Consider the following 142,559-nt stretch of genomic DNA (forward strand, 5'->3'; position numbering starts at 1 on the left):
CACAGGGGACGAACTCTGCACAACCTGGGGTCCATCTATCTCCTGCCTCAGGCCGACCACCCTCTCCCAACTCCTAGTGACAGACACCATCCTGCCCTGGGCCCCCTATCCCATGTCCACACCTACCTCCACCACCACCAGCAGTGCACACACACACACACACATGCACACACACACACACACACACACACCCGGGAGCTCTAATCCCACCACAGAGGCCCCTGGCACTCCCCATTCTCAGGGGCCAGGCAGACAGAGCCCTGGGAGAGACATGGCCTGGTCACACACTAGAAAATTCTGCCTCAGAGCCCACCTCTGCGGCCACCTAACAGGCTGCCTTCATCTCCTGGTCCTCCCCGCACCGCCTCTGCTGGTGACTGGGGAGGTGATAATGTGACAGAGGCCCTGGCCATATTGCCACCCCGGCTCCTTTCCTGAAGACTCCCAAGCACCCAGCCTCTAGGGGAGGCCCAAACTCCTTAGCATGGCCTTCACACTGGTCTCTTTCTCCTCTCCCTGCCCACACTGGTCCCCTCGGCCAGTGGGCACCCTGCCCTCCCTACCCTGCCACTCTCTCCAGCAGCACAACAGGGGGCAGTGGGGGTCAAACCTATGTGCAATGCCCAGCTTGGCCACTTCTTAGCTCTGCCTTCACTTCTCTGGGCCTCAGTTTCCTCACCTGTAAAGCGGGCAGGCATGGCACTCACCTCATCAGGTTATGGGGCACCTAGCGCCAAGTAAGTGTTCAGTCAGCAAGCTGTCATCACCTGCCCCCACCTCCATGAGCTCTGCCAGACGCTCACCCTCCAAAGTGTCCCTTCTCTTCCCACTGAGCACCACTCCCCTCTCAGGACCTGGCCCGGGTGCCTCTCCCCAGCGCTCTGGGCCCCCCTCCACCTCAGCAACCCCCACTGCCATTCACAGGGCTTCAGCGGACCTGTCCCTGCCTGTGCCCCATCCAGACTGTGAGCCTCTTCCTAGTCATCCCCACTTTCCCCACCCTCCTCGCCTGTCACTGTGAAGTTTCCTCTGCCAGGAACACCCTCTCTGCTCTTCCCTCCCCAACAGCCTTATAAGTCACCTCCTCCAGGAAGCCCTTCCCATGCTCTCCATGGTGACCCTGGGTGGTGTACAGCTTTAGACCCAGATGATCTGGGTTCTCTCCCTGTCTATGAGACCTCAGGCAAGTTGCTCCTTTTCTCCAAGTCTGAGTTCCTTGTGTGTGAAATGGATTCATAAATGCCAACGGCACACAGTAGGTAGTCAGCAAACCCTGAGGCACACACCTGTCCCCCATGAGGGGTCATCCCTGGACTCTCCTGTGACTGTCCATGGTACGAGCCCCCCCACCCATGGCTTTGACCCCCCGTACTGATCCTAGGTGCAGCGCTAAGCACTTGTCACCTATTCTCACTGTTCTCACCTGAATCCTCTCCACTACCCTCTCACAAAACTCCACAAGCCACAGTTTCTTTGTCATTAAAACAGAATGATAACATGGACGAGAATTTATATGAGGGTGAAATGAAAACATGGCGGCCACCGTTATTTCTGGGTTTCTTGTTGAAACCCATTTCCACCCCCAGAAGACTTCAGACCTGAGCATGACATGGACCCTTCCAACCAGGCCGCTTGCAAAGGGTTGAATGGAGGAGCTGGAGGAGCTGAGGTTGTCCCGGCTGAGGCTGGGGAGGAACAAGCAACCCAGCCAAGGGTCCAGAGTGTCCTGGCACCTTTGCATCTCGGAGAGCCACAGCCAAGTCCCGGGACCGCCTTTCATGGGGGACGGGTGTGTGCCTCAGGGTTTGCTGAGTACCTACTGTATGCCGTTGGCATTCAGGCATCCATTTTACACACATGGAACTCAGGCTCCCAGAGGCAGAGCAACTTGCCTGAGGTCTCAAGGGCAGGGAGATAACCCAGATAACCTGGGGCCAAAGCCCCCTCACCACCCCCTGCCTGTGGAGGCCCTGGTGATGGCTTTGACGCTGTGGCCTCCCCACCTTCCTCCTCTTATTTCTCTTTGGAATCGCTTCTCCAAAAGTTCATTTTGAGACAAATCGATTTCCAAGCTGCTTGGAGATGCAATTGGGTTTTTCATGTTGAAGAAATGATGGTTGAGGAGAAGTTCGGACCCTTAATCACCATGGAAGGCCACGGAAATAAAGAATTCCCCTCTCTTGGCCAGAGACAGTGGAGCCTGTGTGCCCAGTTCTCCGGGACAGCAGAAAAAAGGTGTGCGTGGGAGGGCATGGATACTGGACGCGCACATGTGCACATTAGCACACATATAAACTACACACAGTCACACATGCAACACACAAACATGCATGCATATGCACACATACACACGATCCACACTCGGTGAACTGCCTGCATCCACACTCAGGGAGCCCCAGCCACCTCCCTGCAAACCCCTCAGCAGGGCAGGGAGGGTCATGGTTTGACCACCTCCATCCCGCAGCACTTCAGAGCATTCTGCTCTGGGACCAACCTCACTGTTGTTATTTCTGGGATGGACTGGCTTCCTTACCTCTTCCAGAGGTTCATTCCAGATCTGAAGCTGCAGGTATGCAAAATCGGACATCACCACCTCATTCATTAACATTCATGGGCTCCCTATTACCTGACTGAACAAAGATCACAACCACATCCATGGGCATAAAAATCCTCACCTTCTGGCACTGAAGCACACGTGCTCTCAATATCACACCTCCCTCGGCAGACCCTGACCGACCAGGCAGTTTCTGTGTCTGCGACTGTGGCCTCCATGTTGTGGATGAACACAGAGCTCAGAGAGGCTGAGGGGTTCACCCAAGGTTGCACAGCTGGTAGGTGGCAGTACACACACACACACACACACACACACGTCACTGGGCCTCCAATCTACGTTATCATCCCATTCTTTTGCATCTGGAAGATTTCAAAGGTTTCTGTCTGAAGATGCATTGTGTCTGGAAAGGTGTAATATCTGATACTCTAAGGCCAGGGACCCCCAAATTCCTTAAACCTGGGACCAGGAGAAACCCTAAATTTCATCTAGTCCAACTCCTCTGATATTCAAACTCCCTTCACAATATCCTTGCCTAGGGCCATTGGGCCTGTACTAGCACCACCGCCCACCCCCTACTTCCCCTGCCAGGCCTGGGGAGCTCACTCCTACTGGCTTCCTCCCAGCTCCTATGAAGGTTGAGGACCCTCTCATGCTGAGCTGAATGCTGGCTGTCAGGGCCTCTCCCACCTTGGGTCCTGGGTCTCTTCCCTGGGACGCCAAACCCTCTCCTTTTGTGGCTGCTGCCAGGCTCAGAGGACTCATAGAGGTTTCCCAGATCACTCCCACCCCCCATACACACACACGTACACACTCACACGTGTGAAGCAGGGGCCATCCCTTGAGGTGGATAGCCCCTGGGGACACCGCGCAGAGAGAGGGGGATCCTGGGGGTGATAGACATAGGGCCCTGTTTTGAGGGTGGAAGGGATGAAGGGCTTCAGGAAACAAGAGGGGGGCACAGATGAGCACAAGTGCCCTGATAGAAGAGGCAGGAACATTCCTGGAGAGTCCCAGCCCATCCTCTGGGCGTCTTTCATTAAGGACAGGTTGCCCCAGGGAGCGACACTCAGGGACCTTCCCTAGGCCCTCCTTCTGCCTGCAGCCCCAGGTTCGCCCATCAGCCAAGGGCACCTGGGGTGGGGACAGGGAGGGGATGCAAAGTCAGACCATTTGGGAGGTGAGGCCACACTGGGGATGGGGAGGATCCCGGCCACTTGGTGGGACATGAAGTGATCGGGGGTGATCCGCCTTGTTCCTGGGACTCATGGTGTCCACACCTCTTATATATTTACCCACTGGCTTACTTCCCTTTTGTTGTGCATTTCCTACATGCTGAGGGCTTTACACCATCAGTCAGTCCCTAAGTATCTGTTTTTTTCTTAATTTATTCTGAGTTGCACCAGGTCTTTTTTGCTGCTAGGCTTTCTCTAGTTGCAGCGAGCAGGGACTACTCTACGTTGAGGTGCACAGGCTTCTTGTCGCAGGTGTTGCACAGCACGGGCTCTAGATGCACAGGCTTCATGAGCTGCAGATGGTGGGCTCTACTGCGCAGACTCAGTAGTTGTGATGCACGGGCTTAGCTGCTCCATGGCATGTGGAATCTTGCTGGACCAGGGATCCAACCTGTGTCCCCTGAATTGGCAGGCGGATTCTTATCCACTTCGCTGCCAGAGAAGTCGCCCAGATATCTGTTGAGCACCTACTGTGTGCCTGTGTGCCAGGCATTGGCCTGGGCTGGGTGGATGACTCTGGCGGGCAGCCCTGGGTCTCTGGCTCCCCCACAGCAGTGTGACGGCCTCGAAAAGGCCAAGCCCTGACCATTAAGGAGGTCTGGGTATAGGCCCCCAGCCCCGCCACTCCAAGCTTGTGGGATTGGAGATGAGTTACTTTGTCTCTTTGGGCCTTGTGGTGGGTGGAGCCAGGAGCTGTGGTTTGTGAGGGGCAGGCCCTGACCGGTGGATGGACAGGGAGCCCTGCCCTGGACTCCCCCAGTGGGGCGGGCAGTAGAGAGGTGCCAGCACACAAGGCATGGCCCTAGGGACCAGCCAGGCCGCTGGCCCAGATTCCCTGCACCTGCCCCAGTTTGATGGACCGGTCTATTTCTGCTCAAGGATGTTTGGAGGTTCCTGAGAAGCATGCGGGGTCTGGGGGAGGGCAGGGGACGGGGATGGTGGTGTGGAGGGCTTCCCCCCTCTCCCCAGCTCCAGCCTCAACTCCATCTTAGACCCACACCCTGACTCCCCTGGCACCCACTCCTCCCTCTGTAGGAAGAAGCCCCTGAGGGTCCTGGGATTCAAGGGGCTGAAAGAGAGCCCCCAGCTCTGCCCACACTGAGGAGCATTTTGAAGCAGACCCAGGTCCCCTACTGTGCCGCTCCTCCCCTCCTTGTTGCCCTCCCCCTCCGCACTTCAGGTCTCTCTCTGGGCCCATCTGCCTTCCTTCCCTCGGATGGCACCCCAGAAGGGCTGAGCATGTGTGATAACAGAGCCCACAGTCCTGTTATTAGCTCTAATTACCCCAATCAGCATCGTGGGGGATGGAGGGCGCAGCTCTGGCGCCCACCCCAGTCACCAGCCCAGAGTCAGAAATGCCAATCAGCCTGCTCTACGCAGGGGGCAGACGCCAGTGCCCAGCAATTTCCCATGTGCCAGGGGCTACTTGACCCCTGAGACAGTCCCCTCTCACCTCCAATGTCCCCAGAAGCCCCCTTCTTTCCCCTTAGGATTCTCTCTCCCTCCTGCAGCCCGAGAGGCAGGAAACCAGGAGACCAGGACTCTTTTCATCCTGCCTTCTGCACTCCCGCTCCAGTGGCTGTGTGACCCCGGGTAACTCATTTCTCCTCTCTGGGCAGGTTTCCTCCTTCCTTAAACCAGGAGGTGGCATTTCTTGCCTCCCTTCCAGCTGCATCATCCTGCCAAACTCTCCTCCCCGGCAGCCACCAGTGTCAATGTCCACCTGCCTGTCCCGAGGGGTCGGCTGCTTCCTCTGCCCTCCTTCCTACACGTCTCCCCTGTCTCCCACTCACCTCCACACCCCTTCTCTTCTTTCCCACCTCCCCTCTCTCTCTACCCCAATTCTGTCCCTCTCCTCCTCACCACCACCGCCCCCCCACACCATCCTCTCCCACCCCCGCCCCTCAGCAGCCTCTTCTCTCCCTGTCAATTAGACCGACTCTGGCAGGATGCTCCGAGAGCAGACCAGGGCACCCAGCTGGAAAATTGGGTGTCGGGAGCTGTCTGGAATCGCAATGCCCCCAGCCCTACCCTCCCCCGACCCTCGCCTCTCCCCCTCTGCTGCTCCCCCTCCTCCCAGACCACTGGCTCCTCTCACTTCCCCAAAAGGGAGCAAACCACCCCCTCCCCTTGCTCGGCCATCCCCTCCCCCAGCTCTGGCTGCCAGTGGAATTCACAGCTCAGAGGAAACAGTGCTGGGCTGACAGTCCAGAGACCCCATCCTGGCCAGTCCCCCTCTCTGGGCCTCAGTTTGCCCATCTGTAAAATGAGGTTCCACCTTAGAGCCCTTCCGGCTCAGGCTATGTGGCTTCTAGGTCTTTCAATTTTTCCTCCGAAGCAACAGGCTCCATACCTGCTCTCACGGCTGGCCTCATTTTGTGCTTTTGTTTTTATTATGAATGGTTTGGGCTTCCCTGGTGGTTCAGATGGTGAAGAATCCGCCTGCATGCGGGAGACCTGGGTTCGATTCCTGGGTTGGGAGGATCCCCTGGAAAAAGGCACAGCAACTCACTCTAGTATTCTTGCCTGGACAATCTCCATGGACAGAGGAGCCTGGCGGGATACAGTCCACAGGGTCACAAAGAGTCAACCCCATGGTCGACTTAGTCGACTGAGCAATTAAGCACACACAGCACATGAATGGTTTGGGACTAGGCACAGAGTTTCTGATCCTCACAAACCCTCTCACTCCCTCTGTCTCTGTGGTCACCTCACTCGTCTTTGCTCCTGCCTGGCCCCTGAACAGACAGTGTTTTTGCTCCTCCTGGGTTCCTTGGACTTCCCAACTCTGAGCTGGCAGTCACCCAGGGCCAGCAGGCATTTAGGTAACCCAAGCCCCATCTCCGCCTCCTCCCAGGCAGTCCAAGAGAGCGCCTCTGAGTGGAATGGAAGACGCACTCTCCCTGGCCCCCACCTACTCCCATCCAAAGCCAACCCCAGTCTCAAGGGTCCAGCTCCGTTCTAGTCCCTCAGACCTTGTAGGTGTCAGTTGGCCAGGGCTGAGGACACTGATGGTTCACCCAGATCAATAGTTTTCTTTTATAACTGATATTATTTTTTTAATTATTTTCTAATTACCCAGGTAACAAGAATCCCCAACAAGAAGACTATTTTCCACACAATGCACATTCCATCAGCTGGTAGAGGATACACAGGACCCACACGCTCTCCCATCAGTCCAGACTCCAGGAATCTTTGAGGGGGAATCAGTGTCAAGCTCCTACTGTGTGCCAGGAGCATGCTGGGGCTCTGGGCACAGCAAGGAACCTGACAGACAAGTCCTCTTGTCTCACAGTCTACAAACGGGTAAATGCTACAGTAGATCATTTCAGAGAGACCAGCATTAGGAAAGAAAGAAAACAGAGGGACAGGATACTGCTTCGGGACAAGGCCAGATTCAAGGACTCTGGGAAGACACCTCGGGGGAGGTGACACGGAGATGGGGCTGGAATGACAAGAAGCCAACATGACAGGGTTTGGGGCGCATCATTCTGGATGGAGGGACTGAAAGTACAGATGCCCTGAGGCTGGAACATGTGGTTGTCTGAGGACCAGCAGCCAGCATGGCTGGAGCACAACGGGTCAGAGATACTGTCCCCGCTGGATCGCATCTTGCCTGGTAGATCCTGGAAGTTGCTGGCGATGCATTCTAAGCACAACAAACACCCAGTAGAGCTTTTAAGCACAAGAGAAATGTGTTCTATTGTTCCTGTAAAAGATCTTCATATTCTGGTGGCTGGCACAGAACCGGTTGTTGAGGGTAGGGTGGGAAGAATAGAAGCCAGGAGGCCAGTTTAAAGGGATGTTGCAGAGATGCAGGCAAGAGATGCTGGTGGCACAGGCACAGCGGCAGCAAGGAGAGAAGTGGTTCTGGAGAACAGAGGGAGGTCCACAGGGCGAGGTCCGCTGAACTTGTTCCACCTATGACAGCAGGAAGTGCTTTCCCAGGACCCTCCCCATTTCACCTTCCTTTTCCTTCCACTCCATACCCATACCTCGGTTCTTTTTCATTCCCTGTCTCACTGAAATCCTGCCTCCTCTTGCCTCCAGCCTTCCACATGGGCTTTCCTGTCCTTCTTAGCTTTATCCAGTCCTGCAACTGTTCTGGTGGGGAATGGGGCGGAGGAGAAGGCGCGGGCACTGAGGTCCTCAAGGGGAGGGGAAGAGCAGAGCCCTCATGGGGTCCACTCCAATAATGGCACCTACTTCTTTAAAAAGCAACCAGACCTTTTACACTGCAAAGACCAACCTCTGGCTGAGGGTGTTCTTTATCCTGTACTGTATTATATAATGCAAAGAGTGTCCATTACCTTCTCAGCCTTGAGCCGGTTTTCAGCAATCTCCCTTCTATTACCTGAGCCTGGGTGTTGTCCAGAAAAGGATGCAGCACTGTGAAAGAAAAGACAAGACACTCCTTGGGAAAAGATACTTACCAATAAGACTCTATTACAAATCAACTGGAGAAAAGGAGATAACCTAACAGAAAAATGGACAAGTGACTTGAGCAGGCATTTCACAACAGAGGATATTCAGAAGGTCAATAAAGATACTTAAAAAGCACTCAACTTTATTTACTCAGGGAAATGCAACTTAAACTCACAGTGATTAACAATTCGTACACCCAGGAGAGGGATCGAAATGAAATTGCTAGACTGTATCAAGGGTTGGTAAGGATATGGGTGTCGCAATCAGAACCTTCATGTATAATTGGGGAATGTGTAAATTGGTGCGAGCATTTTGGCAGCTCTTTGCTCAATGGCACCCCACTCCAGTACTCTTGCCTGGAAAATCCCATGGACGGAGGAGCTTGGTGAGCTACAGTCCATGGGGTCACTAAGAATCGGACTCGACTGAGCTACTTCACTTTCACTTCTCACTTTCATGCATTGGAGAAGGAAATGGCAACCCACTCCAGTGTTCTTGCCTGGAGAATCCCAGGGACAGGGGAGCCTGGTGGGCTACCGTCTATGGGGTTGCACAGAGTTGGACACGACTGAAGGGCCTTAGCAGCAGTAGCAGCAGCAGTAAAACTGAGCATGGGTGCGTGTGCGCTCAGTAATGTCAGACGCTTTTTCGACCCCATGGACTATGTAGCCCACCAGGCTCCTCTGTCCATGGGATTTCTCAGGCAAGAATATTGGGATGGGTTGCCATTTCCTCCTCCAGGGGATCTTCCTGACACAGGGATCAAACCAGAGTCTCCTGCATCTCCTGCATTGCAGGCAGATTCTTTACTGCTGAGCCACCGGGGAAGCCCCCAAACTGATCATACACACACCCTGTGGTGGAATGATCCAGACCCAGGTACACACCCACCAGGAGGGAGTACAGATGCCACCAAAAGAAGGGTGAATGAATGTTCATACCAGCTTCATTCATCACAGTGCCAGACAGAAGCCACCCAAGTGTCTGTCCACAGTGGAAGGAATAAACTGCAGCGTATCTCACAGGAAGAGGAACAAACTACTACTACACTCAGCATTAGTCACTCAGTCATGTCTGTTTCTTTGCGACCCCATGGACTGTAGCCCACCAGGCACCTCTGTCCATGGAACCTTCCAACCAAGAATACCTGAGTGGGTTGCCATTTCCGTCTCTAGGGAATCTTCTGGACCCAGGGATCGAACCTGAGTTTCTTGCATCTCCTGCATTGATAGACGGATTCTTTATCACTAGCACCACCTGGGAAGCCCTAAATGCATATATACATATATACATACTGCATGATTCCATTTATACGATGTTCAAAACAGGTTAGCATCCAGGAGAGGCATCATCCTTGCAGGGCAGTGAGAGACTAGAAGGCGACACAAGCAGCCTCAAGGGATGCTGGTCATTTTGTCTTGTCTGGGGTCCCTGTGTTATGGGTGTGCTCACTTTGTGAAAAATCCATCATTTTCATCTGGGTACTTTGTGGGTACATATATATATATTAACTTTAACTTCAAATTTATTAACTTTAAAAAAAAATAACAAAACACTGCAGAAGGATTTAGAGTGAGGAGTATATTCACCCCCTATCCCACATGGCTTTGGAGTGTGAAAGAAAGTGAGTCGCTTAGTCATCTCCAACTCTTTGAGACCCTGTAAACTATACAGTCCATGGAATTCTCCAAGCCAGAATAGCTTGGAGAATTCCCTTCTCCAGGAGATCTCCCCAACTGAGGGATCGAACCTAGGTCTCCTGCATTGCAGGCGGATTCTTTACCAACTGAGCCACAAGGGAAGCTCAAAAATATTGGAGAAATGGGTAATTTATCCCTTCTCTAGGAGATCTTCCTGACCTAAGAATCAAGCCGGGGGCTCCTGCATTGCAGACAGATTCTTTACCAACTGAGCTATCAGAGAAGCCCATGGAGTGTGACCTCCATAAAATTTTCTATGCAATCATGTAGCTTAATTCGAATTTTAACACCAATGGGATTCCAGTGTAGCTTACTGAGTTGTTTCTCATTTTATAACAGGGATCCTCAGGTTTGGCACTATTGACATTTTAGGCTGGTACATGCTTTGTTGGGAGGGCCGTCCTGTGCATTGTGCGATGTCTGCGAGCATCCTTGGCCTCTACTTACTAGTGCCCTCCTGTCAGTCATGATAACCAGAAATGTCTCCAGACATTGCCAAAGTCCTGAAGGCAGGGTCGCCAGATAAAATACAGATATTCAGTTAATAATGTACTCCCCGGGACTTTATTTTAAAAAAGTATCCATTGTTTATCTGAGATATATATTTATTCTGTATTTTTATTTACTCAGTCTGGCAACCTACCTGGGGAGAAAATAATTCCTGATTGAGAACCAAAATTATCTCCTGTGGCTGGTTCCCTTTCTAGACATGAGGATCCTACTCTTCTTTGCAATGGCTCTGCCATGTTCCACAATACCAACGTGCCCTGATTTGCTAAGACTTCCCTTCTGACAGGCATTTTGCTTGTCCATCGAAGGTTTCCTGCTGCAAGTAACAGAAACCCCTGCTCAATCTCGCGTCGACCACAAGCATATACCCATTTCTGCACAACAGGAAGCCTGGAGTGAGCTTTGGGTTCCGGGATGCAGGAAGCAGCCTCTTCCCTAGTTGTGCTCACCCCCATCTCAGTGGTGTAGCAGATATCACTGCCAAGCTGGCTGTGTTGGTAGACCCCACAGCAGAGTCCCGGCTGCTTTCCCTGATGTTTCACTGGGTGGGGTTGGTCACATGCACACTCTTGACCTATCACTGACAGAGGATATGTCATCCTTAGGCCAATCAAGAGCACCCGTGGTGGTGGTGGTCGTGGTGGTGGTGGTGGGGCTTGTGTTCCCTGAAGCAGTTGCTGGAGGCGGGAGGGCCCAGGTTAGGCACTGTTATTAAGACAAGACGGGCATGGGTGCTGGTGGGCAGCAGACACCACTCTGCTGATTCTGAGTTTGCACTGTTGCCACTAACTCCCATCTGCTCACGAGCAACATGCAGAGGGCTCTTCCAAATCAGATCATGGTGCTCCCTGCTGGAAGCCCCTCAGTTCCTCCCTCTGTTGTTGGAAGCTAGAAAGCCTTAACTAGGGCTCTTCCCCTTGCCCTGCTGGCAGGATCATGTGCCTACCCATTTGGTGTCCTTGCTCTTCTTCAAACAGGGAAAACTCCACCCTGTCTCAAGAAATTAAAACTGCTCTTCCCCTTAGCCAAATCGTGTGTCAGGGACTCCTTCTCCTTGTCCCCTCCCTGCTCAGAAATCTCCAGAGATGGGCCACCCCTGAGCACCCCATCGCCTATAATCACTCTGGGACCTCTTTCCCCAGTGTTCAGTTCAGTTAGTTCAGTCACTCAGGCGTGTCTGACTCTTTGCAACCCCATGAATTGCAGCACGCCAGGCCTCCCTGTCCATCACCAACTCCCGGAGTTCACTCAGATTCACATCCACCGAGTCAGTGATGCCATCCAGCCATCTCATCCTCTGTCGTCCCCTTTTTCTCCTGCCCCCAATCCCTCCCAGCATCAGAGTCTTTTCCAATGAGTCAACTCTTTGCATGAGGTGGCCAAAGTACTGGAGTTTCAGCTTTAGCATCATTCCTTCCAAAGAACACCCAGGGCTGATCTCTTTCAGAATGGACTGGTTGGATCTCCTTGCAGTCCAAGAGACTCTCAAGAGTCTTCTCCAACACCACAGTTCAAAAGCATCAGTTCTTCGGTGCTCAGCTTTCTTCACAGTCCAACTCTCACATCCATACATGACCACTGGAAAAACCATAGCCTTGACTAGACAGACCTTTGTTGGCAAAGTAATGTCTCTGCTTTTGAATATGCTATCTTACCAGAGGTCAAATTACCTTGTTTACCTACCTGTATTTATCGATTGTCTCCTCCTGCTTAGATGTCAGCTCCTTGATGGCAACCCTCAACATCCTGGTCACTATTGTGTCCTTGGGGACTTCTGGGAGCAGTCCATGGCACCAAGACGTTCCCCACTCACACTGACTTAACCAAGCATGAGAGGGTGCACCTCTGTGTACCAGGCAAGTACAGGCCGGGCCCCTATTCAGAGCCATAATATTCTGGTGCTCAGAAGACCTTCTCTTTACCTAGATGGCAGCAAACCTGACCCAAATCGATGTGAGGCTATTTCAAGTCTTTGTGTATCTCACTTACTGTGAATATGTATGCAGTTTGCTGAAGAAATATTAAAAAGTGTTTCATTAAGGGATTATTCTGGGCTGGGCTCCCTAAAAGCAGAGCCAGAGACAGGACTTGGGTGCTGGTGGTTTATTTGGAAGGTGATGCCAGGAAGCAGGAATTAGGGACTGGGGAGAGTAAGATAGGGAGAGGGAGAAGCCAAAACAAGGGTCATTGTTGAGGTAGCTGCAGAGGAGCGGTCAATCCTCTGGGACTTCATGAGTAGCCTGGAGTATTCGCCTGAAAGATGGAATCTACTAGGCACTTACCCACCTGCCCCTGGGCCCTAGCCGAGGGTTACCCCAAGGAGCTTCCACTCTCCGGAACTTCCCAGCCACACCTGAGGTGGGACCTGTGCGCACGAGGCTGAAATCAGAAGTGGAACTGAAGACCCCAGTGTGAGACACCTCCAGACCCTGTGGGAGAGTGATGAAGAATGTGGCATAAGCACCAAATTACCTTCTTAAAATCTGGAACATATCTGGCCCCTAGGATTTCTGCTTCCTAGAGGCAGAATTGCTCCGTTAGAGCAAAGTTTTAATAGATGCAACCAAGAGCCTTCTGGAATGGCTCTCTACATTTCACACCACCTCTGACCCAGTCAGCAGCAGATGTGATAGCTAAGTAGGAATTTTAAGGGCAGGCGCATTAGTGCCTTTTCTAAGAATTTATTTCCCACAATATTCACTAATACTGTGTGTGTGTGTGTGTGTGTGTGTGTGTGTTTTAAAACAATCATTTGTTTCAGGTAAGGAACCTGAAAAGGTCATGGGACACAGAGATTACACAATTCATCCAGATTGCCATAGCTGGTAAATCCAAGGCAGGAGTCCAACCCAGGTGCGACATTAACCACAAGGCTACACTGTCTCCAATGATATAATCATCTTTTAATTCTTATCAATATCATAAGTGAAAAGTAACAGTTTATTGTCATTTTATCAGTTAGGATTAGGCATGGGTACAAGTAACAGAGACCTAAGCCAGAAATGTGTTGCTCAAGTAAAATCTTGAGGCTGATAGTTGAGAACTGGCATGGTGGCTCTACTCCACAGTGTCAATCACTCAGGCTCCTTCTCTTATTACTTCCCTGTGTATGATCTCTGTTCCCAAGATCTCTTCTCAGTCCAGTATAGCTGCTGGTGCTCCAACCATCAAGTCCTGTCTTCCAGTCACAGGAAGAAGGGATAAAGACAAAAAGCACTTACCAGTTGTCTTTTCAGAAGATTCCTGGAATCTGCTACTTCTCATTGGCCAGAACTTGGGCACATGGCCTCACCTAGATGGGAGACTATGTCTTTATTCTAGATGACCATGTGCCTAGCCAAAAATCAAGGGCTCTGCTCCTATGGAAGAAGGGAAGGTAAATTGGAGAACAGCCTGTGATCTCTGCCACACTGGAGGAGTACACAAAGAAACCTTTGTGTGTCTCACTGTGAGTCTTTGTGTATCTCACTGTGAATGTGTAAGAGCTCTTCCCCTTTTCACTTCTTCACCTCAGAATTATCTTTTCATAGTCTCCATTTCTATTGCATTAGTTATTCTCATTTTTAATGATGCTTCTTGTGGGGAATTCATGACTGTAACAACAATGCTTGACTCTAAGGATTTGTGTCCCAATCAAATGGAAGACACAGTGGTGGACCCAGCTCAGCACCTGACTCATCTCAGGTGCCCTGCAAATGTTGACTTCCTTCCCAAGGCAGGGGTTGCCCAGTGCTGGTGTGTATCACAAGCCGCTGTAGTGCTAAGAACTCAGTCTGGGACTCACTGAAAGACAGGAACTGGGCCTGTGGTTTTACTAAGTTCCTGAGGTGAGAACAATGCCCAGCAAGTTTGAGTTTGCCCTAAATTGTTAGCAAACTTCTTTATGCTGTCATTCTCTTCCTCTTGGTGGTCTGTAGTAGCGCAAATGTGGCTGGTCTCTCCTCCATTCAGCCGCCCCCCACACTCATCTTGAAGAGATTAATGAGGTCACCCACAGAGCCTTCCCTTTGTCAGGCTAAAACCCCCATTTTCTTACATGTCCATTGTCTGACAGGATTCCCAAACCTTCCAAATGGTATTGTTCTCAGAGGGGCTCCATTGGGTCAACCTCCCTCCTGGAATTGACCACAGCTTCTCTAGGTGGGGTCTGGGCAATACAGAAGAGTAGGGAACCCTCACCTCCCTCGGCCTGGACCCTGTGTTTCTATTAATGTGGCCCACAGCTGCATCAACCCTAGAAGCAGCTGTCACTCTGTGAATTGACTCTGAGCCCAAATCTACCACGCCCTCCACAGGTAGGAGTGACATGTTGATGGTGTGTATCTGCATATGGCTACAAGTGACACAAAATCCCTATTCAAGTCAAGTTCCAGCTAAAGAGACATCATCTCACATGAGAAGGCAGAGGCAGACAGACCCAATGCAGTCCTCAGGTCCATTCTTCAAATAAGGGTCCTCAGGTCCATTTCTTCAAATATTCTCTTTCCATTTGGCCTTCCTGGTGTGTCAACTGTGCTCATAGAGAAGGGCTTCGTGGCCACAAGGCTGAAATGGTTCCAGTATCTGCATCCCAATTACATACAACAAGGGCATCCAGGAGAACACAGAAGATCCTTCCCCTCTCAAAGCCCACCAGTAGGTTTCCTTCCCTTGGTAGGAAATGGGTCACGTGGCCATTCCTAAACCAATCACTGGCAAGTGGGGGGAGCGGTGGTAGGGCCACCATGATTGCCCAGGCCAATCCACATTTGCCTGGAGCTAGGGGCAGGGCCATGTCCAGTACTGAGTGTAGGTGGGGAAAGTTCTCCTGAACCTAAGGAGGATTCTTTTAGGGAAGGTAAAGGGAAGAAATGGAGGTTCAGGGGGAAATCTCCAGCAGAGAGAACAGTGGGTTCAAAGGTCCAGAGGCATGACTGGGTGAAGGGTCTTCTCAGCCTGGCTGATGGAGGCAATGAGATTATTTAGACAGATGAGGGGCACAACCAGATGCATGCCCATCATGATCCCTGTGCCCGTTTCAAAGAAACAGACTGGGGCCTGCACCCAAGGCAGGGAGGCCAGTTAGGAGGCTGCTGCAGTGCCCAGGTGAAGGATGCTGTGCTTGGACTACAGGGAGAATGCATACATGGTGTCAGATTCGAGGTGGGTTTTCAAAATCAGGTCAGTAGGATGTGCTGCAGCCTCAGACCTGGGGAATGAGGGGGAAAGCTCAGTAAAGAGGACCCATGGTGCTGGCTTGAGCAGCTGAGTGGTGCCATTTACGTAGGAAGCAGATTGTTTTGGGGGCTGTTGGGGATGTCTGGGTCGGATATGTAGCTGAGAGTCATCAACATATGGATGGTATTTGAAGCCTTGGGACTTCAGAAAGTGTGTTCAGGAGGGAGTCAACGAAGGGATGTTTTCGTGAGCCCACACCTTTCTCTAACCATTGTAGGAATCCAAGAGACAGACAGACAGACAGGCCAAGATTAAGGTGTACTAGAGAGGATGGACTTCAGACGCCTTGAAGATACCATCTGTAGGACCTCTGGACCTAAGCAAATGCAAGTAGGGAAGGAGAGGGAGAAATTGAGGTAATTTGCAGGTTTGGGCTTCAGAGAGGACTGGGTGGTACAAGGTTCAACATTAACCATTAACCCTATAGGCTCTGCCCTGCCAGGGCCCAGGCCTCCCCCAGAGCCCACACTGAGGCCTCCCCACACCCTGCTCATTCCCCTTTTCTTTCATCCCACTCTGAGATTCTCTTCCTTTCCCTCTTCTGGTTTACAGCTGCCCCCGCATGCCTCTGGCCCCGGGGTCTGTTTCTTTTGGACAAAGCATGTGCTTCCGCTGCTGTGTTGGCCACTCTGTCACACCCTCTTCCATTCAGCTAACATTCTTGGCAGCCTCCCTGGGCCAGGCCCTGGTAGCACTGCTCCTCGGCTCTCAGGTCTTCAACACCTCCCTACAGCCTGGGAGGTGGATGCAGCTATAGCTTTATTTCACAGAGGTGGAAACTGAGGTTCTGCAGTTGGGGAAGCACTCTAAGGTTCGCCATCCAGCCACCATACTCCTTCTCTTATCAGAGCCATCCCTGGCAGTCAGTCCAGCGATTGGCTCTAGACTGGCCTGGGACATATCATCTATTGATGGCTATTGAGAGGCAGCCAGGTCTGGGGCAGGGACATGATCTGGGGGAATCTGGCCTTGCCTGTGTTAATCAACATCTGTTGAGCCTCACTCCCCTGGTCTGTACACTGGGGATAAGAAACACATTTAATCTCACAGACATACTGCAAAGATTTAACAACCTAATGCCTACCTCATGGTGCTACTGTGAGGTTTAAATAGCTGAGCACAATGCCAATACACAGTGAGGTCCTCCAGGGCAGGAGCCATGGACCACTCTCCTTCCCACCCCCCAAAGCAGCCCGTGGCAGGCCTGGCCCAGTGACAGCTCAGGGACTGACTATCAGGAATGGATTGCATTGGTAGCGGGGCTTCTATGCTCAGGTCCTAAAGCCAGAACAGTCCTTAGGCTAGAAGTGGCCGGGCAAGGGGGACCCATGGCCCAAACCTGGGGTTGCTAGGATCAGAGTTGACAGCAGCAACACCAGAGAAGTGGAAGGATGGGGTGCTGGAACAAGTCTGGGCAGGAGACAAATGAGCAGAATAAAGAAGGATTTTCTGAGAAGAATTGCCATGAATCCTAACTGCAATCTAGATGTACTTCAAGAGAGCAAAGAGCAGCATTCCTCTTTTATTGTTGTTTGACGGGGAGGCTAGGCTGTTTGGAATAGTGTTCACTTCAGAGACTGAGCCACACAAGGCCCCCTTGTCTACTAGGGTTACAGCCCAGCATTCATGCCTCACCTGAAGAACTTTACAAGTAGTTAAGGGGTGGTAACATCCGGCAGCTCCCATGCCTGGCCCTTGCCCCCACTCTCACCCCCACGCCCCCATTCCCCACCCCCGGAGGCCCTTGTTCTGCCTCAGCATCTCTCAGCTCCCAGGAACCAGAGGCCGTGTCTCCTTGAGCTTTCTCCACTGCATACACCAGCCAGGGCCAGGGCTCCACCTAGCACATAGGCTCGTGGGTTGACCCTCAGAGTAAGAAACTAGGAAAACCATCTGGGCTGGGGATTCCGCTGAGCAGCAGAAGAGGGAAGAAGAAATTGGCGATTTACTCAGCAAGGCAAAGGAAGGACACACCCCAAATGCAAATGGCCTTTCTGACTTCATCTGATCCATGCCACCTCTCTTCCCTCAGAAACCAGTTCCTTCATCCTCTCACTCCTCCAGGAGACAAGAGTCCAGCCTCCTAACCCTTGTGCCCAAGCCAGGCCATATCCACTCCTCTTTCCTCCCCTTTGCAGTGTCACTCCCTCTCCTATGACTGGCTTCCAAGCCCATCCTGCTCCTGCCCAGACATAAAAAAGCAAAACCATTTACTCGTCCAACACCATTTATTGAGCCTTTTTTTCCAAACAGTAGGCTCCTCTTCCCACCCTTCACTTAGGGCACCCTAAGCTCCCCCAAGCTGAACCCCTCTCCAAGTGCTAGTAAGGCCTGGGCAAGAATACAAAGGGAAGCTCAAATACTGTAGGTCTAAATATTTAAGTTATAAATCAAGCTTAGAAATCATTAGCACATCCTCCTGCTTTGACAAATATACCTTCATAATGACCTAGGAAGATGTGAATTTCAAATCCTTGGATGCCTTGAGTGTGGTGGCTCTGGGAAACCAAGCCCCCATTTTCTGGCCCACCACAACCCCTTCTCTTCTCTTCCCAGTGCTTTCTTACAACTTAAGGGGTCTCACATGCATGCAAATAGCAACCCCCCAACCCATACATCTAGACTGTGTCCACACTTCCCACTCACAGCTACCCCTTGGCCATCTCTTGTGCCCACGTGGAGACGTGCTCACCCTGAGCAGATAGACTGTGGAAGCAGGCCTAAGACCAACTGGACAGATGATCCTGGCATCCCAGGTTATTTCAAGCAGGATCTAGAATAGGGAGACCTTGGGCATGCACATGTTGGCCCTGTAGACTCACTGCCCTGCAGGGAGGAACAGGGTGCTGGAGGCAGGTCAAAGCAGGCCCTCTGATGTGTGTGGCCCAAGGCAGGTCCCCTATTGATGCTAGTCACATCTGCCTCCTTCCCTTCCCTTGTCTGGGGCCTAGTTGAAATAGTGTGAGGCCTGACCTCCATCCTCCCAGGTCATACCATACTCCTTATGACTGGGAAGTTTTTCTCCCCCATCCCCTATTTTCTGGACTTCATTCATCTCATCTTGAAATGAGGAATTTGCATAGATATATTAGAAGTAACCAGAATTCTAATAGAAAGAATCAGAATGCAGGGTCTGATAGTGCTTAGGACATCTTACCTCAGTCCGAGGCTCAGGATGGCCACAGGTCCTAGGCCTGAAGCTGGCCTTCCTCTGCTCTCTGTTGGCCTACAGATTGAGATGTCCTGCAGTGTCCTAACTGGGCCTCGGGCCTTTGAGCGCTGTCCTGAGGGAATGTCTGGATGAAGCTATCTAAAGGAACGAGCGAAGCTTAGGAGTCAAGTGGGGTGGGGTTCCCTCCCAGGCTGCTCCTGATAAGCCGTGCCAGCTCAGGGGAATTTCTATTTCTGACCCTGTTCCATTTCCCAAATGTAAAGCGGAGCTAAAGCATCTACTTCCCAGAGTTGCTATGGGAATTCGATTTAACTTGGTTTGTACAGTGGACAGGCGGGATTGGCCCATTGCCCTACAGCGTACCTCCAGGCACTATAGAGGCCAGAAAGCTAAAAACTGGCCCAAGTAAGACGCTCTTGAAGCTGAGTGTCGGGCAGATTCGGTTCTGCAGATCAGGGGCTCTTTGCAGAGATGTGGAAGGAGGCAATGAACCAGAGGGTATACTTCGGTGACCATCCCCTGCCTTAGCAGAGGAACCTTCAGCCCATCGTCAGCTTCCATGGCCCAGTATCCACTGGGCCACTGTTGTCCTGGCACCAGCAGCCTGGATCCTGCTAATGGACCAAGGGGCAGCTGCCTCCTAGGTGACCCAGGTCTGCACTGTTACTTACAAAGTCAATCCAGAAAGCACAAGCTCGAGTCTGGGTCTTCAGCTCGCCCGATAATTCTCTACAGCTCTTGGTCCCCCTCTCATTAACTCTTCTCCGTTTCAACTGGTTATAGAAAATTCTGTTGTCTTCAACAGAGTCCAGGCCAAATTCATAGCTGTTGTGTCTCGCTAATACGGACAGGGACCAGAAATGGTTTTTGTATTGACTAGAAGAAAGAATGGATGAGTGGGTTTTACCTCCTGGGCCATTATAGATTCTGATGCGGAGGGGTGGTTGCTGGAGGAGGAGGTCAGGAAAAAGGCAGGCAAGAATACTGAGGACAAGGACTTTCAGAGGCTACAACTTCCAGGTCTTCACCTCTGTCACTGTGACTCCCTCACATGTGATCTTGCTTAGTTTGGCAAGAACCATGACGACCCAAGACAGGCTGTCAGGGATGTCATGGGGGGAGGTATTTCAGTCCAAGAAAGGAGATTTGGGGTGGTGCTTCCAATTCCCATGGGAGATGGGCAGGAATGGATGTGATAGACTTGGCATTGTGGAGAGAGGACAGATAGGCCTGGCAACCCAGGCCTACGGGAGGAAAATGGGGACCTAGGCCAGGCAGAGAGGCAGCCTTGGGCCTCATGTGGAGGGTGGACAGTGGAGACCCAGTCACAAACCCCTTCGGGCACCAGTGAGAGAGTGGGGAGGGAGTAAGCCCTGAGTTAACTGCTGATGAGGGTGGCAGCATCAGAGACCCTGCCACCTTGGCTCACACATCAGGATGTCTCGGGGCCAAAGACAAGTGTGAAGGGGGAAGACACTCTGAGAGCTAAGGACCCATGGAAGGAGACAGTAGCTGAGTTCCCAAGATGGCAAAAATGAGAGCAGGGCTAGGAACAGAGAGTGGGTGACCCATAGGAGGGGGAAGGACGAACAATGAGTGTGCCCAGAACTGTCACATCTGACCTGTATCTTTCTTGCAGGTAAAGAGCCCTGAGAAGGTGGCTCCTGGGGGCTGAGTCCTCACCCTGAGCGAGACTACAAATGCAGAGGCTGAGAAGTGACAAATTGGGACTTGTAATCAGGCAAGCCTTTCATACAGTTCATGGGGTTCTCAAGGCAAGAATGGTGAAGTGATTTGCCATTCCCTTCTCCAGTGGACCATATTTTGTCAGAACTCTCCACCATTACCCAATCGTCTTGGGTGGTCCTGCACAGCATGGCTCATAGTTTCATTGAGTCAGACAAGGCTGTGGTTCATGTGATCAGTTTGGCTAGTTTTCTGTGATTATGGTTTTCATTCTGTCTGCCCTCTGAAGGATAAGGATAAGAGGCTTGTGGAAGCTTCCTGATGGGAGGGACTGGCTGTTCAGGTATCTGGGTCTTGCTCTGATGGGTGGGGCTCAGTTAATCTTTAATCCAATTTTCTGTTGTTGGGTGGGGTAGTGTTCCCTCCCATAGGGGTAATGGTGATAATGGCGACTTCCTTCAAAAGGATTTATGCCAGCATGCCAGGGCTCCCAGGACTGTTGTAGTCAGTGTCCCTGACCCTGTGGCAGGCCACTGTCGACCCACACCTCCACTGGAGACTCCTGGACACTCACAGGCAAGTCTGGCTCAGTCTCTTGCAAGATCAAACTAGTCAATTCTAAAGGAAATGAGTCCTGAATATTCACTGGAAGGACTGATACTGAAGTTGAAGCACCAATACTTTGGTTACCTGATGCAAAGACTTGACTCATTGGAAAAGACTCTGATGGCTGGGAAAGATTGAAGGCGGGAGGAGAAGGGGATGTCAGAGGATGAGATGGTTGGATGGCATCACCAACTCGATGGATATGAGTTTGAGCAAGCTCCAGGAGTTGGTGATGGACAGGGAACCCTGGCATGCTGCAGTCCATGAGGTTGCAAAGAGTAAGACACGACTGAGTGACTGAACTGAACTGAGTCAGGGAAGCGGGATGAGTTGGGGCCAAGAGAGTCCAGACCCAGAACTGGATTCTCCAACCTCACAGTCTAGAAAATAATGAGGAAAATACCTCAGCTGCTGTGAGACCATCTTAAATAGCCTACTGTTAGGGAGCAGAATTTGAGGGCTTTCCTGGAAGAAGGGGTTAGCAGACCCCCATCCTCACAGCTATGGCATAAAGAGACCTCATGAATGGCAAGGGAAAGGCAACTGGAACAGGTGGCCCTGAGCCAGAGCCGGGCTGGGGGACCCTAGGCCAGTCCCACCTGCAGGCCTGAAATGACAGAGCCTGTGAGATTCCACCTGTTCTTCTGAACCCTCTCCCACACACCTGTCTCCCTCCCCCTCCACCCAGGGGGCAAGTTACCAGGGAAGCAGGACACAGCTGCTTGAGAAGAGCTGACGAGCAGAGGGAGACCACGGCCTGGGCTGTGACCACCTTGGGACAGCAGCACAGAGGGTGCTTGAGGGCAGCTTGGAGGGGACAGGATACAAGCTGGGACTCCAGCCTGGGTCTTTCCGGGGAGCCCCTCCCCCCAATCCATACCAACTCCCAGGGAGGCAAAAGGCTTCAGGAAAGGCCCATGGGCCAGGAGCCAGGGGGGCCACAGAGAACACGGACCCCAGGTGGGGCTGCCGAATGTCTGAGTGTGGCCTCACTCATGGGGAAGAGCTCAGAGTCAGGGAGGCCAAATCCCCTTACAGCAATCCAGGCTGAATCCAGGAGCTGCCCAGAGGCAGGGAGTTGCAGCAGTTGGAGAGCAGAGGTCTGGGAAGAGAGGGGGAGGGGCTCTGAAACCATTTACCACAGATTGAGACTCGAACCCAGTCAAAACCCTGCTTGGGACTTGAACCACATGACTGGGACTCAAACCCAGCCAAAACCCTGCTTGGGACTTGAGCCCAGGTAGCTGGGACTCAAATCCAGCCAGAACCCACAATACCTGAGGACCTAATGAAGCTTGGGTTCTTGATATCTCATCACAGAAAGAATTCAGTGAGAGACAAAGTGATAGGTAAGAAGTGGATTTATTCAGAAACAGAGAGAAGCACACTCCACATACAGAGTGTGGGCCATCACAGAGGGCGAATGCAGCGGCTGTGAACTGTGGCATGGTTAGTTTTTATAGGCTAGGTATTTTCATATGCTAATGAGTTGGAGGACTATTCCAACTATTCTGGGGAAGGGGCAGAGATTTCCTGGATTTGGGCCGCCTCCCAGTCCTTGATCTTTTAATAGTGCCTTGGAGCTGTCATGGCACCTCTGGGTGTGTCATTTCTCTTGCTGATTCAGGATCAGGGTCTAGTCTTGTCTGCCATCTTGGTCCCATTTGATTCTAATCAGTTTATGTTGTGTCCTTGGGCTACGTTATTCTTTCAAAAGTTGTGCCTTGCCCCTTTCCCTCCTGTTACAGCTCTGCCTACAGGGGAGACAGAGAGACTGGGGCTTGGAGCTGGGCTTCAGGCTCCTCCACTTCCCCTTCCCTATCCAAGTTTGGCAACTTAGCCTGAGGTCACTGGATGAAGCCTGAGCTCCATGCCTGTCCAGAGAGACAAGTTCCATCTCTTGATCCCTGAGAATGAGCAGGGGTGGTTCAGAACCATGGAGAAAGGGCCCACAGACTGTTGTGGTCGGGCAACAGGAGACAGTGCAAGTAAGAGGGGTCATGTGCAAGCAGAGGTCTAGTGAAGCCTGGAGGCTGACCTTGCCTTGGCCTGAAGGAAGAAGCCTATGGGTCCCCCAGATACTCCAAGCACTCAAGGCAGAGATAGAAGGAGATGCCTGGAACCTGTCACAGGACACTGGTGCCTCGCTCCTGGGAATAAGCTGAAAGCTGGCTATACCCTCCAATTGTCACTATTACTGCTGATGGGCAAAATCTAGACACCTTCCTGAAAGAAGGCATTTCTAGTCCCAACAGGATGGCAAGGGTCTGGAAGAAGGGCTGGTGGCCCAGCAGCAAACAGTAGTGCAAAGGAGCCTGAGGTCCCTGGATGAGGACCTTTGGGGTCCCCCAGGATGAGAAGGATATTTTCTATGCAGTCCCTTCTCCTTCCTCAACAGTGGGTGCCTTGGGTCCACTGCCAGGCCCTCCTTACTGCAGTTTGGGGAGATCTGGCTTTGGGACATGCACTTGGCTCAACTCACCTAGGAGTAGAGTGTGTGGGTCCCTGCAGCTCCCTGAGGCACCCAGTTGGGAGGAAGAGGCTGTGAGGAGTAGAGGGACCAGTTGGGGGGGTGCAGGCCCAAAGAGACCAGCAAGGCATAAGCATGGGCTGCAGTTTAGGCCTGGAAGGCAGCCCACCTCCCATGTCCCACCCCCTCTACCTTCCCTCAAAAGGAAGACTTCATGTGACGTGGAAAGGTAATTCTCAGGTTGAAAGAAAGTCCTGGAAGTGTTGGGGCCTAAGAGAAGCACAGATCCAGGTCCTAGCTGCTGGCCTTACCATGTGTACATGATCCTTCTAAGAGCCTCTTTTCCTGAGGACTTTATTCCAAGTCCTTCCTGGAGGATAGGTTTGTAGACACACACACCCCCTCCCCCATCCTCACAATGATAGCAGGGGAGGGCAAGGGGGAAGGCAGCTGGGCAGGGCACCCTGAAACTGACCCAGGCTTGGGGACCTCTGAGCAACCCCAGCTGCAGGCCTGAGCAGATAGAGCTTGTGAGATTCTAACACCTGCTCCTCAGACCACCCCCAGCCCCACAAGCCTGCTCCTTCTCCTCCTCCTCCCATGGTGCAAGTTCATAGCGAACCTTCCCTTAGGAAACAAGACATGGGCTATATTAACCTAAAATAATAAAACAGCCAGTTATTCTACCAGCAAAATGGATTTATGTGGGAGCAGCCAAGAATTGCAACTTGGGGACTCTGGTGAAATACTTGTAAATCCCAAGAAAGTGAAGGAGAGGAAACTCTTATAGAGAAGGGGACCTAGGAGGGGCGGTTATAAACAAAAAGTCCACTGGAGGAAAACTGCTTTACTCTGGCTGAGATGTGACACTTAGCTGTTGCCAAGCCAGGGACTTCCTTGGTGGCTCAGATGGCAAAGCGTCTGTCTATGATGAAGAAGATCTGGCTTCAATACCTGGGTTAAGAAGATTCCCTGGAGAAGGAAACGGCAATCCACTCCAGTACTCTTGCCTGGAAAATCCCATGGACAGAGGAGCTTGGTACAGGCTACTGTCCATGGGGTCGCAAAGAGTCAGGCACGACTAAGCGACTTCACTTTCACTTTCACTTTCAAGCCAGCAGAAAATCTTCCTCCTGCTGGCAGTGCTAAGGTAGTGTCACCTCCTGCCGGAAAAGCAGGGTCTATCTCTTTCTGTTGGGATCAGTATTGATAGCTAATGGTACATGCCTGAGCATTCTCCCTTCTGGTCTCCCATGTCCATTTTAGTGAGGTTTCCCTTTATCACTTTTCACAGCTGCTTGGGAAGTCAGTAAACAGGGTGACTGGGACCAGGCTGTGGCCACCTTGGGACAGCAGCACAGAGGGTGCTTGAGGGCAGCTTGGAGGAGACAGGATACAAGCTGGGACTCCAGCCTGGGTCTTTCTGGGGAGTCCTTCCTAACCTCGCCTCCCCAATCCACACCAACTCCCAGGGAGGCAAAAGTCCACAGGAAAGGTCCACGGGCCAGGAGCCAGGAGGGCCACAGGAAACACTGACCTCGGTGGGGCTACTGAATATACCTGTGCGTGGCCTCACTCCTGAGCAAGAGCTCAGAGTCAGCGAGGCCAAGTTCCCTTATAGCCACCCAGGCTGAATCCAGGGGCTGCCCAGAGGCAGGGGGTTGCAGCAGTTGGAGAGCAGAGGTCTGGGAAGAGAGGGGGAGCGGCTCTGTCTACTGGGGAGACAGGGAGGCTGGGGCTTGGAGCTGGGCTTCAGGCTCCCCGACTAACCCTTCCCAATCCAAGCTTTGGCAGCTGAGCCTGAGGTCACTGGATGAAGCCCAAGTTCTGTGCCTGTCCAGAGAGACAAGGTGCATCTCTTGACCCCTGAGAAGGAGCAGAGTTGGTTCAGAGCTGTGGAGAAAAGGGGCCGCAGACCATTGGCAGCGAGTAGGGAGACAAGGTAAGCTAGGGCGCCTAGGTCAGGGGTCCTGCCAGGCCTAAAGGAGGTGGCCCTTGGGTCCTACAGAAACCTCAACCCCCCAAGGCAGAGGCAGGAGGCAGCAACCTGGGAGAAGCAGGGGTCTGGGAGTCACAAACCTGGGGCTGCCTCTGAGAACCAGGGAAGCCCCATAGGGCTCAATTTGAGGGTATTTCGGGAGAAAGAGCTTTTTGTTATTGTGAAGGCAAAGTGGGAGCCCGGGGGAGGGGAATTGAACTAAGTGACTAAACAGAAGTTCCCTGGCTGGCAGCTGTGAGGGGTCACAGAATAAACTTGGAACTGTGAACACCTTCAAACCAAGCCCCGGCAGAGCTCGGGTAGTGGGGGCTCTTGTATATAGGGGGTGTGTTTGTGAATGTGGAGAAGGAGGAAGCGGTCCTGAGCTAGACAGGGTCAAGGTTGAGAGGACATGGGGGGGTTGACAGACTTTCTGGAGAAGACAGAAGAGCCATGTCACCTGCAGCTAGGCCCACGGGCACTGGTTTGGAAGAACCCCAATTTGGAGGGAATGACACAGAAAGTGTAAAAGTGGGGTGCCTCCTGGCCTTGGGCTCTTTCTATAGCACCCCAACCCCACCCGAAGCCTCAAGTCCTCGGGAGCCCCAGCCAGCAAGGTTTTACCCAAAATTGCCCACAAGGCATTTATTTCCTTACTGGATGAATACCGCCTCACCCCAGAAGGAATTAGAAGTAGGTACTAAATAAACATGTCACATTTGCCTAATTAATAAACATTTGTGTTGAGTGATCTAGGATATTTAGTGTTCCGGGTATTTTTGATGTTTGTCTGCTCTGTTAAATGTTAAAGCACCAGTGTCCTTGACATTCAAATCAATGATTTGAAAATAAGGAATTAGTTCAGAATTGTGATTTTCCTGGAAATACCACTAGTGTGATAAGAAGCTTGGGACATGACAAGAACCCAGAGTCAAGCTAGGAGTAAGCGGAAACTTAGCAGGATACAAGATTCTTCACATAAATGAAGTATTGAAAAAGGAAATCAGATATATTAAATTTCCTGATATAGTTTTGGGAGAGTTAAGGACATTTACTTAATTACATGTGTACGCAGGACCTAAATTAACCCAAAGTCCCCTTAAAAATGAATGTTCAAATTGACTAGATTTATTCATAGAGTAACTTTTGCATTGAAATGAAAGACCATGAGTCTTTGAATCTAACTTTGTAAATAGTTCATTTTGGAATCCAAGTAACAAAGGAGCGAGCCTTTCTGTACCCAAAGGCAAAACTCTTTGAGGACACGTTCCAAACGCCCACTAACTGTAAACTCCCTAACCCTCATGGTGTGGTAGCACTCAGGGGGGTGGGGGAGCTGGGGCAGCCACAAGGGGGAGGATCTGACCTGACCTGGACCCTGCTCCCCCTACACACATGTCCACACTTAGTCACATCTTTGTTTTTTCAGGAATAATAAGAATTTTCCAAGAGAAAAGGCCCATGCTGATGAAGAGAAACCAAGACAGAGTGTCAAAAGAAGGTAGCTGGGCTGGGCTGGGGGACCCTAGGCCAGTCCCACCTGCAGGCCTGAAATGACAGAGCCTGTGAGATTCCAGCACCTGCTCTTCTGAACCCTTCCCCACATACCTGTCTCCCTCCCCCTCCACCCAGGGGGCAAGTTACCAGGGAAGCAGGACACAGCTGCTTGAGAAGAGCTGACGAGCAGAGGGAGACCACGGCCTGGGCTGTGACCACCTTGGGACAGCAGCACAGAGGGTGCTTGAGGGCAGCTTGGAGGGGACAGGATACAAGCTGGGACTCCAGCCTGGGTCTTTCCGGGGAGCCCCTCCCCCCAATCCATACCAACTCCCAGGGAGGCAAAAGGCTTCAGGAAAGGCCCATGGGCCAGGAGCCAGGGGGGCCACAGAGAACACGGACCCCAGGTGGGGCTGCCGAATGTCTGAGTGTGGCCTCACTCATGGGGAAGAGCTCAGTCAGGGAGACCAAACTCCCTTACAGCAATCCAGGCTGAATCCAGGGGCTGCCCAGAGGCAGGGCGTAGCAGCAGTTGGAGAGCAGAGGTCTGGGAAGAGAGGTGGAGGGGCTCTGTCTACTGGGGAGACAGGGAGGCTGGGGCTTGGAGCTGGGGTCCAGGCTCCCCAACTCGCCCTTCCCAATCCAAGCTTTGGCAGCTCAGCCTGACGTCACTGGATGAATCCTGAGCTCCATGCCTGTCCAGAGAGACAAGGTGTATCTCTTGATTCCTGAGAAGGAGCAGGGGTGGTTCAGAGCTGTGGAGAAAAGGGTAGCAGATGGCTGGAAGAGGCAGGCAGCCTGGAAGTTGACCTCGGCAACCTTGGCCAGGAGAAAGGGTACTCCCACCATCCCAACCCTCTAAGGACAGAGAGCTATTAGAGGCAGGCCTATGAGAAAGTGGGGTCCTTGGCCACTCACTACAGTGCGTAACCCCTGGCAATCAGCTGAGACTGAAGTGATGCCCAATGCTCCTCCACCTCTGCAGTCTAGATCCAGTGATAACGGAGGCCAGGACACCAGGCAGGGGAGTGGGGGCACATGGCAGTGGGCTCCCACGTTTCTAGCGGGATGACACCATGCGGCCCCCAGCTGGCTAGGATTGGGGCAGGGAAAGTGACCCTTAGTTCCCAGCTGGCCCATGTGCTGTCTGGGGGACACACTTCTTTTTCCCTTGACCATGGGCGAAGACTTGCCCATTTGATAGGCCCCCTTCCTTAACCCTGCGTGTGAGGCTCTGGTGAGAAAGGGAGATGGGAACTGGCTACCAGAAACTGGAGGCGCTGGGATCCCAACTTGCAGAGGGAGGGGTCGACATTCAACAAAGACCTTGGTCCTGTTGTTTTAAATAAGAAATTTATTGCAAATATAGAAATTGATTCTCTCCATACAGGAATCTCCGAGTTGAGGAAAACAATTTCGTGCCATTCAGTTTAAAACAGGAAATAGGGAAGAGGGAGAGGCAGATATAGGGAAGAGAAAATAAATGAAGTTACCCCTCCCCCCACCCCAAAAAGAAGAAAAGGAGAGTTCAGGCCCCGCCACGGGAAGAAAGGTCCACACACAGCTGGGGTTCACAGGTTCGTAGCCCGGGGCCAGGAGCCCAGCTCTGCACGACCCAAACCAGGTGCCAAGCCGTGGGACAGGATGGATGGGCTGGTGGCTCCAGGGCCAGGGTTGAGGGGTGGGGGTGGAGGAAGCCAGGGGACAAGAGTGGACCCCCCTCGGCCCTGCCCAGCCCTGTGCTTGTTTGGCAAGGGGCAGGTAAAGGAAGGAGAGGCTGACCAGACCCTCTCAAGACCACCCCATTCCACCCCCTTTCTCTCCCTACTTCTCAGCAGCAGTGATGGATCTTAATGGGGGACTCGGTGGCAGGCATGAGAACAAGGAGTCTAACACCAGTTCTGTCCTAAGGGTGGGAGGACAGACGAGGAGCACGGCAGCTCCTAGGACCGAGGTGGCTGTGAAGCAGCGGTCTCAGCAGAGAGGAGACCAGCACTGCCCTCAGGTAAGCCCCAACCTTCACTCTGGCCTGGCGGGCAAGCTTCGGGGAGCCCCTTAAGCCCTGTGGGGCTCTCACACCCCCAGGCTTCCTCATGCCTGACCACCCATCCCAACACCTCAGAAAGAAGGCCCCAACTCCCTCCTCAGGAATGTGGTGGGATGCTGCTGAACCCTGGGGTCTTTGCAGGGAAGGGCCAGAGTAGTGGAGGTCACCGGAGGAGGTACGTGGGGGAGTCCAGCCCCTCCTAACAACCTTACTTCTCCCCCCTCCCATGTCATCCTCCCCTGGCTAGCGGGCTAGTCCTCTGGCTCTGTCGTTCAGAGCTTGGCTCCCCTGCCCTGAGGGTTCCCCTGGCCCCTCCCCACTCTATTCTCCCGATTTTTGCTTCTCTGTGCATTTTGTGGCTGTCCCTTCACTGCATGTAAGCCCCTTATAAGCCGGGACCTGTCACTCTTGTCCCCCATGTCTGGCCCCTTTCCTGGCCTTAGTATGTTTTGAGACCCTTGAAGATTTCTTTCCTTCCCCCTCCCTGTGCTTCTGCTTCCCCATCTGTTAACATGTCCAGGACAGGAGGGGTGCAGGTGGGCGACTCCTCGCTAGGAACCTCAGAGCCCTTCGACCAGGCTCAGACTCTTCTCCCTGCCTCTCTGGGATTCTGCAGACCTCCTCTCCCCAGGTGGGTCTTTCTACTCCAACCCCCACCCCCCGCCCCCACCCCCGCCGCAGACAGTCCCTTCCCAGCCTGGACACAGGCCACCACCGTCCTCCTGCTCTGTCCCCTAGGAGGGGTCAGGGGTGAGGAGCCTCTGGGGGGCCAACACAGGCCCCTCCTATGGAGAGGAGACAAGCCTGGGACCCCCGAGGAGGTGGCCACCCCAGACTAAGCTTTCTTCCTGCCAGACCCCGACTTTTCACTTCTGGAAGGCCATTAGCTCCAACAGAAGGGTCACGGTCCCTACTGCATTCTCCAGGAGACCATGGGTGTCCCTTCCCGGGAACAGGTGCCAAGGAAGGAAGCTCCTGTGAAGGTTTATTCAAAGAGGCCAGCCAGCCTCCAGAAGGTCCAGGGTGCAGCAACCCCACTCCACTAGGCCCCCCTGTCCCCTTCCTCCCCAGGAGACCCCCACCCCCTTCCCTTCTCTCTTGGTTTCATGCCCTCCTGGCCTGCCCAGGCCATGGCACCGGGGTCCACCGTGCTCATCACCATTACAAACACAGGACCCCGGCCAGCCAGATTCCTGGACATAAATGTTCACCAGTCTTTTGTGAATATTTTGTCCTGAACAGGACACAGGACATAGATGCAGGAAAGCCTCTGGGGTGAGCAACAGTGTGTGCCCCACTCCCCAGAGCTTTGGCCTGGCCTGGGCACCCAGGAGGTCATCTTATTCTGCTTCATAGACCTGTATGCCCTGGGCTGTGAATGTGGGTTCAGCTCCTGGAGTGGAAGACCCTTGCGGTTAAGATGGGGACCTATCCTCTGAAGCCCCCCAAAGTAAGCCTATCTGAGGTTTTTATAGGTCATCTTCAGCCAAGAATGAAGGGGAATTGAGGGGAGCTCTGGCTCCTGCTGCAGGATTCCTCCCCATGGGCAGTGCTGTCCCTAGGCCAACCTCAAGGGAGGGGCTCCCCCTATGGGTTCTTCCCTCAGGGCCTCAAGCTCCCCCCTTGTAGAGCCACCCCAAGCTCGGCCTCCTGTACTCAGCAATGTGACTGACTCTCCCGGCAGGCAAATCACCAGACCCCTTCCTTTTGGGGAGCTCCCACTTCTTCATCTGCAAAATGGGAGCAAGTGGGACAGAGGAGCAGTCCCCCCAGGTGCCCTTCCCTGGGGCTGCCCTTCCCTGGCCAGGAAGAGGCTGATGGGAGGAGGGGAGGCGGCACTTGTGGGCTGGCCCTGATGTCCAGAAAAACAGGAGGTGGGTCGGAGGGTGGTGGGTGTTTTTGGTGGCACCTGTTTTGGGTCTTTTGCACAGCGGGCCCCTCCCTGGGTTTCAAGAGCTGCTTGTCAGATCACAACAGAGGGAATGTGGGAATGGGAGCGCGGCGGGGAGGGAGGGAGGGCCAGGGAGTCTGGACAAACTGGCACATACACGACAGATGTTTGCTCAGAAAAATACAGTAAAATCGTCATGCAAATATAACAGGGAATCTGCTTTCTCACATCACTGGCTTCTCTGCTTGCTTTTCTGTTTCATCAATCCAGTGTGAGGAGAGGTTGGGGGCAGGTTTTGGGGAGTTGGGAGAGGTCTGCTCTGCATGTCCATGCTGGCCCTCTCCCCTCCACTTCCCCAGGAGAACAGTCCTTTCTTTGCAAATGTCACCCCAAAAGTGAGCCCCAGGCTTGGTCTGTCCCCCAAGTGGGGCTCAGTTGAGCCCTAAGGCCCCTTTCCCCTCCACTGTCCTCCCCCAGGAAGGTCGCTGGAGCCTACCACCCAGGGAATGGCACTAGCTTTCCTGGTCAGAATCCCCTCCACAGTATAGGTCCCATCCAGCATCCACCCTCACCCCACAGTCACACCCCCAAAACTCAAGAACCCAACTGAGTGACAGGCCACAACCAGGAGTGTGAGGAGAGCCCAGTGGGCTCCTTCCACTCCTGAGGTGGGTGGGGCGCCAAGGGGCACATGGGCAGGTGGGCAAAGCTAGAGTCATCTCACTCCCCACTGGCCAACCTCCCTTCCACAGGTGCAGGGGCGCTGACTCCCACCCCTCAGCACCCTGTCAGTGTTCAAGACAGTCTCCAAGACAGTCTCAGGACCCAGATCCGTCCCTTAGAGCTGACCCCAGGAAGCCCCCAGCTCTTGAGAAAGGCAGCCACCCCATCTGGCCCTGCCTTCCCTCACCGCCCTCTGCCACCCACACTGACTGAGAGAGAACCCCCAGAAGCCCAAACGGTCCCAACTGCCAGGCTCTGGGTTGCCATGGTGACAGAGGCAGGCCAGGGAGGGGGAGGGGCCCCAGGAACCCAGCCTGCTCCTTCCCAGTAGGGGTGTGGGGGGGTGCTCACCATTTGTGCTTTGTTCGATGTTGGGTGGGTGTCAGCATGGGAGGAGCGGCCATTTCCATGAAAACATGGGGGCCTCTCAGACCAGTGGGTAAGGTGGGGATAGGTAGCCAAGAGGGTGTGAGTGAAAAAACCCCAGAAGGCCCTCCTTCCTCTGGGCAGGCTGAGATGCTGCCTGGAGAGCCCACAGCAGGGGTCTGGCAGGTGGGACGCCAGGACGTAGGGGCAGAGTCAGGAAGGCCCCCAGTGGACTCCACCCCCCCGGCTGCTCTCAGGTATCACAGTTCACCCCTGCCCTTCTGGGATGAGTAGGGGTCTTGGAGGCCCAGAGAGGCTGGGGGCCGGGGTGTAGAGGCCTGCACCTGAGATGCGGAGGCCGCTGGCCCAGCCGCTCTCCTCAGACCCCGTCGACAGCTCCCAGGCTACTTGGAAGACACTTGAAGGGGGCTGGTGGACCGTCCCATGCCTGCACCTCCCCTACGACCAGGACCTCCCACTTCTCCTGGGTGCTGGCATCAGTGGGCAGAGACCCCCCCACAGCCGCCCATGAGGAGTTCCATACTCTGGGGGCGTGGCCATGAGCCTTTCTAGAAAGGAAAAGCACCTGCCTGACCCTCAGCTCCAGGAGACCACAGCTCTGGAACAGGTAGCGAATGGACAGAGGGTGAGGGCCCCAGAAGAGCCACTGGGGGAGTGGGGGACAACACTGGGCTGGGAAACTGGGAGACTGCCTCTCACCTGCCACGTGACGCCCTTCCTCTGGGCCTCGGTCTCCCCATCCATAAAGGGAGAAAACGATGCCCAATGTCCATATGCTACTAAGTCTCCCAGTAACCTGTCCCCCATTTGGGGGACCCACTCCCTGCCCCAGGGGAGCTTGGGTCCATCTCCACCCCAGGCTCCTTTACCCCAAAACCTGTCCCTAGTCCCAGAGCCCCAGACCCCACACCCTCCTCTGGCTTCCTCGTCTGCCCCTCCCCCCTCCCCTCCGCCCCCAACCGAGCCCGCACACCCCAGCAGAGTCCCTGGGCAGCACAGTAAAGACGACTGGTTTCGGTATCAGTGTGTAAACTTTAAGGAGAACATGTCTTTGTTTTCCTGTCCGTTATTGTCGGGTGGTGGTTGTTCACAGTCAGGTGGTGGTCACGTGTGTGCGTGGGTGCGTGCGTGCGGGTGTGCGTGTGCGTCCACTCCTCGGCCCCCAGCGCGCCCCGCCCGGCCGCCCCGGCCCTTCCCCGCGTGCCCCTGGCCCTCCCCCTCCAACCTCACCAGGGTCGGGGGTGGGGAGAGGGTCACAGCTTCTGCTGGGCCGAGACCCCCTTCCAGTAATCGAGGATGTCATGCAGGTCCTCGTCCTTGGCGAACTGGACCTTCTTGCGCAGGGCGTGGCCGGCGGCCATGTACACCTCCTCCCGGTGGTGCTTCTTGTAGGGCCGGAAGCGTTCCCAGATCTTGTGCGTGCTCTCGGAGGAGTACTCAGGGCTGGAGGAGTAACCTGAGTAGTAGTGTCTGGGGGAGAGCTGCGAGTAGGTGGAGTCCCGCTTGGTGCGGGTCAGCGGCTTGAGGAAGGACACGCGCTGGCTCAGGCTGTCGGTGCCCTCCTCGTAGTACAGGGCCGGGAAGCTGTGCCGGTGCTCGCTGCAGTGGTAGGCGGGCTTCACCTCCAGGTGGTGGACGGCGCCGCCACCACCACCGCTACTCCCGCTGCTGCTGGCCGGCACCAATGGGAGCCGGTCCAGCGGGCTGTTGAGGGGGCTGCCCTTCTCGATGTACTTGGAGTCGCCCTTGGCCAGCCCCGGAGTGGCCGGATGATCCGGCACATCCAGGCTGAAGACCTTGGCGCTCTTGATGGAGCCGCTGGAGGAGACGCTGCAGGTCTTACGAGCCACGGCGGCATCGGCGCTCAGCTGGCGCTGCAGCGGGTGATGAGAGCCCTCCTTATAGGGGGGAGAGAGGAAGCTGGGCCGCTCCAGCACGCCAGGAACAGGGGTGGCGGTGGAGGAGGTGGTGGAGGCCGCAGGGAGGGACTGGCACTCGAAGGCCATCTCAGGGTCCCCGCCACCACTGCCACTCCCCAGGAAAGAGGCCGAGTCCAGCTTGAGGGCATCGATGCAATTGTTAATAATCTGGTTGACCTTGTCCACCTCCTTGGCGATGGTGGAGATCTCAGCAGCCGAGCCCTGGCCGTTCTCCAGCTCAGGGAGGTCATCCTCTGGCCGCGCCAGGCCCTCGCTGCCCGTGCCCGTGCGTACCTCGATATAGTTGCCCTTGGTGGCCACCTTTGGCGTGTCCAACCCAGCCTCCAGCCCCTTGGAGGTGGTGGGCAGCTTCTCCCCGATCATGGAGGGGATGGAAGACATTCGGGACACGGGCAGCACAGGGGGCTCGCCCAGCTTCTGGGTGGCGTGGACAACGGAGCCGGCGTCCACATCCGCCCCATAGCGCATCTCCAGGATGGTTTTCTTGACCTTGACCGACTTCTGCTTCTCCTCCTGCATGCGTCGCTTGCGCAGGCAGTAGTAGACGGCTCCCAGCACGATGACCATGCCGAAGAGACAGCCCAGGATGGTCATGATGTAGTGGGTGGTGGTGGAGGTGCTGGGTGCCAGGTCGCCGGGCACTGGGTCCCTGGTGGTGAAGGTCAGGCAGGTGTGATTGAAGCGGCGGCTGTTTCGCAGTGAGGTCACGCAGAAGGTGTACTCGGTGTGCGCCCGCAGCTTGTCCAGCGTCACGATCTCCTTCTTGTTCTTGAGGGTCATGACGTCGGAGAAGTAGCTGTTGTTGTACTGGACCAGCACGTACATCTTGCTGTACGGGTGCGGGATGATGACCACCAGGGTGGCCGAGGTGAAGGTGACCTGGTGCAGCTTGATGGCCGGCCCCGCTGACGCGTCCGTGGTAGACGAGGCTGGCGGCTCCACTGACAGGATCTCGTCGGGGCTGAAGCCTGAGTTCTCGTCAGGCTCCCTCTGGGTGTCGGTGGAGTAGGGCGTGGGGTGGCTTGCAGGCCGGGCGGGCAGCGAGCCATTTCGGCACTTGGCCTGGAGCACGGTGATGGCGTTGAGGCTGTGGTAGGGCCGGGGCACCAGCAGCGGGTAGCCAGCGAACTCACGTGGCGACTCGCACTGCAGGCGGTCATAGTTCTTGGTTACATTGTTGAAGACCACGAGCCAGGTCAGGAAGCCGAAGAGGTCGCACTCGCAGTTGAAGGGGTTGCCGGCCAGCTCGCACACCATGAGGCTGGCCAGGCTGGCGAAGGTGGCGCCGTCGAGACGGCTGAGGCGGTTGGAGGACAGGTCAATGCTGATGAGGCTCGGGCACTCGGAGAAGGCGGCGGGCGTCACCACCTCGATGAGGTTGTGCTGCACGAAGAGGAACTGCAGGCGGCCCATGCCCCGCAGCATGCCCTCGGTCAGGTTGCTGAGCTTGTTGTAGCCCAGCTGCAGCACCTGCAGGCTCGACTGGCCCAGGAATGCGCCGTCCTCGATGTAGGAGATCTCGTTCTTGGTGAGGTTGAGGTCGGTGAGGTTCCCGAAGCGGTTAAGCGAGGAGTAGAGCACGGCCTTGAGTTTGTTCTCGTTGAGCCGCAGGTCATGCACAGTGCTGTTGATGTGCTGTGGGATGGTCTCGTAGGGCGGCTGGTTCTGGCTGCAGATGGCCAGCCACACGTACCCCTTGTCGCCCTCGATGAGCCAGCAGTCCGCGCGCACGGTTCCCGGCCGGCACACACACAGCAGCGCGGCCGCGCACAGCCCCAGGCGCAGCATGGCTCCGGCCACGGCCCCCTCTCAGGCCTGTCTCAGGGTGGGGGGCCGGGGCGCCGGGGGGCCTAGTGGCCAGAGGTTGGGGCCAGCAGCACAGTCCTCCCTGGGGCTGCCACCATCTTTTGGGGGACCCCCAGCTCGGGGGCCCCAGGTGAGGTGGGCACGGCCAGTGCCAACTGTCAGGGGGCCTTCTGGGGTGCTACCCACAGTCGCCGGGCACCAGAGCCAGACCAAGGCCAGGGGGGCTGCAGGCCCCACAGCCTGCTTCCCCGAGGTGTTCCTTTCCTGCCAGGAAGATGCCCAGGTTCTCGGGGCTTGACTTCCTCTGCCTCTTCCTCTTCCTCCTGGGGCTCGGGGCTCAGAATTTCAGACGACTCCCACAGGAGGCTGGAGACTGGGACTCTGAGAGGGGAGCACGAAAGATGGGGACAGGAAGGAAGAGGCGCGTCTGTCACCTGGTTCCTGAAAGGCAGCACCGAGAGGGGGTGACAGATCAGTGTGAAGGCTCAGGGCAGCCCTCTAAGCTCCAGCACAGGCCCCCAGCCCCACTCCCACCCCCTCCCAGGGCGTCCTGTGCCAGCAGCACTCTGGGTCCCTGTTACATAAAAGAAGGGAGGTGGCAGGGGGGCAAGAGGGGGAGGAGGGGGCCAGAGGACCTGGGAGGAAGGAGATCAAAGAAACAAGAGGGAGGGGGGAGGGGACAGTGTCTGAAGCCAGTAGACAAAGAAAGGAGACTGGAGACTTAACAGGGCAGGGGCAGATACACATACACGCGTCAGCATCCTCACGTCCACACTCGTCCACCTGCCGGCACAAAGACCCACATGCCCCCATGTGAATCAGAACTGCATAGCAAGCTCACATAGACAGGTGCGCACAACCACACACACACACACTCACAAGCACACCTACAGTCTTGTGTACGACAACAGGCCTGTACACACATGGCCACATACCCAGGCAGCCACCCTCCAATCCAGAAAAGAATTAAGGAGCCCAGCAAAATGCCTCCTCTCCTCCATGCCCAAAGATAAATAATTCATTTGTTGTGTAACTGCTCTTGTTCCAAAAATAATTCCCTTGTCTCAGCTTCCATGGGGGAGGGGGAGCAGAGCAACATGGTTGTGAGCCCCCCAGGCAGGAGGTGCACAGCGGCTGGGGTCTCCCGCAGTGGGAGGGCAGGAGATGAGCTCTTCTTACTGCAAAAGCAGAGCCGAAGGAAAGAGAGGGTGAGTCTGGGAACCCAGACACACTCCCAATAGCCCCTCCTCAAAGTGCTTTCCAGTAGGGGGCACCCCCAACCCTGATCCCACAGGGGTGCCTCAGGCAGAAGTCAGAGTCATCGGGAATGCCCAGGCATCTCCTCAGTGGCTGGAGAGTTAGAGGCCCAGAGAGGGGCAGTGACCTGCCCAGAGTCACATACTGCAGCCTGGGTCACGGCCAGGATCAAGGCTCCTGAGCCAGCAGCATTCGGGCCTGGAGCCCCATCCACCCTGCCCCATTAGTTAGATGGACTGCACCGTCTCTGAGTCTAGTCTCCACATCTGTAAAGTGCGGACCAGGCCCCTGCCGGGCCTCTGATAGGGGGAGAAGTAAAGTGAGCCATGTTGCTCATGCTTGACTTGCAGGGGGTCAGGGGAGGCTGTGCAGGGCTCTCGGCCTGCAGACCCTCAATTTCGTGAATTTCAATCTAGGGGGGACTTGCCCTGGTCTCCTAGCAAGCCAGACATGGCCTGTCACCCAGATCAGTCTCTCACACCCAGTGCTTTCCTGGCTGCGGGAACAACTCGGCCCTCCCTCCCTCCGTCCTGGGCACTGGCCAGGGATATGAAGATTAAGCCAGAGAAACCCATGTTTGGATCAAGGAAGCCAAAGACTGTTCACAAGGGCCACCTCTGCCTCCCGCTCCTCCTCCCGAAAAACTCCAGGCAAGAGAGCGCTTTAAGAAAAAGTGTGAAACCTTTGCAGTTAAAAGCAAAACCAATTTACAGCCCTGAGCCCCAGAGGGCTGGAACTGAGGAAAGGGAAGTGGAGAGGGAGAGAAGTCCCCAGAGCAGCACAGGCAGGCAGTTTTCATTGAGGTGGCAAGTGAACAGGGCATCCAGATGTCCCCTCAGATGGAAGGCTGATGCAGCATCAGAGGCTGTGATTATCACGGTTGCCACAGAGGGTCAGCCTCACACCTCCTCGACGCACCCCCCTGCACTGCCCACCCCTCCCTGCCCCCACACCGACCGGTCCCTGGGCCAGCTCAGGCTGAGGCCGGATGGGGGCAGGGGAGGAGGTAACCACGAGGCTGCGGGTCAAGATGGGGTCCCCAGGCAGCAGAGAGCATTTTTGTCCTTGGCTCTGCCAAGCACATTCTCAGGGCTGGAGTCAGGAGACCTAGGCTCCCTTCTGACGTGGCAGCTGGCTCCCAGGGGGCCTCAGGCCAGTCCTACCCGCTGGGGCCTCAGTGCCCCTCCCCGCCAGGCAGGGAGGTTGAACCGGAGGAGGCTGACTTGCCAGGTCTGTCCTGTCAGAGGACCCTCCGTCTGTGCCTCTGCCGGCTGGGAACGTCTGGGGACCGCATTTGTATGCAGGTGATGTGCAGGTGTGCGCTGGCTCAGCGCACCAGCTGTGCTGGCGTGTATGAGTAGACGTGTGTGCAGGCCAGCGTGTGCACACGCATGCCTGTGTGCACGGGTCATGTGCCCGCCTGGCCAGCTACAGGAGTGAACGGCAGAGTAAGAAGGGGCTATCTGTGAGTGGAGGGGTGGGAAGGGATGCACGTGGGGCATCTCATGGAAACGCAGGCAGGCGCCTGCCTGTATGCTGACATGTTAATAAGCATGTGTGTCCCACATGAATGTGTATGTATGCACATGCGCGACTTTAGCCGCATCAGGCCCCACCTCCCACCCTCAGATCTGAGTTGCTCAAAGCGGAACCCACTCAGGCAGACCTAGCAGCTAGCAGGCAGGCAAAGCTGGCCAGACTCTTGGAAATCCCAGGCCAAGCTGAGGGTGTGGGAAGAGGCAAAGGGGAGGGGAGTGGAGTAGGCGAAGGGGCCCAGGCTTGAGGGAGGGCCGGAGCGGGGTTGGGGGCTCACTAGCCCTGCCCTGCCTCCTCCCTTCCCAAACAGTCCAAGGTGTACAGTGGCACCTGTGCCCCTAGCCTAGCCCCTCTGAGTTCTGCCCACCTTGGCCCTCAAGGTGACCCCGCCCTCTCTCCTGCTCCTCCTGGTGTCCAGCTCCCCCCTCCCTCCCCCATGACTCAGAGTGGGGAGGAGGCTCCCCATTACCCTGTCCCATCGTCCCATGTGCGTCAACTGCCTGTCCCTGTCCCCGGGCTGCCTGCCCACCACCCGTCGAGGCCTGACGCAGCCAGGGAGGGGGGACGGCAAGGCCGCTAAGGCGCTGACAGCAGCACTTGGCCCCCCGCCCGGCTGCACATCCACTCGAGGTGTGGGGAGGGGTGTGCCGGCTGCTGTGCTGTCAGGCCTCGGGCTGACGGTTCTGGGGGCCGGGCCTCCCCCTGCTCCCACAGGAGTGATGCCCCAGCCCAGACACTAGTGGGAGGAACCAGGGCCCTATCCGCCTCCCCCCACCCTGCCCCACACGCCAGGGGCTGGTGAGAAAGAGAGGAAGTGAGGAGCTGCAGCCCAGAGGCGAGAGCTGAGGAGGAGGGAGAAGCCAGAATCTGGAGCCAGCTGAGCAGGGAGAGACAGAGGAATAGAGATAAATGGAGAGGGACCATGGGAGACGGAGGAATCGATCGGCAGAGAAGCACGGCGTGATGACAAATGTGGGGGGTTCGAGGGAGGGCACACAGTCCAGCTGCCCACTCCGCCCACCCACCCAGGGGCCAGGGAGACAGATGAGCACTGAAGCCACCAAGATGCTGTCTGTGACCAGCCCGGGAGGGTGGTGGGGAGCGGCCGGAAGCGGCTGTTGGAAGCAGAGGTGTTTACTGCCCAGGACGCAACCGGTGCAAAACCTGTGAGAGTATGGCCACCATGGGAAGCCAACTGTGGGCCAGTGGCCGGGCGCCAGGGCTTGTGCGGCAAAGAGTAGTGCTCCCAGCTGACCTGGACCCCTCCCCTAATGTCCCACCCTCACCCCACTCCCATAGGTGTGGGGTATTGAGTGAACTCTGGCCAGAGAGGGGGGCAGACCAGCATCTCTTCGAGGGTCTCTCTCTCCTGCCACCACAGAGATGGAACATGGCAAAATTGGGGGGCAGCATGCCATCGAGGGATCCTGGGGACCCCAGTCTAGCAGGCTACACACTGCATGATGTCCACTCCCACGTGGACACCCCTGCACAGAACGAAGAGTCGGCAAGCCCATGAGGGTCTGAGAGGAATTGAAGAGGGGCCAGGGGTCTTTGTTCAGAGCTGGGCACGGCCTCAGAACATCCAAGTCACTCTGGGCAGGGCCCTCCCCTCTCTCCAGGGCTCAGCACCCACCCTCAAGCCGTCGGTCGTCCCTATTGGATCTTGTGCCCTCCTCCTCCAGTGGCCAGGATTCAAGACCCCTCCATGGACTCAGGATCCTAGAGCCTCTGAGCAGCCGGGAAGAGGCATCCTGGCTCTGCTCAACCCCAGTCACTGTCAGAGGGGAAGCTGAGGCCAGGACTGGGGAGGGCACATCTGGCTGGTAGCAGATCCGCTCAAGACCCAGGGCTGCAGTAACAGACCCTGATACGCCAACCTCAAATCCTCTCTGGGAGCTTACTCCCCAGACATGGGCCCCGCCCCCCAGCTGCCCCAGGACACCTGGCACGGGAGAGTTTCTCTGCCTGGGAAGTGGGTTTGAACGATCCCTCCCTGCAGGGCTGCAGGGCAAGCACGCTGCCTGGTGCAGAGCAGGTGGCCTCAGAGAATGTTAGCTACCATCCTTCATGAGGCTCTTCTTATTTCCTCACAAGCCCATCAGGGTTCCCCTGGACTCAGGCTCCCTGAAGCCCTTGGTCACATCTCCCCAGACCCTTTCACTTCAGGCCGACCACCAAGCTCCCCAGTCAGAGGGGAGCCTTGACCTCTCCACCCCAGGCTGTGGGGCTGGGAGGGTCAGGGAGTCATTGGGCCACTCCTCCTGCTTGGGCTGGGCGAGAGGATGAACAGGGTAAAGGCCTGTGTGTCCCCAGGCTCAGGGCGGCTTGGGTGGGGAATGGGGGTGGGCAGAGGCCAGAAGGCAAGAGGTGGGGCCGCTGACTCCGAGACCTTGGGTCCTCTCCAGACCACAGTTTTTCCACCTGTGTGGCAAGGTGAGTGTCTCCCAGTCCCCAGGGCTCCCAACAAAACCCTAGGACTCAGTGGAGACAGACACACTCTCTCCTGGCGAATGCATAGCTCCTGCCCATAACGTCACACCCTCATGGATGTTGGTAGGGTCCCGGGAGTGGATGGGGGAGATGCCGTGCGTGTTCGACCTCCCAGGAGCGGGACGTGAGGCTTAGCCAGGGAAATCTCATTTGCAGCAGCTGATCAGCCCTGGCACGGGCTTCTCCCTGAGCTGGCTGGCCAAGGCTCCCTGAGGTGCCACTGACACTGTCCGTGTCAATGCCATTACCCAGGATTAGGAGAACCGAGGACCCCTGGGGTCCAGCCAGAACTTGAGGGGCAGGTGTCCACCTCACCTCTGCTGGAAGCATAGCACCAAACTAGGGGTCCCAGAGGTCGGCTGCCACCGCTCTGCCCTCAAGGACAAAGCCTGCCACCCCCTGGGAACTAGATACTGAGTCTTGTCACTGCCTCCACCTCACCAGGGCTCCTTGGGCAGGCTGCTCTGGGCCTTGCTTCCTCACCTGTGAAATGGGATAATTATACCTTCGCCCCTGAACTACTGTCTGGTAAATGAACCATCAGGATTTCAGGTACAAAGAGCCCCAGCTGCAGGACAGAGAGGAAAATAAAAAGCATGGATGTGGGAGGCAAAGGGTCCTGAGAGTGAATGCTGTGCTGTGTGACAAAGGGTACGTTAATTAACCTCTCCGGGCTTTAGTCCCTTTCCCATAAGAGCGACACAGCTAAACAGACTCATCTGCATCTGATATTTCACATTCCTTGAATCTCGTATTAGCCCTGCATGGTTGATGCTGTTGGCTTCATCTAACAGATGAAACACCAAGGCCCCCTCCTTCCCCAGCTTCCTCCAAAGAGCTGGGTCCATCACAGGGACTGGACATGTAGGCCATCTTGTGGTTTCCTGCCCCTTGAGTAGACACCTCCCTCCCTACCAGGAAAGCATGTAAGAGTGGACCATCCATAAACCAAGAGAGAATTCTACATATCCATTCATCAGGAAGTACTTAGTCCAGGCCTCCAGGCCTATGCTCCTCCAGTATTCCCAGGCACATGCCCACCTCAGGGCCTTTGCACATGCTACTCTCTCTGCTTGGCATGCCCTTCCCCCAATATCCACACAACCCACTACCTCACTTCATTCAGGTCTCTGCTCAACTGCTCCCCTCAACCTTGCCCTCCCTGATACCAAATCTGAGATGATTCACTTGCTCTGGTCCCTTCAGAGCCCTCAACAATACCAGACACCATTTAGCTCCTAATCATTCCCTCCCCGCCCCCATCATAAAATCAAAGGAGGCTTTACCTTGTTCGAAACTGTAACCTCCATGCCTGGAACAGGGTCAGACATTTAGTAGGTGCCAGAACATGATGTGTGGAGTGACAGATCAGGGCTAGGGACAGGGACGAGGGACAGAAGGAGATCCTGGAGTCCCTGACTCCACTGAGTCAGGACTTGAACCGTCAGGGGGAGGGGTTCCACTACTGATGAGGTGTTCATGGTGTGCAGGAAATGTGCTGAGCCTTCTCTTTAGCCTCATGGCCCTGCTGATGCCTCCTATCTCTCAGATGAGGAAACAGGCTCAGAGAGGTGCCATCATCTGCCCTAGACCACATAGCCAGGAACTTGAACTGGCCTGAGCTCTTAGAATTACCAGACTTCCCAGGAACCCTACAGATATGACTTCCCCTGACTTAAACACCTCCAGGGACAGGGATCTCAGCACCCATCTGAGGCTACTGACTCCCTTCTTGAACAGCTCTGACTGTTAGAGGTTTCTTTATATTACAAAGCCAGACCTAGCTGCTGTACCTCTGTCTGCTCATTGGTCCCAGCCTGCCACTGGCCAGGCACAGCCCATCTGTAGCCACTGTGGCCAAGAGCCCTCCTCAGAGGTCCTTCTGGTATTTGTTCAACTATTATCTCATGCTTCTGCCATCCACATATCCAGCCTAAACGGCCTCAAGTCCTCTACTGCTCTTCCTACTCCATGGTGTCAAGTCCCATACCCTCGGGTCCAGCCGTGCTGGGTCATGCTTGCTGTCAAGGTCCCTCCTAAAAGGTGTCACCTAGAGCTGAGCCACAGCACCAACATGGTTGGAGTGGTGACAGGCACCAAGGGACCCTCTGCCTCACTCGCTTCGGCTCCATGCTCGTTAGAGCAGCGTGAACACGCACAGCAGTGTGTCCCCACCTTGTCCGAGATGCCAACCAAACCCTCAGGCCCCCTCGCACGTCCTGCAAGTTTGCCCCCATGCCCTCAGAACGCTGTCAGGCAGCTCCGGGAAGTATCTGTTTTGGTTTCACCCGAGGTGCCGGGTTTCCGTCCACTCCCATTCAATCATGTCTTGTTAGTCTCAGGCCTCCGTGCCAGCTGCTCCACATCTCGGGGGAGCTGGCTCCTGCCCCTGACACCGTGGCACCCGCTCCCGGCTCCGTGCCCTCGTACGCCAGGTGAGCAGGGTGTGCCGGCTGCATCCACGTCACAGGGAATCAGAGAACAGGCCCGCAGCTCAGCCCTGGGGTCGGCAGGGCACGCTGTCCAACCAGCCACACGCTCGGCCACGCTCTTCCACACCCACACAGCGTCACTGCACACCCACTGTGTGCCTGTGATGTGTGTTATTGCAGACAGACTTGCTCTACCTTCACCAGGTTTCCAACTTACCCAAAAGAGCTTAGTAAGAACACAGCCATATCAACAGCAACAGTTACGGGGTTAATTGGGTTGGCAAGGCCTTGATGCACGTGCACCCATCTCCAAGAGGAGTAACCTCGGCCAGAGAAGGGGGCTGGGCTAGTTTGCTGTGCCACGCGCTGTTGTGACACTCAGAGGGCAGGTTCTCTGTGTCACCTTGGGCAGGTCGGCGCCTTGCCCCCTCTGGGCCTCAGTTTCCTCATCTGTTTATAGGGATAACAGCTGAGTGCTTGTGTCTCTGGTTTGTTGGGGCCACCCCCAGCCCTCTGTGACTGCTCACTGGGTCATATCCCAAGAACCCCACTGGGGCCTGGGCTTCCCCTGCTCCCAGGGGTGTCGGATCTGTTGTTGGCACCAGTGCTGGGTCCAGACCTCTGTGAAAGGAGGTAGGCAGGAGGATGGAAGGGCTTTTGGGAAACCACCCAGCAGCCTGGTAGGAGAGGCCCTGACACTGGTTCTGTGGGCAACTCTTCACATGGCCCACTCCCTGGTACCCACCCGCCGACCCTAAGCAACACACCAGCCACCCCAGCCACCCCCAGGACGACTGTGTAGAGCATGTGACCCTCCTGCTCACAGCCAAGAATGACCTGTATTAAAAGTCTGTCTCCTAGTCCCACTGCAGGAGTCATCTCTGGCTTTCCCAGAATCCCCCAGGCCATTCAAGGGACTGCCTCCTCCATCTGACCTGTGACTCCCCAACTGACCCCTGCTTTCCCCCACCTGACCCTTGCCTCCCCACCTTGCCCCTCACCCGCACCTGGCCCCTGCCCTCCCCCACCTGGCCCTGCCTTCCCACATGGTCTCTGCCGCTCACCTGGCCCCTGCCTCCCCCCACACCTGTCCTCTGCCTCCCCCATCTGCTCCCTGCTGGCCCCTTGGCCTTGGCTCCGGCACACCCCAGGCCCCGCTCAGCTGCAGCCCCGGGCACTACTCACCAGTCTCCACTGGACCCGCTCTTTCACCAGTGCCTGCGCACGCACGGCTGCCTCTGCCTGCATGGCCTCCATTCATTCATTCAATAAACATTTATGGAGCACCTACTATGTACCAGGCGCCGGCTAGGCCCACCCTCCCGGCTCTGCTCCCTCTCCAGGGCCCCAAGGGGTGAATATTTCCCTGCTTTCCAACACCCTCAGGGCTGCCCCAGGGCAGACTGGCACGGCTGGAGCCCACGGGGAGACGCGGAGGCTCCGGGTGGCAGACAGCGCAGCCCCGGGGGCAAAATGAAAACAGAGTCCTGGGCTGACATGGGTAGGCCTAGCACTTCTCATGTGAACTCACTTAAACCTCTGCACAACCTCATGAGTCATGCTGTTATTATTCCCACTTTACAGAGGAGGAAACTGAGGTTTCACAACTGCTACAGAATGCTTTGACCCTCCATGGCACCAGGCTCTGGGTCAAGCCATACTATGAGTTCCTGTTTCATCTGGACAATGGCTTTTTAAAAAAATTTTTAATTACTTGCCAATGTTGATAACTTGGGAGATTTTATTTTTAAAATCCCCACTTCTGGAGTGACTGGAAAACCTGGAAGAACTGGCTGCCCACCTTCTACATCTCTGCGGAGACAGGGCAGATGGCATGAGCCTCCCTGGTTCTGTAGCTCTGGGACATTCTGAAGGCATAGATCTTTTTGTGGGGATGGCAGGTCTCTGATTACGAATCTGGGGCTCAAGAGTTATGTAGGTCCTTGATCCTAAAAGTCTACTTGGCCTCTGTGTCACTGATGGTACAGGACTGCCCTGACCCATCCACAACCCTTGCTCGCCTCCAAGCAGGCCCACCAGAGTGGGGACCCCAAACCAGGAGAGCACCTCCACACAGCCCCCTGACCTGCCTGTCTCCCCACGGGGTCCCTGGCTCTTCAACAACGCTACTCGGTTTGCTAGGCCCAGTTGGGGGCTTCTGCTGGGGTTTGGGAGTAACGGGCTCCCAAATACGATTCCTAGTCCATAAAACGTTGCCAGCCAGGATGGGCTGAGGCTCCCACCAAGGCTGCTGTGAACACCAGGAGGCATAAAGCCTTGGCTGCCCAAGCCACAGCCCAGAGTGGGTACTGCTGCAAAGGGCTCTGGGGCTTCTAGAATGGCCCCTTGCTCCTGCCCCTCCCCCAGAGCTTAGGTTCCCCTTGCTCTGCTTACCTGGGACTCCTGCCCACCCTCCCCATGGCCTCTCCCAGGCCACCACATGGGCCCATAGCCAGCCAGGGCCAGGCCCGTTCCAGGGTGACAGTCTATCACAATCCTGAACCAGGTGGTCGCATGGGGTCCCTCTCCTAGTCCTGAGACTGGCTTCTCTGCAGGGGTGGGGGGGTACAGCTTGCAGGGGCCTGCAGCTGTGGCACCAGAGAACAAGGAAGCTCTGTTTGGGCAGGAGGAGCCCCGGAAGTGCCCAGGGGAGGGCCACCCCATGGACTGCCGGCTGCACAGAAACCACAGCCCAGGACACGTGTCCACCAAGTCTGCGTGGCCAACCCATGGAGACCGGCCCTCCTTAGTGTTCTCCTAGAAGGACAGGCCATCTTCAACTCAAATCCTGGCCCTGCCACTGAACGAAGAGCGTGGCCCAGGCAAGCTATTTCTTTCCTCTGAGTCTCAGTCTCCTCTTCTGTAAAATGGGACTAGAAGGGCACGACCTCAGAGGGTGGGAGAACAAAGCTTCAGAGCAGGTCTGGCACATAGTAAGTGCTCACAGCTACCTCTAGAATGGGTATGATGGCCTGGCTCACAGGTGTGGCATGGTGCCTGGCACAAACAGGGTCCCTGTCACCCATCGCTGCAGCAGTGGCAGCGAGGAAGGGATGAGGCCTGGCCCTGGACAGTGTCTGCCTTCCTTCCTGTTCCTGCCCCTTCAGAGACCTGCTCCCACCCCTGCCTTTAGCCTGCTCCCCAGCCTCGGTTTCTCTCCCGTTGCCAAAGCACAATGGCTGTTATAATTAACGGATTATCTCAGTGCGACAGCTGTGGTCCTTTGAAAACTGGGTTGAATAACAAGATCCCGGCGTATGGTAATTTCTTTTCATCCCCTGCTCCCTCTTTCTCTCTCCCTCGCTTCAGCCTTGTTACGCATGCAAATATTTCTTCCCCTTTCCCTCCTTCCCAAACACCTCCTCCTCCTTGGTGGCCCCCTCCTCCTTGGGATGGCAGTGGGGGACAGACTACAGTTCTGCTTTCTGGTGACAGCAGGTGGGAACTGACCCTCCAGGGCCCCTCCATGCTCCTGGCGCTGGGCAGATTGCCTGACACATGTGACTTCTGTCATCTCCCGGGCAGACCTAAGTCCCTACACCGGGGGATTCGTCCTACCTGCCAGGCCACTCCTTCCTTGGGCTACTTTGCAGGGACCTTCCCTGAAGTCCTGGTCCCCACTCTGATCTTCCCAAACCTACTTTCCCACTCCTACTGCCCAGCATCTCTACCCCTCCCAAGGCTTCTGTTGGCAGCTTGGTTCCAACCACCATCCCCCTCCCACTGCCTTCTGGACCCCTCCCTGGCACGTGACACTCCGCCTGTCCTCATCCATGACTGGACTTGCCTCCCACTGCCCGCCCACTCCCCCTCCACTGCTTCTCTCCCCTGCCCCTGAGCCAGGCAGGAGCATGCCCACGTGCCCACACCTGGGTGGTCTTGGCGTATGCCCTCCCACTGCTCCTGTCCTGCTGCAGTCTCCTTCCTCACCCAAGGTGAATTTCTCAATCTGCATGCTCAAGGGTCTCCCTGACTCCACTCTTAGCACCCCCTCCACCCAGTAGAGGAGGAGCATTCTAAAATGTACATCGGAGCATGGTGCTCCCTTGCTCAAAAGCCTTCACCGGCTCCCTTACTAATCTGGGAAATTTCCAACAAGGATCATCTGAAGCTCAGCCTCTGGGGTCTTGGGGAGCTGGTTTCCTGCCTTCCTCTCCTGCCCTCCTGCTTCCCTCCACCAATCAAAATTGTCTGGCTGGGGTCCCTCCTGTGGGTTCCCACAGCACTCTGGGCTTCTTCCATCACAACCAGAATGAAAACCGCTGCTGTGACTCCTGAGCTGAGTTCTCCGAGGAAGGGTCTGATTCTCCACTAAAGGCCAACACCGGACACCCAGTAGGTTCTGAATAAACATGTATTGATGACTGAATGAAAGAAGCCTGCTATCTCCCTTTATAGATATGAAAACTGAGGCTCAGAGTAATAACTTGCTCAAGATCACACTGTTTGTGCAAGACAAAACCAGGATTTGAACCCAGGTCTGTGATTCTAATGCCAGTCTTTCCCACTCCCTGGGGGTGGAGGGAGAGCTGTGGGGGTCAGCTTCTGCACAGATCTCAGGGGATTTGAACCTCCCTCCAGCCTCAGATGGGTGATAAGATGGGACTCCCTGCCCATGCTGTCACTGCATGGACCTTGGACTCCCAGGGCCTCAGTCTGCTCATCTGTAAAGTGGGAAGGAGCCCTGCCTCACTCCCATCTCAGAGGATGTCTGGGGGGACAGAAGCTCAGGTCTTGGAGAGAGCCAGCCCTGCTAACATCTGAGGGTTCGCCCATCTCCAACCTCCAAACCCAACTGCACTGCCCTTGACAGGTACTTCTATGAGCTTGGGGGTTCCTAGGATGGCTGGTGTCACACAGGACAGAGATGCACCCCCCACCAAAAAAAGTGAGAGCTAGTGGAAGAAGCATGGGAAAACTGAGGGTCAGATCATGACCTTGGGCAAAAACTTCCCTCTCTCAGCCTCAGTGTCTTTGTCTGTGAATGGGGCCCAGTAATGCCCACTTTATGGGGTTGCCATGGGAACTGATGTGTAATGTGTCCAGCACATGCAGGCACCACCGTGGTCACAGGTTCTACAGGAACGTGATGGTCAAGTGTACCCAGGAGAGAGGGCAGGTGAAGGGGGCAGCACAAGGCAGGGCCACTGTTCCTGACCTCCGTCCTCAACAGCCCACAGAACAGAGCTCAAACCCCAACATGAAGCCTTGGGTACCCCCCCTCCCTCTCTAACTTCATACCCCACCACATCCCTTCTCAACCTACAGTTACAGGGATTCCCATCTGCGTGTCCCCTGGGCCTTAGCTCATGTTCTTCCTGACCCTGGGGTACCATTTCCACCTTCCCTACCCCCTTGCAGCCCAGGCCTTGTGCCTCCTCCTCCAGGAAGCCTTCAGAGATTTCTTCTCCACAGGAAGGGTGTGGGCCTCCCTATCGTGCCTTCCCCCATGCCCTGATTCCACCTTCATGGACTCCTGGAAGGATCCTAGAGATTGTCTTACCCCACCCCACCCCATTTGTTTTACAGATGGGGAAACTGAGGCACAGGCAAGGGACAGCAGCTCTCCAGGGATGTGCTTGTACCCAGGTATCTGCTGCTACCAAGCCTACAGGCAGCTTCTCTCCTGGAGCTGAGATGTCCTTGTTCAGACCTTGCTTGTCTTCTCCTCACCCCCCAGCTCAGAGCTACCTGAGGATGGGACTCCATCTTCCTCTCTGCGCCCCCACCCCAGTGCCTAGCCTAAGGCCTGGCGCATAGTAGGCACTCAGTAAATGTCTGTTGAATTGAATTGCGCTCAGGGCGGCCAGTCGTCTCTGCTCTGTAAGAGAAGCATAGAGTTAGTGGAGCCGTTCCCATGGCGACGGGGGTGGGAACCAAGCTGGTGGGGTGGGAGGGCAGCCTGCCCCAAGGACCCCGAGGGCCCTGGAAAGGAGAGGGTCTGGGAAGCTGGAACATTCAGACTTAGAGGAGTCTGAAATTCTGCTCCAACAGGCAGCACAGCCCTGACAAGTCATACCGCCCCTGGGGCCTCAGTGGCCTCCTCTGGCCATTGGAGAGGACACTCCAGTCCCTAGGGGCTGTGAGGACGGCTTGTGATGAGGACCAGAAGAGATGTGAGGAGGGTAAACAGTGACTCCCGCTCACACTGAGCCCTCAGTGCCTGAAATATCAAGTCAGGTGGAAATGATGGCCCATTCTACAGACGAGGAGACTGAGGCTCAGGGAGGCGGGGAGGCTTCTCCCCTGAGGCCGCACAGCCCGCGTGCTTGATCCCATGCTGTACACACAGTCTCCCTGCAGAGAAGGGAGGAAAGCAAGGCATAAAAAAAAAAAAAACCCCAAAGACGCTGAACCCACCAAAAGGTGGCTGGAGCCCAGGCCCGGGCTGAAGAAAGAACTCCAGGCACAGGGCCCAGCATGAGCCCCACGGCTGTGAAGGTTTAAAGCCTTTCAGATCCAGAGGCTGCAAAGGCCTGGGCAGGCCCTGATGTTAATATAGATCAGCAGAGACTATAAATACTTGGCCAGGCCAGGTATTGCAGGGCCAAGCCCATGGAGCAGCCCAGCAGGGGCTCGAACCCTGGCCCCCTCCTCCTTGGGCCTGCGTTCCCTATCTGTCAAGAGCAGGCTACAACACGATCATGACAGGTTCTTTATCCAACAACCTAGAGTTCCCTGACCCAGTCAGGCTGGCAGGGGGACCTCAGGGCCCAGGCTAGAGTCCCAGGAGGAATTAAAAAGGATGCAAGAGAGGCTGCCCTGGTCTACCTGGGACAACCAAGGGAGGGCTTGGCTGGGCCTCTGCTCCCTGGCCTGGAGCCCGGGAGAGGCAGGGAAAGGGGCCTAGGATGCCAGCCATTCACTCCTTCACTTTCTCATTCATTCCAACAGCCATTCTCTGAGGATCTCCTGCTGGGGGAGCCGAGGATTCATTGCCAAAAGGCACAGCCTCAGGTAGATGCTCCAGTGAGGAAGACAGCAAGACAAACAAGCACGGCAGTGCAGAGGCCGACCTCAGGCTCTGTGCCCCATCCCAGACTGCATCACCTGACACTAGATTCACACCTGCGTGTGTCCGGACCAGTACCTCGTCAAGGCCAAGGATGGGGAGGGCAATCTCGCTCCTGTTGTAAACCCAGAGCCCAACCCGGCACCAGGAAGCACTCCATTAATATTCACAAAAGGACCGAAGAATGAAAAAATGTCTTGGAGCTTAAAAGAAAGGGCGCCCATACACAAGGCCATGGCATGGCAGGGGCGGGGTGGGGGAGCAGGAAGGAGCCCACACAATTAATACACAATTTGCCCACTTGAAGGATGGAGAAACTGAGACTGAAAGAGGCTAGGGGATGTGCCCAAGGACCTCAAAGCTACAAGAATGGCGCAGGACCCGCAGCTCCCCAGATATAAGATAGGCTGGTACATATAAATTCCAGGTACAGCTGCTTCAAGCATCAGAGGGGTAACGTTTGCAGGTCTGAGACTCCTCGAAACGCTGAGTACAGGTGAGGGTGCAGTATCCCATCTTCTCGCCAAAGCCTCAAAACAGCTCTGGGTGGCAGATAGACCCTCATACCACAGACAGAAAAACCGGGGCTCTGGGAGAGGGTGTAGGATTCCCCACCCCCAGGCCCTTCTTGGTCAGTACCTCAGTGGGACTCTCCTGCTGACTGGCGGTTCCACCTCCATCCCCTCTGAAATTCACCAGCACGGGGTGCAGACCTGGGCCCGGGCCTGAATCTGCCTCTGCCGACTGGGTGACTCAGGCAGGAACCAGCCCTCTTTGAGCCTCAGCTTTCCCAAGAGCCATCTCCTCAGCCCCACGCAGCTGCTTCAAGGAGCAGAGGAAAGAGCATGCGTGGACGATCAGTCACTTCAGTCGTCTCCGACTCTTTGCGACCCTGTAAACTGTACCTGCCAGGCTCCTCTGTCCATGGGATTCTCCAGGCAAGAATACTGGAGTGAATTGCCATGCCCTCCTCCAGGGGATCTTCCCGACCCAGGGATCGAACCCTCATCTCTTGTATTTCCTGCATTAGAAAGCAGGTTCTTTACCACTAGTGCCACCTGGGAAGCCACAGAGGAAAGATCAACCCCCTTACAAACTGTAAAGTGCTAGTGATATTGAAGGGAATTTAATCACTACTGTTACACTTTCCTTCCCCAACCACTCCTCTGCTCTTCTTACTAACAAGGTTATGACAGTTTCTATCAGATGCCCGCACTACGCCTACCTCTGGTGCTAAGGGGTTGTCATGAATTTCATCCCAAGGATCGTAGGGATCATTTACTATTTTTATGCCCATTCTGCAGATGAGGACATGGAGGTTCAGAGAAGTGATGTGACTTTCTCAAGATCACACAGCAAGAAATGAGAGCACTTAGCCATGACCCTGTACATCTGCTTTCAAGTATCTGTATATTCAGCCCTTTGGGGCCACTAGAGTCCTCCAGTTCATTAATGCCCACCTGTTCCCTGGTTTATCCAACTTCCCAGATGTATGCAATATTCATATTTCCATCAGCAGCAGCTCACGCACCCTTCTCTGAGGCCTTCGGGAGCCCCATTAATCATTCAGACACACCTGCATATTCATTAACTTACGAATTAATACAGGGCCCCTTATTACTTCGGGCCTGCTGCCTGCATTAAAGATACTTCGACTTCATTCATTATTAAACTCCTCTGATAAATGATCACATCCGTCCTTCACAGAGTGGGGCAGCGCCCAGGCCCCCAAGCTAGTAGGTCTGCACCAGCTGCTGTGTGACCTTGAGCCAGGCCCTCACCTTCTCTGGGCCTCCCGAATGTTTACCTGATAAAATGAGGCAAAGGACAGTCTCTAAACACTGCCTGGGCTTGTCGAGACTGGCCCTGTCCCATCCTTCCGCAGGCTCCTTCAACCCTTTCCTGCACTTACAAGACTTTCCTGGGCTCACACGACCCTTTGTTCTCCATAAAACAGGAGCCAGTTGTCCCTGCTGTTTTCCTGATCCTCTCCCACCAGTGGCCTCCATTCACATCTGGGCCTGAGCCTGGGCTTTGCAGCCAGCATCATGTATCCTGAGCTAAGCTGGCTTGGCAGACCAGAACATATCCCAGATCACAGAGGCCAACTGCCTCCCGTGGCCAGCAAGGGTGGACTCCGTCTGCCACACAACAACAACGATGACGACAACAATAATAATCACAAGTGCGCCCAGCATTTCCTGAGCGCATACCAGGCCCCAGGCCTTGGGCAAAGTCCTGCACTGTCTCAGCCTTCTCAGAACCACGTCCACTTTACAGATGGGGAAACCAAGCCCAGTGAGGTCAAGGCCATTTCCCCATCTCACTTGGGATCCCCAGCTCATCACCATCACACACTTCGGTTGGAGGTGGGACCCTCGGTCAGCACCCTGCCCTGGCTCCATCCTTTCCTGACTGGGTCCTCTGTACACCGACCCTACCTAATGGGGGGTTTCAGGCAACACAGAATGGGCCCCCACTCCCTGATCGATCCCCTTATGTCTGGCACAGAGCAGAGCCCATGAACAAAGCGTGAGGATGCTGCTCCCTATGTCACCCCTGCTGGCTCCGCTGCCCTCCCGCTCCGCTCCTCGGGCAGCTCTGTTTGGGGCTGCTCACAGGGCTGCTGGGCTGCCAACAGCAGAAGGGCCAGGCTGCCGCCTCATACCGGTGCTGGGCCCGAGGCTTCATTCTCTGGCTGTGTGACTATGGGCCCATTACCAAACCTCTCTGTGCCTCAGCCGCATTATCTGAATCACACCTGACTCCACCGCCTGCCTCATCCCTCATCTCCAATCCATCCTGTCACCTGCCCAGGCCACACACCTGAGTGTTCAAGTCACTGATGGCCCTTGTCTGGAAGGGAGCACTGGCTCCTAGCAACTCCAGGTGTCCCCTGGGTGCCTTCCCTAAACCCTTAGCTCAGATGCCAGAGAGCCTCTCAAAATAGCCTGTTTATTGTGTACCCGCTGAGGACTCCTCTCTTAAAGCCCTTCTAGAATCTTCTGTGGCTCCAGGCTGAAGCTAGAAGTCCTTCTGAAGGTCAAGGCCCTATGAGGCCTGGCCCAACCACCCACTCCAGACCCCTCTCCTGCATCCTCCCTCAAGGCAGCTCTCTCCTCTCCCATGGAGACTCTCCTGGCTCTTGTCTGACCCCCTGATGGCATCTGTCCCTCCCACATCGCCCAGCCATCGAGCACAGGGTGTTCTCCACTGCAGCTCCAGCCCCTGGCACAGTCAGCCTGGCAGTGCTGTGGCCTGAACCAATGCCTCTGTCAAGTCCAGAGAGCAAACCCACAGGGCTGCATTGTGCCAACAAGGAACCCAGCAGACCCTGTGAAGGCCTTGCCATTCTTCATCTGCATGCAGACACAGCCCCCAGTTACACAGCCCCCCTGTTACTTTGTCAACAGGGTGACAAGGTAAAGGTCATCGGACCTATTTCTCAAGTGAGAGGTTCAGAAAGATAAAGTGGGCTCCCAGGTCGCCACTAGTAAGTGGTGGGGCTGGGACCAAGGCTTACTGCCTGGGCTCCAGGCACCGAGCACTAACTACATGCCAGACCTCAGTGAGGTTTTACATTAACTCATTCAAGCCTCTCCATAGCCCTGGGAGATGGGCACAATTATTCCACTCATTTGAGAGATAAAGAAACTGAGGCCCAGAGCAGTGAAGCCACTCATCCAAGGGCACACAGTGAAGAAGTGAAATAGTCTGGAACAATACACCGAGCTGTAGCCGTGGAGCTAGTCTGTCCTCCCAGCTCTGCTCAAGTCTCCCCAGGCCTCTGCTGCCAGGGCTGCCCTGGGTGAGAAGCATCTCCATTGTGGCTCCCTCACCAGCCCCAGCTCCATGGCAGCAAGGACTGGAGCCACGTCCTTCCTTTCGAGCCCCCGGATCCATCATCTGGAAGAGGGTAACAGGCCAACCAGGAGCCCTTCACCAGCAGCATATGATCCCCACACCTAAAGCCTACAACACACTAGGCCCCAGACTGGCAAAACAAGTCTCTGGTCCACAGGGGATCACCAGGGGGTGAGGGACCCTGGGTGGGAAGGGGCAGGGGTCTCATTCAGGGTTTGGGAGCAACAGGGTTCAGGTGCCTGCCTGCTGTCATCAAGAGCAACATGAAGCCAACAGGAGGACAGAAGAGAAGATGATGGTTAACTGGGGGCTTGGCACCTCTGAAGACCTGCCGCCCAGGACCCAAGGGGGCCAGGCATCCCCAGAAGGGACTGCACCCTGCCAACTAGACCGTCCACAGCTAATGAGCCCCTGCTGCGGGGCTGGACTAGGGCAGAGGAAACAAAGATGGGCAAGGAAATCTCTGGCCAGGAGGGAATTCGGGCAAGAGGAGAACCAGCACTCAGGCCCTGGGATCTTGGCTATTTAAGAAAACCCTCCTACGGGTTATTGGGTTGGCCAAAATGTTCATTCAGGGTTTTCCATTATGGTTTTCTATTTCCATTTGTACAATAGAGAAAGTGTTAGTCGCTCAGTCATGTCCAACTCTGTGACCCCACGGACTGTAGCCCACCAGGCTCCTCTATGTTATTCTGCAGGCAAGGATACTGGAGTAGGTTTGCCATTCCTTTCTCCAGGGGATCTTCCCAACCCAGGGATCAAACCCGGGTCTTCTGCATTGTAGTCAGATGCTTTACCATCTGAACCTCCAGGAAGCAAAGCAGCCTCTAATTTCTCTTAAGAGAGAATCTGAATTTTCACAGATTGGGGTTGCTAAAAGTGGGGTAACATCAGTGGATTTCTGGGTACTTCCTCACTGTATTCCCACTGTGAGTGCTGAGGGTGGGGACCATAGACAGGTCCCCTTTCTGCCTCAGGCCACAACCTGGGGGTTTGGCACACAAAAGGTGCTCAGTAATTCTGGCCAAACTGTTAGTGCATCATTTCCAGGGCCCTGTATCAAAACTACTGTGTGTGGGGAACCCCCCTGACCCCGGTCACCTCCCTCATCCACTTTCAGGCCCTCTGGGGTACTTGAGAGAAGGTCAGAGCTGGCAGCCCCCCCAGCACATCTGGGCTCCTGACATGTAACAGGTGAGGGAACTGAGTCCAGAGTGGGTGAGAGTCTTGCCCAAGACTGGCAGCCACATCCTTTCTCCTTCAGGCCCCTGCTTCCTGCCTCAGCTCCCCAAAGGCTGCTGCCCCTCCAGGCTCTGTCTCCACCCACCTATGTGTGCCCCCCACTCTAGGGTGACCTCAGGCATGCCTTTGGTCCCCCAGATCCCAGACTTTAGCTTGTCGGATGTCTCCCCAGGTGCCCTGAAAGGCCCCAGGCTCAGCCCAGGTCATCTTTTCATCCAAGCCACTTCTGCGCACGTTTCCTCTTGGTCAAGGTCACCACCACCCTGCCTGCCTGCTCAGACCACAGATCCCACCATCACAAACTCCTGCCCCTGCCGGAAAAGAATAGTGAGACCAGCCACCAGCTTCACCCTTGAAACATCTCCCCCATGTGTCCTCTGCTCCCCACCTCACCAGGGCCTGCCGCCATCATCACTCGCCCCCTTGCCCATCATGGCCTCGTTTTTCTCCAGCCCCTCCCTCACGGCAGCCAGGGGGAGTCTTGCACAGGGCAGCCCTGACACTGTCTCTCTTCCTCAGAATCTTTCTGGGAGTTCCCTGCAGCCCCGAGGACAGGGGCCAAGTTCCTTCCTGGCATGTGAAGCTTCCATGAGGGGAATCCATACCTTCCTCACCTCCTGCCCCAGCCCCTACTCACTTTCCTGGCCCAGCTCCCTGACTGAGAAAGGCCCTTTCCTGTCCCTGCCACTTGCCCCCAGTACTGTGAACCCCTACCAGCTTCAGGTCAGGCACCACCTCCTCCAAGAAGCCTGCCCTGAACCCTAAGCCTGGCCTCACCATTCCACAGCATCCCTGGGCTCACAAGCTCCAAGTGGTATCCCCCCGGACAGTCACCATTTCCCTTCCTGAGAGCCAAGGCAACACAGCGTGTCCCTTCAGTGCCATCAAGGGGCCTGGCATGGAGGAAGTGGGGCATGGGGACTGAAAAAGCACAAGAACTACATGGCCCCCAGGCATGTCCTTCCCAGCTGGCCTCTGTCTCTATCCACCTGCCCACCTCCCCACTCGCTGAGTGGACCTGCTTTTACTACTGATGACAACATGGCCTCCCAGCTCCCTATCATTATTATTATGACCACTCAGGCCTCAACCAGTGCTGCAGCTCCCGTGTCCACTGTGGTCCCAGCCTGCTTGGGGCAGCATGGTCAGGCAGGGGCAGAGGAACAGAGGAATGGGGAGAAGGTGGACAGAGCCCCTGCTGGGAGCCTCACCTGGGCCAGGGGGCTGACGTAGCTGACCTTGAAGAAGACCCAGCAGCTCTTATCTGGGCACGCAGGGCTTCTGTTTACAGATGAGGAGACTGAGGCTCTGACCAAGGGCAAGCAGCTAATCTGGAGCCTCATGGCCAGTGAGGGCCAAGCCAGGGATTCGAACCTGCCCACCAGACTCCTGCCCACTCTCCTTGCACTAGATCCTGTAGCTTTCAAAATCAAAGGAGGGGACTTGTTCACCCCGAGTCCAGGCATTCCAGGAGGCCACAGGCACTGAGGACAGAGCGCTAAGACTGGGGTCCTGCACACCCTCAATTCAGACACTTGCTGAATTCAGACACACCCCTGCCAGCTGTGTGGTCTCAGGGAGCCTGAACAGCTTCTCTGAGCCGATTCCTCATCTGTCCCTGAGGATGGGAGGCTGCCCTGCAGGCCTGCCCTGAGTGCTAAAGGAGACAGAAATGACCACAGCCAATAACTACAGAGAATCTCCCAGGCTGGGCTACAGGTAGGTTAACTCCCTCAAGTGGCCCCACAAGAGGCAAATTCTTACAATATCCCCATTTTACAGACAACAAAATGAAGGCACAAAGGATCTTTCCAAAGCCTTGCAGCTATAAGTGTGGAGCTGGGCATGCAGCGCTGGGCAGAGAATGATCAGCATGGGATGGGTCCTCACTAATGATATTCCTTTCCAGCTCAGACCTTCCCTTTAATCCTTCAAAGACATCCAGAATAAGCTGGCCTCTCCCATCTCCACTGGAACCACCTGCTGGGTCCTCCTTCCACCTTCACAGAGCGAACCCTCTCGCCCTCAGTGGCCTGGATCAAACACCACTTCTCCCCTGAGCCTTTCCTGAGCTCCACCACCCTCTGTCCTCTCCATCGCCACCTGCTAAAGTTCCCTGGACGGCAAACAGACACCTCGAAGACCCTGCCTCTGCCCAGTCCCTGCACAGCTGCCTGAAGAAACTTCTTGAAGCATAGGCAGGTTCATGGAGCACCTCTCTGCTCGGAAGCCTCTGGGGCCTCCCAGGCCCTTATCGCCACAGTTAAGATCGGGCTTGGTCCCATCTCTGCAACTCTGCCCTCCAGCACCCCTCCTGCAATGAGGCTACTGTCCAGAGAAACGGCACCCCACTCTGCACACAAATGCCTCCACACACACATGCCTGTGCACACACATGCCTATGCACACGTGCCTCCCACACACATGCTTGCGCACACATATACCTATGCACACGTGCCTCCCACACCCACGCCTGCACACACACGTGCCTGCACATACACACACCTACACACACATGCCTGTGCACACACATGCCTGTGCACAAACATGCCTGTATACACACATGTCTGTGCACACGTGCCTCCACCACAACCTGCCTGACTCCTACTTGGGACTCTCCCTTGAGCCCCCCTCTACCACACCAGCCTCCCACTCCTCAGCCTGACCCCAGAAGAGCACCTTGGAACTCCCCTTCCCAACTCCTCAGCTCTTCCCACTCCTTCCGTCCTGATCTGCATCATCCGCAATACTGTTTCTCAAAGCCAGTGGCGGGCTCCCTCTTGGGGAAGACTACACATTCTGGACTCCTCTGGCCTGCCTGGGGCTCACAGGGCCTGCCGAGACTCCCGCACCCTCCTTTCCCACTCCAAAGTCCTCACGTGGGAGCTTCTTACCCTTCTCACCCAACACCTTTTGGCCTTTCCCCTTGAAATGGCCACAACCTGGCATGTCCCACTCCCACCTCCTGCCTGCTACTCCTCAGACTCAAAGCCACCTCCCACAGGAAGTCCTCCAGCCCACCCAGGCATCAGTCAGCCTCATCTGCCTTCCACTTGGCTGTGGGATTCCTAATGGCAGGGACTGTTCTCATTCACCCCCCAATTCCCCAGAACCCTGTACGATGCTCAGCCCACACCAGACGCTGGAGAACTGTCTGCCGAATAAACATGCTGCTTCCCCCTTGAGCTCCCGGAGGCAGAGGGAACAAGTTCCATTAGCCAACCATGACCAATGTAAATCCACCCACTTCTCCCCACCTCCACCAGCCTCCAATGGCTCACATGAACTACTCCTGTGGCCCTCACCTTCCTCCCTACCGCCACCCACACCTGCCTACTGACTCCCATCAGGCCTGAAGAACCTCCACAGCCCTCCCTGACTTCCTGTCTTGACCTCTCTCCTCACTCGTGTGCTCCAGCCCCAGGGAAGGCCGCCTTGCTCCTCTGGGTGAATGAAATAATGAGAGTTTGCAGCTTCCTAACCCTCGACCCTCATTGCGCCTGTTTTTTGAGTGCAGCCTCTAAGCCTCTGAAGGGCAGGACATGGCTTACTCTTCCCAAGATCCCCAATACCCAGCACAGAGCAGGAGTTCAAAAGTTTCCATGAACAAATAAATGAGGGACTTCCCTGGTGGTCCAGTGGTTAAGAATTTGCCTTGTGATTCAGGGGCCTGGGTTTCAATCCCTGGTCAGGGAACAAGATCCACATGTCCACAAGCAACTAAATCCATGCACAGCAACTACTAAAGCCTGAAGCCCATGCACCCTGGAGCCCACACGCCACAACTAGAGAGTCTGTGCATCACAACGAAGATCCCACGTTTTGCAACTAAGACCTGACTCAGCCAAATAAACAAACTCTGGTTGTTTAATCGCTCAGTCGTGTCTGACTCTCTGCGACCCCAAGGACTGCAGCACTCCAGGCTTCCCTATCCATCACCAACTCCCGAAGCTTGCTCAAACTCATGTCCATTGAGTCAGTGATGCCATCCAACCATCTCATCTTCTGTCATCCCCTTCTCCTCCTGCCCTCAATCTTTCCCAGCAACAAAAACAAATGAATGAGTGCTGGACTCAAATCCTGACGCTGCTGCCTGGGCCTGTTTCCTCATTGCAGTCCTTGACCTCCCTTTTCCAAGGCTGGGGGGTGAGGGGAGCACAAGGGATGTGGGGATCAAAGGTGGAGATCAAATGACAGCAGCACCTGAAAGTGTTGTAAAACCACACGTCACTACACACCTGGGAGGGACTATTCATTCCAAAGCAGTGAAAACGAGGCTGAGGTTAGGTACTTCACAGACTCATTCATTTAGTACCATTTCTCAAGCCCTGGGCCAGGAGCAGGGCCTCCCAGTGCTCTGGACACAGTGGTTCTGCCCTGCGGACATTCACAGCTCAAAGGCAGGAGTGCAGGAGACCAGGCATCTCAGGGAGAAGGTCAGAGAGCCATGGGGCTTCAAGACGAAGTGGCTGAGGCCCAGTAGGGGTTCCAGGAAGGCCTCCTAGAAAAGGGGTCTGCCAGTTCTCAGATCATCCTGCTCCACCAGAAAGAAAGGGACCCAAACAGCCAGGTTAACTAGGAATACAGGCAGGCCAGCCCCTCAAGCCAATATCATCTCAGATGAACATGTACTACTACTACTGTCCCCATTTTACAGGTGAGAAAAATTGAGGCCCAGAGAACTGAAACCACATGTCTCAGGTCCCCCAGCTCTTGGGCAGCCAAGCTGGTGGTCTCTGGGCCTCCTGCACCTTCTGAGGCCCCTGGAGAGACTAGAAACCATGTTTAGAACATTCAACCTCTGAACCAAGGGACACGCCACTCTGATGGCATCCAGGTCAGCTGCTTCCAGCCACAGCTGTTGGTGCCAGGCACACAGGGGCCATCAGGAAACGGATCTGAAGAAATCCCAGAAAACAGCTGCTTCCTGTGAGCTGAGGGGCAGCTGCCCTCGGGGCTGGTGAGGGTCCAGGTACCACACTGGGCCCAGGGAGCCCTTCCTTGAATGCATGCAAATGAATGGCATAAATTTCTACTTACTTAACTTCACAAATGCTAACAAGCTCATAAAAAATAAGTTATTCTTCCTCAGCTCCACAACACCCTGCATTTGTTTAATTTTGTTTTTCTTCCTTCTCCCAGCCTCCTCTCCAACAGAAACGAAAAACCACATCTTTGGGGCTTTCCCTGCCAAGTGGGTCTGTCCTTCCCCCTCCCCCATTCTGCCCCCCAGATAGGAAACCAAAGTCCCGGGAATGGGCCCTGCTCTCTCCACCACAGCTGTGTGATCTTGGGCTCTGACTCAACCTCTCTGGTTTAACTGGCTCAGTTACCAAGTAGGAAGCACGCTTGCCCTCAGCTGGCCTCTGGGTCAGTGTGAGGATCAAACATGGTAATCCTAGTGAAGTGCTGAGTCTGCTCCAGGCGCAGAACAAGCCCTCAATAAATGTCAGACCTTGTTATTATGTAAAGAAGAGTTAAATAGCTCCCTTCCAGTTAATCCATCTGTAGAGTTTGCCTTCTGGGCCAGCTGGCTGCCCATGGATAGGTTTTGTTGGTGGACTCAGAGCTGATGCAAATCTTGGTTTGATGCTATGAGGCAGAGCCTTTACCATAGGCCCCACCACACCCTACTGCCTTCCTCGGCCCGGATGCTCACATTTTGTGACGAAGCCCCCGTGGGCATCTGAGTTAGCTACCCCTAGTTTATGCCTCTCAAAAGCTTTTCCAGTGGGTCATTGATTGCATCATTAGGCCCAACTCACAGATGAGGAAACAGGCTCACGGATGGGCAGGGACTTACCCACAGTCCCTGAGGGAGGGGCTGTGGAACCAAGGAGAGTTCCCTCTCCAGTCCTGGCCTGTTTTCTTTCCAGAGCCACTGCCTCACCATGCCAGTTTAAGAGCCACCTCCCTGGTGGCTTCCCTGGAAGAGCAAATGGCCTATTAGCCAGACGATGGCAAGCCTAGCAGAACCCAGCACAGGGGCCTCCAAAAGATGGGGCCTGGGTGCCAAAGCTGCCCTTTCTTCCCAGGTCCCCTCTATAACATCTAAGTTCCTGGGCACTTCCAGGAATGGCCCTAGCCAGACAGTGCACCTCTTTTGCCCACACTGGCCCCCTTTTGCTGGCACAAAGCCTAAATAGCCATGGCCCCAGCCAGCTCCAATCAGTTACCACCAGCTACAGCCCCATAAGCTCCCATTTCGCAGAAGAGAAAACTGAGACCCAGGCAGGAGAAGAACATTCCTTATGGTCACAATGAGGGAGACTCAAGCCCTGGCTTTTGAAGACCTGGCTTGTCCCACCCTCCAGCCAGCATCAACTAGCAAGATCCAGGAAGCAGGGCCAACACTGAAAGGGACAGCCCCTGAGGCACCAGCTACAACTGCCTCCCCTGTCCCCTACCCCTGCTGGCCTTGATTTTCCCATCTGCAGTGTGACGGGACACAGTGAGCCTGTCCTAGAGAGCAGAGAGGTAAGGCTGGGAGCCTCAATAACTCAACAGTGTGGCCGTGATCACCATCCTCAACTTCCCCAAGAAGAAGGTGGAACCACTGTCCCCTGTGTTCCTCACAACCCCTCTCACAGGGCACCCCCTGGCCCGCAGCCAGCAGAGGCACAGAAGCAACAAGTGGTTAGCACAGCGTGGTATTAATACCATGCTGGGGGCTTTTCATACTCACTAGGTGGATGCTGTTATGCCCATTTTCCAGACAAGTGGAAGCACAGAGAAGCTAAATAACTTGCTCAGGGTCACCCAGGAAGAGACAGTGCAGAGTAGACTGGTGGACAGACCAACAGAGAAAAGATGGAGAACACACCCCTGGCTGTTGGTGTCCGGTCAGCAAGATGCAGGCTTAGAGGATGCCAGGAAGGTTGGGATGGAGGAGGCAGAGCTGAGTCAGAACCTGTGGCCAGGGTAGGGGGCCCCATAACTGCTGCCAGCTGTAGCTCTAACAGCTCCCGACCCTGGACACCTGCTGCTGCAGTCCACATGCCCACTGCTAGTCTCAATGGTATCACCAGTTCAGACCACTTTCATTCTTCCTTTCTTACCAGTCTCTCAAATCCATTCCAGGGTACCCTTCTCCAGGTAGATCGAGTCATAGCGTGGTTCCCAGTGATTCAGGACCTTGCCCAAGCTCCCACCAAGCCAAGAGTGACCGAGTGGGGACGTGAACCCAGCTCTTCGATACACTTATCCTCTCCCTCTTCGAGTCTCCAAGGGCACAAGGCCACCAGCTGCTGCTGGGGAAGAGGGTGGGGCCAGGGCCTTGAGGGGCGGGGCCGAGAGAGCCAGGGGCGGGGCCTAGGAGGTAGGGGCAGGCCGGAGAGAGAAGACTGGATCCCAGTTACCTTGGCAACAGAACTAATTAATTCCAACTCTGGTTCCATCTGTGCCTTGGCTGGATGGGTGGTTTGGGCTCGCGGGTGCTTATTTTGAAGGAAGGGGAGAGAAGTGGGAGGAGCTGGAAGGCTGTGGTCTCGGGGGCTAGTAGGGGCTGACACCCCCACAACGCTCACATATAGCATCTCCACCCCCAACAGGAAGAGACAGGTTCCGGCCTCCAGAGACAATCTCAGACCTCCTCCCAGGGAGGTAGCGCTCATCCTAGCCCAAACACAGCTGGCTCAAAGGGCAGACAGCAGTGCCTGCTGTATGCACACACGTGCACACACACACGGACACAGACTGGGGAGAACACAGGCTCCACAGCAAGAGACGTGGGTTCAGATGCCAGCTTAGCTTTCTGAGTCTCAGCTTCCCCATCTGCAAAATGGGCAACACTGCTCCCTGCAAAGGGCTCTTAGAATTAGAAGGATGTCCCCAGTGCAGGGGAGAGAATGTTCTTCTGAGGGTGATCCTGGCCATCAAATTGCCTACCCAGTTTGTAGGAAGTGCTACCCAGTAGCACTTCTGAGAAACTGGAATGAAGCCAGGAGACAAGATAGGAGAGGGAGAGGGAGCCCAGAGGCAGGAGCCCTGTGGCTGCGCCAAGTCCAGCAGGTCTCAAAAGCTAGGCTAAGGAACCTAGACTTAAGCCCAGGACAACAGGAAACCAGTGACATGCTAGAGAGCCCAGGCCAACAGAAGAGTGCAGGATGAATTGGGGAAAATGAGAGTTGGCCTTTGAGGAGGCTGCTGTGATAGTCTAGACTCATGATGGTGACTCAATGCAGATAAAGGTAGCAGGGAGGACAGGCAATGGGATAATCGGAGCGCAGGACTTGGTGACCGACAGGCTGGGAGGCCAGGGGTGAAGTTCAGAGACGACTTCCAGGTCCAGGTGGCTAGCTGAAGTGGCTGGCTGAATGCTGGCAATGCCCACACTGGAATAGGGAACTTCAGAGAAGGAGCTAATGGGCCAGAAGGCAGGAGGAGAGAGGAAGAGCCTGCATCGGACAAGCTGAGCTTTGGGGGCCAGAGGGACACCCCAAAAGACATGTCCAGTCAGCAGGTAGCCACATCTATTGCCCAACAGCCAGAGGCAGGGCACAGAGAAGGATGAGACCTGGGCATCCCCTGTACACGGCTGTTAAGAGGCACCAGGGAAGCAGAGGGATCGCCCAGAGACCAGGCAGGCAGGATCAGCCCTCAGGGATGGACACAGGTGGGAGCTGACACTCATGCTCGGGAGCCTGCCACACGGCTGCACCAGGACCCAGACTAACCAGGTTCAAATCCCAGACCCTTCACCTCACCATCTGTGAGAGCCTGGGCAAGTCATTTCACCTCTCTGAGCCTCAACTTCCCCATCTGTAAAATGGAAATAAAAGTAATACCTACCCCATAGGATATTATGAGGAGGGCCATCGCCCTGGACCCTTAGGCTGAGCCCCAGAGACACAGGCTCTCTAGGAAGCAGCCCTTTCAGGGAGGGTAGAGACCACTGACCTTTGCTGAGCACCTGCCAGGCACAGGGCACCTAACAGGGGTTTTAGATCACACACAGCCACAATCAAGGAGGAAGGGCCTGGAGTCAGATGGCACCTGGCTAAATCCTGGGTCCCCTACTTACTAACTGGGACCAGGAGAGGCCCCTCGCCTCCCTGGACTTTGGCTTTTGAGACTGTGAAATAGGGTAATTAGGGTGTCTGCCCTGGTTCCTGGGATCACTGTGAGCATGGAATGTGAAAACATGTAAAGCATTTGTCACCTGCCTGGCACCCAGAAAGCACTACATAAATCATCACTTAGTTGTCATCAATCGGAGAAGGCAATTGCTCCCTATTCCAGTACTCTTGCCTGGAAACTCCCATGGACGGAGGAGCCTGGTAGGCTGCAGTCCATGGGGTCGCGAAGAGTTGGACAGGACTGAGCGACTTCACTTTCACTTTTTCACTTTCCTGCATTGGAGAAGGAAATGGCAACCCACTCCAGTGTTCTTGCCTGGAGAATCCCAGGGATGGGGGAGCCTGGTGGGTTGCCGTCTATGGGATCACACAGAGTCGGACACGACTGAAGCGACTTAGCTTAGTTGTCATCAATACAGCTGCTGTTACTGCTCTTCCCCACAACCCAAGAAGGTAGATGGACTGGCCCCCATCTAACTGAGAAGGACAAAGGCCTCACCCACCATAGTGTCCAGGACCTGGACCAGCCACCAACTGGTCAGAGGATCCTCTCTCCCCCAGCCCAGGGCAGGGCCACATGAGACCGCCTGGGTATGAACCCTGCCCTGGCTGCTCCGAGCTGTGTGACCTTAGATTAGTCACCTCACCTCCCTGAGCCTTAGATTCTGAGCCTGAAGAAATGAGGGTCCCCTACCTGCACAGTCATCTGAGGATAGAGCAAGGAAATACACAAAAGGCATCTAGCTGAGGGAATGTACTCAGTAGGTGCTCAATAAAAGCAGCAGTTATGATTAATTTTTGGATGTGAAGACCTGAAGGAAGGAATGAATATAGACGAACTCTGACAGAGGGGGTCCCAGGTGTGATGCCCTCCCAGGGCCATGCAACCACCAGGGGGTTGCAGCCTGGGCACCCACCCACAGGCACACCTGCCCTGGCATTCCTCCACCAGGCCACCCCAGTCCACCGTGCCCCCCAGCCACACCCACCCCCACCCCTGCCACCCCTGCAGCAAGCACATAGCCACGCGTGCTCCCACCCAGCCCCGTGACCAACCCCGCAGTCCCTCCCCCTCCCCCGCTCTGCATCTGCTCAATTAGGGAAACTGGGGAGTGAAGAAAACAAAGACTTAATTTCTGAGCTAATCAGCCTGCCTCATACTAATTACCATCCTCCCGGGCATTAGGGCAGACTTCCTGGGGGAGGCAGAGGGGGAGTCTGGTCCCCAGGAATGACACCCCTTCCCCCAAAGCCTAAGACAGCTCAGTGTTGGGGTGCAGGGACAAGAAGACTTGGGCAGGTGGGCCTTCAAGGTGGGGTTGGAAGAAGGGGACCCAGAGAATTCACTGGGTTCACAGCAGGGAATGTACCTTGGGCGGGGGGTGTGACTTGGACAGATCACACCCTCCCAGGGCCCCCTTCCAGGACCCCTGCCCCTTCCTGGGACAGCCTCAGGCTGTGGGGGAGGCCCCAGAGCAGGTGCCTCAATAGGTGTCCAGCCCACGGCCTTGGCAGAGAGATGGACAGATGGACACTTTAAAGCTGAAAAGCTAGAAAATTGAGCAATGATCAGCGTGAAGCTTTTGAATCATGGCATAGAGTATGTGTGCATTTTGGAGTGTGTGTGTGTGTGTGTGTGTGTGTGTGTGTGTGTGTTGCATCTGTTTACGAATGCACAGAGGGCTCAGAATGGGAGCCAGGAGGCCTGGCTGCAGTTACCAGCTTGGCCCTGGGCAACTCTCCGACGCCCGCTGAAATTCAGACTCTCCCAGGAGACAGTGCTGGAGGGATCACTCCTAAGGTCGCTTATTCCTCAACCATTGCTTACTGAGCATCTACTGCGTATGCACCACTGTGCTAGGGATACAGGCTCAGCTGTGAACAGACCTACAAGGTCCCTGTGCTCAGGGCTCCCGTTGCGGTGGACGAGCCGGGAAGAGCCACAGAGTGCAGGCTGGAGAAAAATCCCCCTATAGACCCTGCAGAAGGTGAACCAGTGTGGCCAAGACAGGGCTACTGTAGGAAGGGTTGCTGCTGCATTCCTTAGAAAAGGCCCTGCTCAGCAATGACTTCAGATAATCTGAACTGTCTGTGGGTCCCAGTACAAATCCCTTCTCTGTTCTGGGCCTCAGTTTCCCACTTGCAACAACGAGGGAGCAGGACCAGAGGGTGTCCAGGGTTCACCCCAGCCCTCACAGGAGAGGACGCTCCATTGTGTCTCCACGGTGGGTGTGTCTGTGTGTGTCCCAGCCCCCGCGGGCCGGCTGCACCAGGTGGGAGGTGCCCCCAGTGATGACAGGGACTGGCGGTCCATCCCCTCAGACCCATCCTCTCCTAATCCCAGGCTCCCAAGGGCACACACTCCCCTCTCCTGGCACAGGGCACCCCTTAAGCTACCTCCCTCTCAGCCTGTCAAGGCGCCATCACAGCTGCCACCACGTGCTGAGTACCCCCCACACCGCATTGCACCAAATTCTAACAGCCCTGCCAAGTAGATACTGTTACCCTGTTTTACATATGGGGCAACTGAGGCTCGGCTAGGGCAAGTGCCTTACTCAGTAAATGATACACTAGACGCTCAAATCTGGCCTGATCCCAAGCTGCCACAACTACTGGGTGCCAAGACCACCTTCCTGGACCACTGTCAATGCTCAGACCAGGGGACCAGGCTGGCCTAGGAGCCAGTTCAAGCACTGCCCTCTACAGACTACCGAGGGCATGCAACACAGCAAAGCGGTTGGGACAGCCCCGGAAGCCGGATGGCCCAGGCTCAAATCCCAGTCGCACCACTGACTCCCTGTGTGACCATAGGCAGAATCCTTAACCTCTTGGGGCCTTGATTTCCCCATTTGTAAAATGGGGATAATGGTATTTTGCTGGATTGTTGTGAGATTTTAATTTTTATAAAGTTCTTCAAACAGTGCCTGCACAAGGTAAATGTTATACGTGTGTCTGTGTGCTCACTCAGTCCTGTCCGACTCTTTGCAGTCCCATGGACTGTAGCCCACCAAGCCCCTCTGTCAAGGAGATTTCTGAGGCAAGAATACTGGGGTGGGTTGCCATATCCTCCTCCAGGGGATTTTCCCAACCCAGGGATCAAACCTGCTTCTCTTCTGTCTCCTGCATAAGAACCTGCAAACGAGTTATTTACCACTAATGCTACCTGGGAAGCTCCAAATGTTATATGGATATTGTTAAATAAAAGGCATAAATGACTCGCTTTGATTCCACGGGCAGCCTGAGAATTGGTTCCCACTGAGGGTCGGGGTACAGCCAACACTCAAACCCTGGGCCCAGCTGTCTCCTGACAGCACTGAGGTGTCTCCAGCTCAGTCAAGAGAACAAAGAAGTTCTGGGACTGACCAGACTCAGGTCCCTGGGGGTGAGAGTGCAGCCTGGGGGTCAAGCCTCTAGACCCTGTACCCACCTCCTGAATCTCCTCCTCCTGGGGGCTGGGACTCACCCACCTGCCCTTCCCCCAGCTCCAGAAGGCTTCGGGCACTCTTGTGACTACTCAGGGGACCTGGGCAGCCAGGTCATAAAGCAGCTTCCCTTGGTCCTGGGACCCAGCAGGTGGGGATGGCAAGGGGTGGCTTGGTCCCCAGCACGGCTACAGCCATCTTGATCTGGGCATCCTGCTCTAGGGACAGCCAGGGACTTCCTGGCTTGGGACCCCTACACCCCACTGCTCCCCAGGCTCTGGTGGGCCCTGCAGGAAGGAAACCCATTCAGAATGGGGGTCCTGCCTAAAACCCTCAGCCCACAGTGGAGCACAGCCAGTCACACTCAGCGCTGGCAGCAGACCCTCACAAACGAGGGCATAGGGAAGCCGGCTGTCACAGGGCAGCCGGCTGGGTGAGAGAGGTGAGGATTTGAAGTCATGCACTATTACTGAAAGTGGAAAAACTGTAATTGACCCAGTCACCCATAACATGGACAGCCGTGTGAGGGGACCCCAGGCCAAGGTGGATCGGGATGAGTCCCGCTGTGCCCGAGGGGAGATGCCTGGAGCGCGCAGTCACGGCCTCCTGAGTAGAGACAGCAAGTCGAACCCCATGGGTAAAACGCTGGTGTTCAAGTATCTATAGGTACCCAGAAATATGGGCAAGGCCCCCAGTGATGTGGGGGCAGCAGCTGTCCCAGAGCACGTGTCAGGCCCCTAGTTAGAAAGAGGGTGCACACACTCACGTGCCCTTTTACATGCACACACTCCAACACATTGCAAACACACGAAAACACTCTGGGTGCATGTGCTCACACCCACGCACGCCCGGCTCTAGTGCATCCATCTCTCTCAGGTGGCTGAGGGAAGGATACGAGGGCTGCCCCAAACAGACAGGGAAGGTCAGGCTGTTGGGGGTTGGTGCAGGCCAGACGGTGGGCAGATGCAGACAGAGGAGACAGAGGCCGAGCTAAGAAAGCTCAGCCCAGGCCCTGGGTGACCCTGTTCCACCTGCAGCCATTTCAGCCTGACCCAGAGGTGCCGTGGAAAATGAAAGTGCCCAAGCTAGAAGTTGCCAGACCACGTTCTACCTTCAAGCCCGGCCACTCAGGGCAGGGTGACCCTGGCCCAGTACCTCTGTGGTCATCAGCCTGCCCATGGATGCAGGTGTTCGTGCAGATCCTCTAGTTGGAAACCTCCAGAGTTCTAGGGTCCTGATTTCCCATCAAATCCCACCTCCCCATTGTCCCCAGGGCCCTCAGCATCTGCAGCTGCCTTAGAGACCCAGATGGTCTCCCTTAAGCTCCCTCCCGAGTCCAGGACAGAATTTCTGGGTCAGATGCCATCTCAACCAAGATGGAAGTTCCATCTCCAAAGCCCCTCACCTGCCAGCAACTTCAGCACCAAATCAGTAAGCAGAAGAGGAGGAGGAGGAGGATGGGAGGCAGTAGGTATCAACAGCATCGGCACAGGACTGGATGGGTGCTGCCTTTTAATCCTCATAAAAGCCTTTGATCCCATTTTACAGATGGAGACACTAAGGTTCAGAAAATGATCCACCCAGAGCCAGGCAGCCAGCAAGCGGATGAATGAGCCAGGATGGAACCCATGCTGCCTACTCCAAAACTCATTATCTCTTTCCACAGCATCTTGCTCCGCAGGCACTGGGGAGAGTGGGAGGAGCTACAGTGGCAGACACCCCCACATTTCCTGCCCTGGCATCCCAGGCTTTGGGATTCCACAAGCCACCGCCTGTCCTCAACAGCCTGAAAGGTTGTGGCTGGAATGGCCGTGAAGCCCTTGCCTGCCTGCTCCCAGGAAACCCAAGAAGCAGAGTTAGCATTTATTGACTACTCACTGTATGCCAGGCACAGGGCTAAGCACTTTATAGCATCAACCTTATGAGGTGGTTACTATATTTATTTCCATTCTATAGGTGAGAATACTGAGGCACTTATGGGGAGAATCGGGGGAGACCCAAAACCTGAACCCACATGCAGGACCACTGTGTCACCCCTCTTTACAGCCCCAGGAGTTTCTCTGTTCTGATCTGCTGTCCCTAGGCCAGAACCCCAGAGTGTCTGGCAAATGCAAGAAAGGCCTTGCTCCCCCAGGCTCTGCTGAGCTCCAGGAGCCCTGAGCCACCAAGGCCTGGGGTACCTGCTCTGTTCTGCCAAGCCTTTTCTGTGGTCTGTCTCCTGCTAGGATGCTTAGGGTCCTCGGCTGGCCCCAACTCTACCCTCGAGGTCCAGAAAGAGTGAAGGACCAGGCAGAGTCACACAGCAAGTCAGAGGCAAGAAGGAGCCCTGTCTCCACCTAAGAGCTCAGCCTAGACTCTGCCCTCCCTCTTATGCCTGCAAAGATCGAAGCTGGGTTAGCAGAGCTGTGACCACGGGTGGAGGCAGAAGGTGGGGGAATGGGCTTTTGGCAGCTTCTGGAACTCTTCACTCAACTCCCAACAGCCCTGTGGGCCTACTCTGTGCTTCTCCCTCCAGCCCCATTTCATTCCATCCCCTCCAGAAGCCCGGCAATGTCCCCATTTCACAGACAAGCAAACTGAGACTCAGGCACACATGACCACTCAGAATCAGGACCTAACCCACCAGGCCTTGCTTCCAACCGCAAAACAGGCCCTCTTGTAGGCCCCGCCTTGAATCCAACCCCTTCTCAGTCCTCAGGGACCGCCTCTTCCAGGAAGTCTTCCCAGAATTCAGGGAGACTCTACTCATTTGGACCGTCCTCTCTTCCTGCACTCAGAAAGCAGATGGTTCCAGAAACACCCACAGTGCTTCCATCCTCAGACTGGGGCTGTGTCTCCCTCAGACAAGGATCCTGGTGGCTTGGCCTCTCCCCACCTCCCCTAAGACCTGAGGCTCCCAGAGGACAGGGCCACCACACTCTCCTTCCTTCAGACCAGGAGTCATGAGAGTGAGACTCCCAACCCCTCCTTCTGCACTTCCATCCACAGAGCCCCCGGCCCAAGGCTCTACCCCTAGCAGGACCTCAGACCATGCCCATGCCCCCTCCTCTCACTCCCTCCTGGCACTCGTTCAGGCCTGGCCCGTACCAGGCAGGCTACCCCCTCCCCTGTCTTGTCCATGAATCCCACCTCTGTTGGGTACCACAGACCCCCCTTTCTCCTCCCCAAACAAATGGGGTCTTGAGTGAGACACTGGGATAACCACACACAAGGCTAGATCTATTCTCGGGGTGAGTGAGGCTGCCAGCACTCCGTGGGGGGGAGTTGGGTTGGTGGGAGCGGTCTGCCCATCCACAACCCCTTGAGGTCCAGCCTCTGGAATCAGGGCCACTCTAAGCTCCCATCCTGGAGGGCTGATACCAACAGCCCTCCCCAGGGAACCCCAGAGCAGACCCACCCCAGACACTTTCATCACTCTCTCCCCTCCTCCAACACAGAGGAGACAGAAGCCTCCGAGCCTAGGTTCAAATCCCTGCTCTTGCCCTCTGGAAGACTTCCCCAAGCCTGAGTCTGGGCATTCGGAAAATGCGTATAACAAACCTGCTCTGCAGAGGCTGCTGCGACTGTGAAAGGGGATACATACAGGAATGGCCCGGCGCATAGTAGGTGCTCAATTAAAACCTCTCTCCTCTCTGATCTTCTCTCTCATTTTCTGAGGGCAGTAGGGGTGGAGTGGGACCAGAGAGACCAGGCTGCTAGGGCAGAAAATGGCCTGTCCCAACACAGAAAAAGTCCTCTGTTCGGAACTCAAAACCTCATACCCCTCAGGGCTGGCAACAGGGCCTCTGGGGACTGGAGTGATTCAGCAGATGCTGTTTTCCCACCCTAGGGAGGGGACCGTGGAGGCAAGTCTGCAAACCAAAGCTCAAAGCCCACTGCCTCCCAGAAGCCAGCTGAGATCAGCCAAGATAGTATCCCCATTTTATGGACAAGTAAACTGAGACACAGAGTGATTAATTTGCCTAAGGCCACACAGCTAGCAGGCAGCTGAACTGATTTCTTTTGACAATTCTGGATGCTACTAAAATATTTTCCTTCCGGCAGGAGACGTCCCTACTTAAAGGCCTTTCTGTGATTCTGCCTCTGTGTTCGGAGTAAAGTCTAAACTCTATAGCCTAAAAAATGCAAAGCTCCCCACAGCAAGGAGGTGTGGTATAGCAGGAAAAGGACTTGACCTGGAATCAGCCCAATCTGGGGTCAAGTGCCAGGTCGTCCACCTACTTTCGGTTGTGTGTCCATGGGCAACTACCAACCTTCCCTAGAGCCACTTTCCTCATGTGTAAAATGGGGATGATGAGATGGACCCTCCAGGGTAGCCGGCAGGTTACGCATTCATGCTGTCACCATGTATTGATTGAACATCTACTGTGTGCCAGGCCCCATTCAAGGCCCTAAGGACAGAGCAGGGAACAAGACAGAAAAAGCTCCCACCTTCATGGAGCTGATACTCTGCCACAGTAGGAGGGTGGATAGTAAGTGCTCAGTAGCTCAGTCATATCAGACTCTGTGACCCTTTGGACGGTAGCCTGCCAGGCTCCTCTATCCATGGGATTTTTCAAGCAAGAATACTGGAGTGGGTTGCCATGCCTTCCTTCAGGGAGTCTTCCAGACCCAGGGATTGAACTCACATCTCCTGCGTCTCCTGCACTGCAGGAGGATTCTTTATCGCTGAGCCATTGGAGGAGCCCCAAGGATAATAAACAAGCAAATAAACAAAATAGCATAAGCTGCATTAGGGGTTATAAGGAAACAGAGAGAAAGAACCAGAACAATGAACAGAGCAGTAGGGGGTGGGGGGAGCTCCCTGAGGAGTGGACAATGAGCCAGAACAGGAGATGGCCACACCACAAGCCTGAGGAGCAGCAATGGGCAGAGAAGGAACAGTCACTCCTGTAGAAGGAACAGCAAGTGCAAAGGCTGGGGAATTCAATGAGACCTGGAGCATGTGGGAAAATGCCTGGCACACAGCAGAAAATCGGTAGAGAGCAGATGTCAGTATTACTGCTATGAACCCTTTAAGCTTCTTGAAGCTTGCTTTCTTTCTGCTTCTGGAAAGTGAGATGCCATGCGGATTCAAGGGACTTCTAGATCTCTTCCATGTATCTGAACTCATTTAACAGAACCCTTGTTCCATTATTATTCCTCCCATCTTGCAGGTGGGGAAACTGAGGCTCCTGAGATCCCACAGCCCATAAAGGGCAACATTAGGATATGAACCTGGGTCTTGTAACCCTCAGCTCTTGCCCCTGCCAGTCTTCTGTGGTCCCACTGCACTTAGAGCACTCGGTTCCTCCTCCACCCCATCCGAAGACAGCTCTGACTGTTACAAAGTCTCCTGTGACTAACAGAGGTCTGTACCTGGTTGGGCCCACTTCTGTTATTTGGGGCCATCCAGGACCACTCTCTCCCCTCTTACCCAACTCAGCCTGAAAAGTGAAGAAGGTTGACAGGTTCTAGAAAGAGCAGCTGCCACTCCAGGAAACACTTCCCTGTATGTTTTAACTTCATTCCCCTGCCTCACATAGTCAAGGTGATCTAACGACTCTCACTATGCCCATTACACAGATGAAGAAATTGAGGTCCAGAAAGGCAGAGAAAAGTTGCCAGGCCCACCCACCTAGACAGTGGCAGAGGCAGGATCTGAACTCAGATCTCTGTCACTGGAAAGACATCCTGCTGGTCACTTCCCAGACCCCTCAGATGTCCCTCTTTGTATATCTTTTTCAGTCCCTTGCCTGGCTTGTCCTCTGGTGGTGCCAAGAAGGTTAACAGGACAGCTTTCCCCTGATACTTCCAGGGTACCACCAGCCAGGGGTGGCTGAGCTGGCTCAGAACCCCGGGCCCTGAGGAGGAAGCCAAGGGGCTGCGGTACCCCGGCACAGCTAGGGGTACAAGGCCCACATGACTAAAGTGCACGCCCAGGCCCCTGGAGCGAGCAGGCAGGGAGTACCTGACAGGGAGCACCAGACAGGGAGTCAGCCTGGAGCACCGGACAGGGAGTCAGCTTCCTTCCTGACTTGACAACCAGGCCCCGCCTCCTGCTTCCTTGATGTCAGGTCAGCACCTCCGCTGCTCAAGGAGCACAGAGAAGGACAAAATGAGCCAGATCTCTGGTGAGAAGTCACCCTGTCCACCCCAGGCAAGTAAGAAAACCATTCAAAAGTCATTCTTTAAAGGCATTACGATAATGGTGGTAGCAACTACTTTCTCAGAGTCTACTGCATGCCAGGAACCAGGGCATCCCAGAAGTTATCTCAAGTGACAGCAACCCTGAGAGGCACATGCCTCATCTCCATCTTACAGAAGGGGAAACTGAGCCACAGACTCAAACAGCTATAAGCAACAGAGTCAGGATTTAAACTCTGTGCTCTTTCGTGTTGCCTCTTAGTGACATTTAAATGGAATGTGTGCTTCTGGAGAATATCTGGGGACTGAGGGAAGAGAGACAACTCTGAATGGGGTGGAGAGGCTCTGGAGGAAGGAGTTAGGCCTGAAAAGTTGGGCCTTTGGGGAGGCAGGCACCCAGGATGAACCCCAGTTCCAGGGCATCGGTTCTGTGTGACCTTGGGCGAGTCTCTTCCCCTCTCTGATACCTCAAAGGCAAGCATCAGTGCTGGGCTTCCCAGAGCTCAGCAAACACGAAGGACAGGGGCAAAGTCATCTGGGGACACACAGGGAGGACGTGTCCAGATGAGGGATGAGTGAGGCCCTGAAGAGGGAGAGGGCTCAAGGAGCAGAGGCAGGAGCATTGGGTCACGAGGTGGGCAGGAGGCCTGGCAAGAGGAGGCCATGGGAGAAGGGAGGCCAGGGGTGTAGCAGGGGCCGCAGTCTGGTCTGGACAAGACAGGACGAGCAATGGGAGCGGGGAGCACAGCTCAGGCCTGCCCAGGGTGCCTCACTCCCGCCCCCAAAGAACCCTCCTTCAGCCTGTGCCAGCAACACCAAGACCAGAGCAGCAGCCCTTCCCACATCGTCCCCTCCTCTGGTCCTCCATGGAGCAGCCACCACCCCCACTCCCTCCCTGCACAAGCCTCTTCCAGAGCACCCAACACCAGCCCTCCCCTGGGGAACCCCAACTCCTGGCCCAGCCACAGCCCCTCCACATGGGGACCACCGCATCTTAGAGACAACATCTCCCTCTCCTTAGCAACCACCAACACCAAGCCCAGACAGCCAGCCTCCTCCCTCTGTCTCCTCCTCTCCCCATGGAGACCACAATGCCACAAAGGCAGCTCCCTTGCCACAGCACCCGACCTGGACAACAACTCCCTCCACGTGGCCACCACCAACACAGCCACAGTGACAGTGACAGTCTTGGCCTCTCTCCTCTCAAGGGCCGCCACCAGCCCCAGCTGGGACAGCTCTTGCCAGCTTCCCTGCCTGTGGCCTCCTAGTGTGAGACTGCTCTCCTGCCTCCTTCCAAGTTCAATGACACTGGATCTGGCCTGGTTCTGATGCTGCCGGCACTTCTCTGCTCCCAGCTCACTCCCAGCCCCTCAGTCTTCCCCTGTCTACATGGAAAGGCCCCCACCCGAGGCAGAAGAGGCCATGATCTCCCAGGCCATCCCCTGGAAGCCAGTCCTTCCACCCCCAGCTGGGGTACAGATGTCCCCGGCCCTGCTGGGGCTCAGCCAGGCCCAGCTCAGGCTCTCAGCTGGGCTACAGGGCAGGAGTGGGATCTCTGAGCCAGCAGGGGCTTCCTCCCCACCCTCCCCAGTGGACTGGCCCAGCCCCTCAAAGACCCACCATTCTGCCAGCTGCCTCACAGGCCCTGTGGAAGGGAAGCTGGGGAGGAGCAGAGTGGGGGTGCCTGCAGCTGGGGGCAGGGGCGAGGGAACAGGAGGCAGAGGCCGGGCTACATCACGGGTTTTCAAGGCCAGGTCATGTGAGCCGTGATCACACACAGCTACACACTCACACACCGTGAGAAGGACCCTGTTCTTACCAGATCTCTGCAGGTGGAAGGAGCCCCTCTGACCAGTGAAGCTCTGTCCCTGGCCTGGTCTCAGGCAGGTCCCCACGGTAACAGCAGCAGCGGTGGCAGCAGCGGAGTCTCAGGTGCGGCGGCAGCTCTTCACCCAAGTCCTCTCCTTCTGTGAGGAGGAGGAGGAGGAGGCAAGGGGAGAAAGGGGAGGGAGGGAGAGGAGAGGAGTGGGGGACAGCAGGAGGGAGGGAGGAGGGAAAAATGCTGAAGTCTTGAAGGGTACACTCACTTCTTTCTTAGGTTTCCCATGGCAACCGAATATACCACAAATGAATATCAGTGTGAGAAGAGGGAGGGAAGGAGTGGAAGGAGATGGAGGCAGAGATGGAGAGAGATGGAGGCAGAGAGATGGGGTGATGAGAGCAGAGAGATGGAGACAGAAAGATGATGGGGCAAGAGACAGGGAGGGGAAGGGGCTCGAGACCCAGACGGAGGAAGGGGACTCCCAACCCTACCCCACAAGTTGCAGGGGTGAGAAGAGGGGAGGGGTGGGGGCCACAAGGCTTCTTCCAATCTCTCCATGGCCCCTGGGCAGGAGGTGCAAACAACAGATGGAGAGATTTTCTGGGAGCTGAAGGGCCCCCATTCCCACCCACCTCATCCCTTCCCATGTCCTTCACTCCTAGCTGGGCCCACAGCCTGGAGGGTCCTCCCAAGTCATGGTCCCAGCCCCACACCTCACTTCCCATCACAGACACACCCAAGTGGGGATGGCCACACGCACCCCGCACTGACCTGATGCCCAGTACCCACGCACACCCCTCCAACCACACCGCCCTCTTCTTAGTCACCCCAACACTGACTGGGCCCGCCCCCTTCTACAGCTGGGCCTCTTCCTCTCTGCTGCAGGGAACAAGCACCCCTCCCCTACCCCAGCACATCTCTTGTTCAGAACTTTGCGAGGACTGGCACCCACCCCTGTGGCCCCCCACCTGTGCTCTGCCAGGTGTAATGTCTCTGCCCCGCTGCTCACACACCCTTAGAGCAACGTACCTGTCTGACCTCCACCTGCAGAGACTCACAAACCCCCGACAGACATGCCGAATCTGCCCTCCATCTGTGCGCACACGTGCACATGCATACACTCATCCCGTCCCGCGGAGGCCCCTCTCTGCCTGGCCCCACACCTCATCAGCCCAGATGGTCCTCCTGGCCTTCCCCCGCAGGCAGGGGCTCACACCTCGGCCCCCTCGACAGGGCCATTCACAAACATATTGTAGACCCACCGCGTGCTGACAGCCAGCGGCAGCAATGAAACAGAAACACACACTCCGCCACCCCCCTTCCATTCGCCCTCCCCGCGATGCCTCAAATCCACCACCCCCAGCCAGAGCAGCTAAGGAAGCAGCCAGCTAGCTCCAGCTCCAGGTCCGGAGGGACGCTCTTCCCTCTAGCTACCGGGCTCACACTTGACCCTGCACCCAGTGGCCAGCAGGGATGGGACGCACCCTGCAGGGATGGGCTACACACTATAACCTCACACACACACTGGCACCCATGGGGCACACCCAGACAGCAACCAACCCCCCAGAATTTCACTCTCCCTCAGACACGTGTACACACAGACCCTGAGGTACTGGACCCAGCTGCCCACAGAACCAGACACTGGGGCGTCTGCCCTAACTTGGCGACTGGCACATGTGTCAACATACCTGAGACACTGCACAGACACAGGTCAACACACTCACAGAAACACATCGGCCCCTGCTCACTGCGGACCATACCCCATGCACATCCAAACAAACAAGCCCACAGGGGCCCCTGTAGGCACACACAGGCCAACACATACGTGCATCCCCAAGCTGGCTCACTCTGGGGGGCCACTCTGCACACGCATAGCCACGCCTGCATCCGCGCCCATCTCTCCCAGGGCAGTTCACAGAGGCGCCCCCCATCCGGCCCACACCCACTTGACCCACACACCCCATCGAAAACACGGGGCATCGGCGGGTCCTCATTTCGGCCGCCCCCTCGGCCCCGTTTCCGTGGGCGCGGGCCGGTTTATGATCGCGCACACCGCGCCGAGCCCAGAGGCCGTGAAATTGGCTTCGAGCGCCGGGAGATGCGGCTGCAAATTCTAAGCACAGGGAAGTAAGGTGGAAACCCGGCCAACGCGGCCGGGCCGGCAGCGCGGGGCTGGGGCTCCGCAGAGCGGTAGGCGGCCGGGATGGGACCCCGCGGAGTCCCGGCTGCCGCGCTGGCGGCGGGGCGGCGGAGGCCGTATGGGCTCTCCTGCCTCCTCCGTCCTCCTCCCCCGCCCCTCCGGCTCTGGCTCAGGCCCCGCCGCCGCGCACGTGCCCAGTAGGAGGCCCGGGTACACCGCGTGGGCCAGCCTGGGACTCGCCCCCTGGGCGGAGACACCCCGCCGCCCGCCAGGCCCCGGATCTGCCTCGGCCAGCGTGCCCACCGGATGAACAGCCTCGGGCCGCCGCTAAGCGACTCTGCGTCGCCGCCTCCTCCTGGACGCCTTCCTGGCTCTCCACCCTCCTCCTCCCGGCTGCTCAGCTCCGCACTCCACCCCCGCCTCTGGCCTCTGCTCACAGGCACAGCCGCAGGCTCAGCTCCACCCGCGTCCTCGCACCAAAGGCAGGGAGACGGGAGGGCATCGCTCCTTCCAAGATGCTGGGGCAGGCCCTCTCCAGCCTCACTTCCTCCCCACCCCACCGCACTTCAGTTCTTTACCAGCAGTGAGGCCTTGAACCGTGACCCACACTCTGCCTCCATCTCTCCTCTGTGCAACAGCGAGGATGCAGAGGGTCGTTCTGAGGGTTTGACGAAGGATTCCTTGAGCAGGCTTAGAACAGCAGTCAGTGAACACGAAGGTTACTAATCAGTGTTAGTCAGTATCGGCCTGGGTCTTAATGTCGTGTCACTCAAGGGAGGGCGCCTAGATTCTCTGTGTTCAGGCCCCCTTTGGATATCGGATATGGCTTTGATGCCTACCAGGTTGTCGTGGGAGGAGTCCGGAAGATTCCCTGGAAGAGGCAGCAGCCCCCTCAGCTGCCATCCACCCCACAAACAGGGTGAATTCATCTTCTGGAAATGCACTAAAAAATGCAGGTTCCTGGGCTCCCCATCAACCCTACTGAATTCAAATCTCTGCCAGCAGGGCCTGAGGATCTGCATCTAAATAAGTACCCACAGACTCTGATCCTCTCTGACAGAAAGGATAATGCTGGATTTCTTAGCTCTGATTTTAGGGTTATTTAGGTTGTTGTGTGGTTGATCTCCAAACTTCATGTCCAGACTCATTGTCCCAAATTCCACTCCGGGCTTTCCTACCTCCAGGCCTCAGCTCACATGGTCTCCACCTGGCATGCCCCCACCCCAGAGGCCAGCTGGACCTCTTCCACAATCCTCCAGCCAAAATTAAACAAGATAATAGACAGTATTTTGCCCTGAGCCTGGCTCGTAGTGGGTGTGCAATCCTGGGGACTCTGCAGTGCCCAAAGCGGAAGCCATCACCACCTCTCCAGCTCTGCTTCCAAGGCTGGCTCAGCACCAGTCCACGGTCTGCCGGGTCACAGACTAACAGGGACTGCCCGTCAAGCAAGCCCTACTGTGTGCAGGCCCCATGCCAGGCGCCTGGCAGACAATCCGGGTGTCTCGTGTCTCCTCAGGACAGGAACTCATCTCTGGGAGTTCCTGTCTGAGTCCCAGGCACACAGCAGTTATACTTGAGTGAGACATCCTTGTAATATGTGTGTGTGTGTGTGTGTGTGTGTGAACTGAATACAAAATACATCAGCCCATTCTCAGTAGCTGGTAGATGAAAGAAAGTTGTTCAACAAGTACCTTTTGAGGGCCTGCTAGTCTCTGCCTGTTTGGTGCTGACACACTGTGGGAACAGGAGACCTCCCCCCAACCCACTCCAGGTAATGACAAGGGCGGGGAAGGGAGGGCGGCAGGCAGGCTGACCCCACAGCCTGTGTCTCCCCCCACATCCAAGGAGAACTGTAGGGGAAGAGAGGTGATAGAGACAGGCCAAGAAGGGAAACTGAGTCAGCCTTGAGGCAGGGCCCTTGGGAATGGCTCCCTGCTTGCCCAAGAGAGGTTCTGACCAGTGTGCGCGCACACACACACAGACACACCCACAAAAACATGCCCTGCTCCCCTCCCAGCCCCTCTATACACTCCACTGGGAGGTATGCTGCTCCCGGGTTCTTCTCGTGCTTCCTCGGGCTATCCCAGCCTGGCTCTAGAAAACAATTTCTATGCATTTCAGGGAATGAAACTACCGGCTGAAAAGAGAGAAGGACGGACACACACACACACACACATAGCCCAAGCCCCATTCCAGGGAACCAGGAATGAATAAAGGAGACAGATGGGAAGGGGGAGGGAAATCATCTAATTGACACCTACTATGTGCCAGACACAATGCTACATGCTTGTCATTCCCTTATGTAACCAACCCGAGTTAGGAATTCAGTACCACTACCCCCACTTTACATTGAGAGACAGAACCTTCTGGAAGTGAATTCTCTTTCCCGGGACACACATCAAGGAGACAAAGAGGCAGAATGGGGGCCCTGAGTTCCTGCTCTTCGACAAGTCAGACAGGGAGAGGGAGGAGGAGTGGTCTGGGGGGCCCCAGCTGAGGCTTTGACAGCCTCAGGCCTAAGGAAGATGATAATCCTAGAGCGTCATCCCCTACATTACCTAGGGGAGCCCCTACGGAGCACCCACTGTGCAGCCAGCACTGTGCTAGGCACTGTGGGAGAATCTGGGAGCAAGGCCTGCCTTCCAGAATGTCACAGGTCAATACAAAGGGAGGGGGCGCAGGGGCTGAGACCCAGGAGCCTTACTGCCCTTCTGTCCCTGCAGCCACACCCACTGCTTCCCTACAGTAGGGTCACTGCCCCCATTTCCAGACAAGCAAAGTGAGGCCCTGAGAGGTCCCTCAGAGAGAGGGGAACCCCGAGATGCCCCAGGTCCCCTAGCAAAAGGCTTCATCAGTTAATGGTTAACAATGCAAAGAGTACACTCATGGGTCTTCCAGTCCTGGTTCTGCTGCTGTGTGGTCAGAGCTGGTCAGTAACCTCTCTGTTTCTTGTCTGGGAAATAAGGAATAATAACAACTGTACTGCAGAAGGCTTGGTGGGATTAAACGAGTACGCCTATAAAGAGCTTCCCACCAGGGCTGGCTCTCAGTACAGGCTCGATGAATATCAGCTAATATCATTATTATTATCACTATAATTATTGCTGTCAGCAGCACCGTGCAGCCAGCGCCCTTTCCCTGGCACCCCGGGTGTAAGCTTTCCCAGGTGGTTCCCCAGTCCTCAGGGGCTCTCTAGGGCCTCTCTGGGGGCTGTCTGCAGAGCTGGAGGTGGCGGGGAGGAGGGGATTCTATTATTCCAACCCTCCCAGACACCATCCCCAGTACTAGTGACAGCGCCTCTGCCCCAGGTGCTCATTGAGCCAGGAGAAGGTAAATTTAATAGGGGATTGGGCTGAGACAGCAGGAGGCAGAGGATTGAGTTAACCTGGACTATTAAAGCTTTCCCTAAAGAGGCCTGACTTGTTAAGGAGACTTGGGGTTCAAGGCAATCTGCTTCCTGGCTGTTGGGTCTGCACAGCACGCTGTCACAGCAGTTTTGGAGCGGGGGACATGGGGGTGGGGTGGCAGGATGGAGGACCTGGCTTGGGGGCACTGGAGCTGAAGTGGTGAGAGTAGCTATGATGGGTACCATCCCGACTGCCCAGGGAGGTGCCACTCTCTCCTGCTCAGCAGTAAGCCTCGGAGGCAAGCAGCCGCCACCTCGGAGACAGACGGGGAGGCTGATCCCTGCGTCACACACAGCCAGGACAGAGCAGAGGTGTCACTGGAACGAGGACTGTGTCCACAGCAGGCACCTTGCCAGACCTCAGGGGACAGGGAACCAGCCTGGGGAGCAGTCTCAGAGCCCCCGATGAGCACCCCAGGCCGACCCCACTACAAAAGGCTTGGCGCTGGATGCAGCCGTTCCTATCAGTCGGGCCACCTCGGAATCTCCTGGGGCCCCAGAACAAGCAGGCACTGGACTGGAGTCAGGAGGCGTCTACTGCCGCCACTGAGCTCCTTGGCCTTGGGCTCCTCACCCTGACACTTCCCACTCCTCGCCCCTCTGCAGAGAGCTCTCTGTCCCTCTGTTAAATGCAGGTGCCCTGCCAATCAAATGGGGGTCTCCCCACACCCACCAGCAGGGGAGTTCTTACTAAGGAATGAAACAATAGCTTACTTTGCCCTCTGGACCTCAGTTTGCTCATCTGTCAAATGGCCACATAATAGCCGGCCTGCCAGCCTCACAGGACTGCCATAGGATCCAAGGAGAGAAAAGAAAGCTCTTGACAAAGTTCGACTTAAAGCAAAACAGGGGAACAGCTGCTCTAGGTGGGGCGGGGGGGCACAGAAGGCCAAGGGATGGGGCTCACTTCTACCATGGGCTGGACATCTGGCCCCCCAGAAGCCCACTGCCTCCTGTAATTCCCCCCTCAAGTCCCTAACCATCTCCCAGGTGACAGATGAGAACTGGAGGCCCAGAGAGATGACAAGAATGTCGATATCACAAAACACAGAGTGGCAACATGGAGTGAGAGCCAAAGGTCTCCGGCTCCCTCACTGTGGCTGTTTTCTGTTGTCATCTGCACTGACACACACACACACACACACACACACATGTTCACCCACCAGAACACACTCATCTGAGGGTCTGTGAGGCCTGACTAGGATGGGGTGGAGAAAAGGGACTGGCAGGGTCCCAGGCAGAGGGGCGAGAGGGGACATGGGTAGGCGGAGGCAGCAGAGATGTGCCACTGGGGGGGGGCAGGCCTTATGTAAATGGGTCCACATCCACTCAGGAAATGGGGCTTCTTGGGAAGGACTGCTCACTCCAAAGCTCCACCCCTCTCCCCTTCTCACCTTTCAAAACACAGGGATGTGACCCCGTTGAACCACATACCCTTACGGTGACACCTCCCTCACCTGCCCACTGACATCATCCCGGTCCTTGGGGGTGACCTCTCACACCGCTGTCCCAGTGACGTCACTGGCAACCTGGAGCTGACGTCACACCCAGAGATCCTCACTGACGTCACACAAACACACTTCTCCCTGAGACCCCCCCTTCAGTTACTCTGCTTCTTTCCTGCCCTGGGTTCAATGGCCCAGAGTTCCCGCTGGTGTACACAGCTCACTCAGGACAGGCATTTACAGACAGCACCTGTGTGTGTGTGTGTGTGTGCAGGCACAGACCTTACTCTCCCCAGACACGTTTACACATATATGTGGACGCACATGCCCTGCTGATGGCCTAGACATGACACGTCCCACAGGTGCCCATAGGCTCTGAGAACAGGTGTGTGAGCCAGGCACACACACATAGACACATGCAAATACTCTCCCCCCAGGCCGCTCTCCAGATGAAAATGTCCCTCCTCCGTAACTAAATCTGGTAGCCTGGGGCCTGCAGCTTCCACCACATCCCTCCAGGTGCTGCCAGCACCCCCTCCTCCCCCCCTTCTCTCCTCCGACAGCCTGGCCTGCTGACAGCAACAGCCGCAGCCCAGACACACACTCACACACACACACACTCTCCAGTCCAACACCTGTGTCTCGGCAAGGGGATCCAAGCGCCCTCCAAAGGCAGGCACTGGGGTGGGAGGGGTCCAGGTGGAAGGGACCCAGCAGGGAGCCCAGAGCTGCAGAAAGTGCCTTCAAGTACCACGTACCACGTTTCTCCGGAGCCGAACCCAGCAAGGGTCAGCACCACCATCCCAGTCATCTCGCTTCTTGGGCACGCCTGACACACCACAATCTGGCCACCTCTGTCCTGGACACAAGCTCCCCCAGTGCACACATAGACAAACACACAGCCTTCTCCCTTCCAAATATGCTGCTGGACCACGGACAGAGAGAGTGTGTGTGTGTGTGTGTGTGCGTGTGTGTGTGTGTGTGTGTACAGACAGAGCAGAGTCCATCCCTGCACACAGCCTTGTGTGCGCACACAGAACACACATCCTTTCCCACGTGTACACATCATCTTACCAACCAACACACCCACCCCTTGTTGCCCCCCTCTTCTGCCAGTTGTTGGAACACACACACACACACACACACCAAACCAGCATTGGCCTTGGCCCTGCCAGAGCTGCAGTCTGCCGATTTCTGCTGCCTCCCTGCTTGCCCCACACCAGCGCCATCAGAGGAAGGGGCAAAGCCTTCGCAAAGGTCCCCACCCCTTGGGAGCCCCCACTCCCCAATTCTGGTCCTCTTACCAAACCATCGCCCTCCTGCGGGGAAGGGGAGTAAAGCCCCACCCTAGCTCCCACCCCCCCACCTCAGCTGTCATCCCGCACCAATCAACTCCCCCTTACCAGCCAGAAGATGAATTCCTTGACCCCCGCACCACTCCCTGAAAGAGGGGTGTGAGGGCCCCCGAATGGCAAAGATGGGGGCAGAGAGGCGCGCTGTTGTACTGGCTGGCACGACCGTCCACCATCAAACCTCTGCACCACCCCCCGAAACTGCTCACCTCACCGACCGTCCTCCTTGTCCTCCCACCCCGCCTCCGTCCACCATCCCCAGCCCTGCACAGGGTGGTCTTCCCCGAGGAGGGAGGGGGGCGTCTCAAGGGGATCCCGCGACCCAGGAGGTGCCGGGGGTGGCTTTCCCCGTCTAAACCTCCCCCGGCTGAGTTCTCCTCCAAGCCCCACCCCCATGGCGGAGCGGGTGTCCTCCGGTCCCAGCGCCCACTCCCACCGTCTGGGCCGGCCGTGGGCTCTCAGATCCGAAGGAATTCACTCACCTCCGGCCCCTGCCGGGCTCCTGGCCGAGCACCGCCTCCGATCGCGGCGGCTGCGGGGCCTGCGCACGAGAGTGAGTGCGAGAGCGGGGCGATGCGCTCGGCGCCCGGCGGGCTTGGTGCGTGGCGTGTGTCTCTGGCGCGGCCGGTGTGTCTGCGAGCCGCCGCCGGGTGCGCGCAGACCCCGCCGCCCGCCTCGCGCCTCTGCCCCGCCGGGGCCCGCGCCCGGGAGGGGGTTGGAGCGCAGCGTGCGTCAGGGGCCGCGGCCGCGGGCTGTCCGCCGCCCTCGCCGCCCGCGCCCGCGCCCTCCGCAGGCCTCGCCGCAGCGAGACCCCTCCCGCCCCCTCTCCAGGCTCGATGCCGCCGCGGACACACGCACGCTCACAGACACACGCCCGCTGGGCCGGGGCCGCGCCGGGCTCCGCCGCTGCCAGCCGAGGCCCCGCAGACGACCAAGTCCCGATCACGCCCTGGCCCCCGGCCCCGCTGACCCTGCGGGGACCCGGTCCCACCGCCGGCCCCCGGCGCATTCAACAGCTGGAGGCAAACTTACGGCGGGGCGAGCCGCCCTAGGTGCGCGGCGCCCCCCAGCGCCCGCCCGAAGACGCCTGCAGCCCCTGGACTTCCCCCTCCCCAGCAGGGGACCCACCGCCCCCACACCCCATCCCCAGCAGCCCGCTCCCCGATCGCTAGTCCTGTGGTCAACCCCTGGCAACTGGAGGAGTGTGGCTGCTGTGTTCCCATTTTACAGGCAAGACAACTGAGGCTTGAGGAGTGCAGGGAGTCCCCCAAGGTTAGAAGCCAGCTTGGTAGCAGAGACAGTACTACTAGACTCCAGGTCTGTCTGTCCTTGAACCAGGACTTTGAGCGGTGCTCACTACCTTTCCCCAGCCCTCGCGAAGTATGGCCAGGGGCGCATTGTGCTCTGCTGCAGCCCAGAGATGCTTCCTAAGGCTTTGGAGCCCTAGCCTCTCCCTAGCCACCCACCGTCCCCCACATAAACACAGAGGGAGGAGATGCAGGAGGAATCTCTGGCATGAGGGGCCTATAACCCCCCACCCTACACACACACACACACACACACACACACTTGGGCACACAAGCACCCAGTAAGAAGACTTGGCTTATGTCCCTCCCGTGCAGAAAGAAACAGCCCCCTCCTTGGCCCCTGGGGCCCGCAAACCTACTGGCTGAAGCCCGGCTAGGGACAGGCCTTAGGCGTCTCAATCACTTTTATGGGGCCGCATGCGCCAATGCCAGCCCTCAAGTCGTGCACAGCAAAATGGGCTGCAGGAACTCCCAGAAGAAGCATCTCATCCGGGCCAGGAATGGAAGAGACTCTCTGGAAAAAGCCATTGCCTGAGCTGAATCAACGGATGAGTAGGAGCTGGTCAACTGAAGAAGGTGGAGGAGGATGTCCCAGACTGCGGGAACATCATGTGTAAGGGCACAGAGGCATGAGACCACCTGGTGTGTGCGAGGAACTCCTCAGAGTTTAGGTGTTACTAGAGCATAAAGAATCTGTTCAGAAATTCCTCTATTTTGTCAACTGAGAACCGAAAAGCAGGTCCAGGCATGGAGGGCAGACAAGCTCTGAGAATTAGGCCACCGAGGTCACGGTTTCTTTGAGTAGGAGCAAAACTGTTGGGTGTCCCACTTCTGCCCTCCACAACTGCACTCCAAGCTGGCTGGCACACTCCTATCCACCCTTCAAGGCCCCTTGCTGCAGACCCAAACAAGCCATTACGTTGTCTCTGCCCTCTAAACTGAGGTCTCCTAGAGGTCAGGGACCATATGGACCATATGGCCCTGCACAGGGCTGGGCGAGAAGCAGGGTCCCAGCCGAGAGTCCTTGCTAGAAGGAACGACTCGCGCACCGCACCGCCCACCTCAGGCAGACGCACAACAGCCTCTGCGCCCTCTGGTGGATCTAGGGAGCAACAGCAGAAAGCTCCCCAATCTACCCCATGGCTGAGGCTCTGCGGTGCAGAGGCCTGCCAGAGGCGGGCGCTGGAGGAGGTCAACCAATTCTGCTCCGGCCCAAGAACCTCAGCAATGATTCCAAGGAATACAAGGCAGCAAAACAGTCTGTTCTGGTTCAGTTTGCGTGACTTTCCTAGTCCTCTGCCAAAGGACAAGTCACACCCCTCTCTGAGACTCGTGCCCCCGTGTGTGTTAAATGGCTTCGGTCGTTGTCTGACTGTGCGAGCCTATGGACTGTAGCCCACCAGGCCCCTCTGTCCATGGGATTCTCCAGGCAAGAATACTGAAACGGGTTGCTATGTCGTCCTCCAGAGGATCTTCCCCACCGAGGGATCGAACTCGTGTCTCTTAGGTCTCCTGCAATGGCAGGCAGGTTCTTTACCACTAGCGCCACCTGGGAAGCCCCTCTGAGCCTCAGTTTCCTGCTTTGTGATATAAGAATAACAGAAGCAGCCCCGTCTCCAGCACAGTGCTGGGACTTACTATGAGGGCACTCCCTTCCCCTTGGAACCTCCAAGTCTGGTGGATTAGCTCTGAAATTACTTTAAGCTCTGAAGCCATTCTAAGATTCTCCCTTCAGAGGCTTTGTCCTTAGCAGGCAGACATAAATTGGCAAGACTTTCAGACTCTTAACTTAGTCACTGCCACCAGGTAGAAGATGGAATTGACCTAGGCTAACTAGGGTCATGGTGGTTCACATGATCTGGACACCCAACTAAGCTTTCTCTAGACCAGTGCCGTCCAATAGAACATTCTATGGTGGTGGAAAGATTATATATCTGCATCATCCAATACAGTAACCACTAACCACATGTGGCTATTGAGTGCTTGAAATTGTGGCTAGTGGGACTCAGGAACTGCATTTTTAATTTTTATTTTATTAATTTAGATTTAAATGGCCATATGTGGCTAGTGGCAACCCTGTGAGTTAGCACAGGTCCAGAATTACAGCACCTTTCTCCCTACAATGGAGCCCAGACAGAGCTAATACATAACACACACACACACACACACACACACACACACACACACACGCACGACCCTGAGCTCCCTGACCGGACCTGGGGGTAGAGATGAATCCACTGCTTGCAATCTCTAGCTGGACAGGTAAGGTTGAGACAAACGCAGGCAGCAACAAATCCATCCCCATGGTCCTTGTCCTAGGTTAGGACTTACCATCTCTCACTTGAACACCTGCAACAACCTCCCTCATCACCCACCTATTTCAACCCTCCAGTAGCCCATGCAGAGATGAAGTGTATTCCTTTTTTCATGATGATGCTGAGTGATTGACAGCAGCTACCTGGGTGCTTCCTTTGCAGTGTCATGATCGATTGGTGATGTCTGCCTTGGGTGCAGACACAGAGATGAATGGTACACCCTCCCTGCTAAGGAATAAAACCCAAACTTCCTGCCTTGCCCAAATAAGACTCTCAGCAGTCAAGCCCTTACTTACCTTTCCAGCATCATCTCGTATCATCCTACACATGCTCTGGATCCCAGATACCAGTGCCTGCCCTTTCCAGAACATACCATGAATCTCTCACCTCTCCACACTTTTGTGCTTTTGAGCACGCTGTTCCCTCAACTTGGAAGATTTTCCTCCTTTCCTATTCCTTCCCCACCAGTCTACTTCTAGTCTGTCATCAGGTACTGCTCAAAGTCTGCCTCCTCAGTGAAGCCTTCCCTGACCACCCGTGAGCTGAGCTGACCAAGGTACTTCTTCCTCCACTGGCTCCCAGAACTGTCTGTGCAGGCCTTAATGACAGCACACATCACATCCTACTATTATTCACTCTCATGTGTGTCCTCCCCCAAATTATTTCTCACGCTGACACCTCTCTCATAGTAGCTAGCTTGTATGGGGCTCACTCAGAGCCAGGCGCTGTGCAGGGGGCCCTTAACAGAAATGATTCTCATTAAAAAGTCACAAAGTTTAAAAAAAAAAAAAGTCATAAAATGAACATTAGAGATTTTTTGTTTTGGGAACCCAGCACCTCTCCCCCTTCCCACAAGCCTCCCAAGTTCCTCTCTCCCCACTGCCATGTACAGTCTTGGTGGAATTTGGGTCAAGGTGCCACCCCCAGCCCCAAGCTGGGCTAACTGAGTTGTGACTAGAGAGATGTATGGACGGGAAAACCAGCCACAGCAGAACCATCCCAGAAGCCTCAGTGCCAGATGAGGTGCAGGCATTTCCAGCTGCCTGGCCCCAGACCCTGGGATCTTCCAATAGTGCCTGGGAGTTGCCCCTCTCAGCCCACCTGCAAGAGCCCTAAATTGACCAGATGTGGCTCACACCCAAATGACCGCAACTGCCTTGGCCATGTCACCATAAGGACCTGTTTCTGGAAGATCTTACTTTCTGCAGGCTTAGAGAAAAGAGGAGTGAGAGTGTGAAGAGCCCATAAATTGCTAAAAAAGCTTCATGGGCTGTTTAAGGTGAATACCAAGATCTACCCTTTGTACTTAGGTAACTTTTTTTTCATTCAGTCTACATGGCATTTCGAATTGATGCTAAAAAAATTAGGTTAAGTGATTGTTCCAGAGAAACACACACACACTGACCGTGTATGGGGTGTCATATTCCTATTTTGGATCCAGACCAAAAATCAGATTTTCTGCTGTGCTTCCAATGCTAGAACCAAGGGCTATGATCATTCAGAACAGGAACCAGTGATGAGATTCAGAATCCAGAGGACAAATAATGAAAATTCCCCTACTAAAACCCCCGCCTCTTGTCCACCATGGAACCGTCCCAGATTGAATATAGAGAGACAGATGTGGGCTGTCTTCTTGGGAAAGTGGGGCCACTTAGCTGAGGGCATTTTGTTTTGCTGGGCTCTGTGACAGGTAAGGGTGTGCCAGGTTAAAGGTAGAGGTTCAGTTCAGTTCAGTTCAGTCGTTCAGTCATGTCCAACTCTGCGACCCCATGAATCGCAGCACGCCAGGCCTCCCTGTCCATCACCATCTCCCAGAGTTCACTCAAACTCATGTCCATCGAGTCGGTGATGCCATCCAGCCATCTCATCCTCTGTAGTCCCCTTTTCCTCCTGCCCCCAATCCCTCCCAGCATCAGAGTCTTTTCCAATGAGTCAACTCTTCGCATGAGGTGGCCAAAGTACTGGAATTTCAGCTTTAGCATCATTCCTTCCAAAGAACACCCAGGGCTGATCTCCTTCAGAATGGACTGGTTGGATCTCCTTGCTGTCCAAGGGACTCTCAAGAGTCTTCTCCAACACCACAGTTCAAAAGCATCAATTCTTTGGCACTCGGCTTTCTTCACAGTCCAACTCTCGCATCCATACATGACCACAGGAAAAACCATAGCCTTGACTAGATGGACCTTTGTTGGCAAAGTAATGTCTCTACTTTTTAATATGCTGTCTAGGTTGGTCATAACTTTTCTTCCAAGGAGTAAGCATCTTTTAATTTCATGGCTGCAGTCACCATCTGCAATGATTTTGGAGCCCCCAAAAATAAAGTCTAACACTGTTTCCACTGTTTCCCCATCTATTTCCCATGAAGTGAAGGTAGAGGTTAGGGAGCAAATATTGCTGGGCATAAAAAGGATGAGAGGATTTGGAGCTGGGAATTGAGGGAAGGTTGGCAATATAAGGACTTCTCGGTGGGGTTCAGTGGTTAAGAATCCACCTGCCAATACAGGAGACAGGGGTTCAATACCTGGGTCAGGAAGATCCCCTGGAGGAGTCAACTCATTCCAGTATTCTTGCCTGGGAAAACCCATGGACAGAGGAGCCTGGCAGGCTACAGTCCATAGGGTTGCAAAGAGTCAGACACGACTAAGGGACTGAGCCCACACACTTCAGCAATATAAGCCCCTCCCCCAACTTCAGCCTCCCCTACCACCTCTCCCCACCACTTCCTTTAGGAACGTCTACATGCTTATCATATGTCATCTGTTGCTGTGGTACAGATTACCTCGAAGCTCAGTGGGTTCAAATAGCAAAAGAATAACTATTATTTCACAATTCCTGTGGTCAGAAATTTGGGAGTGAATGATTTCAGCTTCAGCTTCCTGGTGGCTCAGTGGTAAATAACCCGCCTGCAATGCAGGAGCCACAGGAGGCTCGAGTTAGATCCCTGGCCTGGGAAGATTCCCCTGGAAGAGGACATGGCAACCCACTGCAGTAGTCTTGCCTGGAGAATCCCATGGACAGAGGAGCCTGATGGGCTACAGTCCATGCGGTAGCAAAGAGTTGGACACGACTGAAGCAAGTTAGCATGCATGCATGATTCTGGCCTGAGATCTCTCATAAGATTGCAGTCAAGGTGTCTGGCCGGGGCTGCACTCATCCGAAGACTGCCCTGGAGGGCCTGTTTCCCAGATGGTTCATTCATTTGGCTGGCAAGTTTGTGCCGACTGTTGGCCAGAGGCCTCAGTTCCTAGTCACATGGCCCTCTCAATAGGACGCTCGAGTGTCCTCACAGCATGGCAGCTGCTTCCCTCAGAGTGAGAACAGGGAGGAAGCCATCATTCTCACATGACCTATCCCCAGAAGGTACACACTGTCATTTAGGCCATTTCCTATTGTGTACACAGGTCTTCCCTGTTCACTGTGGGAGGGGACGACCCAGGTGTGAATTCAAGGAGGAAGGTAGCGTCAGGAGCCGTCTTGGCAGGCCAGTGGGCTTGAGGTAGATCAATTGTATTTAGGAAAATTGAGAAGGTTCCATGTTCTGCACTCAGACTAGCAAGAGTGAAAACAGGACTGGGGGTGTGGATAAAGGAGCTGGAGGATCTAATTTCATAAGATTAGGTCTGGGTCTATCATCCTCCAAGAATCAAGGGCAATTCAAGGTCAATGGGGCTTGAAGAATGTACATAAAATTCCTGATGAAGCCAGGCAAGAATGAAGGGTAGCTTGGTGTGTGGCCCCCATGAGAGGGTGTCTGTAAGGGCCAGAGGCTAAGACCGGACCCTGGAGGATATTTTGAAATGTCCAGGTAGATACCTTTTGATCCAGAAATCCAGTTATAGGAGTGGCCCCAGGGAACCTCATTAGGGCTGCCGATAGCATGCCCGGCTTGGAGCTGGGGGGTGAAGTTGGCCAGCCTGCCTCCCTGCCAGTATTGGTAGAGCAGGCCTGGAGCATACCCTGGGACAGGGAAGGAATGTGAGTACCCCTGTTGAGACACCAGATGCCTCCACCAGAATGTGAACAACTTCCAGACCCCGCAATGTCTGACCTGTTCTGTGCCCTGGGTGCCCAGGCCCTCACAAGATACAACGTGTGCTTGGAAGGGTCCTTATAAGTGGCCCCATCCACTGGTGAAGGGTCAGACTCAGAAGACCGCTCCAACACAGGCATAGTTCACAGGCACTGCAGCCCTGTGCCAGACCACCTCCTCCGGTCTTCTGAGCCAGAGGTTTCCTCTGAGACCTACCAGGGAGAGCTGGAGGGGGTGGTAGGAATGCTTGGGGCTCTGTATAACTTTCTGCTGTGTGCTGCCCACTAGCCAAAGGCCTATGAGCCCTGCACCATGGGGATGTCTGCCATATGGGGCTAAGCATCCTTATGTGGGGGTTTCCCGGGTGGCTCAGTGGTAAAGAATCATCTGCAATGCAGGAACCACAGAGATACAGGTTCAACCCCTGTGTCAGGAAGATTCCCCTGGAGGTGGGCATTGCAACGCACTGCAATATTCTTGCCTGGAGAACCCCAAAGACAGAGGAGCCTGGCAGGCTACAGTTCACAGGGTCACAAAGAGTCAGACATGACTGAAACAACTTAGCACACATGCATCCTTATGAGGGGGGGTGCAGGGCATGAATCTCAGCTGGCTCAGCGGCCACGAGGTCAGCCAGGCAGCCGCATTATTAAACCATCTATCTGGCTCTGCCCAGAGGGATGCTGGGGGTTGGGGTCAAACTGGCTTCTACTGCCTGGGTCCAGAACTGGGGCAGCTGGAGGGCTCTGGGAGCTGGAGGTCACTGGCCTTGTGGCTGGGCTGTCACCGCTGGCCTGAGGCCGACTCCAAGGCTCTGGATGCTGCAGGGACTGGAGAGGCGCTGACTGGCTGCTTTCCTTGTGTTCTTCCTCTGCTCAAAAATGTCCAGGCTCTGACTCCACGGGGTAAAGTGCCAGCTCCTTACACCGGCATCTGGAGTTTTCTGCAACCTGGCCACACTCTACCTAGAATCATAATAATAGCTTGAAATGGAGGCATTTACTATCTCTTTCAGGTCGGATGCCAAGTGTTCCCCATGAATTAAAGTCTCAGTGAAAAATGACAGCAATCTTACAAGGTATTTATGTTGTTATTCCTGTTTTACTGATGTGGCTCAGAGATGCTGAGCGATTTGACCAAGATCACACAGCAAGCAAGAGGCAACACTGCAGCTCATCCAGTTTTTCCTGCTGATGGAACAGTGCTGTGACTACAGGTTTCTTAGGATAGTCTAGGCTAGTAGCTCCACTCTTAGCCTCCATGTAGCTCATTCTTCCTAGCACCTTGCCTTTATACCCAGTGTTCTATCAGTCTAGAATCCAGGTATGAGGGTGGGTCAGGGTTAGGATAACTGTGTGTTCCCCAAGCTCTGTGCAGAATGGCTGATGTATGTTACTCAGGCCCCAAACCCAGATGCCACCTTGATGCCTCCTGAGCTCCCTGCAGAACTGACACATCGACAACTCCTATCAGCTCTGCCTCCAAAATATACCTAAATCCAGCCCCTTCTCTTCCCGTCGCTGCCATAGACGCAAGGGCAGGGTCCTCGCTATTTACCTCGGTTTGCTCAGGATCTGGCATGCAGCTGGCACTCCAAAAATGTTTGTTGAATAAAATGATCAAGCTCATGCCTGAGTGAACAGATGAAGGAAGGAAGGGTAAGCAGATAGGGAAAGAAAATGCATGGGAACAGAAAGGCAAGTGAAGTCAGTACTTCCTGGAGACCGGGCTGGAGGTGGCGGGGAGGTGGTCAAAAAGAAAACTTCACAAAAGAAAAGATGCTCTGACCTTAAAAACACAACAAACTAGTGACTATAACAAAAGAAGCAGATGCACAGATATAGACAACAGCCTAGCGGTTACCAGTGTGGGGTGGGGGGAGCGATAGAGACGTGAGAGTGGGAAGTACAACTACCGGGAATAAGAGAGGCTCGAGGATGTGTTCAACACGGGGAATAAAGCCAATATTTTGTAATAACTGTAAATGGAAAGTAACCATTTTAAACTGCATAAAATTTTTTAATTACTGCAAAACAAAAAAGAGAGAGAGAGATGCTCTCTCTGTCAGCCCGACAGGTGGGGAGGTGCATGCAGGCAGAGCCCCTGGAAGGAACAAGCCACAGAGGCATGAAGTGGCCAGGACAGGACTTAGGGGCAACTGAGGCTCAGGACGGCAAGCCAGGACTTGCCTCCTCCCTCCTCAGGCTGAGCAAGGTCCTTCCCAGCCCAGCTCCAGGGCAAGGTGGCTGCGTGCCCTCAGTCACTCTGCCCTGGATTTCCCTGGTGGTGTCTCTGCCTTCCTGGCCCACAGCCCAGACCTGAGATAAAAGAGCGACTTCTGCCCTTTCTCACTCAAATCCTTCTGATTGCTCTGCCTGCGGTTTCTCTGAAACCTCCCCTCACATCTCCTGCTCCCCCGCCCACCTCTCACTTGGGGCCTGTGGAACTCCAGTCTCCACAGTTCCTCCAGTTCATTCTCAGAACAAGTACTAGACAAACTGTGGCTTTCAAACACCCAGCTTCACCTTGATTTCACTCGGTCTGGCCAGGCCAGTGTTAGGATTTTCCCCCGTCCAATTCTGAGGAGGAAATTTGCTGCCAGAGGTTAAGTTCCATTTCCTCCTCCCTGATACCCTTCCCAGAGCAGAGCCTAAACTCAGCTTCAAACTCAGCTCCCAAGAACTCTGATGATCCAGTGGTTGAGAATCTGCCTTTCAATGCAGGAGATGTGGGTTCAATTCCTGGTTGGGGAACTAAGATCTCATATGTAGTGGGGCAACTAAACCTGCATGCCACACCAGAGAGCCCACATATTGCAATGAAGACCCAGCATAACCAAAAATTTAAAAAGAAAAGAAAAAAACTCAGCTCACAGCACCAAGAGGAGAAGGCTAGGAGCAGGGCCAGAGGTGAGAAGTTGTGTGGTATTAGCTGGGCCGGTATTAAGCAGTACGCCCAAGGCAGGAGGGGAGCAAGGCAAGTGTCAGGGCTGTAACCAAACAGGCCGAAGTTCACAGCAGGCCCCAGACTCCCTGGAGAAGAAAAAATATCCCTCGCCATTTACAGGATGACTGCCATGAGCCAGATTATATACAAATCCCATCAAATCTCCACAACGACTGGATAGGATGTTACGTTAGGACTCATTGGATGCAAGTGACAAACCCAACCCGAGCCCAGTTTGAACTGACAACCTCAAAGGAGGATATACCGGCTCTCCTAAGAGGATAGGGCAGGAAAGGCCTCCCCGAGGAAGAGTGAGAAGGAGGAGGCCATCTTGAATGCCATCTACATTCTCTGCCTGTCTCTCTCTCTTGGCAACTAATTCTTCTGAGCCACAGTCTCCATTCAGTGCAACCAGGAGACCCCAGGCTAACAGCCTGACAGATTCATGGCAAGAATGGGAAGGTCGTCAATTCCAAGCAGCACAGTTTTAGGGGAGGACTCTGATTGGTCCGTTGTAGGTCACATGTTTACTCCTTGACCCAATCACGGTGGCCAGGGTGATGAGGGCAGATTAATGGCCCAGGCTGGGTCAGGTGCCCCCACCCCTGTAGCCAGAGGAGGACCTGTCAGCAGAAGAAAGGGGGAGGGACTCAGAGCAGACAAAGGAAGAGAAGCAGTACAGGTTCCTTGAGGTTGTTTGTTTGTTTTTTTCTTCTTATGTATATAAACATCTTATTTTGGAACAATTTTAGATTTCTAAAAAAAGCTTCAAATATAGCACAGAGAATAGCTGTATACCCCTCACACAAATTCCCCTGATGGTAACATCTCATATCACCACAATACATTTGTCGAAATTAGCACAGATATATTGCTGTTGTTGTTCAGTCGCTCAGTTGTGTCCAACTCTTTGCGACCCCGTGGACTGCAGCACACCAGGCTTCCTTCCCTGTGCTTCACCATCTCCCAGAGCTTGCTCAAACTCATGTCCATTGAGTCGGTGATTCCACCCAACCATCTTGTCCTCTGTCATCCCCTCCTCCTCCTGCCTTCAATCTTTCCCAGCGCTAAACTCCAGATTGCAATCGGTTTCCCACTGATGTTCCAGGATCCTATCCAGGATCCCACATTGCATTCATTCATGTTTCTCCTTAGTCCCCTCTAGCCTATGACAGCATCTCATTTTTTCCTTCCCTTTCTAAACCTTGGCAGTTTTAATTAAAGGATATTTCTCAGGTATTTGGGGCTCAAATGGTAAAGAATCTGCATGCAATGCGGGAGACTCGGGTTCAATCCCTGGATCAAGAAAATCCCCTGGAGTAGGGGAATGGCAAACTAATCCAATATTCTTGCCTGGAGAATCCCATGGCCAGAGGAACCTGGTGGGTATGGTCCTTGGTGTCACAAAGAGTCAGATACAACTGAGCAACTGACACTTTCACTTTCACTCAGGTATTTTGGAGGATGTCCCTCAATTCAGGTGTGCCTGAAGTTTTCTCATGATTGGTCTGGGCCATGGGCAGGGAAGAAGAGCACAGAGGTTTGATGTGCTTGATATGGCGGTGTGTGAGGAGGTACATTACCAGTGGTTAATGTGAGGTCTACACCCACTTAACAAATTGGTAAACTGAGGCTGGGAGAAGCTAAGCTGCCTGTGCCAGAGTCAGTGGTGGGAGGAATGCAAACCAGACCTGACTCCCATTATCAGTTCTTTGGAGTTTTAGCCCAGCTCTAGGAATGGGAAAGTGAGAAAGGTTGCACCATGAAATCTATATGAAGTCTGCAGCAAGAGCACTGGGCCCAAGGCTTCTTGGAAGACAAAGCCCTGTTGGGATTGGCACAGATTCAGCCAGGTAAGAAGGATGAAGGAAGGGGGAATGGCAAGGATGATGGGCCAGACAATCCAGGAAGGCTCCCTGGAAGAGAAGACTACCACTGTAGGAATAGTCAGGAGGGCAGCTCAGGTGTCAGGTCTGTCCAAGGAAATAGAAGAGCAAAGTGTTTATGACCATGAGCCTTGGAGTCTGACGAGACCAGGTCCAGTTCCTTGTCTGCCTCTTCCTGACTATGGTCATGGGCAAGTGACTGCTTCCCAAGCTGATTCTGGGCTTTTTAGCCCCCAGGCTTTGCCTGTCCCACTCTCCCTGCTGAAATGCTCATTCCTGAGCCAGCTATCAGACCTCCACAGCCTGGACAAACTCTATAATTTGTGAGACCCAGTAAAAAATGAAAAGGCAGAACCCCCTTTTCAAAAAGTATTAAGAATTTCAAGACAGCAATGCAAAGCATTCAGTGAAATGTGGGGTCCTTTAAGGCAAGGGGTGCAGGGTGACTGCACAAGTTACATGCCCCTGAAGCTGACCCAGTCCCCAGACCTCAGTGACCATCCTAACCCTGTGATCTGACCCTGCCATATTTCCTCTACAGTTCCTTGCACATTAATCATAAGCCTCCTATTGACGCTACTCAGGCCACTGCATTGAGCTTTGCTCTCCCATGGTCTTTCCTTTCTTTGCTCTGGGTGGAATACTGAATGAGATGAAATCCAGGGTGCTTCCAACAGTTCAATTTGATTTCCTTTAATTTTATGGCTCTAATATTTTTTGCCAGGAAGCTCCAGCACTCCCGTGCCTGATACTAAGAATCGAGGGGTCTGGACCTCCCTTGTGTGGTCTCAAAACCCTGACCTCCCTGGGCAGTTATGAGTCTTCGGATGTAAGAGGAAAAGTTGGAGGAATGTCATTCGCTTCCATTTTGCAATTCTGAAGTGGAATACTGTGACTTTTTGCAGGTGCTGTAGCCTGGCTGGCACACTTTAACATTTTGTGTATTCCTGCTTATTGGTTAATTTTGCTTCCTCCCCTCTCTTATTGTCAAGAGGCAGAATGTTAGAATCAGGCTGCCTGCACTCATCTGTTATCTTTGCCATGAAAACGGATGCAAGTTGCTTAATCTCTCTGGGGCTCAATTGCTTTATCTGAAAAAATCTTCTGGTTACTATTGCTGCTGAAAATCTCTAGCGGTGGAAAAAAAAAAAAACACACGCAACCATTTTATTCTGTTCACACTTTTGTGGGTCAGGAATTCTGGAAGGGCTCAGCTGGGCAGTTCTCACTGGGGGTTCTCGCGCAGGTGCAGTCAGATGCTAGCTGCGGCTGCCATCATCTGATGCATCATCTGGGCTGCCCTGGATGGCCAAGATCGCTTACTCACATGGCTGGCATCTGGTGCCCACTGGAGTCTGGCAGCTCTGCTGGAGCTGGTGCGCACATCTAGCATGGCAGAATCGGGGGAGTTGGTGCCTGGCTTCCTCTAGAACAAGTGTCCCAGGAGAACCAGGCAGAAACTGCGTGGCATTTTTGCACCTGAATTTGGAAATCAGAAAGCGTTACTTTCACTGCCTAGTACTGGTGATAAACGAATCAGTAAGTCCGGCTCAGATTAAAAGGAAAGGGATGTAAATTCCAGCTCTTCACAGGAAGAGTGTCAAAAAAAAAAAAAAGGAAGCATATATTAAAACTGCCACAATCTATATAAAGCACTTAGTATAGTGCCTGGCACATAGTAAGCTCTCAAACATGTTTGTGTCGTATTACATCTTCAAAGAACAAAATGGATTGATCATGGAAAATGGTTTGTTGAAACATGAAACTAGGGATGAAAATATTTTTAAAATTCTATAATTTAGAATAAGGCATAACCATAATCAGTGACTAGGATTTTTTATTTGAATGCTCTGGTTTGAAGAGGTATGATTTTTGCACCAGCAAAGACAAAAGAGTAAAAATAGAAAGTACAATCCCATGTGCCTGCCAGTGGATCTGTGTCATAGCTACAACCAGTTCGGGGTCTCTCCTGTCAGGTTGTCTAGTGGTCGGTAGGAGCCTTTGGAGTTTTCACATCTGTTTCCCTAGAAAACAATCATAGCATCACTCTGGGAAACCACTGGAGTGTTTCTAGAACAAGCACAAAATAAAGCTTTCCAGTACAAAATTGATGGCTCCCATCACTAACGGCAGAGTAGAGACCAGAAGCACAGAGGCATTATTCAAAGTGGCTGGCCCCATAGGAAAGCCAGGTACAAACCACTCTATCACCAGGACCCTTATAAAGGTAGCCATACAGTGAGTGACAAGTCAGAGCAAACAGGTTAAGCTATTGGCAAAATTATTTTATCTTTTATCAAATAACACTATTGGAGTTGGGAGCTGTGGTCCATGAAATTAATGGCCAATGATGTAGAAGACTTGTAATGATCACACAGGCATAGTGGCTGCCTCTGCATTCTTTAGACATGCACAAACCCCTGGCGGGCGGGGCACAGCAGACCTTGGCACAGGCATGGGAGTGCATGACAGGCAAGCCCCCTTCCTTCTCTTAGCTGAACTCTGGCTGCATTTGATGAGGCAGTGTGCCCTCCTCTCAACTGGTCTTGAGAATCCTGGTCCTGATTTCCCAGCCTCCCTTGCAGCTAGGGGTAGCCATGTGATTCAGTTCTGACCAATAAGATCTAAGCAGAAAGCAGCAGATGAGTTTCTAGGAAAGATATCTCTTTTCTTTCACTTTTCTTCCCCTTTCGTCCCGCCTGGAATGCTGGCATGATGCTGGACACAACAGTGGCAGCCATCTCGTCCCTCCTGGAGGCTTCTTGTCACATGTTGACTTTGTTTCCTTTTTTCACTGAGGATTCAGGAGTAATCAGAAGAGACTCCACCAGCGCCCATGTCCCTCTTTCTAAGACCAAGGTTCCATTGTGCCCTCATCCCAATCCCTCTCATCTCCTCAAGGATCTTCCTCCAGCATTTCCCACATCTTTCTCTTTCATCTTCATTTTTCATTTTCCCCTGAGATCATTCCCACTACCACACACATACTGTATTTCTCCATCTTTAAAAAACATGTCTTGACTTCACACTCCCACTTCTCTCTTTTTTTTTGTTTTACAGAAAGAAAAAAATATCCAAAGAACTGTCTGTATTTACTCACCCCAATTCAGTTCCTCTCCAGGAGGCCTCTTCAGTCAGTCTCTGCCCCTCCTCTCCACTCCTTGTCTAGGTCACCAGGTCCTTACCTCACCTCTGATTTGTCCCATCAGCTACCTTAGGCACAGCTGACCATGCCGTCCTTGAAACCCTCTCTTGTTGTTCTTCTCACACATTAGTGTGAGCTCCGGAAGAAACAGAATATTTGCTGTTTTGTTCACTGCCCCATCTTCATCCCCATGGGCACTCAATGCTATTCACTGAATTAATGAAGAGACTGCCTGGACTTCCCTGGTGGTCCAGCTGTAAATCTCCACACTTCCACTACGGAGGGCATGGGTTCCATCCCTGGTTGGGGAACTAACATCTTTTATGCTGCACAGCACAACCGAAAAAAATAAAGTAAGTAGACTAAAGTGTATAGCTAAGATGCTTGCTCCTTGGAAGAAAAGCTATGACCAACCCAGACGGCATATTAAAAAGTAGAGACATTACTTTACCAACAAAGGTCTGTCTAGTCAAAGGTATTGGAGAAGGCAATGGCACCCCACTCCAGTACTCTTGCCTGGAAAATCCCATGGATGGAGGAGCCTGGTAGGCTGCAGTCCATGGGGTCACAAAGAGTCAGAAACGACTGAGCGACTTCACTTTCACTTTTCACTTTCATGCATTGGAGAAGGAAATGGCAACCCACTCCAGTGTTCTTGCCTTGAGAATCCCAGGGACGGGGGAGCCTGTGGGCTGCCGTCTATGGGGTCGCACAGAGTCGGACATGACTGAAGTGACTTAGCAGCAGTCAAAGGTATGGTTTTTCCAGTAATCATGTATGGATGTGAGAGCCGGACTATAAAGAAATCTGAGCGCCGAAGAATTGATGCTTTTGAACTGTGGTGTTGGAGAAGACTCTGAACTTAACTGAAACTGGGAAATGTAGTCTTTATCTGGGCAGCTATGTACGTCATATTCAGCAAAACTTCTACTAATACTGTAGAAGAAGGGGAGAGGGGATACTGGGGGACAACTAGCGGTCTCTTCATTTTTAAATAAACCACTTCAGTTGCTCAGTCATGTCTGACTCCTTGCAACCCACCAGGCTTCCCTGTCCATCACCAACTCCAGGAGCCTACTCAAACTCATGTCCATCGCGTCGGTGATGCCATCCAACCATCTCATTCTCTGTCGTCCCCTTCTCCTCCTGCCTTCAATCTTACCCAGCATCAGGGTCTTTTCCAATGAGTCAGTTCTTCCCATCAGTGGCCAAAGTATTGCAGTTTCAGTTTCAGCATCAGTCCTTCCAATGAATATTCAGGACTGATCTCCTTTAGGATGGACTGGTTGGATCTCCTTGCTGTCCAAGGGACTCTCAAGAGTCTTCTCCAACACCACAGTTCAAAAGCATCAATTCTTCAGCGCTCAGCTTTCTTTATGGTCGAACTCTCACATCCATACATGACTACTGGAAAAATCATAGCTTTGACTAGATGGACCCTTGTTGGCAAAGTAATGTCTCTGCTTTTTAATATACTATCTAGGTTGGTCATAACTTTTTTCCCAAGGAGCAAGTGTCTTTTAATTTCATGGCTGCAGTCACCATGTGCAGTGATTTTGGAGCCCCCCAAAATAAAATTTGTCACTGTTTTCACTGTCTCCCCATGTTTGCCATGAAGTGATGGGACCAGATGCCATGACCTTAGTTTTCTGAATGTTGAGTTTTAAGCCAACTTTTTCACTCTCCTCTTTCACTTTCATCAAGAGGCTCTTTAGTTCTTCTTCACTTTCTGCCATAAGGGTGGTGTCATCTGCATATCTGAGGTTATTGATACTTCTCCTGGCAATCTTGATTCAAGCTTGTGTTTCATCCAGTCCAGCATTTCTCAGGATGTACTCTGCATATACGTTAAATAAGCAGGGTGACAATGGCCCTGTGACTGGATTCTGGCCAATGAAATGAAAACAGAGAGGAATTGTGCAATTTCCCACTCATGCCCTCAAAAGGAAAGATGTATGTATACCTTTCTTGTTTTTCTATACCTCTCATAGGCTGGAATGCAGATGCAGTGGCAGGAGCTGGAGCAACCATCTTAAACCAGATAGTGAAGCTACCTGTGGGATGAGGAAGACAGGTAATAAAATAAAAAGCTGTGGTTTTTCCCTATATTTCCAGGAATGCACCTTATTTATTAAAGTACTTACAGTTGGATTTTCTTCTATCACCTGCAGCCTGATTATTGTACATATATGAGGGAAATGTGCTCTGTGATTTATTTGGGTCCTGTTCATCACTCAGCATTGATGCTGCAAGAGAGAACTTTGCTGGTTAAGTTGCTGGTAACTTTGTGAGTCACGATGTGGACTAGAAAGGGACACAGGGATCAGAACTGACACTCAGCTACCCTATGGGTGGCAGGGAAGGGCACAGCTCCATGGATGGAGGCACTAGCTCAGGAATGCCAGCCCTCACACTTGTTCGCCAAGCAGCTGGTAGGCAACAATGTACCCCCTGATCTTCATTCAGCGTTGAGAGAAATGGAGAAAATAGCAAGCATAATCAAACCAAGGCCACTGAGCAGATGTCTTTACAGCAGCAGTTAAAAGGGATGGGCCGAGCAAAACTCTGCTTTCACAACCTGAGCAACACTAACTGTTGGATAAAGGTGCTCATCAAGTTTTTTAAAATGAGAGGCAAGATTGAACGTCTTTCTCTACAACATGATGATGCCAATAAAAACTACTCCTTTGCTTTTAAAAACATGACCTGGCTAAACAGTCAGCACCTTGAATAATCTGACTCTGTCACCTGGGGACTATGTGACAATGTTCACATTTGATAAAAGATACCAGGGTTTTGTAAGACCCGATGTGGGGCATATTTCTTGATCCCCAAGAGCCTGACTCTGCCCCAGCTCTTGACGATTTTCTCCACTTGCTCATGGGGAGAAATCGATGACACAGCAATGAACATATTAAAAGCCACATCCAGGAGCTCATGCTGAACAAGAAGGAATCCTCTCCAGTGTGAAATGCAACCAAAGCCCAGGCCAAGCTGTTTGTTCCCACACTTTCCGGCTCTCGAGGGTGGTGCCTTTTCTTCTGATGGGTGCTAAAAGAGGCGGCCGTGAGAAATCGCTTCTTGGTCACCTCGGGGCCGTGTCTAATCCTCAAAGCCCAGAACCACCTAATCACTACCAGGCACTGGTCCTCAGCCCAAACAACCTGTGGCTGGCTCATGTGCTGTCAGTTTTGGTGAAATAAAGAGAGAAAAGAGAACCAGCTGCCTGGCCAAGTAGCGGATCAAGGAGGCTCTTCGTGGGGCCAGATGGGAGGCCCGGTTCATCCATTCAGCAAAGGATGAGTGGGGTCCTGTTATGTGCTGGGGACAAGGAGAGGAGCCTGGAGGATCAATGGTGGCCATTAAAAAATAAAAATAAAAAAGAAGGATTACAAACAGAATCATCTCCCTCAATTGCAAAGAAGCCTTTTATTGTGCTAAAATATACATTAAAAAGTTGACCATTTTAAAAAGTATGCTCCATGATATTAAGTACATTCATCACCGCTATCCATTCCCTGAATATTTTTATCTTTCCAAACTGGAACTCTATACCCATTAAACACTAACTTCTCATTTCTCCCTCCACCAGCTCCTGACAACCTCTTCTCCTGTCTCTACAAATATGACTATTCTATGTACCTCAAATAAGTGGAATCATACACTTCCATGAGTGTATAATATGGAAAATTGAATTTGACTGGAATCAGATTTGGAAGTTTGATTGAAAAAAGTATGTAAATCAAATCTGTCATTTTGCATCTGGTTTTCTTCACTTAGCATAATGTCTTCAAGATTCATCCATGTGGTGGCATGTATCAGAATTTTATTCTTTTGTTAAGGCTAACTAATATTCCATTCTATGTACTTATGTTTTTTATACTTTTATATGTGTTTTGTGGGCTTCCCCAGTGGCCCAGTGGTAAGGCATTCACCTGCAATGCAGGAGACACAGAAGATGAGTGTTCAATCCTTGGGTCCAAAAGATCTCCTGGAGGAGGGCATGGCAACCCACTCCAGTATTCTTGCTGGGAAAATCCCATGGACAAATGAACCTGGCAGGCTACAGTCCATTGGGTTACAAAGAGTTAGACATAACTGAAGCAACTAAGTGCAAAGGTTTTGTACTTTATTTATCCATTCATCTGCAGATAAGCATTTGGGTTGTTTCCATCTTTTGACTATTGTGAAAAATGTTACCATGAACACTGGGGTACAAGCGTTTGAGCTTTTGCTTTTTCAGAGGATGTACTTTAAAATTCCTCTGGGTGTATGCATAAGAGTGGAATTGCTAGATCATATGGTAATTCTGTTTAACTTTTGAAGACCTGCCAAACTGTGTCCCACAGTGGCTGCATCATCTTACATTCTATTGTTAATTTTAAACATACTTTATTTCAATTTTTTAAATTATGACCAATCTTGGAGGTGGTTGGGGGAGGGGCAGCCCTTACTGCTGAGGATCAGAGCTGGGCTGTGAGAATGGAGCCAAAGAGGCAGAGATGGGACAGATGGAGGAGGAGAGTGCAAGTCCTGGGGACCCACCTGAGAGAAGCCATGCACCCAGATACCCTGCCTAAGTTGGCTGAGAGCTGGCTGGGGCTGGCATTGTGTTTGGGAAGAGCTGAGAGAAGAATCACTCATTCATTCAATCAACATTGTCCAAGCACGAGCCCCACTGGGAGCTGGCCTGTAAAAGTGGGAAAACCCAACCCCTCTGTGTGTCTGGACTTTCACCATATCTGACCAGCCTCCTACTCATCTCCCCCAAGGACCCACACAATTATAGCCACCAGTTATTAGGGGTTCAGCAGGTACCAACTGCATTCCAAGCACTTTAGAGAAGTGAATTATTTTTTACTTATTTTATTTATCTATTTGGCTGTGCCAGGTCTTTTAGTTGAGGCACGCAAGATCTTTAGTGGCGACATTTGAACTCGTAGCTAAGGCATGTGGGATCTAGTTCCCCAACCAGGAATCGCACCAGGGCTGCCTGCATTGGGACCACAGAGTCTTAGCAACTGGATCACCAGGTAAGTCCCCAAAAGTTAATGCTTAATCCTTACAACAGACCCCATGTCACAGGTGAGACAGTAACTGAAGCTCAGAAAGGCTAAGTAGCTTCCTCAGGATCACACAGCTGGGAAATAGAATAATCCACACTCCTCCCTGCAGACTGTCTCTCTCAATGCCAGAGTCTTCTCTGAAGACACTGAAGGTGACACCAGCAAAGGGACTGATGTCACACACTCCACAGGATCCCATATATTCCAAATCCATCTTGGAGCCTAGGACATCGGCAAGGATTTCTCCCTCCAGCCCTCCTCGGGTATCCCTGGGTCCTCCTTCCTTCTGACAGATTCCTGTGGTGCCCAGCCCCCACCCCAGCCCCCTGCCATGATGCTCTTCTCCTCCTGGAAAGCAGGGCCTGACCCGCCCCATCCACCATGGCGGCCTCCACAGAAAGCCAGGCCCTCCAGAGAGCAGCCCCACCTCCCTGAGCGCAGGCAGAGCTGCCGAGAGCAAACATCATTTCCCCATTGTCACACAGAGTAATAGACTCTTGAAAAATCACAACTCCGAGGATCAGAGCTGAATCTTATAATCTGAGGCTTTCCATCGAAGAACCTTAGAACTGTCCACTAATAGCATCTCAGAGTCAGTGACTGGAGAATCCCAGAACACTACGAGCTCTCCATCACTGACTGAGCGGCGGCTGACGTCATGGAGGGGCCCAGCCCAGCATACTGACACAGAGCAGGCCAGGAGGGTGAGGGGGTCTGGAAGGAGAGGGAGCCGGGAGGGTGCAGAGGACAGGGAGGCGGGGAGGAGAGAGGCTCGGCTTGTCATGCTAGAGGAAACAGTTGGCGGGTGAGGCCCGGCTCTGTTACTGATGGTTTTTAATTATGTAAATCAGCCCAGGGCCTGCGTCTGGCACAGGCTTGGCATCTATCAGCTGGCAGCAGAATTAATCAATAAATAACCAGCTGGATGGGGCCCATGAATAAGCACCCAGACACACCCCCACCACCTCTCCAGAGCAGTCCTCCCAGGCTGGTGGGGGTAGAGAGATTACACGAGAGCTGGAGTTCACAGGTGTCGGTGCAGCTGCACACACGTACACATGCATGTCTGCACACGCACATGCATACTCGCGCATGCTCCGTACACTCGGCTGTGGCTTTGGACACACCGTGTTTATGCACAGGTGGACGCACCTGCACAGACAGAACCTCAGCTGCAGCAGCCCTGTGTGCCCGGCACACACCTCCACGTGAAGAACCCAGGACCACAGCAGTAGGAGGCAAGGTCCTCACTCCCACCTCACACTTGTCATCTCTTGGATGGGACAGGGCTTTGCAACTCATGGCCATAGGCTTTTTCCTCCACAGCCTCCCTGTAAGGCTGACCAGCTGGGCTAAGGCTCTGGTTTTACAGATGGGGAAACTGAAGCTCAGAGAAGGGACTTGCCTGGGGCTGTATTCTTTGTTCCTCCCCATCCCACCCCCAACTCAAAGGTTCAAAGAGACTACAGACCCAGGAGAACTGGGGGAGAGAAGTGAGAGGTACTGGGAGCCCCAAAGATAAGTTCCGTCCTCCTGAGAGCAGGGGAGGCCAGGGAGCCCAGTCGGGGCTAGACCTGTGAAGGCCCTCCGTTCTTCCTGGGAGCTGTGATGAATTGCTCTCTCCCTCAGCTGGTGCCCTCACTCCCGCTCCCCAGCGCTGGCCCCATAAATCAGCCTCCTCATCTCGGCCTTGACTATTTCTTGATCACTTTCCAGCTTCGGGGGTTGGGCTTTTTCAGCATCCCTAGTGACAGGAGGGGACTAGCGGGGAGAATTGGAAAATTAACCGACAGGTTTCCTCTTTCCCCTTCCTTCTCTCTGCCTCTGGCTTTCTGCTGGCCTCTATTTTGCTCTGATCACTAAACACTGAAATGAGGGAATGAACTGAGACATAAATGAATTTCTGAGACATGGAGCGGCGGGTCTCTGTCTGTGGTTCTGGCTTACTGTGCAGCTGAGGTCAGCTCTCAGCATCCGCTTCCCTCAGCCTTAGCCAAGGGGCCTCCCAGCTGCCCCAGGAGGCAGGGAAAGGAAGCAGGAAGACGTGTGGTCAGCGATCCTTGAGGAAGCTGGGACAGGACCTTGCAAGCCAGGGGCCCCTGGAAGCAGTCAGCCTCTTGGAGTCACCACTCCCTGGAGCCGCTGACAAAAGCTGTGGGCTTCTGAGAAGGCCAGGATGCACAGCACTGGGAATTCAAAACAGTTTCGAGCAGTGGTTAGTGACTCAGCCTCTAGAGCCAGCCCCCTGGAGTCCAAGTCTGGGCTCAGTCATCTAGTAGCTGTGTGACCCTGAGCAAATGCTTCACCTCTCTGCGTCTCAGTTCCTCATGTGTAAAGTAAGGTGAGTAATAGCACCATAAGTGAGTGGGTGCACACTCTTTAGAAGAGTCACTGGTGAGCACAGTTAAATACTTTAAAAATTAGCAATTGTTACCATAATTAAAGACACTGGTGCTCAGATATTCATGCGCATCAGAATCCCCTGGAGGGCTTTTAAAACATAGATTGCTCTCCCCACTCCATCCCCCAAGTTTCTGCCTCAATAGGTGTGGGAAGGGGCCTGAAGTTTGTATTTCTGATGCGGGGACCCCTGGTCTGGGGGTCATACTTTGACGAACCACTAAAGCCTATGTTGGTGCTCAGTATCCAGCTCAGCCCCCCATGCCCTTTATAACTTGGGATCAGAGGTTCAGAGAGATGAGCTAGTGGCCCAGGCTTCAGCCTTCCAGGAGGCAGAGTTCTCAGCAGGAAGGGGAGGGCCCTGGTAGTGGAGATGGCTCCATCACTACCATCCCCCGACCTGCACCCCAGTAACACTCTCACCCCTCCCCCTCATGGCTCTAGGAGCAAAGAGGCAGAATTTGCCTTCCCTGTCAGAGGTAATCTTTTAATCTCTTTGGCTTTAATCTTGCAGCCCAGCATAAACCCAAATCCGCACAGGGAAGGAAGGGGGTGGGGGACACAGATCTCATATTCTAGGGAGGCTTTAACCCTGCTCTTCCCCACAGATCTGCCATCCCATCTCTGCCTTCCTCACCCCTTGCTCCTGGGAGGCACTTCTAATAGAGGATGGGGAGGCAGAGAGAGCAGAGAGCAGGTGGGGTGAGGCCAGATGGAGTCATGTGTTAAAAGACTCCTTGGGGAGGAAAAGCCGAATAGCCAAAGCATTCTTGAGAAAGAAGAATGGAGCTGGAGGAATCAACCTTCCTGACTTCAGATTATACTACAAAGCTACAGTCATCAAGACAGTATGGTTCTGGCACAAGAACAGAAATATAGACCAATGAAACAAGATAGAAAGCCCAGAAATAAACCCATGCACCCATGAGTACCTTATTTTTGTCAAAGGAGGCAAGAATATACAATGGGGCAAAGACGCCTCTTCCATAATGGTGTGGGAAAACTGGACAGCTACATGTAAAAGAATGAAATTAGAACACTTCCTAACACCATACACAAAGGTAAACTTAAAATGGATTAAAGACCTAAATGTAAGACCAGAAACTATAAAACTCTTAGAAGAAAACAGAGGCAGAACACTCGATGACATAAATCAAAGCCAGATCCTCTATGACCCACCTCCTAGAGTAATGGAAATAAAAGCAAAAGTAAACAGGTGGGACCTGATTACACTTAAAAGCTTTTGCTCAGCAAAGGAAACTAAAGGTGAAAAGACAACCCTCAGAATGGGAGAAAATAATAGCAAATAAAACTACTGAAAAAGGGTTAATTTCCAAATATACAAGCAGCTCATACAACTCAATGCCAGAAAAACAAACAACCCAGTCAAAAAGTGGGAAAAAGACCTAAACAGACATTTCTCCAAAGAAGACGTACAGATGGCTAACAAACACATGAAAAAATGCTCAACATCACTCATTTTTAGAGAAATGCAAATCAAAACTACAATGATATATCACCTCACACTGGTCAGAATGGCTATCATCAAGAAGTCTACAAACAATAAATGCTGGAGAGGGTGTGGAGGAAAGGAACACTCTTGCACTGTTGGTGGGAATGTAAATTGATACAGCCACTATGGAAGACAGTATGGAGATTTCTTTAAAAAGTAGGAATAAAACCACCATATGACCCAGCAATCCCACTCCTAGGCATATACCCTGAGGAAACCAAAGTTGAAAAAGACACATGTATCCCACTGTTCACTGCAGCACTATTTACAACAGCTAGAACATGGAAGCAACCTAGATATCCATCAACAGATGAATGGATAAAGAAGTTGTGGTACATAAACACAATGGAATATTACTCAGCCTTAAAAAGGAACACATTCTAATGAGGTGGTTGAACTTAGAACCTATTATACAGAGTGAAATGTGTCAGAAAGAGAAAGAGAAATATCATATTCCAACACATATATACAGAATCTAGAATGATACTGAAGAACTTATTTATAGGGCATCAATGGAGAAGCAGACATAGAGAATAGACTTATGGACATGGGGAGAGGGGAGGAGAGGGTGAGATGTATGGAAAGAGTAACATGGAAACTTACATTACCATATGTAAAATAGATAACAAATGGGAATTTGTTGTATGGCTCAGGAAACTCAAACAGGGGCTCTGTATCAACCTAGAGGGGTGGGATGGGGAGGGAGATGGGAGGGAGGTTCAAAAGGGAGGGGATATATGTATGCCTATGGCTGATTCATGTTGAGGTTTGACAGAAAACAACAAAATTTTGTAAAGCAATTATCCTTCAATAAAAAAATAAATTAAAAAGAAAGACTCCTTGGGGAGGAAAAGTGTTTTTAAACATAACACAAAAACATTAACCATAAAGGAAAAATGTGTAAATTGGGCTTTGTAATAATTAAGAATTTGTATTCAGCCAAAGACACCATTAAGAGAAAGAAAAGCCAATACACAGATGCAGAGAAGATAATTCAATACCTATATCTGACAAAGGACTAGTATCCAGCACATATAAAGAACTTCTACAAATCAATAAGAAAAAAATCATTTTTTTAGTAGGCAAAGATATGAAGAGGCAGTTCACAAAAGGGAACATCAAAATGACCAATATGCACAAAAAGATACTCTACATTAGCAGCTATCAGAGATATATGCAAAAGGAAACCACAATAAACTACCACTCACACCCAAAAGAATGGTCAAAATGTGAAAGACTGATAGTATCAAATATTGCACAGAAGGATGAGGATCAACTCTCCCACATAGCCAATGGGACTGTCAGTGGTTCACCTTGTTTGAAAAACTGTTCGGCAGTTTTTCACAAGGCTGCACTCATTCTATTACCCAGCCATTCCACTCCAAGGGATTTACCCAAGAGAAGAGAAAGCACGTGTCCACACAGAGACTTGACATAAATTCTCATTGCAGCTTTATTCATTATACTATGAACAGAAAACAGCACAAATGTCCATCAACAAGTGAGAGAATAAGCAAATGGTGGTGTGTTTCCCCACCATAGAACATCACTTAGCAATAAAGAATCGGCTGCTGATAAATGTGCCACGACTTGGATGAATCTCACAGGCATTACACTAAGTCCAAGAGACCAAAAGCAAGAAAACATGCTCTAGGACCCTGTTCAAATGAAGGGTAAAAACAGGCAAAACCAGTCTCTAGTGACAGAGGTCAAGGTAGTGATTGCCTTGGGGGAGAAAGTGTTGGTGACTGGGAGAGAACAGCACGAGGGAGCCTTCTGGGATGCTGGGCATGTTTGATACACATATGTATATCCATCAAACTATACATTTAGAATCCATGCATTTAATTTCCTTTCCTGTATGTAAATCATACCTCAATTTTCTCTTAAGTTAAAATAAATGAGGAAATTAGGACTTGGTGCTTTCAAGACACAATTGAGCCTCCCCACCCCCCACAGTCCTGGATGCCTATCTCCTGACATCCTTTATATAAAAGAGATAAGCCTCAATCTGGTATAAGCCACTGTCATTTCCAGTCTCTGTGATTGGCAATACGAAGCAATCCCTAACCAAAACACAAAAGCCTTATGAGGTAGATTTTACGGTGCAACCTCCACCTCTTGCACCCCCATTTTCCAGGTGCACCCCCAGCCTCCTGTCAGATTTTCTAAGACACCAGCACTCAAATCCCAGCTCCCAGATGCTGTGAATCAGCCTTGGCCTGAACTGGAGGGGGCCTCACCAACCACTGTCAGTGGTGCTCCACGCTGATCAAGGCGGCTGGAGCTGTTGAGGCAAGTACAGGTGAGACAGCAAGGTGCCAGGCTGAACATCATACCTGTTGCAGAAATAAAGGAAAAGCTGGAGAATATTTGCATACCACAAAGAGAAAATACACGAAACGAATACTAGCCACGTGGGGTAAAAGCCTCTTTCAGACTCGTCTTCCCCTGTTTTTGCCATGTGAAAACTGAGGTTTGTGGGTCTCCCGCAAGAGGAAAGAAAGTGTTAGTAGCTCAGTCTTGTCTGACTCCTTGCGATCCCATGGACTGTAGCCCATCAGGCTCTTCTGTCCACAGAATTCTCCAGGCAAGAATTTTGGAGTGGGTTGCCATTTCCTACTCCAGTGGATCTTCCTGACCCAGGGATTGAACCCAGGTCTCCCGCATTGCATTCAGATTCTTTACCATCTGAGCCACCATGCAGGAAGGAATAGCATTAAACCCACACTGAGCCCACCCTATAGGGCTGTCCTACAACTCATAACCTTGTGGCTGGGTAGTAGGCAAGGGTACCAGCCAGCCTGGGTTCAAATTCCTGCTCCATGAACTGTGTGATCTCAAGGCAAATTCTTTACCCTCTTTGTACCTTAGTTTCTTCATCTCTAAAATGGGCACCCTGGAAGTCCAATGGATAAGACTCCATGCTTCCAATGCAGGGAGTCAGGGTTTGATCCCTAGTTGGGGAACTAAGATTCCACATGCCATGCCGCACAACCAAAAAATAAAATCGGTGGCTTTGAGGGTTTCAAGAGCTGACCTGGGAAGAGCTTGGTGCCTGATATGTAGGAGGAGATATTAAGTATTAGCCACTGTTGACATGTTTCTGCTGAGAACTCTCTTTCTTTATCACGTGTTTCTTATGGGAAACTGAATTTACTCACCAGTTTTGGAACATTTCATCAGTGGACTTCACACTTGCTGCTTCTGATCATAATTAATCTTGTGTAGAGTCTCCTGGCACCAGAAGGAGCAACCCAAAGCTTTTCCTCTTCCTTAGGTTTACACAGGTAAAACTAACTGGTGATTATACGCAATTCATTTGTCAAACACAAGGTCAAGAATCTCAATTTGTCCCATGTCACCAAGGCAGCACCAGGAAGCGCCCTACATCCCAAGCCATCTCCCCTCTGACACTGACTGAAATGCCACCATTAGCACCAGAGAACCCCTAGGAGGAGAAGCAATTTAGGAGCAGAGCATCTTGGTCTTGTTGTAAATGCACATATCCAGGTCAGCCACGGGGAGCAAATCCTGGCAAGGGAAGGGAGGGAAGGAAACACCATGGGCAAATTTTTGGACCTTTTTTGGGGGTAGTTGAGGATTCTGCAACCCCTAAAGGCTGAGAGCTCAGTCTTACCCACCTATAGAAGTACACACACACACACACACACACACACACACACACGCACACACAGATAATCGCTTTACCCCAGCAGGAGGGGCTTAAGCGGCTATCCTGGCTAGCACCATCCCACCCGCAGCTGCACCAGCACCTCTGCCCAAGGTGGGGTTCCCAGAGGCTCAGCAAGAAAGCCCTGCAACTGGAAGCTAAGTCCCACGGAGCCAGCTGCTAGCGGTGGTAACATGCAACCCGCACTCTCTATCACACACACTCACGTGCAGACACACATTCGGAGACAAAACACCAGACACAGACGCATACTGAACTGTCCTCCCAAAGGCAAGACAAATCAGGTGAGACCACACGGAATCATCCTGTCTCAGAGAAAGCCACAGCTGCACACTCCCAGAAACAAGGGGGACTCGCACACGGAGAAAACACTCACCCATAGACTGCTCCCTTGGGTCTCTCTGCCCTGTGCCCAGCTAGCGTTCTGCCCTCAGTCCTCTTCTCCCTGGGAGACAGACTTAATCGGGGTTCCCTGTCCTCCCCCATCCCCTTTCCCAGGTACTCGGGCTCCCCAGGAATCGTCACCCTCGCACACATCCGCTCCCAGGGGCTGCAGACAGTAGGTGCTCGGCTGCACGCCTCCCCCTCCCCCTTGCCTGGGGTTCACACCTCAGCTCCTCTCCTCCGTGGAGCTGGCGGCTCTTCTCATTTTCCAGCGAGTGCGTGAAAACACAGATTAGAGCAATTAGAGACAAGTCATTGCAGGGCAAGGCAGAAGCCACCACCGCACCTGATTGCCAGCTCCAGCAAGGCGTGGTGAAGCACAGACTTACTCACTCAGATTACAAATTGGAGCAAATTCCAAAGCAGGAAGGAGCAGAGAGGAGGGGCTCCAAGTTCCATTTTAGATTCTCCTGTTTCTCTTCAAATCTATTATTTGCTGTTTGCAGCAGTTTTCACAGCCACGCTCCCAAGAGAGGCAGATAGGGCAGAAATTATTTCAGCTCCATTTTATAGAAGGGAAAACTGAGGCCCAGGGGAAGAACAGTTGTAGAAGGCCCCATCCACCTGGACTTGTCTTCCTGGCTGTACGTGGGGATCAGGGTGGCCCCAGTCCCCAGGAGAGGCCCCCTTGGCCCTCATCAGCCCTCTCCTCGCCCAGGAAAGAATCAGCAGAGGGTTGAGGTAGAGGACAGGTTCCGGATCAGCTGTAGGTACACTGTCTGGTGCTTATGATGAGCTCAGTATCTGCACACGGGGTGGCCTTGCCCTTCACCAAACGGCAGGATGGTTTCATCGAGGGCCGCTGTCACCAGCTGCTCCTGTGTAAATAAATGTACTATGTGCTCTTTTCCCCTGTCAGGAGAGGGAAAATTTCCTAGAATCTGAGTACAGGGGCCCCATTTCCATGCCTCCTTATCCCATAAGGCTCTTCAAAAGCCTGGCCTGGTGCCCCTCAGTATCATGCCAGCCATCCTCCCCTTCCAGCCAGGCCCACCTTGCTCTGGCCCTGGCCTGGGTGAGAAGCCAGCAGTGAGGCAGGAGTGCCCCCTGGTGGTGATAGCCTACACTACCCACTGGGACTCCAACCCCAGGTCAGCAGTCAGGGCCTGACTGCTTTGGGTGAGGACGTCTCCATTCTGGTTCCAGCAGCAGGGAGAATGAAAGGCTCCTGGGTGACTGATGGACACTAGGCATGGTGAAGCAAGAAGGCAGGTGAGGATGCCCAGTATCAAGCATGGCCCATCAGAGGAGCTCAGGAAATATGGGATGGATGGATGAAAGAATAAGTGAACAAATACAGAAGTGAATTGCTTCCTGAAAGGTGGTATGAATATCACAAGTAATACACAACGGACCTTTAGTCCGTAGTTTACTTTTTAGATAGTAGTGTACCTTTTAGGTAATTCTTATTTATTTTAAGAATTATGTGCCTATGTTGAAGTATGATAGATTTAATAGATCTGGCCCATCAAATCCATTATATAAACTTTCTGTTTAAAACAAATGTCTTGGGACTTCCCTGGCAGTCCAGTGGTCTAGGGTTTCCCCTGCCAATGCAGGGGTCAGAGTTCAGTCCCTGGTCTGGGAGCTGAGATCCCACATGCCTTGTGGCCAAAAAAACCAAAACATAAAACAGAAGCAATATTGTAACAAATTCAATAAAGACTTTTAAAATGGACCACATTAAAAAAAAATTTTTTTAATTCACCCCAAAATGTCTTTAGGTGCAAAAAAAAATTAGGCAAGTAACATATGGGTATCCTCAGGACCTAGCATAGAAGGTTCAATAAAAGTTCAAAAAAAGTTTCAATAAAAGTTCGTGTGACAAACGAATGAGGAGATGACCAGCAGGTGATGATGGTCTTTGTAAAGTAGAAACAGATGATCCCAAACTTTGCTTCAAACTCAAATTGCTTGGGGAGGTTGTTTTTTTTTAAAAAAAAAATCTCTGGGCTGTTATGTGTCTGTGAATCTCAGGTGGCTGAGGAAGAAGCCAGTGTGTTCTGGACAGCTCCCAGAGGAGGGGAAAGCCCCAAAGCACCCAATTTAGGTGACTTCTAAGATGCATCATGGCTTTGCTGCCATTTGAGATAATGTCAAACTGTCATCACTGGAGAAATCAGCAGTGCTTGGGTGATCCGGGGTTCCTTTGTTGGGTAAGAAGTTGGACTAGATGAACTTGAAGGCATCATGCAAAGAAACAGAAGTGAGTTATTATTTACGTAAACTAGTTTCTACATTGACACACAGTACAAAGTGAATTGTGTATTTACTATGGTTTTAACATACTAAGTGTTTCTCATTTACTCACCCTGCACATCAAGTCTTATTTGACATATATCTTTATTATCAGTTAATATAAATATTACATTAGTTGCCATGAAGAACATATAGAATGTGTGTCCTGAGTTGATCTATTAATACATGTTAGTTCTTCATTTACAGGAGTTTTCGCCTCTGAAAAAAGTCCTCTTCTTCTTGAAAACTGTGTCTAGTTAATTACGAACATATATTAATATATTATAGTTAATGTGGCCACAGTCTGTTTATCTGTTTTAATTGGATCCTGGCTTTATCACAACGGCTTTCAGTTACTTTCTTAATTCGAATCCAGAGGAGGGAGGGGTTTGGCATTGGCTATGGAAAGCATGCTATTTGCTTCTAAATCCACATGTCACCTAAAAAGTGCAGGTTGAGTTAATATTTGATGTGTGAGTTGTTTCATGATCTTGTTAGATACCACTGACAACAGAAAAGAGTTTCCAGGCATGAATTTTCATGGCTATACCTCTGGGGGAAAAATGGATAAAAATAAGTTGTATCCTATTTGGGAAGATTGGCATACATATTGAGATTGAGTCTGATTTTTTAAATATCATTTTAATAGTATTAAGAAGCAGTTTTTTAACTTTGAATAGATTTTTAAAACATAAAACATGAATAGATTTGTCATAGCACAGGGTCAAAAATCACTGTTGATGGCAAGTTTTTGATATTAATTCCATTTTATGAACAAATGCAATTAAGTTGCAAATCCCTTAACAGAGTGCAGTGTTAGGCCAACATTTTAATCGGTATTAGGAAATGTCAGATTAGCATCCCCAAGGAAGAAGAAATCTTTGACATAATGCTGAAAACTTATGTGTTAGTTTTAAAGCTGCACCTTGCTCTCTTACATAGCTACAGAGAGTATAAACTGGTGCATACTCTCTCAAGGGCAATTGGACAGCATCTACCAAACTGACACATGCAACTTTTCTTTAATTCACCAATCCTACTGCAAAGATTTCTCTTCCAATATACTCACACCTGAGCATGATAACATTTGTAGGAGAAAATTCGTTATTGCATTGCTTGAACAACATATGATTGGAAACAACCTGAATAGCCATCAATAGAGAACTGGTTAGTAAAAGAACTGTATAACTCTTCTTTGAAATACTACATGACTGCAAAAAAGAATGAGATCTCATCAACAAGAACAACAGAAAACAACCCAATTAAAAAGTGGGCAAAGGACTTGAAAAGACATTTCTCCAAAGAAGATATACAAATGGCAATAGGCATATTAAAAGATGCTTAAAATCACTATCCATTCAGATCAGATCAGATCAGTCGCTCAGTCGTGTCCGACTCTTTGCGACCCCATGAACCGCAGCACGCCAGGCCTCCCTGTCCATCACAAACTCCCGGAGTTCACTCAGACTCATGTCCATTGAGTCAGTGATGCCATCCAGCCATCTCATCCTCTGTCGTCCCCTTCTCCTCTTGCCCCCAATCCCTCCCAGCATCAGAGTCTTTTCCAGTGAGTCAACTCTTCACATGAGGTGGCCAAAGTACTGGAGTTTCAGCTTTAGCATCATTCCTTCCAAAGAAATCCCAGGGCTGATCTCCTTCAGAATGGACTGGTTGGATGTCCTTGCAGTCCAAGGGACTCTCGAGTCTTCTCTAACACCACAGTTCAAAAGCATCAATTCTTCAGCGCTCAGCCTTCTTCACAGTCCAACTCTCACATCCATACATGACCACAGGAAAAACCATAGCCTTGACTAGATGAACCTTTGTTGGCAAAGTAATGTCTCTACTTTTGAATATGCTATCTAGGTTGGTCATAACTTTCCTTCCAAGGAGTAAGCGTCTTTTAATTTCATGGCTGCAGTCACCATCTGTAGTGATTTTGGAGCCCAGAAAAATAAAGTCTGACACTGTTTCCCCATCTATTTCCCATGAAGTGATGGGACCAGATGCCATGATCTTCGTTTTCTGAATGTTGAGCTTTAAGCCAACTTTTTCACTCTTGACTTTCACCTTCATCAAGAGGCTTTTGAGTTCCTCTTCACTTTCTGCCATAAGGGTGGTGTCATCTGCATATCTGAGGTTATTGATATTTCTCCCAGCAATCTTGATTCCAGCTTGTGTTTCTTCCAGTCCAGCGTTTCTCATGATGTACTCTGCATATAAGTTAAATAAACAGGGTGAAAATATACAGCCTTGACAAACTCCTTTTCCTATTTGGAACCAGTCTGCTGTTCCATGTCCAGTTCTAACTGTTGCTTCCTGACCTGCATAAAAATTTCTCAAGAGGGAAATGTAAATTAAAACCACAGGGAGATGGTTCATACCCATTGACGAGACTTCATACTCATTAGGGTGACTGTTACTTAAACACACACACACACACACACAGAAAACATGCTGGTGAGGATATGGAGAAATTTGAACCCTTGCACTTTGCTGGTGGGAATGTAAAATGGAATGGCTGCTGTGGAAAACAGTATGTCAGTTCTTCAGAAAAAAAAGGTACACAGAATTACCATATGATTCAGGAATTGCCCTCCTGGGTATATTCCCAAAAGAATTCAAAGCAGACATGCAAACAGATATTTGTACATCATCATTCACAGCAGCATTGTTCACAATAGTCAAAAGGTGGAAGCAACCCAAGTGTCCGTGGATGGATGAAGGGATAAACAAAATGTGACATATATAGGCAATGGAATAGTATGCAGCTGTGAAAAGGAATGGAGTTCTGATACATGCTACAACATGGATGACCATTACAAAAAAGTTTTGGTGGTGTTTGTACAACATTGTAAATGTAATTAATATCACTGAAGTACACTTAAATGGTTACAATGGAAATTTCATATTATATATTTTAACACATTTTTAAAAATTAATAATGTAATTTCTTAAATGCAAGGGTGGGGCCAGCCCTCTCGTTGAATATGAGCTGGCCTTGGTTGATGTTGCTAGACTTCCTAAGCCAGATCATAAGAGACAACCCAGCTTACTCTCTTGGCTGGAAGCTCTGAGCCAGCATGTAAGAAGTCCAGCTACCCTGAAATGTCATAACAGAGAGACCTCATACAGAGAATGACAATAGCAATTTGAACCTTCCCCACCCAGGCATCAGATGTCAGAGCCTTCAGATGATCCAACCTCAGCCGGAGCCGCCCCAGTGGACACCAAGCAGAGCAGAGATGAACTTTCCTACCAAACCCGCCCAAATCACAGATGCATGAGCAAAATAAGTGGTGTCACTGCTTTAAGCCACTACATTTTGGGGTAGTTTGTTATGCAGCAATGGGTAAATGGCACAGTGAACATATTACTAATGTATTAGAATTTATTTTGATTTACTTTAAAAATAATCAGATACAAATAAAACAGATTTGAACTACATAAATGTCTCTTGCAAACCAACTGGTAAATTGGATGTTTTCAGTCTCATGGTCTGTATCCTGCTTCTATAAAATCATTAAAGATGCAGATCTGCTCACACCCAAATACTGAACAAAGCTGGGGTTGGGGAGGGTCAATGGGCTGGAGAGAGGGAAACACAGATCCATCTGGAGACTTTTCCAAGAAGGCCAGGATATGGGTGGGGGAGAGAAAGGTCACTGGAGCTATGTAGCATGAAGGGACAGGTTTCTGACCCAGCAGGGCCAAATTAAAGATAAAAATTAAAGACAAACAAACAGCAGGTCCTTGAAATAAAATCCAGAAGGTGGAGTTAAGAGTGACATAGATCATGCAAGACAGGGTTTCAGAAGGCTTGAGAAGGAGGTTAGCCAGACAAAGCTAGAGAATTTTAGACCAGGACCATTGAGAGGCTAAAAGTTTACTTGTTAAGCTTAGAAGAATTTAAGAATAAATTCATAATGTGTCCTCCAAAGATCTCCTTCCTGCATGTGGCCCTCATCACTCCATAAGTTTCTAGAACTCCTGTTTATTTGTTTACCTGTTTGCTGTATCTCCCTGTATTAGTATTAGTCAGGGTAGGCTGGGGCTTCCTGGATGGCTTCACCTGTAATGCAGGAGATGTGAGAGATGTAGTTTCGATCCCTGGGTCAGGAAGAACCCCTGAAGGAGGATCCAGTATTCTTGCCTGAAAAAAAATCCCATTGACAAAGGAGCCTGGCAGGCCACAGAGTCAAACATGACTGAGCGCAGACAGAGAGCACAGACAGGCTAAGTGCGGTGACAAACAGCCCAAGACCCCAACTCAACACCAGTTTGTTTCTGGTTCTTCTAACAATTCAGTGCAGCTGTTTGATGGACAGACTTCCACAAAGAGATTCTGGGACCTGGGCTCCTCCCATCTCCAGGCTCCTATAACCCAAAGTCCTCTCCATCCAGCCAGCGATGAGGACAGAGACAGATCATCTCGTAGAGGAGAATTTTATGGGCCAGGCCTGCAAGTGGGACACATCCATCAGCCAGAACTCAGTCATATGGCCGGCCTCTCACTATAAGGGAGGCTGGAAATGTCATCTCACTGGAGGCCAGGAGTATTACCCTCCACCCCAGTTTACACCCCTTGCATGCCATCTCTCAAGCACCTTGACTCTCAAGCACCTTCACAGTGACTGTCAGCTCACCTGGCATAAATGTAATGTGAATGAATGAATGTGAATCTATGAGTGAATGAATGGTGCTGGGGCTGTGCCCCTGGACCGGGCTGACGGAAGGATGTAATCACTCCCACTCCTCAGATTAGGGAACTGAGATTCTGAAAGCTAAACAGCAGGCACAAGGCTACACATCTAGTCAGTGCTAGAGCAAGGTCTCAAATTCCAAAAGCCTTTTCTGCCACATGTCTGTTCTCTCCACTCCCCAGGCTGCCTCTCCAGTAAGCACACTCGCTGACTCTGGGTCTGGTTATCTTCAAGGCTGCTCTGCTTTCTAACAGTCAATGAACCATATTTGACAAGCTGTGGGTTCCTTGGGGAGGCAGCTGTATCTTGTTCATCCTTAGGTGCCCCCTGGCTATCAGCACAGCCCTTGAACACAGTAGGTGCTCAAACCACCTTTGGGGGATTAATTTGTTCACACTGGCTCAGGCTTCATGCTTTGCTGCTTGCACAGTATGAGGGTCACTTATAACTTGTAAAAGAAATAGAGGGGATATTCATTATCCTGCCTCTCCCTGAGCAGTCAGAGCTGTCTCCCACAGCAGGACCAGTGCCTACCCCAAAACTCGCTCCTGAAGCACAGACAAGGGCTGTGTCACATGAGGGCCAAGGCCACAGATGTCTTATGGCCCCCATCAGGGCTAGACCATTAACTCCTGTCCCATACACACATAGAATGTCCTTGCCCCAGCTGATTCCAGGAAAGAGAGGAGATAGGGGCAGCAGTGTGAGGTTCTGTCCATGGTGCTGAACTCCCCTCAACTCCCACCGTGTTTGCTAAGCCAGGAACTACTTAGATCCTCTTGGAAACCAGGTAAAAACACAGATTCCTTGGCCCCTTCTTTGGAGACGTGAGTTCTGAGGATCTAAGATGGGGCCTTGGAATCTGTTTTTACCAAGCACCTGTGATTCTAATACAGCCGGTTTGGTACTCGCCTGAGGTTGAATCACTTACCTAGTCTTTGGTCTGCATGAAGTGTGTGCTATGTATCCAGCACTGTGCCAGATAATATGAGGCACAGAGATGCATTGTGCAGGGTCTCTGCCCTGGGGAGAATTTACACAGTCATTCAGGAGGAGACGCAGGAAGGGAACGAGGGTGAGAACTCCCTGTGTTTTATGCGGACACAGTGCTGGGTACATACATACTTCACCTTTACCCTGCAAGGTGAGATAAGTAGGCACATGAAGACAGTAGTACTCACAACCATAACTAACATTTTCACTTTCCTTCGAGTCTCCCTAGACTAATCTGCAAGGCAAGATGTGATGCATTTCATTCAGTCTGACGTCTTCCTGGCTCCAGATGGAGACCTTCCTGATTCCTGTTGCCCCTAGAATTGAGTCCTCCTTCTGCCCTATGGTCACATTTCATCATCAATTACATGATAAGCCATGTTTTCAATACTGCTCCAACTGGGATCTGAGCTCCCTAGTAGGGCTTACACCTGACTCTGCTGTGTAATCTCTAACACAGGGATCCCAGACACTCCCACCAGAGGAGTTGAGCAGTAAACTCTTATTGGATGGATGACTAGGGGGAGTGGTAAGTGATGGCTGTGACTGTCACTGTGACTGCCCAAGGAAAGTGCTGCTGGGTTGTGAAGCAGCTGGGACCAGTGCTCAAAACCAAAAGAAATCAGGATGGGCCTCAGAGAAGCCAGGAAACAGGCAAAATGCAAATCACGAAGGGACCAGCTTCCAGTCAAGGTCTGCCTCTCCTTTCTCTGGTGTGTGGGGAGAACAGGAAGTAGAGTCAGGACAGCAGTTTCTGATGAGAACAGATGTTCTCTGGGCCTGAATGTGGGACATGGGGGAAGGGGGAGGGGAGGGAGAAAGTTAAAAAAAGGAAAGGGGAGGGCCATAGCTAGCAAAACAGAATATCCACAGCCCTCTTATTTATTTAATTTTATTTTTATGATGGAAAATTTCAAACACACACCCAAATAAAGGAAATAGCAAGAATGAATCCTCGTTTGCCCACCACCCTACTTCAACAACTATCCCCACTTTAAATCCCTATTTCATTCCTTGCCCCCAAGCATCTCTTTAAAAACAATTATGGACAGTATATCATTTCACCCAAATATATTTCAGAATACATCACTCACATATTAGAATATTTCTGAAAAAGTAACCTCATTATCACAGCTAATAAAATTAACAATTTCTTAAGACTATCTAATATGAAGTCAATTTTCAAATTTCCTTATTTTTCTCAAAAAATGTCTTTTTAGGATCCATTTATTTGAAACAAGATCCTGGCACTGTATTTTGCTCCTATGACTCTTAAATCTCTTTTAATGTCTAACATTCCTTCCTCCTTCCTTTTTTATGGTATTTTAGTTGTTGAAGAAACCAGGTCTTTGTCTGTAGAATTGTCCCCATTGTTGATTTGCTTGGTTGAACCCTCATGGTGTCATTTAACATGTTCTACTGTGTCCTCCCCCCATTTCCTGGAGACTGATATTTAGATCGAGAGGGTTGATATGTGGGGTCAGTTGCTTTGGCAAGCACACTTCCTGGGTGAAGCTGTGTCCTTTCTAGTGCACCATAACAGGAGCACTTAAGGTCAAATTTTTTCCTTTGTGCATGATACTAAAAAAAATGGTCAATGTTACCAATTTGATCTTTCCATTATAAAGCTTCCCCATCATCTTGTCCCCAAGGGGTTTTAGCACCTTTCATAGAATCTTAAAACTGACAAGCTGGAAGAGCTCTGAGAAGCTCACTCACCCATTTTTCAACTCATCCCACAAATATTCGTTGTGTGTGTGCCAGGTAGCAAGTAGCAGTGAGCAAAACCAATGCGATCCCTGGGATTGCAGACGTAACAGTCAGACAGGGGCGAGCAACAAATACATGAGCAAGCAGATGCACCAACAAAAGGCATGCCCGCAAGGTTTAGAGCCACCTGGGGAGCTACCCCAGAGCGAAGTGATGGCAGTCAGGCAGCCACTTGGTGGTGGGTGATCAAGGAAAGCCTCCCTAAGAGAGGATGCTGGGGCTTGACAAGAGCTATTCAGCCATGCAGAGTTGGGGGCCATTCCAGGGAGAGCTGGGGCAGACAGAGAAACTGCGCACCTACCAGGAGTAACGAGGAGCAAGGCGGAGGGGGGTCTGAGGGGAGGCCAGCGAGGAGGCTGCTATGGTAACGCCCTTTCACTCCGTTTTACAGCTGAGAACACTGAGTTCGGGGAGAGCTGGGAGACAGTGGTTACTGAGGAACTACCTGCCCCAGGAGCTTTTTGTGCAGCATCTCAAAACCACACCTGCAGGCTACGTAGAGGTCACTCTATTTCACAGGTAAGGCCAGTGAATGGTGAAGTCAGGTGCCCAAGGGCTGAGAGGCAGAAGAAGAAAGGAGGGTCGAGGCCAGTCTGAGGAGGCTCTTCCACCCTCCATGGTTGTCCTGCACTGATGACCACTGTGGAGTCTCAAACCTTGGCCCTGGCTCCTAAAAGCCCCATGACCTGGACCAAGGGCCTTCTCCCTCTCCATGCCTCAGTTTCCTAACCTGTAAAATGGGAGTAATACATGCCTGAGGGGTACGGCAAGGCCAAGACAAGGTGGTTCAACCTTGCCTCCCCACCATGCTCCCAGCCCCTGCCTGTGGGGCCCACGCAGGTCATTCTAGCACAGCCTACAGGCAGCTTCCCCCTTCCCACACAGACTCACAAGGGGTTAATCCCAGGCTCCCTCCTTCCTCTATCCCAGTTCTGATCCTTGCTGACTCTGCTCCCCGCCCTACGTAGCTATTCTGGGACAATGGAGGCAGCAGATGGCCCGAGTCCTGTTCCCTCCACCCGACCCTCAGGATCTGGGAACAACCCGTAAATCTGCTGTTGCTTCTAAAAGCGGGCCAGCCGGCAGCCCTCCACGCACGGGGTGGAGAGGACGGCGGCTGTAGAGTACACCATCCCATCCCTACAGGCTGTTAGCCCAGAAGCCGCCCCACTCGGCTCGCATCCCACACACCCAGCATTAGGTCAACTCAGAAAGAAAGGAAGCCCCACACCTAACAAGCACAGGGCGGCTCCTCTCGAGTTCAGACTCCTCCTTGGAAAAGAAGGGGCCAAGGCTCCAGTATTCGGCGGTTCCATCGGCCCAGACAGAGTTGCAGCAGGGACAAGGTCCTTCGAGGGCTGGAGGACATGCCTCAAAGAAGCCCCCAGCCCTGGCTGCCTGGATCAAAGCCCCTCTGTCCCTCTGGACCTCTGCTCCCTCCTCCCCACTGCCCTGAGCTCCACTGTGACCCCCAATCCCCTAACATCTCTGAGCATGATGCAGGCTGCGAGCAAACACATCCTCTTCCTAGCCCTCCCCACAGACACCACCAGGCCTGAAATTTCACCATGATCACTTTCATTCAGTCATGCAAATTCTTTGGGACACTTACCTTTACCTAGCTCCTACCTGGGCTGTCAAAGTGCCCCTTTATCTGATAGCAGAGGCTGAATCCCTCAGCTCCATTCTGCCTTCCCTGATTCTCTAGCCACCTCAACCCAGGCCCTGAAGGCAGATAAAAAGCAAGTATTGTCCTCAGTAAACCAGCACCTCATGACACACATATATTCACTCACATGCATATCACTCACACAGAGGCGTGACAGAGGCACACACACATCTGTGCATCTCACATACATCGTTAGGCACAGACAAGCATAGAAGGGTGCATGGGCCCACCCTTATACATCCTAGCACACCACGACACAGCACACACTACCAGCCATCACTGTTCACGGGACCGTTCCTTTCTCCATACCAGACTCTGTGCTGTGCCCTTTACAAATCCTGCATCATTTCACTTACAACTCGTGAAGTAAGTACTCCTTTTCTCATCTATAAAATGAGCAAACAAGCCAGAGAGGCCAAGCAGATTCCCCCAGGTCACACAGCCAGCAAGAGCAGGGCAGGGCTGTCTAGCTCGGAGACCCCAAATCAACATCTGAGACAGACAGATGAAAGATCCTCCCGTCCTGCTCAGGAATGACTTTGACTGCATGTAACAGAAAACTGAACCAAGCAAGGCTTAAACAAATAAGGGTTTAATCTTCTTACAGAACCAGATGTTGGAAGGGACAGCTGTGGAAATGATTGTCTTGGCATTCCCTTCATGGCAGCAAGGTGGCTGCCCTAGATCCAGACATCACACCCACATTTGCAGTAGGAAGATGGGGTACAGGGCTACAAAACCTTCCCCAGAAGCCTCTCTATTGGCTTTGCTTAATTCTCACTAACAGACAGAGATCTGGCTCTGGCCATAGCTGGGCGATGTAGTAGCTCCTAATAGCAAGGGAAGCTGGGAAAGTGAGCAACAGGAACATCATGATGGGCTGGGACCCATTCTGATTCATCATCTGGGTCTGGACATGCTGATGCTCCAAACAACATCAGGTGGGGAGCAGGGGCTGGAGACTGGTCAGCAACAACATTATCTGCCACAGACTCTGGATTCTGACCTTCTTGCACTTGGGTCCCCTCAGTGCTTGAGGATCCAGCCAAGGAAGTCAGGAGTAAGTGGCCCAGTGCTTGATCCCAGGAGAGGAACTGAGAGACCAGAGCTGCGGGCTCTGCACACTCAGGGGCCTAGGTAATTCTCTGAAGGGTTAGGATTCCTGAGCCCAAGTAGCTTAAGGACCCTCCATCTTCATTCAGTTCAGCCACCCAGGACCCATGGAGGCCCAGCCATTGAGGCCTCTCTGGCCCTTACTTGGTGCCCCCAATCCTGGGCTGTGCAACACGCCTCCCAGGGGCTTGAGATGCATTCAGCACCAGTCATCATCCAATCCTGGGCTTGCTCATCTCTCAGAGGTCATGCCAGGGACTGCCCCCCTACACACACACAAGACCTGCTACGAGCCCTCAAGGCTGCCTGGGAGGCTAAGGACAACCAGAGAGCCTCAGCCCACTCTTTGCCCAGAGGTTCAGGGTTCATCAGGCCACCAGCTGCGGGCACCAGGGAGTATCCGGGTAGAGGAGACAATGGAGGGAGTGAAACCTGTGGAGAGACCAGAAATGGACAAGACAGTCACCCCCACGGGTTCCTGGGGGAGCATGTCACAGAGATGGTTTGGAGCAAGGTTTTTCCACCTTGGCACGTTGTGAATATTAGGAGCCAGATATAATTCTGTTGTGGGGACTGTCCTGGGCACTGCGGGTGCTTAGCAGCAGCCCTGTACTCCACTCGCCAGATGCCAGCAGTATCCTCTGAAATTTTTTTTTTTTTAATATTTATTTATCTAATTTATTTATTTGGCTGTGCTGGGTCTCAGCTGTGGCACTCAGGACCTTCTACCTTCATTGCAACATGCAGGATCTTTAGTAGCAGCATGTGAGATCTAGATCCCTGACCAGGGATCAAACCTGGGCCCCCTGCACTGAGAGTGCGGAGTCTTAGCCACTGGATCCACAGGGAAGTCCTCGCTGAGTCTTAACAATCAAAAATGTCCCCACACACTACCAAGTGTCTCTTGGCAGGGGTGCAAAATGGTCCCTGGTTGAGAACCGCTGATGGGTAAAGACTTCAAAAGCCAGAGAAACCATGAAGAGCTGAGGCCATAGCCTCTGAGTGACCCGAGTCCCCATCAAGCAGGAACCTGTGGATTCTAGAATCTTTAGGCTTTGAGAGAATTTAACACCAAGTTTTAAATCTCTTGACATACAGCCATAGCTTGCACACTTCTACTGATGAGAAGCTCACTCCATTAGAAAGCAGCTCTTTTCCTTTTGAAACTTGAGTTTTCTTTCAATTTCGTATTGAGCCAGATTCTGTCTCCTTGCAACGTCCAACTTGTTCAACACAGTCCTGGGCCCGGCAGCCTTGGGACAGTGGTGAGACCTCTGCCTCCAAACAGATGGCTCTGCAGGATTTCAGGGGCAAGAGTGCGTGCTCCCTTATGGGTTACGCACTTCAGGTAGGTCCAAAGTCTGGACAGAGCCTAGAAGGCCCGGGGGATGGGGGGGATGCCACCTCCCCAAATCAATCTGATGCCACTCTCCTCTTTTCTCCCATGTTCCAGTCACACTGGCTTCTTTTACTTCCTTGAGTAGGTCTTACTCTCCTGCCACAATATGTCATAGGCCAGGCTCTAAACAGCTCCACAGCAATCGGGGCTGGGCATGGGATGGAGGGGGCTGAGCTGAGTAGCCCTAATCTCCCCGGGGTGTGTTTGCAGGGAGAACTGGAGGTGTCTAGGTGGCATTTTATCCCTCATTCCAACCCTTTGTCCATGGAAAAGTATCATCCAAGAAATGAAGAGCCTAAGAAAAAATTTTTTAATTTCCCTAGGTGTGGAGTTTCTCCAATGAGTGCCTGGAGTTTCTCCATGAGAGCATCTCCTTTGCTCAGTGAACACAGTTCAGTCTTCTAGAGGTTACTGAAGAATCCCAGAGGATCAGGCCTGGGAGATCCCCTTCAGATCCTTGATGCCCAGCCTCCTTGTGCTACAAATGGGGCGACTAAGGTACAGAGAGGCAAGGCAGGCACCTGCCCAAGGTCACACAGTAAGCCAATGACAGAGCAGGGACTGAAATCCACTCCCAGCTCCATGCTATCAGCTACTAGCCTCTCTCACTTCCCTCCCTCCTGGTTCTATCCCTGCCCTCAGGCCTCAGTCCTCCCACCCTACAGTTTCAGCCCGCAGACCCACCTGGAGGGGTCCTCCTCAGGCGAGAAGGGGCCATGGAGCTTAATGACATTGAGTTTCCCCTCAAAGACGCCGTAGCTAAGGGTGACCTGCGCAGAAAGAAGTAGAGAAGGCAATGAAGCAGGGCGGGGCAGTGGGGAGGAGTCTCTCACCAGGGACCCCACAAGGGGGCAGCATTTTGGTAGAAACAGAGAAGGTGCCTAAGACATTTTCAGTGGCACAGAAAGCCTGTCTCTGCACCTGAAATTCCACCATCAGTAATGGGTGTTTCACTGGGGGGCCCATCCCCTCCCATTCTCCCATAATCCCATTGGTGCCCCCAACAGTCCCATTTACCAAAGAGGCTGGAATGATCCCCTCATCTACAGATTGGGAAACTGAGGCTCAAGAGGGGAAGGTGCCTTTCCAGGAAGTTGCACACCTGGATGGAAGTTTCCTGAGACCTACTCTAGGGCCTTAGCAATCCCTCAGCTCATTCCACAAGCAATGAGGCTGCGGATGACGACTCCAGTCAAAAGGCAGTCAAGCACAGTGATTAAAGACTGTGGATTTGGGGGCCACCCACCAGGGTTCAAGTCCCTCTCCGTCCTGAACTAGCCACAGTTAGTTCCACTCTCTGGGCCGCAGTTTCTCCATCTGTAGAATGGGAATACTGTTAAGCTCCATCCCCTATGAATGTTATGAGGAACCAGAGAGTTAAAAAAGATAAGGCCCCCAGTGTGGTGTCTGGCACAGCAGGGGCTCAAACCCCAAACTTTAAGGAACACCCTGGTTTTGCCTGTCCAAAATCTGCCCCTCTTTCCTGGCTGTGGTCCTAATGGGACCAACCTGCACCCCAGTTGTAGGTCTGGTCAATCAACACTAGCTCTAGGCTCTGGTAGGAAACAGGTCATGTGACCCAAGTGAGCCATGTGACCAATAAGCACCAGCCCTGCGGTCTGACAGGAGGAGCTCTCTTCTCACTGGTGGGGTGGGGCTGCCATCTTGCCAGCGCAAGTAGCGAGCCTGCCTGAGAATGAGGCCAGCATAGGGGAGGACACACGAGAGAGGGGATGGGATCTGAGCACCCAGATCTCACCAGATCTAGCAAGTCATCCACACCCTCACCTTCTCAGGTACACAGACCCATAAATGTCCTTTTCTGTTTAATTAGTCTATTGCCTTTCTGTCCTTTGCAGCTAAAAGGGCTCTGACTCATACCATGAGACAGAACCTCCCTGGGGGCCTTCCCAGCCAGGACCCCCTATGGGACTGGACACCCATGAGTTGGAGGGCAGTATCTGCAAGGCAGAGGCAGCTGGACCTCAGCAGAGTCACTATCTGCCAGGTGATGGGAGGGGCACCCACCCTTCCCCCAGCCTGACATTACACATGGGTCATCCCTACTGAAGACCTGGTCTTTCCCAGTAACACCTGTGTGGGAAGGAAAAGCAGTAAGCAGTGGCCAGGTAGGCTCTGATGAAGGAGGAGGCCGTTGAAAGTGCAGGACTGGCCCCTTCAGAGGGTGTGGTAAGGATGGATGCAGTGTTCAGGGGCCTAGTTTGAATCTCAAGATGAGCTTTCTCTCATCTGTGCAGGTCCCTCCAGCTGGCATTTGGGAACCAGATCAAAGAACATTAGCACCACAAATGCCAACCCTTAAGGGTCATAGGTGGAGAGCACTGAGTCACTGCATGCCCTTAAGGGGGTCCTTTGCCACGCTGGGACTCAGTTTCCCCATTAAAGGAGAGAGCCCACACACACACGCACCTACCCCATTGCCACCTGCCCCATGGCTGGCTCACCTGCTCTGGGAGCTGGGCAGCCTCCAGCAGCTGCAGGGTCTCCAGGTGGGAGTGGAAGAGGGGACAGGACTGCAGGTGACCACCCAGCTTGCACTCAACGATGTAGCCCACGGTGCAGTCATCAGGCAGCCGGATGAGGGCAGATGTGTCCATGAAGTGGGAGCCACTGAAGGACAGAGCCATGCTGTGGCCACTGGCCTAAGGCCCTTGACACCTAGAGCCCTTCCTGTCTCCCAGAAAACCCTCCCTCCACCACAGCCAGCTGGAAGAGAAGAGTGCAGCTCTAGCATCTGCCCCCTGCATACTGTGTAGCCTCATGCAAGTTATAAACCTCGGAGAGCTTCAGTTTTCTCTTCTGTAAAATGGGCATGATAATAGCCAGAGCTGTTGTGAGGATTAAGTGGCGAAATGGTGAGATGAAGCCTTTTATAAATGTATCCTTTCCTTTTCTCTCTTTCTTTTCATTCATTCATCCACTCATTCATTCATTTTTGAGTTTGAACATCTACCTGGTGCCAGCCACTGATGACACAGAAGCTGAGGACACAGAGATGGGAAAGAAATGCTTCCTGCCCTTAACAGCAGCCTCCGTGCTGGAGGGAGACATGAGCAGGTCATTGCAAATGAGGACTAGTGCTTAGAGGAAAGCACGAGGCCTGGGGACACAGGGAGGGCAAAGCAGATTCCCAGAGGAGGTGGCAGCCTTTTGTTTTGCTCTTTATTTAATCATGGCAGTAGCAGATTCTAAACAGAGTCTTACAGGATGATCTGCAGTCAGCCAGGTGCCAAGCGGGGGAGGAGCAGTGTTCCTGGCAAGGGCATCACCTGACTGTGCACCCCATGAACGCCCTAGAGACCAGGCTGGGCAGCTTGCTCCACTGCACAAGATGCCTGAGAAAGGGGTCGAGCAGGTACAGAATCCCATCCTTTGTCACCTTCCCCAGGCTGTGCCCGGGGGCCGCACTGCCCAGAGCGGGTACTTTTTTCTAATTCACACAAATGTACTATAGAGGGGGACAGAAGCCTAGATGGGGTATCCGGGTCCCAGGGAGACCCCTGGTCATGTGTATACACCTGCTATCAACAGACCTTAGGACAGCATTCCTGCTTCCAGTCAGGACACAAACTACCTCCTGAGGGCACCCCTATCCAGGGCAGGGCAGGGCAGGGCAGGTTGCTGCAGAGGCATATCACGCAGACCCTAGAGCCAAACCCAGCAGCTGAGAGACCTTGGGCCTGGGTGACCTTGAACCAATCACTTACTTAACCTCTCAGCAACTTAGTTTTCTCAGCCAAGTAGAAATAAGGCCAACGCCCCTTCCTCCCTGGGGGCTGTGATAATCTTAGCAAAGTACAGGCCTGGCTCAGAGTCAACCCTCAATTCAAGGTGGTGACACTGATGTGGCTGTTAATAACAGTAACAGACTACCCAGCAGACCTCAAGAGACCTTTGTCATGCCCTCTCTAGAATACCAGTACTCCTACCCAGTACCGAGGGCTTCCACTACTCTCACAATCCCCCTCAGTCTGGCACCACTCTTCTAGGACCATTCCAGCTCGAATGCCACCTCTTCCAGGAAGCCTTCCCTCCTCTCCCTATGTAGAAGGCCCTACTCCCTCCTCTGAGTGTTCCTCCATTTGGCCTTCACCTCCCTTGTGACAGTGATTGGTCAGAAGAGGGCTGAAAACGGAACCTAATATTGACTGGGCTCCTACCAGGTGCCAGCCCAGGCACTTTCTCATTTAACCCTTACAATAACCACTGGCCACTGTATTATCAGGTCCATTTTACAGACGGGGCACTGAGGCTCTTAGAGATTACACATCTTTCCTGTGTGTAGCAGAGTGTACTAAGCAGTGTACCCCCAGGGGCAAGGTAACAGGTGACTTGCTCACCACTAACTGTGTAACTCTGATGCAGTGGGAATGAGAGGTAGTGTCTCCTGAGCTCACTCTCAAGCCCCTTCTGCTACAAACACCCTACCCACACACCAGCCGATCCCTCCTCTCTGCACACCTCTACCTCCCCCATCTTCCTGTAGGTCTCTGCTTACCTGGCCCAGGGGGCCATCTTCAAAGCCAGTTTGCGGTTGATGCAGAAGCCAGCTCCCCCGGTGGCAAACCAGAACTGTACCAGCTTCTGTGGGGGAAGATGGGGAAAGCCAAAGTGTAGGGTGAGCCTAGGGGTGGGGGCAACAGCCAGGCCTCCCCTTACTCACAACCAACATGGCTCAGAAGCCATGTTGGCTCAGAAGCTTTATATTTCACATCTTTCTAGAGTCTTGCTATGAGGCTTCTCAGATTGCGCTAGTGGTAAAGAATCCGCCTGCCCATGCAGGACACATAAGACACACAGATTCGATTCCTGGGATGGGAAAATCCCCTAGGAGAACATGGCAAACCACTCCAGTATTCTTGCCTGGAAAATCCCATGAACTGAGGAGACTGGTGGGCTAAAGTCCATAGGGTCACAGAGAGTTGGACATGACTGAAGCAATTTAGCATGCATGCAGAGTCTTGTTATAACCTTAAATTATGCCCATGAAGGAAAAAGAGAAGGGCAGGCAAACATTCAAGGGCTTGGAATGGGATCCGGCACATGGTAAACACTAGTGGGTTTATCGACCAGCTTGTAAAGCCCTTGACATCCGAACCAATACCACCCTTTTAGAGTGTAAACCGTTTTCAGCCCTTGCCTAGCATCACCATGGCCCAAGATCTCTTCTACCTCTTCTGTGAGGACCTGTGAATTCACCCAGGAATTTCTTCAAGGCTTTTGAGAAACACTGTACCTTTTCAACTGTACCATCTCTTAGTCAAAGCGCCCTAAGGTTACCTTCTCCCAGGTCCACAGTTGATGCTTCACTGATGTGTGTTGCATTGGCTTGGGTTATCTCCCATGATTCAGCAGTGAGAAGAGCGCTGGATGGGAAGTTGGAAAGTCTGACACTGAGCTCCCCCCTCCACTGTACAGCTGTATAACCTTCAAAGAGTCCGTGCCCCTCTCTGGACCTCAGATATGTCACCTGTGAGCACAACATTGGCTCCAGTTCTGAAATCCGATGGTTCTCCGGGCCCAGAAGTGTCTTCCTCCTCCGAGATCTCTACGAGTTTACTTCTGGAGACTCTTCCCTCTTAGAGAGAAGTCAGGCTTCAACTAGGCAGAATGAATGGGTTCTTTGGAACCTAACACACAGGAGGTGCCCAATAAACGCTTGTTTAATGAATTAATGAGAGCAGGGCTTCCACTCCCAGAGAACCACAGTAACATCAGCAGTGATCATGTGAGCGCCTAGCCCCAAGCACTGACCATGTCAAGCCCTTTGCTACAGATCAGGTGACTGAGGTACACAGAACTGAGGTCACCTGCCAAGGTCCCAGAGCTGGGACTGACCGCAAGCCAAACCTCCTTCCCCCTTTGCCATCCTACCCTGGGGGGACACCCACATTCTGAACTGGCCAGGACACTCTGGAGCAGTCCTAGGATCCTGCTGGTGGGGTGTCTGACAAGGAGGGCATTGGTGCACATTGTGGGCTTGAGGAGTGGGTGTGTCCAGCAGGGTCTTGTGCCCAGCACAGGAAAAACACTGCTCAGAGGTGAGGCTGGGCTGAGTCAGGTGCTCGTGCTCAGCCGCCAAGTCATGTCTGACTCTTCAGAATCCCATGGAGCTGAATCGGGTACTGGCGGAAAACACTCACTAGTATCTACCATGTGCCAGATCGCATTCCAAGCCCTTGAATATTTGTGTGCTTAGTCGCTCAGTCATGTCTGACTCTTTGCAACCGCATGGACTGTAGCCCACCAAGCTCCTCTGACCATGGGACTCTCCAGGCAAGAATACGGGAGTGGGTTGCCATTTCCTTCTCCAGGAGATCCTGGCCCTTGAATAGGTGACCTCATTTAATTCTTTTGCTCACAACTGCTCTATGAGGTAGTGACTGTTTTCACTGATTCTACAGATGAGGAAACTGAGGCACAGAGAGGCAAGATGACTTCAGTCAATGTCACAAAGCCAGGAGGGAGCGGGGCTAGGGAATGAGCTCTGGGAGTTAGGTTTCAGAGCCAAGCTCTCAAATCTTTAGGTCAGGGAGAGGTGGTATGGGAACCTGGGGGACCCCTCAGCTCATCTGGCATCTGCTTGCTCATGCACACCACCCCTCAGGGCCCAGAAGGATTTAATTAGGGCTCAGAGGCTGATGAGCTGCAGATAATTAAGATTTTGTGTTTCCTGCTCTTGGTTTCCCTCGAGAAGCAGATGGTGACCCTGAGAGGGAGAAAGCCCCATAGTGGGCACAGCTCCCGCTCCAGACATTGCCTCTAGAGAGGGGGACCCATGGCTTTCCTGTTCATGGGGGCCAAGGGTGCCCTAGGGGCCTGGGTCACCCCAACACCGGAATCCAGGTGGGTTCTGGGGACAGGGGGAAAAACATGCGATATACGTATACTAAAAAATTCTTATTTCTCCAAAAGTCAAATTTAATGAATACCCTGGGGTTTTGTTTATTTGCTTCCTAAATCTGGCAACCTAAATCTGTCCATTCAGGTCTGGAGCTGAAGCGGGTGCTAGGGACCCTCTTGTGCCAGGTGCCAATACCTCTGTGGGTGATTAGTGAAATCTGAAGAGAGGAAAGCTGTCTAGGGGAAGGGAGAGTTCAGGGGCTCCCGGCAGCCGCAATTTGCCACCTGGCCCAACAGATTCAGCATTTTAACAATCCGTCCAACTACATGGTGATACCAGGTGGCTAGAAGCCTGATTGTGGAGCCTGGAGACCTCAGCTCACCCCACCATGCTCACGGTATGACAAGGACAAGCCACTGCTCCTCAGTAATTGAGGCCCTACTCGGTGCCAGTCTTTGCTTTCCTTGCATTATGTCAATCTCCTCTCTCTCTCCTCTCTCGGTCTCATAAAGAAGGAGACCGTATCAGAGGAGAAGCCACCAGCCCAGAGATACACAGTGATGCAGGCAATTCTGAAACCCAGAAAATCCACCTGCCCCCTGCAGGACCCCGCCCCTTCAGGGCCCCGCCCCGACTCCGCCCCCGAAGGGCCCTGCCCCGCCACCCAGCGGCCAGTTCACAAAGGAGGCAGCGAGGGACCCACTGTGCGGTTGTGAGGTTGCGGCTCCGAAGCGTGAATTGGCCGATTCAGGCTAGGCCGGCCTACATAGACGTCGCGGGTCTGGGGGAAGGTTTTCAGCAACTTCAGCAGCGCCCTCGGGTTCAGATAGTTGTCATCGTCCACATGGCAGAACCATCTATGGGGATGGAATGGGGGACCTTGAACTTGAAAGGGGTTCCCAAGAGCTGCCTGTCAACCAGACTCCCCCTCCCTGCACCCTCACAATCAGTCAACAAACAGATATGGGCTGGAGTGGGCTTAACACTTAAGGCCTAGCCTTGTGCCAGCAGCATCTCCTGTAAGCTCATGAGGAAGTTGTGCCCATTCCTCAGGTGGGAACCAAGACTCAGGCAGGTTAAGGCACTTGCCCTAGGTCACACAGCCAGAATGGCAGGATTTGAACGCAGATGGTCTGACCAGAGACAGATCCCAGAAGGCCCTACATGTGATTCAATTCACAGGATCCAGAACTTTACTTTTTTGACAAGACATCCCATTTAGTCATGGGATGTCTTGAGTAGCCTGAGGCAAAGGTCACGCCTGCCCCCTAAGACCAAGGTGAAGACCAAGGTAGACTCACCTCAGCCCACTGGCCAAGAAGGCATCAAATTCAGCAGCCATCTTGCAGGACAGGGCAGGGTGGCTGTGCTCCGCAGAGCAGTTGGTGACCACAAGGTGGGACCCTGGAGAAGTAAGGACAAGTCAGCCCAGCTCTTCCCCACAGCCCTGCACAGTGTGAGAAGCAGAGCAAGGCAGGGCCTCAGAGAGCCTGGAGCAGTCCACCCACTCCCATTTTGCACAGGGGAAACAAGTCAGGGAGGGCTGGCCTGCCCAGAATCCTGAAACTAATGGACAGCACGCTGAGCTGGGACCCAGGTGTTCACGGCCTTACCGTCTCCAGGGGAGACTCCTGCTCCCCTCCTGAGCAAAGGGGGAATCCCTGTGCACCAAGGGTAGACAGTCGTGTTTCCTGGAGACCCCCAGGCAGCCACCCCAGCTTTCCCTGACAACAACTGAGGGGTCCCCATCCCACCCCGAGTTACCCAGTCTCTCCTGGAGGCCTTCATCCGGGCTGTCAGTGAAGATGAACGTCTAGGAATGAGAAAAGAGGCAGGGTAGGGGTCAGCCAAGGAGAGTCCCGGGTCAGCCCACAGCCAAGTTCAGGTGGATACACACACAGCAGACCTCTGTCCTCTTTCAGTGATGGAAATACACTCCTGTCACAGTCACACACTCCTTTAGGACAAGAGGACTTACCCAACCCCCTCCCCCATACAACACACACAACCCAGCTTTTGTAGACACACAGCTTCGAGTTGTACATCAGCCCATCAGTCTCACATTCAGCCCCCTTACAGACCAACACCCACCAGACCAGAGTCGCACACCCTTGGTAGAATCACACCTTCTTCAACCATACACACATCACAGTTCCACTTGGCCACTCCACAGTCACGAATACACGTGTGTGTCAGTAGATAGATGCACATGCTGGGACACCGAACCACTTGGGGAGATAGTCACAACTTTCATAGTCACCCAAACTCCCTGTGCAAGTGTTAGGGCCCTCACACACCTCCCAGACTGAAGAGGCACCCCACCCACAGCTTTCACACGTCTGATCCCTCATGACTTCACTGACCCTCCAGACAGGCATTGTGATTTGCAGATGGCAAAATGAAGGCTAGGTGATGAAGCAAAGCTGTGTGGTTGGCAAGAGGTAAGGACCTCTCCCCACTCTCAGCTCCCAGCGCAGCCAGACTTCCCCCCAGGAGCCCCACCCAGCAGGTACTCAGACCCAGCCTGAGGACACTGAGCACCTGAGCACCCCCAGACCTGGGCTTCTCTCCCTCTACCCTATCTTACTGGGACCCAACATTTGGGGGTGACCATGCCTCCTCTCTTTCTCTCACACCCACATCCAGTCTGTCAGCAAATTTTATCCACCCAACTTTCAAACTAAAGAACTAAAGAGCCTCTTGATGAAAGTGAAAGAGGAGATTGAAAAAGTTGGCTTAAAACTCAACATTCAGAAAACAAAGATCATGGCGTCTGGTCCCATCACTTCATGGCAAATAGATGGGGAAACAGTGGAAACAGTGTCAGACTTTATTTTTGGGGGCTCCAAAATCACTGCAGATGGTGACTGCAGCCATGAAATTAAAAGACGCTTGCTCCTTGGAAGAAAAGTTATGACCAACCTAGACAACATATTAAAAAGCAGAGACATTACTTTGCCAACAAAGGTCTATCTAGTCAAAGCTATGCTTTTTCCAGTAGTCATGTATGGATGTGAGAGTTGGGCCATAAGGAAAGCCAAGTACCGAAGAATTGATGCTTTTGAACCATGGTGTTGGAGAAGACTCTTGAGATTCCCTTGAACATCAAGGAGATCCAACCAGTCTATCCTAAAGGAAATCAGTCCTGAATATTCATTGGAAAGACTGAAGCTGAAACTCCAGTACTTTGGTCACCTGATGCAAAGAACTGACTCATTGGAAAAGACCCTGATGGTGGGAAAGATTGAAGGCAGGAAGAGAAGGGGAAGACAGAGGATGAGATGGTTGTATGGCATCACCGACTCAATGGATATGAGCTTGAGTAAACTCTGGGAGTTGGTGATGGACAGGGAGGCCTAGCATGCTGCAGTCCATGGGGTCGCAAATAGTCGGACACAACTGAGTGACTGAACTGAAATGACTGAACTTTCAAATTGCTTGGGGTACACCCTCTCCCTGGGGTACAGCCTCCACGGTCAGCCCACGGTCCATCCCCTCCTTGTCACCTCCTGCCTGCTTTGCTGCAGTCACCTTTTCCCTGTTCTCTCTGCTCCGTCCTGCTCCTCTCCAGGCTGTTTTCAACACAGCCCCCGGGGGAGCCTGTAAAGTAAGTCAGACTTTTCTTGCCCTGCTCTCCGGCAAACTTGTGCCACCAAACAGTCACCAGAGAGTGGAACTCTCTCCAGTCTGGAGTGTGGGCCAAATGGGCCAGGGAATGCCTGGGAATGAATTAGTGAGGAGAGGGGGAAGGAGGGGTCCCCGCAGCACGGTCTGGGGGCTAAGCAGGACTCATGAGGCTGGTGTTTCAGTCCCCGGGAATTCTGAGGTTGGCACAGAACAGTGGGCAGAGTTTTCTCTGAGCAGAGGGTTGCATTTGATTGTTTCAAGGAGGGATCCTGACAATGGTTAAAACCTTGCAGGAAAACAAAAGGACAGACAGCCCGCTGGGGTCAGGGGAGGGGGTGCCGGGGGCCATCTGCTGCAGAGGAGGGGAGATGTGGGGCTCTCGTTCCTCCCCCCACCCCTGCCCTCGAGGAATGTGAGGAAGAGAAAGGCTCCTCTGCATCTCAAAACATGCTTCCCCCAAGCCCGCCCCCTGTGCCTGTGACAAAGGCCACACATGAGCCCCAGCCCGCTGCCACAAAGGCCCACCTGCCACCCGGCTGCCCTTAACCAGCTGGAGCTGGTGCCCAGCCCTGGAGTTAACCAGCTCAGGCCTGCTCCTGATGGCAGAGCTGAGAGAGGCTCTAATACCTTCCTGCCCTGTGCGGCTGGGGAAACCGAGGGTTGAAAAGGGGACGGCCTTGGCCGAGGTCACAGGGAGAGATGAGCCAAAGGGTGGAAATGAAGGGGGCCCAGATGTAGTGATGAGAGTGGGTTTCCCTGTCTCTTCTCTTCTTCCTCAGTTTGAGTGTCTTGCCTTTTTTTTTCAGATCTGCCTTAAAGGACAAGATTTCTAGAGTCTGCCCCTTGTGCTAGGGACAGGGGAGGAGGAAGTGGGAATGTCCAGCTGAGTGAATACATCTCCTACCTCTGCTTACAAATGGGAATTTTTAAGTTTCCCCCTCTGAAAAATGGGAATATCAATACCTACCACTCGTGTTATTGTGAGGGTTCAGTAGAGTAATGCACCGATATGCTGTCCCTTAGATGCCGAGCAGTTGGCAGGTACTCCCTCTGCCTGCCTGGTTAGCATCTGGGATTGACCTCAGAGCACAGACAGGGTGTCTGCATGCCTCTCCTCTGCCTGCCTAGTCCTGCCAGGCCCAAACACTCAGGCTAAAAGCCCAAGTGACCAGGCAGCCCTGTGGTCCCCAGTCTCAGCAGAGAAGGAGGGACCCCAGCCTAGAGGTGGGCCCACTGAGCTCTGCCCTTTGGGCCTTTGGGGTGATGCTGGCAAGCTCTTCCTCCTCTCTGGCCTCAGTATCTTCATCCAGAGCACGGGCACCATCGTAGCGATCAAGACGCAACAGGAAAGGGCCTCCGACCACGTGAGGCCATGCTCCCGGGTACACACAGACAGCACCATAAACAGGAAGGTCTGCAGGGAGGGCCAGGCTTGGTGGCTTCCGCAAGCGGAACTAGACTCTCCCCCAAGATGAGAAGATGCGCGGCGTCCCAGGGAAGAGTCCGGCGGGGGGGCGGGTGTTGGGGGTTCCAGCAAGGAAAGGGTTAATCCAGGGTGGCAGGATATCAGGACCAGGAAATCAGGGTAAAGGTGCCCCCTCCCCAGTGGGCCCTGGCCTCTTCCAGGCACCACCTCCCCCCTCCTTGGTCTCCAGGAGCCTCCAATCACCAACCCCCCCACCAAAGGCTCGTCACTTCCTCCCACTGAGCCAGCCGCCAAAGTAGGGACAGTGTGTGTGTGTGTGTGTGTGTGTGTGCGCGCGTGCGCGCGTACACAAGCGAATCTGCCCCTCTACCCGCCTAGAGATGACTCCCAACACCCCCAAATCACTGACTTTGCCTGAGGAGGGCACTGGGTATGGGGCTGGAAGAGCCAGAGGGGACTCAGAGCTGCCTCCCCAGAAAGCCATACCCTGTCACACACACACCTCTTGTCATGGCACTGGCTCCATGCGTGTGAGCATACATGCATGTGAACATACATACACATCCCCACCATACATGCCAGGCAGGCCTCTCGCTCATCACTGCTTTCACCACAGCACACACCCACTTCATCTATCCCTCAGAAACTGCCCCACAGGAAATGGAGCACAGGAGGTGAGATGCCACTGCCTCGGGGCACACCCTTGGCAGCAGAGGATGACGGCAGGGGCTGTCAGGAATTCTGAAAGGATGCCCCTCACCCCTCTCCCCAAACAGGCCCCACCCAGACCGTCCCATCCTCAGGGGCTCAGCCCTTGTGCTGAACCCTCAGCCAGGGCAAAGGACAGCACTCAGAGCCTGGCCTGGGGGCAGCCTGGCCAGGGCTCTTGTCAAAAGTCAGGACCTCCCAGAGGCCTCTGTCCAGCTGCCAAACACCCACCATTGCCCCCAAGGCCAGGGTGGGCAGGCACGAAGCCTGCTCCAGAACAACCAGGGAATGAAGGGACCCCTAGAAGGGACGTAGGAGCCCAGGGTAGCCTGGCCCCCAAAAGACCAAGCAGTGGGCGTCAGGAGTGCCCGGCTCCTGGGCTAGTGAGGGACTCACAGCCACAGGGGACCCCATCCTGGGAGAGAGGAGGAGCGGGAACACAGCCCAGGCAGGGCAGGTGGGAGAGCAGCTTCTTCTGTGGGGCCGCCAGAGAACCCCCAGGTCAGCGGTAGAAAGGCCTCTGTGACCCTCAGACCAGGGGCCACTCCTGGGACCCGCAGTCGCCCGCTTGTCACCTGTTCCCTGGTCCTGGAGACCCACGTGTTGAGCAGCAGCTCCAGGCGGGAGTGGTGGAAGGCCTGGGTCGTCTTGACTGCGATGAAGACGTCGTGGAGCTGCAGCTCGGAGGGCCGAGGGCTTGGCGGGCTCAGCTCGGGGGTGTCGGGCACACGCTGCGGGGACGGGCTTGAGCGGTACCGTAGGGAGAGGAGCCCCATGCACAGAAGGGTGAGAAGGACTCCGGCCAGGCCCCGGAGGAGCCGGCACTGCATTGGCCCTAGGGCCCCAGACGGCTCAGCTCCCAAATCCCAACCAGACGGGGAGGGGAGGCTGGTCAGGCGGGAGCCCCGGCAAAGGCAAAGGGCTGGCAGGCATGGCGGGCGGGCCGGGAGGGGAGAGGTGGGAGTCGGAGCTCCGGACCCGCAGGCCGAGCCACCGTAGCCCCGCCGCCGCCAGCCCTCCACCTGCTTGCTCCCCAGCCCTCCCGCCAGCGGCTCTGGGGCGCCTGGCCCCGCCCCTGCTTCCAGCGCAGCCCAGGGGCGGGGCCGGCCCTGGGGAGCCCAGAGGTGGCTGGAAAAGGCACCCGCAGAAGGCACAGCCCCGGCTCTGCCAGCTGCTGCGGTGAGGGTGGGGGCAACAACTACCCCTCCGTGCCAGATGGAAGGGAGGGGCCCTCCAGCCTTCGCACTCCCCGGAGACCGTGGGCCTAGCTCATTCAACACCCAGTATCTTCGGTGGCCAGCCTCCCAGGTTTGGCTTCACACAGTTCCTCCTCCTGGGTGCACCCCTCCCTCCGCTAGCCCTGGCCATCCTCACCCACGTTTCCTCTACCAGGCTGAATTTTATTTGCCTTTTAAGGGCTTCCCCAATGGCTCAGTGGGTAAAGAATCCGCCTGCAATGCAGGAGACACAGGAGATGCAGGTTTGATTCCTGGGTCAGGAAAATCTCCTGGAGGAGGAAATGACAACCCACTCCAGTATCCTTGCCTGGAAAATCCCATGGACAGAGGAGCCTGGCAGGATACAGTCCATGGGATCACAAAGAGTCGGACACGGCTGAGCAACTAAGCACAGAGCCCATTAACAAGATCTTATAGATTCAGGTGGACAGCAAAGGGACTCAGCCGTACATATACATGTGTACCCATTCTCCCCCAAACTCCCCTCCCACCTGGGCTGCCACATAACAGAGTTCCCTGTGCTGTACAGTAGGTCTTTATCCATTTAAGGCTTAGGCTCAAGTGGCCCTCCTCCAGGAAGTCTCCCAGCCTCTGGGGCCCCTACAATGGTTAGCCCAGTTTCTTCGGTCTTCACAACAGAGCTAGAATTATTTCCAGTTCATAGCTGAACATATAAAGCTCAGAATGATCCAAGCTGATCCAGCAGCTCAGCCACAGAGCTGGTGAACCCAGGTCTCTGGCCCTTGTCTGGCCCACAGAAGGCCCCTGAGGGTCCCTGTCCTGCTGTGACCCACCGTAGTCCATCTTGCTCGGCAGTCATTACTGCTTCCTCTCTCCCAGCCAGCCCAGTGGACAGAGGGCTTTCTGCAGCTACCACCTTTGTCTTTTTTTAAAGTTAATTAATTTATTAATTATTTTTGACTGTGCTGGGTGTTCATTGTGGCGCTCAGGCTTTCTCTAGTTACAGTGAGCAGGGATTTCTCTTCTTTTGGCTAGTGGGCTCTAGAGCGCAGGCTCCATAGTTGCGGCTCACGGGCTTAGTTGCTCCTTGGCATGTGGGATCTTCCTAGGTCAGGGATCGAGTCCATGTCCTCTGCATTGCAAGGTGAATTTTTAACCACTGGACCACCAAAGAAATCCCTCCATCATGTTTGGTACAAGGTCACTCATGTCTTGTCCTCCCTCTGCTAGAACCCTGATGGCTTCACAAACGCCAAGGATCAACACCAGCCTGCAGACCCTGTAAGGGTGGCCCCTGTTACCTCCAGTCCCAGCTAATACTCTTCTCCTCTTGCTTCCTCACTCCAGACCCAGTGGGCTTCTGACCAGTTCAGGGACACGTCCACCTCAAGACCTTTGCCCATGGTTCCTGCCTGGGCCTCTGTTTAGTCGCTAAGTTGTGTCCAACCCTGCGACCCCATGGAACGTAGCCCGCCAAGGTCCTCCGTCCATGGATGATTGTCCAGGTAAGAATACTGGGGTGGGTTGCCATTTTCTTCTCCAGGGGGTCTTCCCAACCCAGGGATCAAACCCAAGTCTCCTGCGTCTCCTGCACTGCAGGCAGATTCTTTACCACAGAGCTACCTGTGATCTTGGT

The 142,559-nt window shown here is 53.2% G+C and overlaps 2 protein-coding genes across 6 annotated transcripts; both read right to left on the reverse strand.

Moving 5' to 3' along the window:
- Positions 1–13,304: 13,304 nt before the first annotated feature.
- Positions 13,305–85,151, reverse strand: ELFN2 (extracellular leucine rich repeat and fibronectin type III domain containing 2). Of its 5 annotated transcripts, none has more exons than XM_061417402.1 (4): positions 84,950–85,151; positions 76,122–76,269; positions 44,745–49,380; positions 13,305–36,282 (listed from the first exon to the last, which is right to left on the reverse strand). In XM_061417402.1, the coding sequence occupies exon 4, from the start codon at positions 35,821–35,823 to the stop codon at positions 33,349–33,351; it is 2,475 nt and encodes an 824-aa protein (XP_061273386.1). In that variant the 5' UTR covers positions 35,824–36,282; positions 44,745–49,380; positions 76,122–76,269; positions 84,950–85,151; the 3' UTR covers positions 13,305–33,348. The 5 variants fall into 5 exon arrangements, with proteins under 5 accessions (XP_061273386.1, XP_061273390.1, XP_061273389.1 ...); XM_061417406.1 differs by lacking the exon at positions 44,745–49,380 and adding an exon at positions 74,127–74,245; XM_061417405.1 differs by lacking the exon at positions 84,950–85,151 and adding an exon at positions 84,519–84,920.
- Positions 85,152–125,162: 40,011 nt separating this feature from the next.
- On the reverse strand, positions 125,163–140,775 carry MFNG (MFNG O-fucosylpeptide 3-beta-N-acetylglucosaminyltransferase). Its single transcript, XM_061417414.1, has 8 exons — positions 140,300–140,775; positions 135,728–135,776; positions 135,265–135,367; positions 134,667–134,820; positions 131,618–131,703; positions 129,564–129,729; positions 127,783–127,868; positions 125,163–126,131 (listed from the first exon to the last, which is right to left on the reverse strand). The coding sequence occupies exons 1-8, from the start codon at positions 140,552–140,554 to the stop codon at positions 126,068–126,070; spliced, it is 963 nt and encodes a 320-aa protein (XP_061273398.1). The 5' UTR covers positions 140,555–140,775; the 3' UTR covers positions 125,163–126,067.
- Between the last annotated feature and the right edge of the window lie 1,784 nt (positions 140,776–142,559).

The sequence above is a fragment of the Bos javanicus genome, chromosome 5 (genome assembly GCF_032452875.1).
Source record: "Bos javanicus breed banteng chromosome 5, ARS-OSU_banteng_1.0, whole genome shotgun sequence".
Taxonomy (NCBI): domain Eukaryota; kingdom Metazoa; phylum Chordata; class Mammalia; order Artiodactyla; family Bovidae; genus Bos; species Bos javanicus.

Coding starts and splice junctions, on each gene's coding strand:
- MFNG (XM_061417414.1), bottom strand. CDS start 140,554: ATGCAGTGCCGGCTCCTCCGGGGCCTGGCCGGAGTCCTTCTCACCCTT. Junction 131,704..134,666: donor CGCAACCTCACAACCGCACA/GTGGGTCCCTCG, acceptor CTTCCCCCACAG/AAGCTGGTACAGTTCTGGTT. Junction 127,869..129,563: donor CTGCCCAGCTCCCAGAGCAG/GTGAGCCAGCCA, acceptor CTTTCTGCGCAG/GTCACCCTTAGCTACGGCGT.
- ELFN2 (XM_061417403.1), bottom strand. CDS start 35,823: ATGCTGCGCCTGGGGCTGTGCGCGGCCGCGCTGCTGTGTGTGTGCCGG.